Source organism: Cinclus cinclus, chromosome 8 (assembly GCF_963662255.1).
Source record: "Cinclus cinclus chromosome 8, bCinCin1.1, whole genome shotgun sequence".
Taxonomy (NCBI): Eukaryota; Metazoa; Chordata; class Aves; order Passeriformes; family Cinclidae; genus Cinclus; species Cinclus cinclus.
Window position 1 is genome coordinate 30,057,312 of NC_085053.1, and position 144,179 is coordinate 30,201,490.

Sequence of the window (144,179 nt, forward strand, 5' to 3'; positions counted from 1 at the left end):
GAAATATTTCATGGGAAGTACAGGTTAATATATTTCATCTTTATAAAGGCATATACAACTTTGAGGCAGTGTTTCTGATGGACAGCAGAATTCCTAAAGGATTTGTATGTGCTTCTGTGTTTTGAAATCATATGAAATTGACTTTTAAGAAGGAACTTGGTTAAAAAAACGCACCAATGCACAGCCAGAGGCTGACAAGTAAAACTAATACGGAGCCACATGAACAATATATTTATAGAGTTAATTCTTATATTTTTCTCCCGATGATTGGTACTAACATAGAGTATTATACATTTGGCACTACTGTTTGCCATTGGTCCAGCAATTGGCAAAAAAATTGGTTTCCTATGTATAAATCTGTTTGAACATTAGATCTGGCTAGACATATTTACTATTTATAAAAAAATATTTAGACAGTAAGCTCACGTTGGATAACTAAGTCTACTGTGTTCTGGAAACTCTTCAGTAGGAGCACAGCCTTCTCATGTTCCAGGTGTACAAAGCTGTGTCCATTGGCCTGCAGCAGGGAAAACACAAGGGAAGAGGCTTTAGTGGCTTGTTTTGGGGTGGGGGCAGGGGGGAAGGATATTTGGCAACTAAAAGCAAGGCAAAAAATGAATAACGAACAGATGAGGATTTCTCATGAGCACAAAGCACACATTTCTCTTGTCCTCTGTGGGGTGGCTGCAGGGCTGGGCTGGGTGCTCCAAGGAATGATTTCATTCCCACTGAAATCATCCTGTGACTCTGGGGTCTGACCAGGACCTCCTTGAAGCCTTAATACAATAAAATATCTTTCCTCTGAGAAAAAAAGAATTCAAATTCCAGGCAGGGAAAATTCCCAATTCATCGACAGCTGTGCCAAAACGAGGCATTAATGAATCCTGGAATTCTGCACTGTGGGCTGGGAGGGATCTCAAGGATTTGGGAGATGCAGAGGGAGATCCTGAGGATGGGGGACCAAGGCTGGGCTGGGAGATGGATCCTGTCACCGAGCCCCAGCTGGCACAGCCAGCATGGAAAACGAGCAGCACAGGCAGGGACAGAGTCCAGAGAGGAGGATCTGGCTGGAGAATCTGGAATGAGGAGCTCAGGGGCATGAAGGGGGAATGGCCAGGGCTGGTCAGCATCTCTGGGAATGACTGGGAGGGAGGGAACTGTCAGAGCTCAGCAGGAAAAGCAGGAGAAACTTGGTACCCCAAGAAACCATAGGGTTTGAACACCCTTGGAGGGAAAAATTCCCCTGGCGGTTCCCTCTGCTCCTGTCCCTGTTCCCTGGGAGCAGATCTCAAATCCTCCCCTGGCTGTCCCCTCCTGTCAGGGAGTTGTGCAGAGCCACAAGGTCCCCCCTGAGCCTCCTTTTCTCCATCTGAGCCCTTTCCCAGCTCCCTCAGGGATTCTCCAGCCCCTTGCCAGCTCCATCCCCTTCTCTGGACACACGCCAGCCCCTCAGGTTCTGGTCTGGGGATGCCCAGAAGTGGCCACAGGGACAATCCCTGCCCTGGGCACTGCCCACAAGCTCTGATCCAAACCAGGTGCCCGTGGCCACCAGGGCAAAAAGTGGTTTGGGGTAAGAGCTGTAAATCAGTATTAAAGTCCCCTAAAACCACAGCTGGCAGTTCAGTGCTCCTACAAACACCACTCCCATGTTTCCAGGCTGAGCTCTGGCCCCAGGAATCCCAGGGCATCCCTACCTGGAGGATTTTGTCTCCTGGCTGGAGCAGGCTGGAGGCAGGGCCATCAGGCTGAACCCTAGTAACAAAGATACCCTATAAGTCAGAAGTAACACAGGTTAGGATGCTTTCTCCAAGAACTACATCCCAAAAAACTCCCTAACTGGGGCTTGGGGGCTCTGGGTATCCTGGAGATTTGGGTTAACTCCAAACTTTTATTCTGTTTGCTGTCAAACGCCAGTTTGGGGCTGGAGCAACTCTCTGGGACCTTTGGCACTTAGCAATAACTGTGGGACATTTTAAACTAAAATCCCACACAGCAAAGAAAGTCCCGTGACAGCAGGGCAAGAGTGACGGGTTGTAAGGAGGGTAATTAAAATGGAATTATTTGTGTTAATTATTAGAATAATGTGTATTATAATCTTTGCTTCCTCTAGGAAACACAGCTTTAATTTCATGATTTGCCAAACATTCTCTGTATTTATGGAAGTTCTCACTGTCCCTGCAACACGAATCCAGTATTATCCAAGAACATCAACTCCAGGAATGTGTTCGAGGCCTCCTTTTCCAACAAATTCCCTGGCACCAAACACAGATCGTTGGGTGTAAGAGTCCACTTCCCAATCCTACAGCCCTGGGAGCTGGGACTCACCACATGCTGGAGTTTTGGAGGCCTCCCTCTATCGCAAATCGATTTATCTTCAATGTGCAATTCCCAAAATGAATCCTGAGTATCCCTGACCACCACCAGGTGTCAGTTTTAACTCCCAGAACAGGAGACAACTACTACCATGGGGTCTGGATTGATCCAGGGATTTCCAGGCCGGTTTTATTTGGCAGAACAGCTACAAACCATGGAATTTCAGCCTCCAGGGATGATATTGTACTTTAGGGTTCCCTCTAATTAATTTAGTAAAAGCTTAATTGGGGTCTAAGGTGACTCTTAAAAAGCAGGAGAGACAATTCTCCAGAAAACAGCCCCAAAAATTATCTTATCCAGGGAATATGGGCCTGACACTCATGGGATTGATGCTTGACTCCCCCATCTTCTTTAACTGGGGGACAAAAGCAAACAACAACAACAACAACAACAACAGCCAAGTAGGGGGAAGAAAAATCTTTCAATTACATCAACAGAGAGGCATAAACATGCTCTCATGTTCTCTGCCTCCACTCTGTGACCTCTCAAACAAGGAGCAGGGAGAGAGGAATTTCAAACTTACCTTATCAGAAGGTTTGAATGGATTTCCTTGTCCACTTATTCCACCACTGATACTAAACCCAAGGCCAGGATTCTTCTCTATCCTCACACAAAACTATGTAGGAAAAAGAGGGATGTCAGCACAGAACCCTGCCCCAGCCACGGCACCTCCTTCCCTCATGTCCCATTTCCCTGGATGAGCTGAGCCCCAGCACTTCACAAAATGGGAAAAGCCACTGGGACATTGCTATAAACTGGAAGAACTGGCAGGATTTCCCAGAGCTCCCCCAGTCCAACCAGAGCTCTCCCAGTCCAACCAGAGCTCCCCCAGTTCAACCAGAGCTCTCCCAATTCAACCAGAGCTCTCCCAGTCCAACCAGAGCTCCCCCAGTTCAACCAGAGCTCTCCCATTCCAACCAGAGCTCTCCCAATCCAACCAGAGCTCTCCCAGTCCAACCAGAGCTCCCCCAGTTCAACCAGAGCTCTCCCATTCCAACCAGAGCTCCCCCAGTTCAACCAGAGCTCTCCCAATCCAACCAGAGCTCTCCCAATCCAACCAGAGCTCTCCCATTCCAACCAGAGCTCCCCCAGTCCAACCAGAGCTCCCCCAGTCCAACCAGAGCTCTCCCAATCCAACCAGAGCTCTCCCAGTCCAACCAGAGCTCCCCCAGTTCAACCAGAGCTCTCCCAATCCAACCAGAGCTCTCCCAATCCAACCAGAGCTCCCCCAGTTCAACCAGAGCTCTCCCATTCCAACCAGAGCTCTCCCAATCCAACCAGAGCTCCCCCAGTCCAACCAGAGCTCTCCCAATCCAACCAGAGCTCTCCCATTCCAACCAGAGCTCCCCCAGTTCAACCAGAGCTCTCCCAATTCAACCAGAGCTCCCCCAGTTCAACCAGAGCTCTCCCAATCCAACCAGAGCTCTCCCAATCCAACCAGAGCTCCCCCAGTCCAACCAGAGCTCCCCGAGCCCGGCTCCTCCAGGCTGCCCAGCTCGGGTGCCCCATTCCTGCCCGAGGTGCTCCTCTCCCAGGGACACTTTGGACAATCTGGGAATGCTGGTGCCCAGCAGCTGCGGTGCCCCCGTGCCTCACCTGCTCCTGGTAGGCGTCCGTGCTGCGCTGGCCCTTGGTCTGGATGAGGCACCGCTGGGGCTGGGGGGCCCGGGAGCTCTGGGATGCCGGGATCTGGATGGGCAGGGGGGGCTGGTACTGCTGGATGGTGACTTTGTTCATGCTGCCCTCGTACTGCTGCTCCCGGCTGCGGTGCTGCAGGCTCTGCGATCCCATCAGCGTCTGGATGTGGCTACCTGCCTGTGGGCGAGCATCCCGTCAGGAACAGCAGCTCCTGCAGCTTCCAGAGCTGCCTGCGGACCCGCCCTGCCGCAGCACAGCCCTCGGAACTGGGAAAACTAGGATTCTGACACTTCTCATCCCAGTTTCTTGCAGATCAGAGGACAAACAACTCGGCTGGCAGAGCCAGCTCCATCCCACACCTTCAGCTCCCCCTCCTCCTCCTCCTCTTGTGCCCAGAGACATTTCTGGGAGCAATGGCTTTTGTTTCCCATCCTCCAGCAATTCTCCTGCACTCAGGGATCTCTGGCTGCATTTTCCTGTGAATCCAGGGACTGCTGCTTCTGCAGCTGCCTTGGATAAAAGCTTGGAGCAGCAGGGAGCTCCTTGGGACCATTGAACACAGGAGGAATCAGTGTGCACTCGTGACTCCCTCCTGGAGTCACTCACTCCTGGGACTTCAGCATGGACGTGACAACGAGCCCTGTGATTATCCTGGCTCATCTCTGCAGCTCCTCCTCCAACACGGTTTGTGAGGATTCTCCATTCTCCAGCTTTACGTTCAGAGCAGCCCAACCCAGCAGCTCCTGAGCCCATGAGCAGAGCTGGGGCTGGGAGGGGCAGCCAGGAGCTCCAAGGACTGGAATTCAATATCCATCACCACAGAAACACCAGAAATGAAACACTTTTCACCAGAAATGAATCACTTTTCCAGGGGGCTAATGGGCAAAAGGGCTGGGCTGGAGCCATCCCACCATTCATGCTTTTTATGGACTGAGCAACATCACTGGGATGAAACCTCAGGATGAGACTCTCCAGGACCAGGACAGGAGCATCCCAGCCATCCCACCACTCATGTTTTTTATGACCTTAACATCACTGGGATGAAACCTCAGGATGAGACTCTCCAGCACCAGGACAGGAGCAGCCCTCTGTGCCCACTGCCCACAGCAGAGCCAGAGCACACAAAGGGGCACTGTGAAAACACTGCCTTCAGCTCACAGCAATTCTTGCTTTAAACCTTGAAACACCCCCAGGTGCTGGAACCCTGGGCACTGAGAATTTGAGACTTTTTGTGCTGACAGGCACTGACCCTCAGGAGAACACTGCATTTGACCTGAGGCTGGGGAGAAGGCTTCCAAAATGGAATGGTAGAACTGGGATCACGGGTGTGTGGTTTGAATACAAGTGTGTAATACCACATGATGGAAAATGTAAGAGCTTAAGGTTTTAGAATATAGTAACATATTCTACATATTCTACAGAATATTATATTAGAATATCTATTCTATATTCTAATATATATATATACATATATATATATATATATAGTAATACATATATATATAAAGCAAGATGGAGATTTTAGGGTGGAGGGTTGTTCTTTTTGTTCATCTTCACCTTCTCCTTCATGAGTTTGGGTGATGTTTTGTAGTTGGATATAAAAGTCCGCATTGAGGGTCACATTGCGGGTGGTTGGTTATTGGGTTAAAAGTAAAAATAATTAAGGTGTCATTTCTTAATTAGACAGTATCTTAAAAAGGCCTTGTAGAGAGAGAGACATGGCTCCATTTTTAGTTTGTTAGCTTGAAGTGGTGTAGAACTCACTGTTTGTGAGACTGTAATACAGATAAGAACTACTAAACATCTGAGTCCAAACAAGAAATTCTGTCTCATGCATTTAATCCTGACCCTGGAAAAAAGAAGATAAAGCTTGACAGCCAGGCGATGCCCAAAACTGTCCTGCTGCATCCAGGGCCGGACTGGGGCCATGCTGGTGTCTTAGGTTGCAATATAGCATGCAACCAAAAGTGTGTGTTCTATCATCATCTGTGAAACCAGCTGGGGCAGTGATCCTTATCTCCTTGGGAGATATCTCCTGTTCATGAACCAGCTGTTAAACCAGCTGGGGCACTGTTCTTTATCTTTTCCACAACCCATCTTTCCTCCAGGAGATATCTCCTGTTCATGGACCATTGAGTCCCACTGCATGACTGACAAAATTCCATCATCCCATTGGGACATGCTCCACCCAGGGGCAGGAACCAAGCATTCCCTACTTTGATATGGTCTGAGATTTGGAACATCAGAGCAGCCTTTTTCTACTGGAATCCAGAGGAAAACCAGACTCTTCTACATCATCACGGGAGCTTTGTAGGAAAGCTGCACCTTCTCCAGGAGCACTGCTCCAACAGAACCACATCTGTCACTGCAGGAGGATGCAGCCACCATTTAATGGGACTGCTCCAACACCCTGAGTGACTGACAGGGTGTCAGCTTAGATTCTGACTCTGTCAGGGTTTTTGTTGTTTTGTATTACTGTGTTTTCATTTTAATTTTCATAATAAAGATCTGCTATTCCTATTTCCCATTTCTTTGCCTGAGAGCCCCTTAATTTCAAAATTATAATAATTTGGAGGGAGAGACTTCACATTTTCCATTTCGAGAGAGGTTCCTGCCTTTCTTAGCAGACACCTGTCTCTCAAACCAGGACAGCCTGGCACCCCTTACCTTCTTGGTGACGGTGTCGGGGGGCACATCCCGCCTGCCCAGCGGGTATGGGGTCCAGGGGCTGCCCACGGCCACCTCGTCCTGCCCATTGTCCAGGAGGCTGCTCTGCTGCGACGGGGTCTGTTCACAAAGGCAGGGCAGCCTTTAGTCACCAGCACAATCCCTTGCATGCTCATGTCACAACAACCCAGCAACTGCAATGCACTACTGCAATGCACTACTGCCACCACCACGCCCTGCCTGCTCCACCAGCACAGTGTCACCGTGGGGCTCTCTGCAAGCAGGAGAGCTCCAGAGGTTCGGGATAGAAATCATGAGAATAATGAATGATGAGAGAGGAGAGAAAATTCATTGAACAGGACTCGTTACTTTTGGAGAAACCAATTTTGGCAAAATTCTGATATTTGAACAGCCTGGCATGAATTCTGGAGTTAGGGCTTTCTCACTGCTCATTCCAGCAGCAGGAACTTTTTTAGGAAGGATTTGCCACCAAGAAAAAGGAGCTGTTTGTGTTTTCTGCAGCAAACATCCCCTGCTGGCAGTGCCAAGGTTGCGCTGGCTCCGTGTGCAGCACCCAGAACCTCCTGGGTCACGCCAGGGACATTTTTTATATAATATTAACCTGGAATTCAATGTTTGCCTCAACATGAATGGTCACAACACACAGGGAAGGTTTCCTCAACTTTCATAATTCCCTTTTCGCTCCTGTTCCGTGTTTCTTCCCTGTCACTTTCCCCCCTAGTTGTTTTATTCCTGTTTTCAGGACTTTTCCTGCCCCATCCTGAGTATCCATTATCTGTCTCTCTATTTCTTGATCATCACTGGGAGTTTTTCTAACTCCTTTGGGTGTCGGGCTTCCCAAAATTCCAGCACTGTCCTGCCACTGACAACACCTGGCACAGTGCATTATTGATTAATGGGAATCTGCAAAGGAAAAAAAATTATCCATTCTTCCCCTCTGCCATTCCAGGAATATCTTCTCCAGCTTCAACTGAAAAAAAAAAACAATCTGGATACACTTCTCTAGATGGATGAAGAACCAATAATATTTTCTTTGAAATGTGAAAGCTGGGAATTTTTCCATTAAAAACTATTTTTAACAGAAGTTGAAAAGTAAATAGAAGGAAATTATGATTTAAATCACATCACTGAGTTAAACTGAAAAAAGTCCAACCCTGATTATTTAAAATGACAGGAAACTTCCATTATAATTATTTCATCATTCAAGAAATCTTCCAGGAAAATCATGGAATTTGTGATTTTCCTTCTATTATAAACCACTAGAAAAACATTTCCCTTGTTTAAAGCCCAGGATCTCCTTGCAGAGCTTTCTTTACCCCCACTAAAATGGAAAAATGAGCCATTCCCACCAGAGCTGTCCTGGGAATCTGCTCACATCCCAAGGCATCACTTTATGGAACCCTCTGGGTGCCCTCCCCAGCTCATTCCAAAGGGAACCTCTGCTCCCTCCTTGCTGTTCTTCCCAAGGAAGGTGAGAATTCCTATTCTGGGAATGGGTTGCACCAAACCAAGAACGTTAAAAACTTTTCACTGGGAGCCAGAAGTGGAAAGGATCCCCCTGGAGAGTGCTGGGCCTGTTCTGCAGAGGGGACTTTGCACTCCAGAGGCAAAAGGAAAATGGAGAGAGTGCTCTCAGTTTCCTCCAGAATCGGGGAAATCCTGGGATTGCATTTGCTGCAGGAAAAGGAATTCTTCCCTTGCAATATTGGCCATTTTCTGAGCTGGGACAGGCTGCAACCCAGCTCCACTTCCATGAGATTTGGGGAAAAGAGGAGAAGCAGAACTTCCTACATTTTCTACAGGGAGTAGATGAATGTCATGAACATTTTCAAAGTAATTCATTGTTAAAGTTGATTTGCTGATAGCCAGAGCTCACTCATTACTCTCTTGAATCCAGGCCATGGGAAGGAGAGAGGAGAGGCAAGGATTTAACTACTGTGGCCTGGATTCTTTAGGAAATGAAAATTCTGTGGAAGGTGTGAAGCAATAAAATTAAACAACACTAAATATACACAGCATTTTTCCAACAGTCATTTCCCCCTGCAGTAATCTTTCCCAACAATAATTTCCCCAAACAGTACAGCAAGAGAACAACCCCCCACCAGTGCAGTTCAGCATCACAGTTTCTATGGATATGGAGCAATGGAATGCTGGTGAAATAGAAAAGCAGAATAATCCACATCAGACCACACTCCAAAATATATCACAGAGCAGATTCCTGCATTTCCTCAGACATCCACCATTAATACCCATATTCCCCTACAGCCTAGGAAGTGCCATGAAACACCTCATTCCTAACGTGTGGAGGGAACCAGCACCATTCTTTGGGGTTGATGCCCAATGGATTTTTCCAGGGACTCGTGACAAGTACCTGAGCAGACAAACAAGTTCTTTGGAAGCAAAGACAACACTGGGGTGTCCCTGCCCAGCACACACATCCAGGGGGGATCCCCTCGGAGCCTCCCACCCCACGACAGAGCAGCACAGATCGAGAGCAGGACGGGAGCCTGGGGGGACATGGCATGGAGGTGACAGAGGGTGGAGGGTCAGGGACAGTGGGAAATGGCTGGCACTGCTCCCTGGGTGCTGCCATCCTGCCCTGGATTCCCGGAATTCCGGCTGCAGCACGCCTGGGGTCAGCAAGAGGAGCAGGGCTGAGCTCTGGGCCAGCTCCTGCTGCTGTTGCTGAATTATCCTGCTCTCCTCAAATCCTTGGAGCTCTCAAGCTTTGGAAACCTCCTTTGGGAGTTGCTGGCCAGGCTGCTCCAGACTGGGCGAGTGCCAGCAGTGCCAGGGACCAGCCTGGCAATTCCCAGCACAGATGATTCCATTGGAACGCCGGGATCTGGGCTCTGCTACCCTTTAATTATTCACAGAGCTGATTTGTCCCCTCAGCTCCTGTGCCAGGGCAGGGAGAGGCTATGCCCCACCCGTCCCTCAGGGTGCAGAGAAAGGTCTCAGCATCCCTCCCTGGCACTGAGAATCCTGCAGGAGTGGCCCTCTCTGCCTTGTCCTGTGTGCCTCTCCCTTCAAATATTCATTTGGGATACAGAGTTTTGTATGTCTGTGCTATCAACCATACATTGACAATAAATGTAAGATAAGCAGTAAGTAAATGAGGAAAATACTCTCTTCCCCCCCCCCCCCCAAGTGTTTCTGAAAGTTTAAAATGGGTTTGGGTGTGGTAAAGTGTTCAAAACCCATTGGGAACTACAGCACACCCAATTAATGCTCAAATATTAAAATCCTTGTCTCCTGGAGCCTGTTTAACATTTCCACACCCATTTTTTCTAGGATCAAACAGTCTCAGAGTCCCCACGTTCCCCACTGAGCAAATGACAGCCCTGGCGTGTGTGAGGAGAGCAGGGAAGCAGGAATGACAGCCAGGGAGCCCTGGAATCCAGAAAGCAAGGCCAGCAAGGGGCAACGCTGCATCCCTGCCAGCCTTGCCTTGTGGACTGGGCATGGCGAAAGCATGAGGAAGAGGCAGAAGCTAAACCAGGAGGAAGCAAGGATCGTTAATTAACCGGGAATGCCGGCAATGCTGGCTAGCCCATACTTACTTTCAGTAGAGGTAGCTCTTGAAGCATTTGGTTTTCAAATTTAGATTTAGGCTGCAAGTTTAAAGTCATGCTTCGGCCGGCATGCATGGCTGAAACCCCTCCAGAGTGCAGCATGCCAAGGCTAACTGTGTGGTGTTTGTAAGCAGCGCTCTGAGTAGAGGAAACAACCACGGGACACATATGAACACACATGCTCAGAATTAAGTCTCACACATACATGGTTAAGTTCACAGAGTTTTAGTTTAAGCCAACAAACAGTACCGAGTATCAATAGCTCCTCCAGGCATGCACTGGTCACACAAAGCGAGTACATTGCTCCTCGTACAGAAAATGGGCACCAGAGAGGACTTCCACGCTGACAGCACATTGAGGGATGGTGGCATCTGGAGTTCACGTGGTACAAGTCTTGCTTTTGCCAAAACGGCCGAATTTGGGGTCGGCTGTGCAGCCGGAGGTGTGCCTGGCATGGAGGAGCAACCCCTGGGGAAGTCCTGCTCCCTAAAAACCTGGCTGCCCATGTGGGACACGGGTCCTGTGCCCACCCGAGGGACAGGGGCTGCTCCCACCGGCACAGCCTCCAGCAGGCAGCCCAGCCCAGCTCCTTGGAGCTCTGCACCCAGCAGGAACCACCTCGCAGGGATTTAGGGACAGCCACCAGTGTCAGCTTTCCAGGGTTACAATACCCTTCAGTACACGTTGTGAGCTAAGTGCAAAGATACTCCTTAAACCAACAACATCTGGGAAGGGTTTGTTGCCACCAGGAAGGGCCTGCTCAGGGGGGACTGGTTTCCCTGGGTGGGAGGCAGTTTCCAGTGGGTTTACACAGCACAAGGAGGTGAGCTGAGGGAGGAAAACGCTTCAGCCTTGGAGCCCCTTTTTAAAGTTTCCCCATTTGATCCTCAAGGATAATTTAATATCATCACATCCAAGCAACTGAAAGGTAAGGAGAATATTAACACCAAACTCAGGAGGCTCTAGCATAAAGCAGTATATGGATACATTTGGCAATGACTTCTTATGCATTTCACCACAGGAATTTGTCACAACCACTTCAGACCACGGAGTAAATCGGATTCGTGGATTAGGTCATTAAATAGGTAATGACTGAATCATGCACTAAAGTACCCTTTGGATAGAAGGCAAATCAGTGTAACTTCCTACAGCTAAAAGGAGTAATGACCACATTCCCATTAGAACAGTAGCAGTGGATGCCCAGGGATATTTCTCAGTTATAGACACTTTTAAACCACCTGCGCTAACAATGACACCAGAGCTAAAATACATTTTATTGCTTGTTCTCTTTTTTCTTTATTCCCTTTTACTGCCAAGACATGGCCAGCACCTCTCCAAACTCTTGGTTGTTACTGACCTGGTGGCTCCAGCAGCGCTTCCAAGAGCAGGGGAGAACCTCAGGGGTCTTCCTAATTTTGGGCAGAGCTGCAGGAGCCACCACCCCAGTGACGGGCACTGGGGCAGAGCCTCTGGATTTACCCAGGTTTCAGAATGACCACCCCAGTGACTGCTCCAAGGAATGTCACCGGTGTGAAGCCTCTGGATTTACCCAGGACCCAGAGCCACCACCCCAGTGACTGTCCCAAGGGGCATCATCAGTGAGGAGCCTCTGGATTTTCTGGGATCACTCTCTCCAGCCGAGCACCCCCAGGGCCCTCGGCGGGCCGGTCCCTCTGACACCACGGCAGGAATTTCATCCCTGGGAATTCTGGTGGTCACCACTGCAAGTGCAAATCGTTTGACAGAGCGAAACACACAACTAAAGGCATTAATTGCAGAGAAATGCCAAACATACCCTGTCTAACCTTCTAGCTTCTATATGTCTAAGTAGCTGTTGTCTCCAGTCAGCGGGCATTTTAGCACAGCTCTCATTTCCCTTCCCAGGGGGAGGCCTCGGCTTTATATCACTGCTATCGGAAGGCTTGTCACCATAGTTACCCAAGTTATAGTCTGACGGAATCTTTTCCAGCAGAGCTGCCATGGTGGGCCTCGCTGAGACCGGCCGCGTTTGGGCCGTGCCGTAGCTCTCTGTGCTGTAGCTTCGTGCTGACAGGGGCCTCCTTTGCGTGAGGTTTTTAACTGGGAAGCTCCCAGTCTGGGCTTTCACTTCCTGGTAGGAAGGGTGCTCGTCTTCGTAGCGCCCGTTGCGTTTGAGGAACTGGGCCTCGGGCACGGCCATGCTGCCCTGGCGCTCCGGGGCGCCGCGGAACGGGGCCCGGCCGTACCTGTCCACTGGGGGCAGCTCCTGGGGCTCGCCCACCCTGCGGAACACGGACATCTCCGCCGAGCTGACCAGCGAATCCGCCCTGCGCAGGAAGCCGGGGCGCGCGGCCGGGCCGGGGAACGGTGCGGCCGCCGGCTCTTCGCTGACCGAGGGCTGCGAGAAGGAGAACATGGGCTCCACGGGCGCGTAGCCGCGGTAGCCCCGTGGGCTCACCAGCTCCTGGGGCAGGCTCTTGGCCGGCTGGGGCAAGTACTCGGCGTTGAGCTGGAAGGGCGGCAGGAGCCGCTTGTCGGCCGGGAGCTCCACGGCGCCCTGGGGGTTGAAGCTTTGGTCGAACTGATAAACCTTCTTGGTGACCGATGCCTTGTGCTGCGGCTGCACCTTGACGCTGCCGTAGGTCAGCAGCTCGTCGTCCAGCATGGGCACGGACTGGCTGCGGGACATGCTCAGCATGCCGTGCTCCGGGCCCAGCAGCTTGTCCACCCTCTCGTGGGGGCCCACGGTGTCGTTCCCGGATGCATAGTTTTCCAGGGGGATGTTGTACACTTTGTACGCACCGATGTCGATCTCGTCGATGCTCTGCGACTTCTTAAACTTGTTCGTTTTTAAATCCCTCATCATCGGGGAGAGCCGCTCCGTGCTCTTGCTGATGGAGATGACATTTTTGGAAGGGTCTGGGCGACAGTGCATATGGGAAAAGACGTTTGTGAGGCTCCTGTTAGCGTTGGAGTCGTGGTATTCCCACGGAATTCCTGGAGTGAAAGTGCTCGTCATTTCGGGAGACTCCTTGACGTGATCTTTCCGCTCGGGCAAAGGGCTGGTGTTGGGGGTGCTTTCCAGTTTGGAAGGAAAAGCTGTCCTGTCTTCAAAAGGACTGGGCGTTCTGGTCCAATTTTGCCAAGGATTGGGAGGAGGCACTTCAGAGTCGTGTGTGTTTCTGAGCGCGGGCTGCTCCAGCTCCAGGGGGATCCCCACGATCCTGTCCTGCCGGATCAGTGGCCGGCGCCCGTGCGCGGAGGAGCTCCTGGATTTGGTGCTCAGCAGGGGGTTGGTGCTGGCGTTCTCTGCCGCGCTCTCCTCGGCCACGAATCCCGTGTTGTCATAGTGGGAGCCGTCGTTCCAGCTGTCAGCGAAGGCGTCGCTCAGCGGGCGCCGCTCCGGGCGTGCCGGGACATTCCCGGCCGGAGTCGCTTCCCGCTGGCTCAGCAATGGCTTGGTCTCCAGGGGCTGTGGGAACGACTGGGCCAGCCTGCAAAGACAAGAGAAGGGAACAAGATAAAATGTCCTCTGTCCCAGCACGTCAGCACTCATCGTCCTTGGGAAGTAGTTCAGCCTTCTCCCATCTACACTCTGGCTTCGGGATCACACTGGGAGACTGCAGGGGTTCTTAGCACGCAATATTCCCACTTGGAAGGGCCCCACAAGGATGGCTGAGTCCAGGAATCAAACCTGCCCCCTCGGTGTTTTTAGCACTGACTGAGCTACTCTCAAGCTGTTGGGAGCTCCATGGATATCGTGCCACTGGCACAGGAATGGTGGCAGCAGGTTTCTGCCCAGGAGCACAGGCTCCAGCAGGACACACACGGAGAAGCTAAGAAGTCTCTCAAAGGCCTGGCTGGCTCCATGCTGCGTTCCCAGAAATTCCGCTGAACACATTTTCCTGCTGTAAAAATAACGGATGAGTGCAACCAAAGGTTCTCCCCACTTTTTAACCAGAGGCACCAGAGGCAATTTTTGCCTGTTCTCATCCAGCTCTTTAACGGGGCAAAGCTGTGGATGGAACGATGCGAGGGGATTTAGGGCAGACACAGACAGGACAGGCTGGTCCTGGAATGTTTTTAGGGCAGGTTACAGCTTTCCAAGAACCTTTCTGGAGGTCCAGGGCAGAGGGAGCTGGGACAGCAATAATGAGGCACCAACAGCATGAGCTGCAGGAACTTTAATGCCTGGAGATGGCACAGAGCTGAACCACCAGCTGTGGGATCACGGAATATGGAGGGTGGCCAGCTCTGCATGGCCAACATGGGATAAAAACGTGGATTTTTTTTTAACCCAATCGCCCTAACAGGGTTGCTCTGAGGGCCCAGACAGGAGAAAAAGGGAAGCAGAAGCTGTGTCAGGAAAGATGTCACACCTGTTCCCCCACAAAGAGTTATTCACTGCTTCTTTAGCCGTGGTCTGCAGGGAGCCCATTTTTACGTGCGCGTTGGAGGACCCTGAGGAAGCCTGGGAAGGGGAATAGTCTGAGTAAGTGCCTGAGGAAACGCTGTTATTCAGACAATGGATCTTATCTGCTTCAGACTCATCGGTCGACTCTGAAACAAAACACAGCAAATGCTTTCAGGGGGCGGCACTTGGGAACGGAACACCAGAAAAAAACACATTTTTAAGTCAAAGCTGTTACTGGATTGGGTTGGGTTGATACGTGCACAAATGTCCGCGGGGCTACGGTTTACAAGCAGAGGTGGAACACCCCCATCACACGGTTTCATCTCAAAGGCTGTGAACCCATCAGTACCTTTCTTGTCTTTACCCAGCAGGACGAGTTTGGGGGGGTACAGCGGCGTCTCGGGCATGGAAGGACGGAGCTCCCCTATCCTCATCTCACTGCCAGGATGTCCAAAGGCATCCTGAGGGACACAACAAGGCACAGTGAGCACAGGGAGCAGGAACACAACAAACTGCAGCACACAAACGGTTCACAGCCCTCTCCTCATGATCATTCAAACACCCCAGACCCACCAGACGGGCAGTGCAGGAAGTTCTAATTTGTCAGCAGAAAGCTCTAATTAATGCTACACAAATCCTCCTCGAAATTAGGGTGATGTGCTCGTTCTGGAAACGTGGACAAACCAGATGGAACTTGCAAGATACATCAGGGCCGTGTAAACATTTTTGATGAAGTCAAGGTCACCAGAAATGCTGCCAGCAGAAAGAAATAAACACAAATTGAGTGTAAACAATTGGTATTTCAGGAGGGAGGATTCCTCGCTCAGTTATTTCTGGTGAGTCCTTCCAGGGATTCAGCTGTCCCTGGAGCTCTACTTAATTAAAATGGCTTTGCCTCTAAGGAGTATGTGGCTAAATTAAAATGATTTGGATTTAATAAACTTCTGAGAGTTCAGCACACCTGACCTTCACACAGGCCTTGCAAAAGGATGTGTGCTGAAAATAACCCCAGTTAAACTGGGGGAGGAAAGTGGCACTCTTTCTTAGAAAGAGAAAAATTAAATTAGGACATTTAGGCCCCCTAGGGTGGCTAGGAGGGAATGAAGGCACCAATGGGAATTTTGGGGCCTTTCTGATCCCTGCAGAAAGCTCAGAGACAAGGAGGATGAGTCCTGGAGGGGCAGGGATGGGTGACACAGCAGAATCTCTGTACCCTGACAGGTTGTAAAGGTTCTCCAGTGACTTTGGAGAGGGAAGGCAAGAGGGAGAGATGTAATAATCACAGAAACAATTTAAACTGGCTTACCCAAACCAAACCCCCATTGAATGTATGATGTTACAATGGTTTAAAAATGGTCTTGTTTCTATTTACAAGAAGGAAACTTTCAGAGGTTTACTGCCCTTAACTACTTCTTGTAGTGACAGAGATTTGTAGAATTTCTCACATGATTTATCCTTGGAGAATTGAATTCTGCTTACACCAGAGCTATTTCAAACCCCTTGCATTTGATGTTCTACTGGAGGCAGGACCTTCCCAGAAGAGGCATCCTCAGTTTGATCAGCACCCTCAGGGCTAACAGTTAAGGCAGTTCCATGGTGATTCCCACGTGGAGTGACCCCTTCCCCATGCAGAGGACTTCCCTGGTGCTCCACAGGTGCCCAATGACCCCCACAGCCCTCTCCCAGTGCAGTGGGACAAGCTGGTGGAAGCCCATTGCTGTGGGCAGTGCAGAGGGTGAAGTTCTCCACCTGAGCAGCTCAGGTCTGGCTGTACCTCTGAGCTCTGGGCTTTGTCCTCCCTGCCCGGGCCTTCCAGAGGTGATTTCGGGCTGTTCTCAGGGCCAGGCAGGGGCTTCTTGGGGGATTCTTTGGTTTCTTTATCTTGGACCTGGAATCCCAATATTGTACCATGAAACTTCCAGGAGTTTTAAGCTTAAAGTGCCCCCCTTGCTGGAAGAGAGGGAGACCCAGCAGTTCCATTTCTGACAAGATGTTGAACTTCAGGTGCACGAAGTTCCCTATTTTATAGTATTTTCCTTTTCTTTTCATCCCCCAGCCTGGCTATTAAAAAAAAACAAACAATGCACTTTCGAAAGAACTACTCTGGCATTTGTGAATTTTCCATGAATATGTGACATACGCTGTAAAAACCCCATTTAATTCCAGTCTCTTTAAGAGGACCTTTTCCTTACAAGCTGAACAACAAAGAGATCACTAACAGGAAGAAAATGGCAAGGAGAAAGGGAAGAGATAAATGCAATTGTGTTGAGCCTGAAGATTATTCCTCGGGATTTATTCCTCATGATTAGCTGGGGAAGGATGCAGGAAGAAGGCAGAGAACTCTGGTGAGGAGAAAATACCTGGTACAAACCATTAAAACAACTGGCAAGAGAAAAATCGCCAAATATTCAGGCTGAGAACACAAGAACATTAAATTATAATCCAAAGGGACAGAATGTTTGGAATGACCAGACTCCTGGAATCTGCTTGGAGCAGCCCAGGCTCTGGGAAGGGATGAGGTAGAGGAAATGTGGGATATTCTCAATGCAAACACATCAAGAACAGGAACTATAAAGACCTGACTTGCTGACCTTGATATTCCTCCTTATTTCTCATGGAAAGGCAGCACAACTCCCTAAATAATCCCAGACTCCTCTGTGGCCAAAACTCACATCTTTCCAAAAGAATTAGAATGATGAGGAGGTTTGTTTTAGTGGATGATTAATCAAGACATTGTTTGCTTATTGTGAATGGAAGTGAAGGATGGTACATTGTTTTCTTTTCGTGCAGCTCCTCCTCATTCAGCTCCTCATTCCAGATGCTCCCTTTCATTATTTAGAAACAGTTTCTGAAGAGACACGTGCACATTAATTGCAGGGAAAGCCAAAAGAGATCAGAAACCAGTTTATCTGAGGATGAAAAGTGAGCACTGCACCTGAAATTCAATTCCCTGGGATAAGAAACTGCCTTCAGCCTTTAGCTACATCACAACACACCTGCAATTTCAAAGTGCACTTTAACTCAGGGCTTGGGTTTTTCTGCTAATTATCTGCAAAGCAAATGGAGCTTAATTATGTTTTATTTAGTGGGTTACAACTGAAATCAGGCCAATATTGTTCACAAACCCGTTCACGCTTTGCCCGCACTTCCCCTGTGTTTTATCCTCGTGCAGGAAGCCAAGGAGAGGGAAATGGATCTGCACTACCCTGCTGAGAGCTGAAAACCCCTCCTGGTGTCTAGGAAGGATGGCAACATCCCTTTTCTTCAGCTGCTGGAATAGTTGTGGTACCACTCTTGGCTCCGTCCCAGGGAAATTAAAAAGTTTGTATCTCCACCATTATAACACAGGAAATGAAATTTGGCTTTGCTGGCACGTGGGGAGCTCCCCGCTCTGCTGTGGGAGAGAAAGAGGGAGGAAACTGCAATCCCATTATTTGGTGGCACTTCAGGAGCCACCCTGGGCTCTGGCTGCAGCAGTTCAGCTCTTTGTTGCAGTTTTGTGGGATTCCTGTGTCTCCACTCTGTTTATGGTGCCATTCCCTCCTTCCTTCCGCTGCCTGGGGATGAATCCTCTGGGCTCTGCCAGTTCCCAGGACCCTGCTGGGACTCAGCTCACTGGGATGTTCGTTTTCTCCTTGAAAACTTTCACTTCATTTTAACAAATATTAACAAACCACTGATTTCTGGATTTCCAATTTCCCAAGTTGCCAGCCACAGCCATGAGACCAAACACCTAAAACCTCTGCCAGGCCACGGGGGTCAAATTCCAAATGGAAACACGTAGGGATAATTAAAACCCATAGGGATAACTAAAACCCACTGAAAGCTGTTGAGAATATTCAAGTTAAACGATAGATAATACAAAATAAATGCTGTATATTCAGCAACAAGAGCAGAATGTCAGGACTCATGGCCTGAGTCACCAGCTGGTTCAAGGACCAGATTTACACAGTGAGAATTTAATGAGCAAAAAAGGAATAATGGTGGAACTGAAGATTTCAGATTTAGATGAAAACATGAGTGATTAAACTATTTTAGTTGAAATTAAATATTTTACTTCAATATTTCAGCCCTAATTGAAATCATGCCTAGTGTTGAAGTCTTCTGAAGCCACCTTGAAGAGAAAACTTTTGGGGGGTTATTTTTTTTAAGGAGTGAAAATATTTGACTGCAATTAAAACACAGCACAGAGAGAGCAGCCAGAGCTGAAGGTGCAAAAAAATATGGAAAATGGAAGGAGAACAATTCCTGCACAAGGGACTGGCCACAGCCAGGGGCACTTCAAGGACAGGGAATTTATCACAATGTTCAGATAAAGGAGTGAAAAAGAAGGAAAACCTTTTTCCTCATTTATTTCTTTTCAGCATTAAAGCTTTGCCAAGATTTTCAGGAATGCTGGCATTCCTGCAGACCTCTCCAAGCTTTCAAACTCCCATGGGAAGGGATTTCCCTCGTTTCTGCACACAGGTTTGGTGGGGCAGATGAGACCAAGCTCCAGCAGGACCGCAGGATTTGGGAATTCACCTTGTGGGGATTAATCCTGGGCTGGAATTTGTCCCTGTGCTGGATTCTGCAGCTCACTGGGAGCATCCAGGGCTGCTCCCTTCGGTGGAAGAAGCTCTCCTGCTGCCTTCATTAACTCATTAAGGGTTAATTGGATTCCTAATAGCAATGCCAAGGGCAGAACCTCCAGGCACAGCAGGGTCAGACAGAGCCCAGTGGTTTTCAGCAGATAAAATGGGATGGGATGGAAATGGTGCCTGGGCCCATCCTCCTGCCACTGCCAACCTCACAACACTGGAATTCGACAGAGTGCTGGGATAAATCCACAGCAAAGTTCCCATCTAGGCAGATCCCAACCCAAAAATTCAGCAGCATTGGAAAAAACAGCAACTCGGTCTAAAACTGGACAGCAACTCAATCTGAACTTGAATGCAACCCAGTGTAAAACCTGATGGGTGAGAAAAGGAACTCGCGGGTCTGAGGTTCCCAGCGGATCAAAACATCCTTTGGGGGGGGGGTGGTTCAAAACCCCAGAAAAAGAATCTGGAATTCTGGAGAGGAGTGAGAATCCTTTACAGTACCTCCACTGAGATCTCCTTGGGGGTCAGAGGCCACTTGTGCTCGTACTTGTCCTTGCCCGTGGGGTCACTGTTGGTGGCTGGGGCTGAGTTCTCGGGGCGCACTCCCAGGCTGGGTTTGCTCACCAGGTTTTGGACAGATTTCACCATGTTCTTCAAATCCTCGGGGTATGGAGTGGGGTAACGCTTGAGGTTGATCTCAACCTGTACAGCCATAAAAGGATGGGTTAAAATCAGGAGTGGGAGCAGAAGTGCAGAATGGAAACAGAGCGCAGAGCAATCCTGGTTGTGGTACGGGGCTGAGGGCACTTTCCTCGTGGTTTGGTTGTTCTGTCTGGGGGGTTTTGTGGAGCTCAGGACTGAAATTTGCTCACTCCCTCTTTGTCAGCATCAAATGTAATTCCAGTGACAGGAAACAAGGGATGGGAGCGGATCCCTGCAAGCCCATGTCACCCTGACAGGGTGTGGGTAACTCTGCGCTTCTGCTGACACATCCCAGCAGGCTTTCCCCAACAATCCTGCTGTAAATGCTGAATTAATTCAGCCACGCTCCGTGTACTCAATTAGTCTGAATTATGGATGGCAGCTGAGAGCAGGATCTGATCCTCTGGGAGCCATTTGCTCCTGGAGATGGATAATGTTCACACACAGCCGGGTGTCTGTGACTCTTTTCTGGCACAGGGAAACAGAGCCAGAGCTCCCCAGAGAGTCCCCAAGGCCTGGCTGAGCTTTCCCTGACTGCCAGACCCACAGATTTCCTGGAAAACCCCACATCTGAACTTCCCAAGTTTCCCAGGGCGTGTCAGGAAACTTCAAATTCCTCCTGGTGATAAAGGATCTGGAATTTACCACCCAGCAGCTTTCAGCTCATGGTGTAGGTGGGCTCAGTTTAATAGCTCCCTGCCAGAGCTGCTGGATTTAAATTCCCAACGTGCAGGAAAAAAGCAATTTTGGATTCAGCTGGAAATGGTCTGTCTGTAGGAATATTTCAGAGGCAAAAAGCATGATTGATTTGGTAAATAAAACTGTATCAAGTGCTGGCATCCAGATCTGAACCAGGAGAGAATAAACATCAGGGAGCAGAACAGAAAATGTTGAAATCTATGAGTGGGATGTCACTTTTAATAAAGAATTCTAACAGAAAAAGATAAATCAAGGCTGGAAAGCAGCATTAAAGCTCTGTTGAATGAAAATGGTGTTTGGGGGTGGCCTCATGAAGCACTTGGTGTCTCCCAGAGCTCAGGGCATGGTTTGGGGTTCAGAGCCAAGGCACAGAGCAAATCCCCAGGAAGTGCAGCCAGGGAGAAGGAGCTGGAGGCTGGGATAGACAGACAATCCCTAGCAGGGGTTTCAGCAGGAGTTCCACCTCCCTGGCAGCATTAATATCCAACTCCTGGAGCTGTGCTGCGGCTGTGGGTCTTTCCCTCACTGGTCCACATTTACCATCCCACAGGAAATTTGCATTCCCTGCCAATCCCATTCCAGTGCCACGTCAAAAGCAGCCTGACCCCAAAGAGAGAATTTTCCAAGTTCAAAACCCTCCATGGAAAAAAAATCTGCTGGACATTCTCAATTATCAAATCTATCTTAGCATGTGTCTGGCTGAAAGTTCAGTTTGATGAGAGATAAAAAGTGAAAACTTCTGCTCTTTTAAAATGCTGCAGTGTTGGTGGCTGCTGCCTGTTGAGGATTTAAATTTATTTAAATGTATCCCTTAAAGCTCTGGTGAAGCTGCTAAAAATGTTCGTGTTGAAACCTCCAGCCATGTCACCCCCAGGGAAAATTCTGATAAAAGCTGTGGAACAACAGAAAACTTTCCCAGATGCTGTTTTCCATGCATGACCCATAGACCTGCAATTTATCCAGGGTAAAATTCCACTTTAATCTGTTTATTGTGAGGTGAAGGCTGCTTTTGGCTTCATTTTCTGTTTCACTAAAGCAGAAGAATCCATCAGCTCTGGCCACAGGAGCTGGGGAGAAATTCCCAACTGGGGAAAATATTGGAAAGAAAATTCAAGAATTTCCACCAAGTTTCCAATGGAGTGTTTAATTGCTATTGACAAGAGAACTGCTAATTTGAGAAGTAAAATCTGATTTAAATATTCTCGGGTGATTTTACCTTGGACCCTGCATTTTACTTTGGGTGCTCTGCCGCAGTTAGAGACTTGCAGGGTTGAACTGTGGGATAATTCCTTGATATTATTCAAGAAAGAGACATTTCCATGCCATGCAAAGGCTGACAGGTTTGAAAATATCCTCCTGACAATGCAGCTGATTGAGGGGTTGATGCAGAACTCTGCAATGACATTAATTTCATGAAACTGGGGGAGGAAATTCATGCTTCAAGCTCCTTTTTTTACAAGTGATGCCCTCTCCACTGCACATTCCATGAGGCTGCAAAGCCCTTGTTGACTTCTACTTTGAGAGGAATATGGAATCCCCTGTGGGATTCAAATATTCCTAAAATACATTTGGTTGGACAATAAAAAGAAATAAAATATAATAAAAATAAAAATATTCATCTATATATAATATGCAATAAAATAATATATATTTATAATAAAAATAATAGGTTGGACAGTGATCCTGTCTCAATTCCCTTTGGGACAGAGCAGGAATCTGACATTAAAACACAAACCCAGTTCAAGAGCTGCGTGTTGAACCCTGCCCACAAGAAGTGAGTCCCAGAATAAATCCAGCCGTCCTTACCTTGACTTTCCCTGGATTTTCTTCCTCTTCCTTCTTGTCTTCAAATTCAAAGGCCACAGTCATTCTCTGCTGCCTCTGCTCCTCCCACAGAGTGGGGTTAAAACTGTCACTGTCAGACTGGAAATCTGCAGGGAATTGGGAGGGGAGATGGGAATGATCCAAACTGACTTTTCCTTGTGGGTCACTTGGGTGGTTGTTTGGAAACGTGAGTGGGACAATGGGAACTGAGAGAGTTAGAAATTCCCAGAGTTAGGAATAAAAGTGGGATGAGAGCGGTGGGAAGAACCAGCAGGGTTTGGGGCTGCCCTGGAGCAGAGGGGGAGTGTGAAAATGTGAATTTAGTGGAGCTGTGGGAGGAACAAAGCATCAATCCAGCCAAGTCTGGGAGCCCTGAGCCCCCACACCATGGGGGGACATTCCCAGCTCCTGTCTGGAGCCAACAATTCCTGCTGTGTGCACACCCACAGCTGGGTTCAGACCGCTCCTGCAAAGCCCCTCTGAAAATAAAAGGGGTTCAAAAAACACAGGTGTGAAAATGTAAATCAGAAAATGTCAGTCTGAATGTGTAAATCAGAGAATGTCAGTCTGATAATTTATATCAGAAGATGTCAATGTGAAAATGCAAGTCAGGAAATGTCAGTCTGAAAGTGTAAATCAGAAGATGTCAGTCTGAAACTTTATATCAGATAAATGTCAATCTGAAAGTGTAAATCAGAGAATGTCAGTCTGAAGATTTGTATCAGATAAATGTCAATCTGAAGATTTTTATCAGCAAATGTCAATGGGAAAATGCAAATCAGAAAATGTCAGTGTGAAAATGTGAATCAGAAGATGCCAGTCTGCCAGGCTGGGAATACCAGGATCCATCCACGTGAAAATGTAAACCAGGGATGTCCCTGCAGCCCTGGAATGTCAGTGGAGCTGTGGCTGAACCTTCCCCTCCCTCTTGAATTCCCTGCCTTCCCCTGCTGCCTTGGGGTTTGGCTTTTATATTTTTATTTTTATATTTCTATTTTTCAGACTCTCTGCTGCTTGGTGGGTAACTCTGAAACTCCGTGTTGGGTGTTGGTGAGTTCTCTTCACAGGGCAGTGACAGAACAATTCCTGCCCAGCTGGAGAATCAGGGACACCTGGTACCCAAAAATCATAAACAACAGCAAAGGGAAAGGGAATGAGACTTCACAGCCTGGGGCTGTGGTTGGATAATTGACCCCGAGATGGAGATGAACCAAAACTTATAAAAATATAAACACTCCTGACCAGGATCCATCTTGGATTTGATTTGGGTGCAGCCCCAGCCGGGCTCTGGCACTGCCCAAGGTGGATCCTTCCAATAAATATTATATTAAATATAATTAACTTATTTCATCCCTTTTGCTCTGCCTAGTGTCTGCTCCAGCTCAGCCTGACCCCAGAGAAGGAGCTGCTGGAGTTTTACCTTCATCACTGCGGGGCTGCTGGGGGAACATGTAGTTGGTGAGCACTCGCTGCTTGGTCTCGGGATGCGCCTCCGTCTGCAGCGGGATCAGAGCCTTGGACTGCAGGGAATGGGAACACACAGCCATTAATTCCATTCATTCCATTCATCTGGCAGATTCCAGCTCCCCCTGCACAGGGGACATGAGGCTGGCTGCAGTTCTGCAGGAAAAAATTCTCCGTGGACAATTCCCCTGTCCTCGCTCCTGCAGTTCCTGCAATTCCCAGCAGAATTGGATTGGGAATCCTGCCTGGGTGATCCAAGGGGAAAAGAGAACAGACGTGGCACTGCACGGCCCTAGGGATGTATTGTAAGCCAGGTCTAATGAAGAGTTAATTAATAATGAGGAGTAAATTCCTGGTGGTTGTAAGTTCACCTGGGAGTAAACCTGCACAGCAGAATCCCATGGAGCACTCCCAGAGAATTCCTGCTGTGTTTGACTTGAGCTGGGGATGTTTTATCATTGCTTTGCTCTATCCAAAGTCACTCTGATCCAGGAGTGTCACAGCCCAGAGAACAGAAACCAATCCATGCTGTGCCACAGGAAAGACAAAATTCTGGGAAATGTTTAAATTTAAAGGGCTGGGGGTGTCCTGTGCCTGGGCTGCACAGACAGGCAATGTTAATTTTTAAAATGGAAATCAGAGGGGGGAAAAAAACCCCCAAGAATCCTCATTTAACACATGAAAATTTCATCATAATTTTCTATTTCCCCCTCCCCCTTTCAGCTTTCACATTTTTGGCTCGGCTCTAAAACTAAATGTACATTTCAGACTTATTTTAGGGCTCAGCTGCTGCTGGAACCGTTGCATTTCTCAGGGTTCCTGTTGCATAATTTGGTTTAAAATAGAATCCCAAGGAATATCTGCTGTAAACCAGAGTTCATAAGGAACAAAGAAAGGATCCCTCAGATTTCAAAGGCACAGAAATGAATTTTCTCCAGAGCAAGACCCCAAGTCCTCGTGCACCTTTGACTTGTTTGAACTCTCCCTGACTGCAGTGGAATTTAAAATGTGCAGGGATGGGAGAATGGAGGGGAAAAGGGAAGAGGAAGCCAAGGATAGAGGAGCAGATGGTGCAAAGGGTGGCAACGGGATAATAACGAGTTTGGGAACAAACATCTTGAATTTCTGCTTCAAAAATCCTCCCGTGCTACTTTTGCCCTTTATTTACTACTTTGGTAAGGAGGCAGAAGCCGATTCTGGTAAAATAAATCCTGCAAAGATGATTTTTCCATGGTAAAAATTGACACCCAGCAGGATTTATGGCTGGATATGGAAATCTACAGCTGGGCTGGGAGCAAACCCTTCCAAAATTTCTCTAAATCTTGTATTGAGTGACAGGATTGATTGGCAGCTCCTTTCCTAAGGAAAATGGGAATATCATACATGTATATTTAAAATATACATTATATATACTGGGAATATTTTATATCTCTCTCTGTATATTATAGACATATAAATTATATATAATGGGAATAATTTTAAAGGCATTACCTGGTTGTCAGAAAGCCACAAGGCTGCCAGTTCTTTAAGTTTGGTGAAAGTGAAGGGCAAGTTCTTCAGTCTGCAAAGGAGAATATTGGGACAAGGTGAATCCTTCATTTCCAAAATCATTTATTTAAAGATTAGTATGCACCATATTTATCCCACTGAAATAGGTAAAATTTCACTGCTTTAAAAGTTCAATTTTATTGAAATGCAATATTTTATCATTTTTTTTCCTGTTATTATTATTCCTATTATTATTATAATTACTCTGATTAATATTCCACATGAAGAGTTCTCTTTGGAAAGAAGAACTGCTGACATCACATCCTTTGGTACTGAGGAGAGACTGATATTGGTAATAAAATTACACATATAAGACAGAAAAAAGTAAAAATTCTTGGTCCCAGGGAGGTTTAGAGGAACCTCAGTGCCACTCACAGAGCTCCCTTTATTGGACACTGAAGTTCGGAACAGAAATATTCCAAGATGATGGAAAATTCGTTTTTGTAGGAATGTGACACCAAAGATTAAAAATAATATAAATATTCTTAGTGAACCTAAAGAAGAAAATTAAATGGAGCAGGGGAAAAAACACAGTATTTTAATGAGACATTTAAACAGCATTTCCTAAAAGGGATCTGGGAGTGGGAATGGGAATGGATGGCAGGATATTTGTGGAATCTTCATTGATGTTTTTCCCATAACTCCTGAAGAGGGTGTTTTTATAGAATAATGAAATTCAGGATGGTTTGGGTTGGGAGAGACCTTAAATCCCATCCCATAGATCCCATCCCATCCCATAGATCCCATCCCATCCTATCCCACGGATCCCATCCCGTCCCATGGATCCCATCCCGTCCCGTCCCATCCCATCAACACCTCCCACCATCCCAGGATTCTCCAGCCTGGCCTTGGACATTTCCAGGGATTCAGGGGCAGCCACAGCAAATCTGGGAATCCTATTCCAGGGCCTCCCCACCCTCACATCCAAGAATTCCATCCCCATTTCCAACCTAACACTGCTTTTTCCCAGCACATGGCCTGGCCCAGCCATGGACTGAGGATCTCCCAGATTTTGGGAGTTGAAGGATCTGGAAAGAACCGGAGTGACCAAAGGAGCATCAGCAAACCCAAATCCTAAACAAGATTTGGGAAAAATCTGGAGGAAAAGCCCTTTTGTGCCAGACTCAGACCTGCATCTCATGGGAGTGATTCCCACATTTCTGGGCACCTCAGAATGGAACACAAAAGTCAGGATTAGACTGGAAGTTGTCTCTGGAAGGGCACTGGGATGCTCCAGGGAGATCGGGTGGAGAGCTGGGAATCAGAGGGAGAAGAACTGGCCACACCCTTGGGACTGATGTAGGACAAGACCATTCCATGCTGATTTTCCAGTTCCATACCCAACCAAACCACAGAACTCTGCATTTTTCATTTACTTTGCCAAGACCCCTGGATACAGCTTTTAAACGTCACACAAGGCCTGATTTTAGAGTCTTTGAAAGGAAAAACCTCAAATTCAAGATCAAACATGGGGAGCACCCAAAATCATTGCTGGGCTTTGAATATTTCCAGCCAAGCCAAGCCCCAGCCTCTTTTTCTAATACGATTTTCTTGTTTTAAAATTGTGTAGCGCAGGGAAAATTCTTCATCTGTAGCCACGCTCATGCAATGCAAACTCCCTGACTAAATCCTAATTCCTGAGCAGGAGAAGGAAGGGATGCAGGGTTCGGAATTTGTGTGGGTGGATGGTGAGGTTTGAGGAGCTTTTCTGACTTCTGTGGGACCCCAGAAGCACAGACAGAAAGGGGGGATTCCCTCAGCTCTTTAAGCATGGGAATGGGGAATTCACTCAGCTGTTTTAGGGAGGGACAGGGAGCTCCCTCAGCCCTTTTAGGGACAGAAAGGTGGAATTCACTCAGCCCTTTAAGATCAGAAAGTGGGGGTTTCTGTCCTTTTAGGAACAGAAAAAGGGGTTTCTCTCAGCCTTGTAAGAACAGGAAGGGGGAATTCACTCAGTCCTTTTAAAAACAGCAAGAGGGGATTCTCTCAGTCCTTTAAGAATAGAAAGGGGATGATCCCTCAGCCCTTTTAGGAACAGAAAGGGAGGTTTCTCTCAGCCCTGTAAGAGCAGGAAGGGGGAATTCTCTCAGCTCTTTAGGAAGAGAAGGAGGGGGATTCTCTCAGCCCTTTCAAGAAGAAGAAAGAGGGGGTCATCTCAGTCCTTTAGGAATAGAAAAGGGGGATTCTCTCAATCCTTTTACGAAAAGAAAGAGGGGATTCTCTCAATCCTTTTAGGAAGAGAAAGAGGGGGATTCTCTCAGCCCTTTTAGGAACAGAAAAGGAGGTTTCTCTCAGCCCTGTAAGAGCAGGAAGGGGGAATTGTCTCAGCTCTTTAGGAAGAGAAGGAGAGGGTTCTCTCAGCCCTTTCAAGAACAGGAAGGGGGGGGTCTCTCTCAGCTCTTTAAGAACAATCTGGAACTAAAAGAAAGGTCACTTACCAGTAACTGAGGCTCTGTGGGAAGTGTAGCCCAAAGGGACTTTCTAACAATTCTACCTCTCAATCACAGGGCTCAGACCTGGAAGGACTCTGAGGAGAGAGGAGAAGCAGATGGGAGACAAAGTGTTTGTGGCTACCCAGGGACAGGGACACCAGTTTCTGGTAAGGAATTTGGGATTTCCAGACTCCCACGAGCACCTGAGGCTGAGCAGCCACCCCTGGGGGAAATTTGGGATGAGCTGGAGATCCCAGAGCTTGCACAGAGCTGCTCCTGCACACAAACCTCACCACGGGCACCGTTCTGGATCCAGATCCAACCCCTGCTGGGCAGAGCCAAAAGAACCCCGCATTCCCTTTGGAAAGGTTTGGAGCTGGGAAGATAAAGGGAGAGAGAACTCCCAGGTGTGGAGATGAGAAGTTTGGGTAGAGTTTAGAGGGTGTGGCATGGGGGGAGGAAAGTTGAAGGAATTGTCTTGGTTTAAGTGGAATTCCAGCATGGAAGTCTGAAGGAAATCCTGAAGTTCAGAGCGCTTCTGGCCAGGTAAAATCAGCAAATCCCAATTCCAATCCCATCCAGGGATGAGGAGAAGACACTGAACAGAGGGAAGGTTTGTAGTGGCAAAGATCGGAGATCCAAAATGCACCAGAGAGGAGCTCAGACACTGATTCCCCTGAGCAGAATGGAATCTGGGATTCCCATTAGTCCCCATTCCAAAATGTACCAGAGAGGGACTCTCTCAGCCCTGTAAGAACAGGAGGGGGGAATTCACTCAACTCTTTAAGAATAGAAAGGGGTCCCCAGGTAATTCCTGGAGAGAAAATGGAATTCCCCCCTCACATCTTGTACTACCCAGCAAACCTGTGGTGATGCTGCAAATCACCACATTCCTGGCACATCCACATGGATAAATCTCAACCAAACACGGATATCCCCTGAGCAGAATGGAATCTGGGATTCCCATCAGCCCCAGTTCCAAAATGCACCAGAGAGGGGCTCAAACACTGATTCCCCCTGAGCAAAACCTGTCCCTTCTTCCAAAGGCTTGCAGGGGCACCCAGGGAAGGAGCTCCTGGGATCTCCCCCCTCTGCCAGATCCAGGGAAGAGCAGAGAGCCAGAACTGCTGTGGGAACTGGAAGTGGAGCCCCAGCTCTCTTTAGTGTGGGCTCATCCAAAGGAACAACAGGGATTGCTGGAATGGTGATGGAAGGGAAGCTGGGACCACAGAAAGTTAAAAAAAATCATTAAAAATCCAACATTAAGAATGTGCCTGGACTTAATCCAAACTCTTTGGTGCAGAATGTCGGAATGTTTTAGTTTTCATGAAGGTGGGAAGTTCCACGGCAAAAGAATTATCCCAGAGTCTCAGCAGGGCAAGGTTTGAACTCAGCCAGAGCTGGGGGCAATGGAGGAGGAAAGGTTTGGAAAGATTCACTTCCCAAACCACTCCAGAGAAGCAGAGGAGATGATTCCACCAGGTTTAAAGACCATTCAGCCAGGTTTAAGGGTTGAAGGTCAGGGATCTGGGTCACCAGACACCACTGAGGGGGAGTGGGAAGGGCACAGCTGTGATGTTCTACCCCATGGAGCAAACACCACATCCCATCCCATGGAACATCCCTTGGAACAAACACCACATCTCATCCCATAGAGCACCACATCCCATCCCATGGAACATCCCATGGAACAAACACCACATCTCATCCCATAGAACACCACATCCCATCCCATGGAACATCCCATGGAACAAACACCACATCTCATCCCATAGAACACCACATCCCATCCCATGGAACATCCCATGGAACAAACACCACATCTCATCCCATAGAGCACCACATCCCATCCCATGGAACATCCCATGGAACAAACACCACATCTCATCCCATAGGACACCACATCCCATCCCATGGAACATCCCATGGAACAAACACCACATCTCATCCCATAGAACACCACATCCCATCCCATGGAACATCCCATGGAACAAACACCACATCTCATCCCATAGAACACCATATCCCATCCCATGGAACATCCCATGGAACAAACACCACATCTCATCCCATAGAACACCATATCCCATCCCATGGAACATCCCATGGAACAAACACCACATCTCATCCCATAGAACACCATATCCCATCCCATGGAACATCCCATGGAACAAACACCACATCTCATCCCATAGAACACCATATCCCATCCCATGGAACATCCCATGGAACAAACACCACATCTCATCCCATAGAACACCATATCCCATCCCATGGAACATCCCATGGAACAAACACCACATCTCATCCCATAGAACACCATATCCCATCCCATGGAACATCCCATGGAACAAACACCACATCTCATCCCATAGAACACCATATCCCATCCCATGGAACATCCCATGGAACAAACACCACATCTCATCCCATAGGACACCATATCCCATCCCATGGAACATCCCATGGAACAAACACCACATCTCATCCCATAGGACACCATATCCCATCCCATGGAACATCCCATGGAACAAACACCACATCCCACCCCATGGAACACCATATCCCATCCCATGGAACACCCCAAGGAATACCACATTCTGTCCCATGGAATACCACATTCCATCCCATGGAACAGCACATCCCACTCCACATCACTGGCATGCTGGTCCCAACGTCCCCTTCCTCTCCAGTGGAAATCCCAATCCTCTCCCAGCTGGGGCAGGGAGCTGGAATTTTGCTGGAATCCAGGAAGCTGGGAAGCCCTGAGCTGCCTCCCCATCCGAATCAGTCCCTACACACCAGTGATGGCCCTGGAATCAGCAGGAAAATCACTGGGGAAAAGAAATGGGAAAAAACAGGAAAAAACCCCAAGTATCTTCCAACAGCTTCCTGCTTCCCCAGCTCAAACTCCCAGCACAATTCCAGGCTGAAAAAGGAGGCAGTTATCCCACTCAGGGTGGTTTAACACGACAGGGAAGGCTCCCTGCATTCCTAACTCCCAAAAAATCCTGGATCAGCAGTGCTCCCCCTCTCCTGTGCCCTCCGTGTCCCCCTCTTTGTGTCCCCACAGGGCACAGAAGGGACCAGCCTTGGGAGCATCCACCTGGAAATCCACTGGATTTGGGACAGGCCCACCCAGGATGGAATTTGTGCCACGGAATTGTAATGCAGGACAGGATGGAATTAAGGAACTTGAAACAAAATTCCAGGGGGTTCTCCGTGGCTTTATTTAATTTATATTTGTTCAACCTGAATCTCAGCAATGAAACTGGGCTAGAAAATCCTTCCCTAATTTTTGCTGAGTGTGGATGTTAATTCCTGGAGAGAAAATGGAATTCACCCCCAACATCTTGGTAACTGCAAGTCACCACATTCCTGGCACATCCACATGGATTAATCTCAAGGAAATTCAGATTTTCCATGTGCCTGTGGCAGCACAGGACAGAGATCAAGAAAAGCTCATTTTAAACATTTTGTTTCTCATCTAAATCACAGTCCTGTGCATAAGAACAAACAAATTGACTAAAAAAACTCTGCTGAAGGAAATGAAAAATGTTCCTTGGATTTCAGTGGATGCGGAATATCAAATTCCTGGCTCCTGGTTCCCTGGGTATTGGCTTTTTAATCATTAAATATTAATCATTAAATATCACAAACCTATAGAAAATGTCTCAATGTTTAGCAAGGAAACAGCAGGAAATAAAAGAAGGAAATGGGTTTGAAGCTATTAAAACACACCAAGATCCAGATTTTGGCATTATTCAGTTTGCTTGAAGTTCTCCTTTGGATGTCAAATGAACTGAGATCAAACCATAAGGATTAAGAAAAACCAACCGAGATTATTTCCTTTTAGTTTAAATAAATTAAATTATAATGATGCTATTTTTAAACTAGTATTCTAAACATAATTTTTTACTTTTAAATATATTTTAGAGAAATGTATCTTTACAAAGACCTCAAAGGAAAAGTTTAAATTAAAAAAAAAAATCTTAGATTGGCTAAAAAAAAAAAAATTAAAAGAAAGGCTGAGAACTGTACCTGTTATCACTCAGGTTTAACACCCTTAGCTTCTGCATCTGGCCAATCTCATCAGGAAGAAATTCCAGTTTGTTGGAGCGCAGGGACATCACAGTCACATTCTTACAGCTCCCAATCTGCGGGAATGGGAAAGCCAAAATGAAGGAATCCCAAATTTGGAAATGTTTATTATCGCTTCTCATCTCAGGAGGTGACAAAATTGGCTTTTACCGACAGCCGGAAAAGGCAGAGAATCCGGAACTCAATAAGGAAATGACATTTTCCCGTTGGCAGGAACCTCAGGGAACAGCTGGAGCTCCTCCCAGGGATATTCCCAAATTTCCATGGATTTACAGCCCTTGTTTCACCACTGAGCACCTCAGGAATTTTTTGCCCTTGCACACCAAGATAATACAACTGCCTAAAGTGGATGATCTGCCTGTAGGGGCAGGGGTGGAATTCTGGAATTCCAGCCTGGAACCAGGCAGGGGTGGAATTCTGGAATTCTAGACTGGGACTGGGCAGGGGTGGAATTCCAGAATTCCAGACTGGGACTGGGCAGGGGTGGAATTCTGGAATTCCAGCCCGGGACTGGGCAGGGTGGAATTCCGGAATTCCAGCCTGGAACTGGGCAGGGTGGAATTCCGGAATTCCAGCCCGGAATTGTGCACGGGATGAGCTGCTCACCTCTCTGGGCAGCTCCGGGAGGAAGTTCTCGTCCACGGCCAAGGTGCGCAGGTTGTGCAGGTACCCGATGGTGGAGGGCAGCGACTCCAGCTCGTTGCAGCTGCAGTCAAATTCCTCCAGCAGGGACAAGCTGCAATGGGAAACCCTTCATTAGTGGCTGTGCAGGCGCTGGAGAATCCAATTAATGCCCCCAAAAAAATCTCTGGGAGATTCAGCAGCCCCAGGTTGAGAGGGAACATCCAGCGTGGATTTCCTGGGGCTGCTCCTGGAGGTGTCCCAGGAGCAGGTAGTGACACTGGGAGGTGGCTCTGGATGGGATTTGAGGTCCCTCCCAACACAAATCATTCCAGGATTTTTATGATTTTCCCTGGAGGAAATTTATAATAATGGGATTTTTGGAACCCACTTTAAGGCCACTTGGTTTGCCCACGCTATCGTTCAGATTTTCTGGGATATTTGAAGATATTGAAAAGCATGAGGAAGAATTCCAAGGACTTCAGACAGAGATCAGGGCAACTCCTGTGGAATTGAGAATCTGACCTTTCCTAATCTAAATAACACTTCCCAATGGAAATATATGGATGTAATAAAACGAGATATACAAGTATCTATATATATATAAAATCTATAGGTTATAGACATCCATTAAAATACTCTGAAGAAATATTTCCCGACCTTCCTCTAAAATGAGACTGCAAATTAAAATCCTTCAAGTGAGAGCTGTGTGACCACCACAAGTGCCACCACCCGGCTCCTCTGTCCCCTTTGCTCCTCACATTCCACCTCTTACTCTCAAGTACTTTAATTGGAGTAATGTTAAATAACAGCCAATTATTTCTTCCTAAAATTTCCCATCTCCCTGTCCACCGCCTTAGGGACTTGTCAGAGTTTTTTCCCAAATATTTTGGTGGATCTGATATGAATTTTAGCTCTGACCACACCTTCCACAGACCTTGTTCTGCAGGGTCCACGGGAGTCTCAGCTGCAGGACTGGGTCTTCATTCTGTAACTAATTTACCTTTCTTCAAGTTTCTTAATTAAAAAGATCTTTCAGCCTTCAAATTTGATGCCAAATGAAACCAGAGATTGCTGTTCCTCCCAGGGAATCCTGCGAACTTCCCTGCACTCCAGCGGGCTGGGAAGCCACAGGGGTCAGGGAAAGGGCTCCTTGGAACACATCCAAAAGCTCTGCCAGGGTCTGTTCCAGCTTTCCTTGAAACCACAATTCATCTCCAAGCACACGCTAAAGGATTTCAGGGAAGGGAAGCCCGATGGGAATCCCGATAACCTGCAGGGTGAGCACATTCCCCTTTCCCTGCTGATAACACACCCAGAAACGAGATAAGATCAGTAAGAGCTGCCACCTCCCAATCCATCAGGAAATCTGACACTTCCCTGGCAGTGAAGGATGACTTTATCAGAGCAGGGTTTTATTGGCAAGGGGATGCCTGGCACAGCCCTTCCCTGCTGCTTTCCTGACTGCTGCCATCAGGAGGTGGCACAATAAAAACACCAAAATCCCTGCGGAGTTGTGTTTCCCCTCTGTAACCTCTGTGCTGGGAGAGCTGCACTTCAGGAAGGGATTTTCCATCCCCATGGATCGTGGATGGGGCAAGAAGGGAAGCTGGCAGGGACAGCTGTAATTCTGCCAGTGCTGATTTAGGTAAAATATCATTAACCTGGCTGTGCTGCTGGGAGAAATTCCCATTATCCCTGACAGGTTTAAGGCTAGGCAGACACGAATCATCTGCTGGTCAGTTTGGCAACCACTTTGGAACGGGGCAGTTCATGGTCCAAGAAAAACCAGGAATATTCTTAGAGAAGTGAGTGGAGAGATTCATGGGGTAGGGATAGTGATTCCCTCCCATCCAAGCCACATTTCCTACAGCCACAGATGTTCCCAACAGCCACAGCACCCCAGGAATGGCCAAAGCAGCCCCAAACCCCAGGGGTCACCCCAGGCACTGCTCGTCCACCATCAGGCTAAAGGAGTTTTGCAGACCGAAGAATCCCAGGATTCCAGATCGGTTTGGGTTGGGAAGGACACTAAAGCTCCTCCAGGGCCACAGGAAGGGACATTTCCCACTGTCCCAGGGCCTTGGACACTTCCAGGGATGGGGCAGCCACAGCTCCATCTGTGCCAGGCCCTCCCTGTCCTCCTCCTCCTCCTCCTCCTCCTCCTCACTGATCTCAGCTCTTCCAGCTCCGAGCCATTCGCTCTGGTCCTTTCACTCCAGATCCTTCTAATAGCTGGGAATACCAACCTACTCTGGCATGGAGCCGTGCCCCAAACACCCCCCAGCACCCAACACCCAGCTGTGGGTCCTGAATTGCTGCTGGCACCTTCCCACCCATGCGGATCCCACAGGAAACATCTCCAGCCTGTGGCTGCCTCGGTGCATGAATGATCCCTGATTTTGTGTGGAATGTTTAATTAAGCCAGGCCTATTGTGCACTCTGAGAGCCACCACGGGTTGGTCCTTTGAAGAGAAATCCCAAAAATGAGGGTGGAAGTCCCCAGCAGAGCATGGAAGAGAGGGAACGTTCCCTCCTCCACATTGCCAGTCCCTGGGGGTTGGTTCCACCACTGGGATTTTGGAGGAAGAGACCCAGCAGGAATCGATCCAAAGGGATGAGTCAGAGATCTGAGCTCATTGGGGTGTGGGAGACTCTGCCCTCATTAGAGGAGAGGGAATTTTTCACTGCAAAAGCACAGCCAGTGGCCCCAGCACAAGGTGGGATGCCAGGTGATCCCAGCTGCTCTGCAATTCCACTTCAGAGCAGTGGCTGTGCCTTTGGGAAGGTAACTGAGGCTCCATGACAAACACTCAAGAGAGATTGGGTTAAAAAAGGGGGATTGCCTTGCAACTGGAGCAATTCAATAAATAAAAAAAGTTTTAAAGGGTTTTAGAACCCGACTCCCAAAATTGCTTTAGCTGGATTTAAATCCATCTTTTTACAGCCTCCAGATCTTGGAGCCTTCCGAGCTTTCACTTGGATGAGAATTTGCTTCTCCACAGAGATTTGGGGAGCAAAGATTTGTCCTTCAGTGATTCCCATCACCAGCTTTTAATGCTCTCCATGAAAATCCCATAAATCTAAGATGAGCCAAACCTGGGCTCTCGGTGGCTGCAGCTGGAAGAGGTCACAAATATGGATTATTTTTCCCAAATGGCTTCACAACATCTAAATTCTTGCTGAAAGAGGCCAGGGGCAGGGCTTGGGGCAGCCTGGGATGGTGAGAGGCGTCCCTGCCCTGGCAGGGGGAGGGATGGGATCACTCTGGAGGATTTTTTGGAAGCCACCAAGCTGCAGCCCCTGAGCAGGAGGAGGCAGAGCCATGAGACCAACGCCAGAGAGCTGCAGAGCATCCCGAGTGCTTCCCGTGATCCCTGCAATCCTGCTGCCTTTCCGTGGTGCTTTGTAAAGGTTTTCTGAAAATTGCAATCCTTAAAGAGTGCCTCACAAGTTAATATGGTCCTCAATAATAATTAGGAGAAAAATCTGTTAGTTGAAGAAAAGGATTTTTACACAGTGGTCAAAATTCCATCCTTCCAAGCAGCTGATCACTGTAACATCAAAGCCACAAGAAAACTGTTTCTTGTAAAAAAAAAATCTCCATAAACAGAAGAAAAAAGGTCTCCTCTTCCAGTAAATTAGTGAAAGGCTATTTTAAAAACAGTAAACTGACTAAATTATTTTCTGTACGTTTACAGTGTAAAAGAAAAGTGTGTGAGAGGAAAAAAAATAGCCTAAAGTTTTACTCTAAGGTCTTTATTCCTTATAGTTTCTAATAATAAAATTTCTTTTTGTACCATTTAAAGTTAAGCCTACATTGCCTTCCTCCTAATCCTATCTCACAACAAAAAAAAATTCTAATTAATAAACCAAAACCACTACACTTTTCTACTGAGGTTTCTGTCATATTTCAGGAACTCTCCATCCTTGTGAGGCCACGGCCAGATCCTTCCCTGGCTGTTGCCATGGGAACAGAGGGATTTCTCCCAAATTCTTCTACTTCTGCTGCTCTGCTCATCCAAATCGATCCACACCGAAATCTTTGGTTCTCCTCTTGGAAAATTGGATATATTTTACCTTCTTCCCTCCTTGCACTGAAAAACCCCCAGGTTTAAAAGTGCTGCTCCAAATTTAAATGTCACAACCTGGGGGCTGGAAATGATTTCAAAATTCAGTATATTTGTCTTATTTTATATTTGAAAACCCACACTCCTATAGCAGAAGGCAAAAGGTATTTTAATTAAAAATGATGAAACTTGGACTCACTTTCCAATGGCATTGGGCAGGATTGTGAGCTGGTTGTCATCCACTTTCAGAGTTGTCAGTCTCTTCAGCAATCCTGCAGGAAGAAATCATGGATAAACAGCTCCCATGGAGATTTCCTGGAATCCCACCAGCAGTGATTTGTAACCCTGCTCTGGATTTTAGGAAGTGTCATTCCAAATTGATTTATTCCTGCTAAATGCCCTCTAAAAACCAATCTGGGTAGAAAACCATTGGGGCAAAAAATCCTGGGGTTGCTGGGGAGGTGTAGAAGAGCAACATGGAAAATAGGAGGAGAAGACACCCAGTGAGAGTGTCAACAATTAGCAGCATTAATTAGCAATCCAAGTCGGAATCTGAGTAAACTGATTCAAAATTGAGGAATTTTTCATTTCCATGTTCTAAGGGAAAAGGAAAAGCAAACGTAAGGGCTCAGGACTGAAAGGAAATGTCCCAGTGGACAGAGGGATATCCCTACAGCCACCCAGCTCCCAGAATTTCCACAGATCCTAAATAATCCAGGAATTCCTTGCCTGTAAAACAGTCAAAACAAAAAGAAAATTCATAGTTTGAATTATTTCTTTTTTGTTTCCTTTTCCCACTGCAAATGAACAGCAATGCCATCATTGCTCTCAGGCTGATTTTTACATTTAAATCAAATTAATTCTGTCTTTCTTGGCTTCTTTTCCTTAAAACAGCAAACCAGGTAGATCAATTCCTTCCAGCCAGGGAATTCTGCTCCTGACTTTACAGAATGGAAGTGTTCAGACACCATTTCCTGCCTCCTTTAGGATTCAATGGCAGGCCTTGCTCCATGATTAAAAAATCCTGTAGTAGTAGTAGTAATAATAATAATAATACTAATAATATCCCCAAAATAAATGAAATTAAATATAAAGAAATATTTTAATAATCTGTAAAATGGAGAGGATTCCCTGCTCTTTCCTCACCTATGGAATCTGGCAGCTGTTGCAGCATGTTGGAGGAGAGGAGGAGATCCTCCAGCCCCTCACAGCCCGAGATGTCCAGGTCCACTGTCTCTATCCTGTTTTTGGACACATCCAGGTACACGAGCTGTTTTAACTTCCCTATAGACTTAATAGCACGTGAGACAGAGTTACTTGAGCAGATAGAGCTGTTAATTAGAGGGTTAATTAGAGACAAACACACGAATCCAGCTGACGTGGAGTTTTCCCAGCACCCTTCGGATCATTGCTCTCCCCACAGCAGGGCTGGGGTGGGCTCAGCCCCAAAGGAGCAAAATTAACACCTACCACCCCACCCCCCCCCTCCCCGAGTTAATTAATGTGCTCCAAATTAATCAAATCTGCTGGAATTTTTCATTCCTGGGCATGCAGCTGAGGTATTTCTCCATCTGGACCCAGATCCAAGGGATATTCCCAATTCCCACCTCTCACCATGCAGGTGGAGTTTTCTGTGTTGGAACACCCCATAACTTTCATAATTAATTAATTAATGGCTCTCTGCACCCACCCAAGGAAATGCACGTGCAGGTGCTCCCTGCCAGGCAAACAGGTCACCAAATCACCCAATAATTCCCTAAAATAAATGTCCATACCCCAGGTAGCACTTGCAAGGAATTATTGTCCATCCACAACTCCTTTAGGTTCTGGATTTGTTCAAGAACCTCAGGCTGAGGAAAAGAACAAATGATTATGGGCAGCTAAATAAAGCAATGTGTCTTTGGTTAAATAAAAATCACTGTTTTCTCAAAAAAAATAAAGCTTCCCTCTTCACTTCCCTTTGGTTTTTTCTCACCCACCTGAGCCTTCCAGTTTTTTAAGGACAAGGGGAAAACATTCCCTTGCTGTGATTTAACCACTGGTGCTCTTTACCAGAACTTGCAGAATTTGAGAACCTTTTGCAAAAGAAATGAGCCCAAAAGACACATCCTGGGGGGATTTGATATCTGCAGTTAGCACAGCCAGGAGTCAGGATGCACTGGAGAGAATGGGCACTGATAAAACCTGGAATTGCAAAACCAAACTTCCATCTGTTTTATTCTCTTCAACCCTTCGGGGTAGCAGTGAGAGGAGATAAAAAAAAGGCAATTCCCCAAATCTCCTCACTCCTGACAGCTGTGAAATTCCAGAATTACAAACCCAGGTCACAAATATTCCCAGGTTTCCTCCACAGTGTTTTCCTTTCCCATAAAACCCTTCCCACAGCAAACCAACACTCGCAATTTGCCTTCACCCTCTCAAGCTGTAGAGATTTTTTTTCTCAAAGCCTGCCAGAACCTGGTATTAAATGTTCCATGAAATATTCCATGAAATATTCCATTCCAAATCAGGGTCCAGCACTTGGAAGGAGTACAACTTCCCTGGAATTATTCCAGCACAGGCAAAACCAAATGGACCTGCAGACCCCAAGAGAGACCTCGGGTTATCCCAGGGGGTCTGGTTTGGAATGTTGCCATTCCCAGAAGAAATCTGATTTTCTGCTTGCCCAGGGAATTGCGGGAGAAGCTCCTGATGCCTCATCAGATAAGAACAAAGCTGATGAACAGGAGAGCTCATTCCTTGTTTTCCACATCTCCACACAATGAGCTCCTATTGAAAACTAGTGGCGAGCATTTTAAAGATGATTTGTTTTGCCTCTGTTAATTCCATGGAAATTCTGCTGTCCTTCAATGATTAAAACCACTTCTCATTTCCAGGCTCAATTGATTAATGATCATTTGATGCTATTTGTTCCTGTGCTGATTAATGTTTCTTTATCCCTCTGGAGTGTTCACGGGCTGAGGTCGTTATGGATAATCATAATTTCCCCTCTCAACTTTAATTTGCTCTTCAATCCCTCTCATTAACAGACACCTTTCTTCAGGGCTGGACAGAGCACACTTTGACGGGGAATTCCTTGGATTAGAATTTCCCAGGATGATGGAATTTCCCATTATTGTGGAGCACCATGGAATATTCCATGTGACAGCACACCGTGATCCAGAGGAGATCTCGTGGATGGGTTGGTATTAAAGTGCCATTAAAACTCTTTTTTTTTTTTTTCTGTTAGAAATGCTTTGGTTCGGGCCTGTTGGGGAAATATTCTCATTTCCACATAACCTGCTACAATTGGAATAGAGTAGAATGGGAATGGGACAGAAAAAATCAGAAACAGGAAAAGGAATAGGGGTAGGAACAGGAATAGGGACAGGGATAGAGATAGGAATAGGAATAGGAATAGGAATAGGAATAGGAATAGGAATAGGAATAGGAATAAGAATGGGAACGGGAACAGAATAGAATAGAATAGAATAGAATAGAATAGAATAGAATAGAATAGAATAGAATAGAATAGAAACAGGAATAGGAATAGGAATAGGAATAGGAATAGGAATAGGAATGGGAACGGGAACAGAATAGAATAGAATAGAATAGAATAGAATAGAATAGAATAGAATAGAATAGAATAGAATAGAATAGAATAGAAACAGGAATAGGAATAGGAACAGGTACAGGGACAAGGACAGGGACAGGGACAGGGACAGGAATAAGAAGAGGAATAGGAATAGAATGGGAATAGGAATAGGAATAGAACAGGGATAGGAACAGGGATAGAACAGGGATAGGAACAGGGATAGAACAGGGATAGGAACAGGGACAAGGACAGGGATAGAACAGGGATAGGAACAGGGATAGAACAGGGATAGAACAGGGATAAGAACAGGGATAGGAACAGGGATAGGAACAGGGATAGAACAGGGATAGGAACAGGGATAGAACAGGGATAGGAACAGGGATAGAACAGGGATAGGAACAGGGACAAGGACAGGGATAGAACAGGGATAGGAACAGGGATAGAACAGGGATAGAACAGGGATAAGAACAGGGATAGGAACAGGGATAGGAACAGGGATAGAACAGGGATAGGAACAGGGATAGGAACAGGGATAGAACAGGGATAGGAACAGGGATAAGAACAGGGATAAGAACAGGGATAGGAACAGGGATAGAACAGGGATAGGAACAGGGATAGAACAGGGATAAGAACAGGGATAAGAACAGGGATAGGAACAGGGATAGGAACAGGGATAGAACAGGGATAGGAATAGAAGAGAACCAGCTCTTCCCAGGAAGGGTTTTGCCTTGACCACCCAGTCCAGCTCCCTGCCCCATTCAGTCTGACCAAACCTTCAAGGCTGTTATTGGGGGAATTGTCCAAATGTCCCTTCCTGCCCCTTCCCAGGAGCTGGTCCAGGGTCTCACCACCCTCTCCATACACAAAAGATTCCTGGGATCAAGTCTGAATGGAAAACTCACAGGAATTTTTGAGAAAGTTACATTCTATTTAGTCCTCTTTCCTTTTCCTTCTCTCCCTATTCCCTTCCCAAATTTCTCCTAAATCCTTGCTGCTGGCTGCAGACCCCTGAACCTCTGGAAGTGGCTGGGGAGAAGCCAAACCTGGCAAAGCTGCTGCCTCCTCCTCGCTGGGAGCAGCTTTCCCCTGCTCCTCCTCTTCCCAGGGACGAAGAGGAATTGGGATTTAGGGATTGACTCCCCAAAACCAGGGAAGTGCCAAACTTTGGGATTTGCTGCTCCTGGAGTGACAGGAGCTGCCTCTTCCTGTTGGAATCCTGGAAACAGAATTTTGGGCTTTCTGTGCTGACAGGTACTGACCCTCAAAAAAACCACTACTTTTGACCTGAAGCTGTGGAAAAGGCTTCCAAAGTTAAGTAATAAAATTCAAATCACAAGTACATAATTTAAATAAAAGTGTGTAATAGCACAGAGTAGATAATTTAGAATTTAAAGTCTTAGAATATAGCAATATATAGAAAACAAGATAAAAGTTTTAAGGCAGAAGTTTTGTCTTTCTTCTTCACCTTCTTCTTCATAAGTCTAAGTGGTATACTTCTGTAATTAAATAAAAAATTCTGCATTGCAGGTCATGAGTGATTGCTTATTAAGTTAAAAGTAAAAATAATTTAAGTGTCCATTCTTAATTGAACCATTTAGCCTTAAAAAACCTTGTAGAAAAAAAAAAAGTGTTTCCATTTTTAGCTTGTTAGTTAAAAGTGCTGTGAAACTCACTGTAACATAAATAAAAATTAATGAACATCTAAGTCCTAACAAAAAAAAAAAAAAAGGATCTCTCATGCATTTAATCCTAACCCTAACAAACCCTCCCCCCCCCCCCCAAAAAAAAAAAATCCAATAACTTCCCTTCCTTGATTAAGCTTGGATACAGCTGCTATTTAAGGAGCCCCAATTTGCATTCCAGGAGTGTGGCAGGATTTGGGAATGCTGCTCCCAGCAGGGTGGATGAGCAGGATGAGTTCACTGTGGCCATGGAGCCTGTGCCTCCATCCGGCTGCACGAAGGGCACAAAAATTCAAAATTCCCTTGGACTTTTCCAGCTCCAAGGGAAGGGCCACAACAGTCCCAGGGTACCAGAAAAACGAGGCTGTCCCACACCACCAACCCACCTTCCTCCAATGAAAAGGAAATGTCTGTGGAAACCCAACTTTCAGAATTTCAGAATCCATGAAAACAGCACCTTTTAATCCATTTTTTTTTTTTTTTACGATGTGAGTTAAACTAGTACCACTTTCCCTACGGCATTCCTGCACCTTCCCACTGTCCCTTGGCCCATTTGATTCCAGTTCCTACATTTTTGGAGCAGCTGCCTGAGAAATGAATTAATTTGGGAATTCTGGCCCTGACAGGAGGATGGGACCGGCGCTGTCCTGGGATCACTGCGCTGCCACGGGAATCTGTGCATTATTGCCCAATTCTTTTCAAACACCACAAACCCAAGCCACCCCCAGAAGAGATGCTCTGAACTGGGGAAGGATTTAATTCCCACAATTAAAATTCCGAGCGGCGCTTCCGAAAATGTCGCTCTGTTTATCCACGCTGAAGATTTTAATTAGAAATTGGAGTTAAATCCTCTCTTTTCTCCTGCATGGAATGAATGAGCAGCCTGGACCAGGGTGGGAGCTGCTCCATAAAACAGATGTAGAGACTTTGCTGCAGCTTTTTAGCACCAGGTGACATTTTGGGGTTTGTTTGAAGTGGAATTATCTCAGTTTTAGAAGTAAAATTATCTCAGTTTTAACTAAAGCTACAGGAACTATTCCCTCATAGGACTGTAATCCCTGATCCTGTTTTTCCAAGGAATGGCATCTCCTGCTTCCTGCACTGGCAACACAGAGAATTCCCAAAAGACTTAAATCGCAGAGAAATTAATTCTGATTTTGGGGATGAGTTAAAGGACAGAAACTCCTGGAATTATGGGAAACTGCTGGAATTACAGAATCCCAGACTGGTTCGTGTTGGAGGGAAATGTGTTCCTTGTCCAAGCCATGATCCCACCGAGCCTTCCCAGTGAAATTTGAATTCCCCATGGACAGAGCATCCAAACCCCCCCGCCCCTCAGGTTTCCCATGGAAAACTGAGAATTTCTTACCAGCTCAGAGAACTCATTATTGCCCAGGTCGAGCCTCTCCAGCTGGGTCAGTTTGTGCATTGACCTGGAACAGATGAGGAAAGATTTAAAATGAGATTTTAACTCGTAAAAGTCAAATTTTTGGCAGGGTGAAAATAAAGCTGCATTGATACCGTGATGGCAAAAAAAAAAAAAACAACCCCAAAAACAAACAAAAAACCTGCACCAGCTTCTGATGCAAATTTCAAACATATATTCCATCCTTGAAACATTAACTGAGATTATTGAACTCAAAAAGCAGCAACACTTATTTTCGTGTCAAAAGAAACAAAATCTCTGTAGATTTTTGAATATTTGCTCAGGGAAAATGCCCCACGTTTTGTCAGTAAGTGATTGAAATGAAATGTAACAGAAATCATGGAGTTTGGAGGGAGATTTATGCATTTGTTGTGGTTTTTTTATAAAACACTAGAAAGTCTTTGGACTCTTGAGCTCGGAGGTTCAGATTCAATCAAGTTCAAAGTTAATAAATCAAATTTTGCCTTTTTTTCCATGAACAAAACTGGAGCAGGATTTTATCCCAAGTGCAGAATTTCTCCTTAAGCCCTCGCAGACCAAGGAGAACCAAATTCCACCCTGGGTTTGGGGGGGGGGGGGGGGTGGTGTAGTGAAAAACGAGGATAAAAATAATGAAATCATTTCACATGAACTGCAACGGGCAGTTCAGAGGCTGCCTGAGGTAATCAGATCCTAATCAAAAAATTAGCATAGCCTTAATTGCTGTGATCTAAAATATCAACCATTTTATCTCTGCAATTTGTACCAGAGGTAGAAGTGATTATTATTGGAATAATGAAATTATCTGTGGCTGAAAAACAGAGCCCTGGTTTAGCATTTCAACCTGGCTGTGCTCAGAGCACTGCTGTGGTTTTATTGCCTGAAAATTTCACTTTTTCTTTGTTCAAACAGATAAATTAACTCCAAAAAAAAAAAAAAAAAAACAAAACAGGAATTAAACTCCAGGGGAATGGGAAATAAACTCCATAGAAACAGGGGAATAAACCCCAAAGAAACAGGGGGGAAACTCCATGGAAAAAGGGAAATAATCCCCAAAAGTCATTACCAATTTTTATTGTCAACTCTTCAAATAAACAGGAAAATCCTCTGATTTAGGCCACAGAGAAAAAACATTTTCCCCTAAAGCAAAACAATGGGAAAATCCTTTTATTCCTAATGCAGGACAACGGGAAAATCCTTTTGTCTCTAAAGCAAAACTATGGAAAATCCTTTATTTCCTAAAGCAAAAGAATGGGACAATCCTTTTTTTCTTAAGTCAAAAAAATGGGAAAATACTTTTTTTTTTTTCCCTAAAGCAAAACAATGGGAAATCCTTTATTTCCTAAAACAAAACTATGAGAAAAATCCTTTTTTTCCTAGAGAAAAAAAAAAAATTGGAAAATCCTTTTTTTCCCCTGAAGAAAGACAATGGGAATATCCTTTATTTCCAAAAGCAGGACAATGGGAAAATCCCTTTTTTCCCTAAAGAAAAAAAAATGGAAAAATAATTTTTTTTTTCCTAAAGAAAGACAATAGGAAAATCCTTTTTATTTTTTCCCTAAAGAAAAACTATGGGATGCATTTTCCAGCCTTTTCCCTGAGCAGGAAAGGGATGCAGCTCCAAAAAGCCCCAAGGGAAACCTTGCAGTAGCACCTGCTGATTAAAATATTGCCAATATTGAGTTCCCAAAATCAGAGCTGCTATTTGAGGAAAACAGGGACCAGGAACGTTGCAAATATTTGTAAATTCAAAATGTGGCAAACACTCCATCAGAAACTGGGGAGAAAGTGGAGCAGCATCCCAAAAAATAGCAGGATAAAGTGAATTTTTTCCCTAAATTTAGCCCCTCCCTGGAGAGATTCTCAGCTTATTTAAATTGTCTCCTCCACTGACTTCAACACAATTTAAAAAAAACAAAAAAAAAAAACCAAAAAACCCCCAAAAATATGATTTTTGCCAAGCAGCTTCCTAAAGTGGGATTTGGGAAGTGATAAGGATGTGAGGAATGGGAATTGTACAGCCAAGATGTTTCTAAGTCACAGGGAAACTTTGGAATATAATATAATATAATATAATATAATATAATATAATATAATATAATATAATATAATATAATATAATATAATATATAATGCAATACATAATATAATATAATACATAATATAATGCAATATAATGCAATATAATATGATATAATTGATATGATATTATGTAATGTGATGTAATAGAATAGAATAGCATAGAATATATAAATGTATCTATTTATATATTTGACTATATATATAATATATATGTTATATAAATAATATAATATATATAACATATAAATGTATCTATTTATGCATTTTTATATCTATTTATAGAATATATATATATATATTCTATAAATAACATATCATAACATCAATTCTCAGTTTCCTGGCAAGAAAAAATCACATTTATCCAGCAAATCCCTGCCAGAAGGGAGGTGAAGGATTGGGAGATTTCTGATCTCACAATGTCTGCCTGTGAGCTCTGAGGAGTCACACGGTGTCACATCAGCTGGGAGATAATTTGTCCCGTTTGTCCCCAAAATGTCCCATTTCTGGCTGATTTCAGCCCATTTCCCCAGTTCCCAGTTTCCCACTGCACACATTCCCCGTGAGTGCACACAAACACGGAGATACCTCCCCTTAATTCTGATTTTTTTTTTTTTACATAAATACCATTCTTTTTAGGCCCTCCCTTTCCATACACTGTGCAATTACTATTTTTCCTATCAGGCCCTGCTCCAGCTTTTCCCATTTCCCTTGGAGCTTTCCCAAATGAGCTCTCCCCTTTTTTTCATCCCTACACTGACTTTTCAGGATTTGAACATCCTGTTGGACTCCCGAGAGCAATCAGGAATATTCAGGAATATCCCTGATTTTTTTCCCCTGTTGGACTCCAGAGAGCAATCAGGAATATTCAGGAATATCCCTGATTTTTTTTTTTTTGTTTTGTTTTAACTCAGGAAAAATCTGGAATCTCCCCCATGGCACAAGGATTCCTTTGGCTCTGGTGAAAATTCCCTGACAGTTTCATTTTGCCTCCATGACTCACAGCCATTTTTCACTCCCATCCTAATTCCTGCCTGGAGAGCTCCTGATTTATCCCCAGATTCCCACTGGTCACTTAGGATGTGACTTTGCATCTTAAATCCCAAATTTTCGCTGTGCTGCCCCAGGAATGTCACAACCCTGCTCATTTTTTGTGGGCTGCAACTTTTCCTCCTCAGGAAGCAAATTAATGCTGAAGTCCAGGAGAAATCCTGATTTTTTTGTTGTTTTATTTTTTGGTGGTTTTTTTTTTTTTTTGGTGTTTTTTGTTTTGTGGTTTTTTTTTGGTGGTTTTTGTTTTGTGTTTTTTTTGTTTTGTTTTGTTTTGTTTTGTTTTGTTTTGTTTTGTTTTGTTTTGTTTTGTTTTGTTTTTTCCCCAACATCAGAACTCATTCTTTTGGAATTGATCCATTGGACATCAATTTTCCCAGCAGGTCCTGCAGGAAAACAATTCCTGCTGCCAAAAAATCCCAAAGATCTGCTGAGGAGCCACGACTTTATTGGGAGCCAGTGAGTCAGAGGATGAGAACAACAAATCCTGGGATTTTCTCATCCCTCCAGAGTCCAGTGAGTCACCAGGTCCTAAGGAGGTCCCCACAATTCTTCAATTTTCCATTTGACTTTGGGAAGAAATCCCCCCAAAAAATTCCACCTTGGGATCGACCCATGGCTGGAATTTATTCCAGCATCTTTGAAAAATCCAGGCTGCCTGGAACAACCAGCAGCACAGGGCAGATTGTAAAATTTTCCTGAATTAAAAAAAAAAAAAAAAACAACCCAAAACACACACAAATAAAAACCAAAAACAAAAGCAAAAAAAAAAAAAAAACAACCAAAAAAACCCCACGGAGGTTCCTGAATATTCCTGATTACTCTCAGGAGGGTAAAATCCTGAAAAAAATCAGTTTAGGAGCATCAGGTCTGCTGGCCATGAAGAGAAATGAATGTTTAGGACAGGGGTTATTCCCAAAAAATATAAAATTCTTCTTAGTGAGGGAATGTGATGTGGTTCAGGAATGTTTGGCCTGAAAAATCAGGAAAATTGGTGGAACGAGGTGGTTTTTAGGAGCAGGAAATGCCAGTGCCCTTTTCTCAGCACAGGCCACAAGCAGAGTAAAAAATTAAAACTTGGTCAGAATCCCCAAATGCTCCAAAATTTTACAGAAAAAAAAAAAAAACAAAAAAAAAAACCCCGTTTCTTCTGTTTTTGTGGGACAAATCAGAGCTTTCATAAAATATCCAAAATTATCTGCAACGTCCAGTGGAGATTCCCAAATATTTCCAATTGATCCTGGGAAATGATCAGTGATAATCTCTGATCAAACCACGCAAAGGGAAAATCAATTTTGGATTTTACGGAAGAACCTTGTGAAAATCTTTGGTCTAAACATGAATTTTCTGCAGGTCAAAAACTTTTCAGTTGAGAATGCGGGAATATCCTGCCATGTTTTCATCTCCCACGGTCAGAATTCCCATTCAATTGGAATTCAATATTCAATTAAATTGATTTTTTTATTGAAATATCAATTAAATTGCTATTTCTGCTGCAATTTTAGACCATTTTGCATCCAGTTCCTATGGATACATCTTAGAACAACCTGGATTTAACGGGAAACAAAGCAAATTTAGAGCTCTGATGAACACAAAACACATTCCATTCCCATCCATGCCAAAATGAGGAGTTTTTCCTTAAGACGTTATTTTTTTTCCTAAATATTGTAGAAATTTTTAAAATTATATTTCCTGAACATTCTCAAATCCATCTTTTCTACAGCGTGGAAGAAATGGAAAAAAAAAAAATCTGCTTTTTGGCTTTCGAGTTGCACTCAGCTGATCAACCATTGTTCATCTTCCCTTATATCATAGAATCATTAATTGTTTTTTTTTTCTTAATACCTTCAGTAGAATTTATTTTATAAATGCAAAAAAAAAAAAAGAAGTCCAACTCATCACAGAAATGTCACCACTGTATTGCTACCAACCCAAATATTTGGCACTTTTGGGAATTCCAGATGAATAAATGCAAATACCCCAGCACTTACTTTGGTAGAGTTTTCAAGTGGTTTTCTCTTAACTCCAAAATTCGCAATTTGACGAGTCTGGAAATAGGAGAGAAAATAATTAATGAATTCAAAGAACCCATCAGAATAGCTTGAAATTATTTATTTTAATTTGAGGAAATCGTTTTTTATGCAAAATAATCCGATGTCCAGTTCTTGTGGAGCTGGATCTGGCACAAAAATCAGAGCAAAGTAATTTCATTTAAAATCTGCCCTTATCTGAATTCTCCCAAAAACCTCTGATGTTTATAAGGTTTCCCCAGCAATTTAAAATTCATTTTGTTCGTGCCTCCAGCAAGGCAAACACAGGAAAGGTTGGGAAGTTTGGAAGCAACAGCAACCACAAAAAAAAACAACCAAGAAGGAAACAAGAGCAAGGTTTGTAATTGTAAAGGTCCCAAACAGATCAGACAGGAGGGAATTAACAACAATAAAAGAATTAGAGTCACTTAGTTTATATAAATAAAATCGTGAAATAAAATATTTTCTGCTAAAAGATTTGGGCTCCTAAATCTGTCCTCAATCCCAAAATGATCCCAAAATCCCAAAGCCCCAGCAGGGCTTTGCCAGAGCAGGATGGGAACAATCACCACGTTGAGGGTGCTTCATCCATCCCTTTTCATGGATTTTTGGATTTATATTTGACACCAGGGCAGGAATTTGGGGTTCTCCTGGTATTCCCCACATGCCAACAATTCCCTTCCTCCTGCTGATATTTTGTGTTTCTCATTTTTTATTTCCCCCAGGCCTGAGCAGCCCAGTGGCACTCCCAGCAGGATTTTGTCACCGTTTTTTTTTTTTTTTGTCATTTTGTTTGGAGAGCTGAGATGATGTTCCCATGTCTAATAAATAAATACTAAGTTAAAAAATAAATAATAAAAAGAAGGGAAAGGAAGGAAAGGAAAGGAAAGGAAAGGAAAGGAAAGGAAAGGAAAGGAAAGGAAAGGAAAGGAAAGGAAAGGAAAGGAAAGGAAAGGAAAGGAAAGGAAAGGAAAGGAAAGGAAAGGAAAGGAAAGGAAAGGAAAGGAAAGGAAAGGAAAGGAAAGGAAAGGAAAGGAAAGGAAAGGAAAGGAAAGGAAAGGAAAGGAAAGGAAAGGAAAGGAAAGGAAAGGAAAGGAAAGGAAAGGAGAGAAAAGAAAGAAAAAGAAAAGAAGGGAAGGAAGAAAGGAAGAATAAATAAAATAAAATAAAATAAAATAAAATAAAATAAAATGAAATAAAATAAAATAAAATTAAATTAAATATAAAACTTTCACCCAGGTGGCTGCACCCTAGACCTGGGCTTGGGGGAGTTCTGTGACAACACCACAGCTTTGCTCTGCTGATCTTTTTGTCTCCTGAGCAGAGGGACAATCCAAGGGCAGAAATTCCAACAATTCCCAGTGGGATGAAGTCCCCATTCCTGCCAGGGCTAATCCAAGTTTATTTCCTGGAGGGTTCCAGGGAAAGAGAGCCTCCTTTAATCTTTTGCTTTGTCCATGCTGAAATTCCCTCCATCCCTGACCCTGAGCCAGCCGAGGCAGGTCGGAGAGCGCGGGAGTTTTACAGGTGCCCCACGTTGGGCGCCAACTGTGGGAATTCTCTAATCTTTCCTGGCTTTAATAAGGCCAGCCCAGGCCAGAAAAGAGTAGGGATCCTGTGACTGTGTGCCCCTGGAAGATTTCAGCCACAAGGTCTGTCAGTCAGCTCTTCTGTGATTTCATCTTCGCTCACAGAAACCTTCCTCAGCCACAGAAAGAGATCGGGAAAGCAGCACAGACGTTTTCCACAGGATTTATTCCGTGAAGGGAAGTCAGGCAGCAGTCCAAATACACGGGTTACTGAAGAGGAGATGAATCCCTCTGCAGACACCTCTGTGAGGTCCCCTTGGGATTTTCTCTGAGGTAAGAAAAACTATTTAACTAGAATTGACTAATGCTAGAAAAATGTAGACCCCCCCTCTTATCTTCTTAGAATATTATTGGTTAGGTTTGATTCTTTTTAATTGGTTGTCCTACACAAAGAAAGCTAATGTAGTTGGCCATGTGTCTTAACTTGGAACCCTATTGGTTTACTTTTGATCCCCCCTGAACCCTATAAAAGTACATGGAGTACCCCATATATTTGGATTGCTGCTGAACCCCCTTCACGGGAGAAATAAAGCCTGTGGAAAAAGTCTGAGCAGCTCTCCTGGTCTTTTTATGTCAGCTGAAGAAGGTCCCTGTGAGCAAAAATAAAATCTCAGCAGAGCTGAGTGCCTGAAGGGCCAGCACTTACACACCTTGTACCTGAAACCTGCCTGAGAAAAACAGGGGCAGCGGGGAGAAAAACTTACAGGTCACTACAGGTATTTTTATAGGGTTTGGGTGGATCAAAAATAGGCCAGTAGGGTACAGGATTGAAACACTATCCAAGTAGATAAAAGTTCTGTGCGTGAAATAACTAATTACAGACAATCAATTTTAACCAATTGACTTCTAGGAAGGTGAGCAGGGTCTAACATTCTTCTAGCATTAGTCATTCTAATTAAGTAGATTTTCTTATCTTGAAGAGAATACCACGGGGGTCTCACAGTGGTGTCTGCAGAGGAATCCTTCTCCTGCACAGGACCTCACACAGACAAAATCAAAATCTCAGAAAAGGCTCTCGCTCTTTGGGTTGTGTCCAGCACATTTTTATTCTGGGGAGAGGGAGGAAATGGGTGGTTTTCAACCCAGGGGGAGGGAAGGGTTAAACCAAGTCACAGCCATACTGGGCTGTGCTGGGAGCTGCAAGGCAAGGACAGGGGTCACTGACAATTCCCACTCCCAGCCCCTCACGTTCATAGTTTCCATTTATTATTCTCAGCTGCGTTATAAGCACACGTTCTATTATTGGATTTTTGCACAAATGGATGCCATGTGTATAATGTTGGAAAACTTTGCTGAGTGAATAGGGTTTCTTTTAGTTCTTTTAGTTAACAAAACTTAGAAATAGCAGTGTGATAAATGTATTTTTTAGACTGTAACGTGATGATGCAAAAAGCTTTTGTTCATGTCACTAGCTCAGGGAATGGTAAAAAGATAATCAGGAACTTCTTCACATTCTTGGATTATCCTGCCTGGATGAAGACAGGGGTGACGATCACCAGAACTCCAGGGAAGGAATTTATTGATCACGGAGTGTGGGACAGGATGGAGCCACAAAAAAGTTGATTTACAGGTTGGGGGGGCGATTTGGAATAATGCATGAAGGTCTAAGAACATGCAGCGTGTTGATGCATGTAATGAAGTTAAATGAGTTGGTGTGAGTGTTTCCTGAGTTAGGGTGGATGCCCAGCAGCCGGCCATGGTAACCTTTGCTTTACTGTCCCTTATTGTCTTTTATTAAACATTTTCAAATCTACCAGGAGACGGAACCTCGTTTTTCACAATGCTGCTACTCCCTGCTCCTGCCACAGCCGAGGCACTGCAGCAAGGATGAGCCTCCTCAAGCTCTGCTTGTCCTCACCTCCCCCAAAATCCCAAACCCCATCACCTCCCCACCATGCTCCTGCTGACACAACACTCATGGAAAAAAGGCTGAAAAGCCAAAATCTTGGGATTTTTTTGTTTAATTTTCCAAGAGGAACCAGTTTTGAGCCTGCTGTGGTGACTCATTCTTACCTTCCAAAGTTAGCTGGAAGAAACTCCAAAAAGGCATCATTTAGATAGAGCTGGGTCAAATTTAGAAGTTGTGTGAAGCCATCTGGCAGCCTAAAAAAACGGAGCAAACTTTAATGCTCACCCCCCGGTTGCCATGGAGATAATAACAATGTATATTTAGAAGCAGAAAGGTGACTTTCTCTCTCACCTACTTCTTCTACCCAAATTCTCCTGAAGAACTCACTTTTAACAGACATTTTTGCCCATTCCCATCTTCTCTGCATTGCTACACACAGGAAATTCTAAGGCCTGGCACATCCAGGGGACAGCAGCATTTTCTCACTTCCTGCTTGAGGGATTTAAACCAGAGATCTTTTTCTTTTCTTTTCTTTTCTTTTCTTTTCTTTTCTTTTCTTTTCTTTTCTTTTCTTTTCTTTTCTTTTCTTTTCTTTTCTTTTCTTTTCTTTTCTTTTCTTTTCTTTTCTTTTCTTTTCTTTTCTTTTCTTTTCTTTTCTTTTCTTTTCTTTTCTTTTCTTTTCTTTTCTTTTCTTTTCTTTTCTTTTTTCTTTTTCCTTCCTTCCTTCCTTCCTTCCTTCCTTCCTTCCTTCCTTCCTTCCTTCCTTCCTTCCTTCCTTCCTTCCTTCCTTCCTTCCTTTTACATTTTCTTTTTTCTCCCTTCTCCTTCTCCTTCTCCTTCTCCTTCTCCTTCTCCTTCTCCTTCTCCTTCTCCTTCTCCTTCTCCTTCTCCTTCTCCTTCTCCTTCTCCTTCTCCTTCTCCTTCTCCTTCTCCTTCTCCTTCTCCTTCTCCTTCTCCTTCTCCTTCTCCTTCTCCTTCTCCTTCTCCTTCTCCTTCTCCTTCTCCTCCTCCTCCTCCTCCTTCTCCTTCTCCTTCTCCTTCTCCTTCTCCTCCTCCTCCTTCTCCTTCTCCTTCTCCTTCTCCTTCTCTCCTCTCTGTTCCTCTCATTCTTTGTCCTTCTCCCTCTTCCTTCCCATCTATATTTTTTTAAATGAAACATTTCACCCTTTCTCCCCTTCACTCTACATCATAAATCCTGGATTTACAACACATTATTTGTTGCTATTTTTGCAAGATTTTGGAAGGAATAAGGGCTGGAAAAGTGTCCAGCGGGAGGCTTAGAGCTCAGATAAACCCAGCCTGGGTTTAAAACAAATAAAAAGACAAATAATTCAGACTAACCCAGCAAAAGAACTGGACACCAAACCCTGAGCTCTGAGCTTGTGTTGAGCAGATTTTGTGCCCTTGGAATGAGCAAAATGAGCTCCAGGTACTCACTTGGACACGGGATTGACGCTGGCTTCGATTATCGTTAAACACTTACAACACTTAATGTTTTCTGGGAAATCTTGGATTCCTAAAAGGCATGAAAAAAACAATTAGATACACAAAAAAATGTATTAGATATTAGATATGAAATATTATCAACACAAAACCTGTTCATCCTGATTTGTGCATAAATTGGGATTTTCAGCTCGGGCTTCAGCTAGAGCAAGAAGTAAACACAATTTGGAATTATCATCCAAAAGGTGATGCTCAAGCCCTAAATAAATACATAAAAGTATAAAATTATAACTCTTCTGCTAAGGCTTGATTTATAGAATGTTCTAGAATTAACAGTGACATAATTTGTGCTTTGTGCCTTCATCCCTTCCCAACCTGCTCTTCTTTCTCAGAATCCTCAGTCTCCAGGCCTGCACCGACAGAAAAATTCCCAACATTTCCAGGGGTTCCTAAGCCTCATTTTTTAAAAGAAAAAACAGAGCTGGATTTCTGATTATTAAAGGAAAAAACAGAGCTGGATTTCCAATTTTTAGAGGAAAAAACAGCTGGATTTCTGATTTTTAAAGGAAAAAATCAGAGCTGGATTTCCAATTTTTAATGGAAAATACAGAATAGGATTTCCAATTTTTACAGGAGAAAACAGAGCTGCATTCCCACGGATCCTCCCCCAAAGTGCCGGGCGCGAAACCCAAGACGGAGCAGGAATTTCTTCACCGCGAGGACTAAAAACTTCATCGCTACTCCCAGTTTTTTTTTGGGATCCTCGGGAATTGGAGTCCTCACCGTTCTTGCTGATGTCGAGCTCACGGAGGTTGACCAGGCTGGCGATGGACGTGGGGAGGTTGGACAGGTCATTGTCAGGAATGCTCAACTTCCGCAGGGCTTGGCAGTTGAACAGTTGCTGTTCCAGGGGTTTCATGGAAAAAAATAAAAGAAACAATAATAACAAAAAAATCCATTTTGGATGGTTATTGGCACACAAATAGCGCCAATGTCCCATTTTGCACAGCAGAAGTCAATCCTCCAAGCGGGTTTTTTTGGGAAGGCATTCCCACCGTCGACAGGGAGAGGACAAAGAGGTCATGAGCCACAGGAATGTTCTAAATTTATAAATTCATTGCAGTCAATGCCTTGTGCTTTTGTTATCATCGCGTGTAATTCGTATTTATTGATATATTTCGTATTCGTCATAAAAAATCCCCAAATTTTTGTGCCTCTCGGTAAATTAAAATGTTTCATTTCATAGTTAAATTTCATGGCAGATTTTAAAATACTGTGACTGCATTCAGATTAGATAATTATCCTCAAGATCCAAAAATGCTTTGGCATTATCCGAAGGATGCTTTCTTGAAATCCCTGCCCAAAATTCAGGGCTCAATTCTAATTTTTCCACCAAATTCCAATCTTACGGAAGTGGATTCCCAGTTTTCCCCAGGAATTCCTTTGGGGCTGAGGAAGGTCAGAACTCAGAGTTCTGACCCTACCTGGACACACCCAAGGCTTTGGAAGTGCTGGAGGGAGAAGCCCAATTAAAAATCTTCCCTCTGGAAGGATTTTATGAAGTGCTGTTACACCAGAAGGAATATGACACATGGAATGTGGGAATGAGGTCCCAAAATTGTTTTTTTTTTTCACCCACTGGATGCCTGACAGATATTTTTCCCAGTTTCCAGAGCTCCCTGGCCACCAGGATTTTGTGGGAATCATCATTGCCTCTGTCCATGTACAACTTTAATTCCTCTCAGATCAAATCCAAGTGATGCTACTGAGCTCTGAGTTATAAAATCAGGGTTTTATTCTGCACCTCTGGGGAGAATTCCATCCCACTCATGTTTTTCTGGATGCTGATTCCAGTGACTCCACTCTCATCCAGATCAATTTTCCCTTTATTAGTCATCAATTCACTTGACTCATACAAATAAAGGAGTTTTTGCAGCAGGAGAATGAAGTCAAAGGCAAAGAGAATAAAAAGACTTGGATGGATTTAGCCAAAAAAGAGAGTAAGGAATATAAAACCATCTTGTAAATCCTTAAAAACCAGAGAAATACAAGAAATGAATTAAAATCAGTAGGGAAATAATCATCATTATGGTACCTAAAATGGAAAGTAAAAATAAAAATAAAACCAGGCAGAATGAGCTAAAGGCATCAGTAAAATGTAAAATAATTTACTGGGTTCTGGAGCATAACATGAAAGTAGAGCTGGACTTAGTTGTTTCCTCATTAAATAATAAAACGTGATCAAAAGTTTTGATTCAAAAGAATTTTGTAATATCAGGGGCACAGAATGTTTGGCAAAGAACAGAAAATAACCAAAGATTTCCTCTGGAAGAAATTCTTTGAAATCACATTCACAGAGGGAGGAGAGAATGGCAGAATTGAATGTATAACACAGAAGTTCATGTTAAGTAATAAAGTGCCAGTTTCACGGGGGAAAAAAAAAAGGCATTTTCTCTCCTGGAATATTAATTCAGTGATTAAAAAAAAAGGCCTTGAGCTCTGCAGCAGAAACACCTCGAGCAGAAAATTTGATAAAGGAATTATTTCAGCTGTTGAATTCCTGGTAACGATTAATAAAGGCTTAAGACAAAAGCTGATGAGTGCTGTTAACACTGCCATTAATCTTCTCTTCCACATGGCCAAGATTATGTTAAACTCAATTTACTCTAAATTAAAATTATCACCTTCATCCCAATGTCAGCATTTTGGACCTCTTCCCTCTGGCCCTCATTTTTCCCAGGCAGAATTTTGGCACCTTGCTCTGATGTGTTTGTTTTCCATCAAGCCCAAGTCTGAAACATTTGCATCATTCCAAGAAGCCCAACCCAAATATCCCAAAAAATCCCTCCCTAAATGAGGCACTTCCAATATTAGTAGCAGAAGGAAAATAATGATTTAGAAGAAGAATTTAGAAGAAGAAGAAGAATTTAGAAGAAGAAGAAGAATTTAGAAGAAGAAGAAGAATTTAGAAGAATTTAGAAGAAGAATTTAAAGAATTTGAAGAATTTGAAGAATTTGAAGAAGAATTTGAAGAATTTGAAGAATTTAGGAGAAGAAGAATTTAGGAGAAGAAGAATTTAGGGGAAGAAGAATTTAGGAGAAGAAGGAGGAGATGGGAGCTCAGGGCCTCCTGAGCAGGTTTTCCCCAGGATCCATTTGGGATTTCTGGGGCTAGAACCCAGCTGGTTCTGTGCTGTCTCCAGGAGAGCTCAGGCAGCTCTCCACAGCATTTTTCCATGAAAATAACGGGATTTTGGCTGCCCTGCCCCACCATCTGTGCACAATTCCTCCATGGAGTGAGACCTCTCAAGCAATGAACCATCACATCCCAGCAAAGCAGCTCTGTGGCATGGAAAAAAAAGCCATTTTGTACTTCTGTAAATGGAATTTTCACAAAGTCTCTGTGCAGCAAAAATGGGAAATCTGCTGTGAGGTGATGGAGAATGGAGCAATGTTTAATTAACTATTTGTAAGCATCTTACATTATTGAGGTGAAAAATTCCATGAAGGACTTGGTCCCATCCCTTCACACTTAATTATGGAGCCAGCATTTGCCATTAATTGGCTTCTCCACCTTTCCCTCTTTTGCTTCCAGAACATTTTGGTTGCAGTAACTTTTAATTCCTTATAGCAAACATTGATCAGCAGGAGAACAGATTGGGAGATTCCAGAAGAGGAATTTTATACGGAAAGGATGACTTGGATGATCTCAGGGCAGTTACAAAACTCCTGCTTGGACAGTTGGAATTCCCAGGAATATACCAAAGGAATAAAGGGCTGATCCTGAAGGGGAGGAGAAAATTTGGATTCCCAGGAATATCCCACAGGGATAAAGGGCTGATCCTGATGGAGAGAATTGGGATTCCCAGGAATATGCCCACAGGAATAAAGGGCTGATCCTGAAGGGGAGGAGAAAATTTGGATTCCCAGGAATATCCCACAGGGATAAAGGGCTGATCCTGATGGAGAGAATTGGGATTCCCAGGAATATCCCACAGGAATAAAGGGCTGATCCTGATGAAGAGAATTGGGATTCCCAGGAACATCCCACAGGATTTAAGGGCTGATCCTGAAGGAGAGCTTTGAAAAGCAGGGATAGAGAGGATCCCTGGTGACTCCTGATCCAGCTACTGGACACCATAGGAATTTCTGGTGCCAGAGCAGTTTCTTTTGGAGAATTATTTTTCCCAGCTGCAGGCTCCAAGCTGCCCCATTCCTGTGCTGTGAAGAAGGAGCAGGAGTTCCTTCTTCCGATCCAACCCCAATTCCAAGGAATATCCCTGGAGTCCCCATCTCCACCTCTCCCCAGGAGCTCCAGCAGTCCCGGAGCCGGGCACACATCCCAGCAGGACACGGATCATTACCTTGGGAAGCTCCTCAATCTGGTTGGCATCGAGGTAAAGCTCCTCCAGGGTCCGCTCGAAGTTGAAAACCTCCTTTGGCACCTGCTGCAAGCCACAGTGGGAATAATCCAGCACGGAGACGATCTCCTCCTCCCCACGGAAACACCGGCACGGCACCAGGCGCCCGATGATCTTCCTTTTGCTTGTCATCTCCAAGCAGCATACTGAGGGGAAAACGGACAGAAAAGGGGATTTCAGCAGCTTTCTGGGGGAATGTTCTTGGGAGTGATTCTCTGGATCGCGGTTCATCCAAAGCAGTTTTCCCCAGGGATATCCAGACTCTGCGTTGTGCGGTTTTTGGGGCGCCTCTCTGGAGTGAGAAGGTGGGATTTGGAGTGGGGTGGGAAAACCTGGGTGCTGCAGCTGCTCCCCACTCTGGGGTGGAAGGGAACACACCAAACCCAGCCACAAGCCTGGCTTTAATGGGAAAATGAGCCATGGGAAGGCACAGAGTCCAAACAGATCCATGGAAGCACACGGAAACAGAACCAAGGCAGGGTGGAGGCGCCTGGCTCTGGTTCCCATGGGAAATGGGAATTATCCCTGGATTCCCCACACCAGCAGAACTCCCACAGCTGCTTCCCACGGGCTCCTGCAGCAGCTGAGGAAAGCAGCAATGGAATTCTTGGCTACAGAGCAATCCCAAACCATTCCTGCTCCTCCTGGGCCACCACGCTCTGCTGGAAACTCCAAAAGGGGATTGAGCAAAATCCTTTTCCTGCACTAAAATACACATCCAGGAAATTTCCCCAAACTTCTCCCACCCTCAGTCCCAGTGATGCAGACCCCCCTGACCCCCAGCGAGTGTGAGCACCCCTAACTCAGTGAGTAACTCTACACAAAGCCCTGCTCCTTGTCACTGGAACAAAACCTCTGCAGGATGGAGGGAACACTCCAAAAACAGATTTGGGACATGTCAAGCAGTCCCCAAATCCACCCTAATGGATCCCTAAATCCACCTCTAGGAGTTACTTAAACATTCTGGATAAGCCAGGCTGCCCTGAAATGTGTTTACCACAGAGGCAAAGAGGGCTCAACCTTCAACTCCCATTTTCCGAAACACTTGCAAGGTCTTCAGTTGTGTTTAGGGAAAAAAAAAATGCACTAAATTAGTCCAAATAAAGCAAAATAAGGTTTTTGTTGAAAGCACCAGTATGGAATGGAAGGACCTGGGCTACGATTGAAAGGAGCAGAATTTCACACCCCGTGGGCTTGTGGTAATTAAACCTTTTATTAATTTCAGCATTATTAATTCCTACCCTAGACTAATTCCAGCTATGGTAATTACACTTTCCTTCCCTACATTTTGTTCTCTCCTGATGTTCAGAGATCCTTTCCTTGGTGCTGGTGGTTGCTTGTGGAAAAGGATCAGTCCAGGAGCCAGCCCTGGACTGAGCTGAGTCAGGGACACAGCAGCTCCATCCATTCCTTAATCCCTGCAAGGGATTCCTCATCCCTCTTCCACTCCCCCTGCAAACACCAGAGCTTGGTGCTTTTCCCCATTTAAGAACTAAAATTCCCCACAGCTGAGTCCTGAGGTCACTGTCCCACATCACACATTACACAGAAAAATCAGACCCTCCAAAAGAGCTCAAATATCAGATTATTTCTTGAATAAAGACAGAGAAACAAGGAAAGTGGCATAAAATAACCTGCTCCTTTTCAGCTCCAGCAAGCAGCTCATTATCAGTTCCTGCAGTTTATTGTCTTGTAAAGAAACTCCTTCATCTGAGGAAAACAGGAGCTTTATGGAAATTGATTACAATAAAATCCAATCCCTTCTCAATTCATGGATCTTTTGTGCAGGAAATCACTAATCCCTGTTTATCAGGAGCCACAGGAGAAGACATTTCCCTCACCTGCTGGAAAGACAGAGAAAACTGCTGCAGGTTCACCCAGCTGATTTGAAGATGGGATGAAACAGCTCAACAAATTCCAGCATTCCAAATATCTTGGAACAACAGGACAAAAGACACAACGATTTCTTTTTTCATCTCCGAAGCTTTGTCCTCTGCAATGGGCCTGCACATGAGGAGATGTGTCCAGAGACAGATGGGATATGGGGAAGGAATTCCTGGCTGGGGTGGAATTCCCAGAGAAGCTGTGGCTGCCTCTGGATGCCCAGAAGTGTCCCTGGGACAGTGGAAGGTGACCCTGCTCATGGCAGGGGTGGGATGGGATGGAATTTAAGATCCCTTCCAACCCCAACCATCCTGGAATTCTGGGATCTCCCGGAGAGCCAAGCAGGGGGTGTGGAACAGAGATGACACAAAAAGCTCCAGAAGTGTAATTGGCAGGATAAATCAATTTTTAATTGCCTGCTTTGCAGGATACGTTAATGACGGATTTATTTTTTCTCCCAAACAAGTTTTCCATGGAGCACTTAATGGAAGTGTTGATATCCCAGGGAGCTGGGAATAACCACAGTGAATAACCAGAGCCCAAATTCAACCAGGGCCAAATCCAGCAGGTTCTGGGTTCTCAGGGACCAACCTGAGCTGTCTGAGCAGGCAGCAAACATCAAACCCCCCCTGCTCTTCCCATTTCATTCCAAGGAATTTCCAGTTCCTTGGGAAACTCCAGCTGCAGGGATCTGGCAGGGCTAGAAAGATACTGAGAAATGCTGAAAATCAAGAACTAGGAAGTGTGGATGGGAGCCTAGCAGGGCTGGGATGAGCAGTAAAACATTTCCAGAGGGTTCAGAAAATAGAGATTATTTCCAGAGCAGCAGGGAATTCTCCTCAGAGCCTCCTTTGCCACACATCTCACACAAGGGATGGTTTTTCTGCTCCTGTTTTCTTTCTCTTATTAGCAGCAGTTCCTTCCCGATGTCCCATCTAAATCTCCAACAAAGAATCCAATCTAAACCTCCCTTTCTTTAAAGCACATCCCTCTTTTCCAAATCCCATAAAAGACTTGTTTGGAAAGCAGGAGCCCTTTCTGGAGCATTTACCAGGATTCCTGTGAGGTGTTCCAGGGTAGCTGTTCCCTCCTCTGACTCAAGGAAGGCACTGGGAATTTCCCAGTTTGTTCCAGTACCCCAGAATTTACATTTTCTCTGCCAAAAGAGATTGGATAACAGGGACTGACTACACATAAGAAATGGAACAAAGCTGAGCTTAAGGTTGGAATTAAAAAAGAAAACAACCCTCAAATTTCCTTCAGCCCAAAGCCTTTTCCCCATGGATATTCTCCTGGCACTGGCCAGACATCCACTTTTATTTCCTTTCTTCCCTTTAATTAATTCTTTGGGCTCCCTGGCTGATTTCCACAGTGTCCAGTTGCAGTCTGGGTCACTGCAATAATTAGGGAACTTCAAAGCTCTGGAATCATCTTCATTTCCAGCACCACATTTCAATTAGAAACACAACCCTGTTAATAATTCAGAGCTTTGAAGGAACGGAGGAAGGTTCTCTCTGCATTTACAACCACGTGGAACCTTTCTGCAGCTTTGCCACCTCCTCATCCAGATTTTGGTTTTCAGATTTGCTGCTCACCTTTCTGTGAGCTGCAGCTTTGTGGGCACCAGGTTTGCAGGAAAACTGGGAGGTTTTAGCAGGGAAACTGGGAGGTTTTAGCACAAAATCTGGGAGGTTTTAGCACTTTGTTTCTTTGCTCTGTGGGTTGTGTAACTCCCACTACCTCTACCTTGTATTCTTTATCCCAAACTCTTGTCTCCAGCTGTGATCCCGTACTTGTGACATGGGAATTGTGCTTATGTAAGCTCTGACATCAGTCCTTGCTGCTGTTTTGCATTTCCTCCCCATTTTCCCCATTCAGAAAAGGACTCTGATGAGCTGGAATCTGCTCATTCTCTGCCTGGAAAGCAGCACTGCTCTTCCTGAAAAATCCGCTCCATTTCCCCAGGAGATATCTGGATGGGAAGGAGCATTCCAAGGCTGGATCCTGCCCCTCTGCTCAGGTGAGACCTCACCTGCAGAGCTGCCCCAGCCCTGGCCCAGCTCAGGGAGGAGCTGGAGCTGCTGGGGAGAATCCAGAGCAAACACCAGGATGAGAAGAGGACGGAGCAAGGGAGACAGGGCACAGGGAAAGGCTTTCCATTGACAGAGGGCAGGGATAGATGGGATTTTGGGAAGGAATTCCTGGCTGTGAGGGTGGAACTGATACCCAGAGCAGCTGTGGCTGCTCCTGGATCGCTGGAAGTGTCCAGACCCAGGCTGGACAGGGCTTGGATCAGTCTGGGATGGTGGAAGGTGTCCCTGCCCATGGCAAAGGGTTGGAATCTTCTATGTCCCAAAAAAACACCGGAGGGGATCGGTCACAGGCTGGACTCAATGACCTTGGAAGGCTTTTCCAGCCCCAGGAATCCTGGGATTCTCCACTGGCAGTTGCTCCATTTTACCCAAGTTTCACTTTTCCACACCATGTTTAGAAGCAAGAAGCGTTTTCTCCCAAACTTGGCCCCTGAGCCAGATGAGGGAGGCAGGAACGTCACTGTTCTGTTCCTAATTGGAAATGCAAAATTAGGGATTTGTTTGGGTTGTGTAAGCCATTGGTAACAGCCTCCATTAACCTTCCTGAAAGATTAAGGAACTCTGGCTCTAAAGTCACAATAACAGAATTGTTAGGGAGCTTCCAAAGGGGAATTTGTCTTATCAAAGAGAGGGGTGTGCAATATTATCTGAATTGTTTTCTTGCGCAGAAATTCCCAGATAAGCAGCATATCTCCCCCAGAAATGCCATTTAATGCTGATAATTAAATCCTCTTCATTATGTCCCCATTACAATGGTCTGCATTCAGGTCCACATTCAGATTTGGCTAATCCTAAAATAAAATAACCAAGCATGAAAAATCAGATTTCAGCTTTTGTCTCCAAGGAATATTAATGAGTGGAAGTTTTCCTGGCTCTGCTGCAAATCCTGGGAGGTCCCTGGAGACCTGAACACCTTGAGATGTGGGAAAGGTGCAGATAAAGGGGGAAAGTAAAATTGAAGAATTATTTCTACCAAATATCAATTTTGCATGCCCAGACCTTACACCTTTGAGATACACAGGCAAATATTTATCTTTTCTGATAAGATATTAATTGATTCCAAAGGTTACTATTGGCCTTGCCTTGAAATTCCTGATTTCTTTCCTTGAGATTCCTTCCTGAAGGAGCTTTTCTGAGTAAATGTTTTGGGATAATCCTAGATGATGAGGACGACGATTGCAAAGACATTTTAATGGCAGCAAAAGCAGTTGTTTGGGTTGGTTTGGTTATCAAAAATCTGTGTCCTGTTCTCCCTACAGACAATTCTTGCACAGCCTCAAGGAAAAACCCGGATTCTTTTTATAGAAGTGACAGAATTCCAGTAATTTGAGGCACATTAGTGGCACATGTTGAAAATTAATCATTATGCTGTTAATTGCTAGAAATTCCAATCATTCTGACAGCTCACCCTGCAGACATTTCAGCAGGAGAGAATCCCAACAAACAAGAGAGATTTCTTTGGGAAGTGTGCTGTCTGGAAATCAGGGAATTTACATTTCTGCTTGGATCTTTGATGTGTCGCATCTTTTATGTGAACTAATCCCTTCGTTTAAGAGATGATGTGCTGTGAAATTTGGGATGAAATGGGCTTTATTTGATGCTTTATGGAGCAATGGCTGGAAGTGCTCTCCAAAGGAACAGAGGAGAAAACATCATTTACCTGCTGAAGGCACCATGGGAACAAATTAGGATTTAAGTAGGAACAAGGAAACTTCTGGGTTTCACAGGATCCTACAGAATCCCCAATTAGTTGCCAGTGGCTTCCATCCCAATCCAACTGCATTTTTCCTGACACTTTAAGCAGCTCAGCAGGATTGCAGCAGGAAGAGTGAATTCTGCTGGAATTCTGCTGGAATTCTGCCGGAATTCTGCTGAGCTGGCAGGGGGGCAGTGCCAGGGGGAGGAATGGGAACCACCAAACTACAGCCAGGACAGGGAGCTTTAATTAAAAGTGGCAACTCTGACTCACAGTGAGAGCTGATCCTCTGGCACAGATGTGGAATCACAGAACCCTGGAATTGTCAAGGTTGGAAAAGATCTTTAAAATCTGCGAGTTCCACTGTCACCCATCAGCCCTGGCCAAGTCCCCAGGTGCCACATCCACACATTCCTTGAGCATTTCCAGGGATGGGCACTCCAAACCTCCCTGGGCAGTTCCAATCCCTGACCACCCTTTCCATGGGGAAATTCCTGCTGGTGTCCACCCTGAGCCTCCTGTCCCTGTTCCCTGGAGCAGATCCCAAATCCCCCTGGCTGTCCCCTCCTGTCAGGGACTTGTGCAGAGCCAGAAATTCCCCCTGAGCCTCCTTTTCTCCATCTGAGCCCCTTCCCAGATCCCTCAGGAATTATTCAGCCCCTTTCCAACTCCATTCCCTGCCCTGGACATGCTCCAGTCCCTCAGGGTCTCTTGTCCTGAGGGATGAGGGACCTTTCCCTTCCTCCCTGTCCCTGCTGCCTCTCTCCCGTGGGATGGGACATTCCCACTGGAGCAGGTATTACTGAAGCTCCAAACAGGAGTTTAAGTTCATTTCAGTGTTTCTCAAATCTCTGGAATGCAAAAAGCAAACTGCCTGGAAAACATGTGGATCCCTCAGCGTGGGAAATGTTCCCATTCTGCCCCAGAACCTTTTCCTTTCTGAACAAAACTGGGATTTTTGAACCATTCAAATTTCCAGTTCTGATCCCAAGCTCAATTTTCTGCCAACTCCCACCACTCCAACTACACCCTGAGAATTTCTATCCCTCAAGGTTCCCATTCTTAGGGATATTCCCACCATTTCCCAGCTTTCATTTCCCTTCTTTAACCTCCTCTGCTCTTTGTTATTCCCCAGCAATAACTTCTCACCTGGGCCATCTTTTCCTTCCTTCCCTATCCCAATGCTCCTTGTTTCCCTCCCTCCTCACATCCCTTTCCCATTCCGAGCACAGTTCCCACCTCCAGACCCCCCCACTGGCTCATTCCCTCTTCCCAGATCTCCCCAAACTTTTTACAGTTGGGCTTGAAGTTCTGCACCAGCACAATTATTTCCTGCCTTTCTGTCCTATGGAATTATCCTTTCCTTACTGTGGAATTCCTGCAGAAACATTCCACTGACCTACACAAACACAGATTTAGTTCTTCCCCTTGCTCATTCCCAACTAAAAACTTTTCCCTGCTCACTCCACTCTTCATATTTTGACAAAAAGCACAAAAACTTTTTCCTGTCCACCCCTTCCTCTTTGTCCTTTGTCCATCCCTTTCCTGGCCGTGGATGCAGTGGTGGGAGATGCTTCCATGGCTGTTCATAAATGGGATTTGGGAGTGCCAAAGCCTGTGGCTGTGCAGGGAATGTCAGCACCAGGGAAATCTCAAAGGCACAACTCCCACAAGTAGTTGTGAAAATTGGTTGCTCAAATATGAGAAAATGATTTTACATTAAACATGACATTTATCTCCTAAAACAGGAATTCCTGCAGGAATTCCTAAGCCTGTCTCCTCTGTTTTTCAGTGGATAGCATGGAATCCTGGAATGGGAGGGATCCTAAATCCCATCCCATTTCCACCCCATCCATGGCAGGGACACCTCCCACTGTCCCAGGTGCTCCAACCCCAATGTCCAACCTGGCCTTGGGCACTGCCAGGGATCCAGGGGCAGCCTCAGGTGGCCCAGAGAATCTTCCCTCATAAAATGCTGCACTGGCAAATGGTTCCTTGAAACTTCCCTAAGGAAATCTGTGGGTGAGGAAATCCTTACTTCCTTCCCATATCCTGGTTTTTAACGCTCTGATGCCTCCTGCCCTTCTGTGATTTAAAAAAGTTTTGTCAGGGTAGGATCCCCATCAAAGGGAGGTGAATTCAGAACTCAGAACTCAGAATTTAGAACTCAGAATTCAGAATTCAGCACAGCTCTCTGGCTGAAATGAAATCCTCTCCTCTCCTGGCTCTGGAATCAGGATGCTCCCAACCCTTCCCACGGTGCTGCCGGAGTCACCCCCAGAGCAGCTGCCCTTGTACAGGAAAATGGGACATTCCAGGACAGCTCCTCTTTTTCCAAGGAAAAGACTGTGCCAGAAGGCCTTGGCTTCAAAAATCTGAGAAAACAAAACCCTTCCAGAGCTGTCTCTGCTTCAAATGCCCTCAGGAACAATAACCAAGACATGTGCCAGGAGCTGGACTTGGCTGATCCTTGTGGGTCCCTTCCCACCCAGGAGATTGATTCCATGATTTTATTGTTTGACACAAACACAGGTCCCACTTCTAACAACAATTTAGAAACAATTTTTTCCACCTCAATCAATACTGGGCAGTTTGTGGCTGTAAACTCCTTCTCTAAATCGAGTTTTGAGCTCGGGTGGGTCGCTCTCCATGTGCTGCACGCATTTCCAATATTTCAGCAGGAACACCTCCAGAGTCTGGGCTCTAAGGAGCAGGAAAATGGCAAGGATGTCCAAGGACATCATGGAAAAGAAGAATGTGCGCTTGGATGGTTGGAGAATCCCAGGAGAATCTCAGTGAAGTTGGAAAAGCCCTCCAGGATAATCGAGCCCAAGCTGTGCCCAAATCCCACCTTGTCACCAAGTGCCACCTCCAGGGATGGCCACAACAGCCCCTTCCAAAGCCAGCCCACCCTTTCCATGAGGAAATCATCGTTTCCATGAGGAAATCATGGTGTCCATGAGGAAATCATCATTTCCATGAGGAAATCATCATTTCCATGAGGAAATCATCATTTCCATGAGGAAATCATCGTTTCCATGAGGAAATCATGGTGTCCATGAGGAAATCATCGTGTCCATGAGGAAATCATCGTGTCCATGAGGAAATCATCGTTTCCATGAGGAAATCATCGTTTCCATGAGGAAATCCATCAGCAGAGGGCTCTAGAACTACATTCTCCCAAGTATCCTGCTCCATGATTAATCTGTCCCAGTTTTTTTTTTTTTTTTTTTTTTTAGGCAATTAACATGCTGTTCTTCTGGTACAAATGTTCTGTAAAAAAACCTCTCACAGCTGAGCTGTCAAACACTGAAATTCAGTGCTTTGGAATGTCAGGTTTTTAACAAAGTCCCGCAGTTTGGAAAGTATAATCAGAACTTTAATGCCCAATTATGCAATCTTTGCAATGACTTTCTCAAGAGAATTTTATCGCTCGTGCTGTAAACTGGGATCAGCCACCAGAACTGCATCAAGTTTTTCCAGTCAGGGAATAAAAGGGCTGGATTCCTGAGGGGATGGAACTGCAGAGCTTTGGGAATGGCAGGTGTGGACAGAACAGCTCTGGAAGACTTTGGCGCATCCTTTTCATTCAGCCACAATGATTTGCTCTGGGAATTCTTTTTTATTTTTTTTTATTTTTTTTTACTATTTGCCTTGTTTGTCCTAAGCATTCCAACAAAGCAGAAGGATTTTCCTTGTCTCAGCTCGTTTAGTTCAGGCTGAGACTCCTCCCCAGAGCAACCCTAACAAGTGCTGGATGTCCAGAGCCACAGCCTGGAGCCAGATTAAAAAAAACATGGACAAAACCCCTGGATAAATTTACCATCCACCCACCTGTTGGATTCAGCCTTAGCTGGATGCAGCCACTGAGACCCTCTGGGCTTTTCCTTTTTGGCAGCAACTTATAAATAACCAGCAAATTTCCATTTCCAACCTGCTCTGGTGACTCCAGAAAAGGAATTCCAGCCTGGCCCAAAGGCAGGGAGCTGTAATCCAGAGGGAAGGGAAATAGGGAATTTTCCATCCTGGACTGAATTGATGGATTTTATGGACATTTTCTGTAGCAGGTAACAAATATTGAATTGTTTGGATGACCACAAACCAAAGCAAAGTCCCCAATCATCTAAATAAATCTGGAGGGTTCTGCCTGGAATTACAGCCCTGACATTCCCAGCAACACTTGGAATGTTCTTACAGCATCCTCCAAATCCCAGCTTACAAAACTCAAGTTAATTCTGACAGAAATTGCCAATATTATAATTTTGCCCATTCCAGAGCAAAACCCTCAAACAGGTGCATTTCATAAAGGTTTAACTCAGTTTTTTGAACTGCACCAATGGAATATTTCGCAGATCTTTTCCCAGAACCAAACTGAGCAATCCCTGTTTGTCATTCAGAGGAGCTGAGGCTTCTCCTGGAGCTTTTCTAAATTCATTGGACAGCTGATGATCTCATCAGTTTATTTCCATTTAAATTATCCCAGCCACCTTTCTACTGATAATGATGGAAAAGAAAAATGTGCACCAATGTCCCCGCAGCAGCACAAGGTCCCCAATTCCTCCTCCCGTGCTCCCTGGCATTTGACAATTTTCTCTGGCTATTACCAAAACACTTTATTTATTCTTAGATTATATTATCTACATTTTTATTCTATTTTATGCTTGTTTCTATTGAAATATTTTTAACAGATTGGTAATTTAGCAGTTTTGAGACACTTTGCCACTTTTCAGCCCATGTGGATTCTCTTTGGGAGACCCAGAGGAGGCAGTGGAAAGAGCTCCTGTGGGGTTAGGGATGTCACCTCCAAAAACCAATAAAACCAACCCAAAATACACTGAATTATGTCCATTGAAGTCCTTAGAGCTGGGTGATTCCAAGACAAGCCTGAACATACTGATTTACTACACGTAGTGAGCTCTTACAACTCAGAGATAATTCTGTTAATATTTAATAAACACATCCCTTCTCTGAGTTCTCCAGTGGCAAAATAAAAATTCAATCCCTCCATGGCCTTAAAAAGACAAACTCATCCTATCAGGACTTAATTTAGGACAAAGAAAAGGATTTTCCTAAAAGCAGAATTATTTTGCAGCCAGCCCTTGTCTGGGGACTCAGGATCCATGAGAGGAATGTGGTTTGTCCCTGGAAGTATCCAAGGCCAGGACAGAGCTTGGAGCAGCCTGGGACATGGAATGGGATGGGATTCAAGGTCCCTCCAACCCAAAACATTCCAGGATTTTGGGACTGAGCTGTAAGTGCTGCAGGGATTTCAATCCCCACAGTTCCCACCTCCCAGCCTTCGACAGTTTTCCAGTGTTGTCACTCCTAACTCTGCTGCAGGAAACCAGGAAAAATCATCCAGCAGCTCCTCTCAGTTTTCCAGGCTCAGCTTTGTGGTGAGATTCATTGATTTAAAGGCAGAAAACTGCAAACTGGGAAAGAAAATAAAAAAAGAATCTCACTGTGCTCAGTGTCAGCTGCCTGTGGGGAAAAAAAATTATAGGGATCAGAAAATGAGGACAGGGATCAAAAAAAGAGGGAGAATAAGATCAGGGCTCTGGCCACTGTTTGAGAGGAGGGAAAATAAAGAGAATTTGAGATGGGACATGAGAGAATCCAAAAAAGAATGAAAAGTCAGCAGTAGTCACTGTGATCACAGAGGAGATGTGGGAACAGAGAGAGGTGGGATAGGGCTGGGAAAAAAGGCTGGACAAAAGCTGAGGAGGGAGCACTCAGTCCATACGGACAGAAAACACTCGGAATGCAGCACGGGAATGCGGGGACGGCTGATTTGGGGAATTTAGGGTCGCTGCCTCTGGATGCAGCAGCGTCCCCCAGAGCCTTCCTCCCCCAGCCAGAGGGATCCAGTGGGATCCTTCTGGATCGGGAGCGCCCCGAGCCCGCTGTCAGGAGCTGCACATGAACATCTGAACCTCAGCCTCAACAGGGGAAAAACATTTGGAACAGCTTGGAGTGGATCCCATCCCTCCCTCCCACCCAGGAAAACAGATGGCATCAGGAAGATGAACAACATCCCAACGCTCCGAGGGAATAAAAGCAGGGAGCAGCGGAGCGGGGCACGGAAGGGACGGTGCTGGCACTTTGGGGGCCCCAGCAGCACTGGCACCCCTCAGCAGCCCCAGGCCAGGGCTCCTGCCCCTGGCTGCTCCTCCTGGAACCTTGGAATTCAGGGGAGCGCTAAAAACCCTCACAAAGTCACCAAAACCAGAACCTTGTAGGATCTTCCCTCAGCCTTGTAGATTTACCCTAAACTATGTAGGATCTATCCTGAACCTTGTAGGATCTTTCCTCAACCTTGTAGGATCTATCCTGAACCTTGTAGGATCTTTCCTCAACCTTGTAGGATTTATCCTCAACCTTGTAGGATCTATGCTCAACCTTGTAGGATCTTTTCTCAACCTTGTAGGATTTATTCTGAACCTTGTAGGATCTATGCTCAGCCTTGTAGGATCTATCCTGAACCTTGTAGGATCTTTCCTCAACCTTGTAGGATTTATTCTGAACCTTGTAGGATCTTTCCTCAAGCTTTTAGGACCTTTCCTCTTGGGCTGTGTAAGGTACGAACAAAGCAAATGTTCTAAAATCCCGTTATTTCAGTGATAGTTCATGGGGTTTAACCCTAGGGAAAAGGGGAAAACAGCAATAAAGTGAGGCAGGAAAGGGCTTCTCTGCCAGCCAAGTGTTGTCACCCTGTTTGAGAGGGTGACACAGGGGTCAGACCTCAACCCTCCCCAGCAGGGCACAGGGAAATGCCAAGGGAGCAGCCACAGGGAGCAGCACTGGGAATTCTGACTAAACACCAGGAAAAAAAATAAATTCATTTCCCAGGGGCTGATAGCAGAGATGGAGGAAGCTGAGACCTTGTGCAGGATGAGCCCCAAAAAGCACTCAGGCTTTAAAGCAGAGCTGGGGCACAGCCTTGGCTCCTCCCCACGTCCCCAAGGATCTGCGTTATCCGCAGGTTTCCTTCTCCAAGTTCAGCCCACTGGAAATGGATTTAACGCAGGGCAGAGCTCATGTTGAGCTCTCCATCCTTTCATCACAGCCAGTTTTCTTGGAGTAAAAACATTCCCCTTCTCCCAAAAGGTGCAAAAAATATCCCCATTCTTCTGCTCGGCACAAATGGAACAGAAAGACAGCAGCAACCATAGTTACAGAGTCTTTTAGAATATTGAATCTATAAAAAGAGATAAAAACTGTATTTTAACCAGCTTGTTCCCTGCTCAGAAACCTGACAACTTCCACCCTTGAATCTTTGCTTGGTTTAAACCTAATTTTTAATATTTATTTACAGCACATTCTGGAGCTCTCACTCTCCAAATTCAAGTTTGAAACAAAGCAAGGAATAACTAAATCAAGGAACTGTGCATATTTTACATTTGCTGCCTTCCTAGCTGTGAAATTCATTGCTGTTGTTATGAAATTTAATCCCATTAATCAGGAAATTGGTGGTTCAAGGGCTCACAGGTTTCATCCTGCTCAACCAGCAGGTGAAATATTTCAAGGAACTTCTTTGGGATTCCAACTGTTGGTTATTGACAGCTGCTAAAACCAGGCTGGAAGTGCTTTTTGCTTGAAAACTTTTTAAACTGGAGAAATCTTCTGAGAAGGGAGAATGTGTTTGTTGGAATGCTGATCTCACACAGTCAGAAAAAAAAATTAATTCAGTAGAATTCAAATAAAGTTCGAAAAAAGACAGAATGTTTCACTTGAATTATTTTTGATCCAAGTCCTTTCCAGCACATTTCTCCTGGTTTAATCCTCTCCAGTCATGGATTAGTCCCATATTCAGGAAGAGATGAACAATAAAATTCCACAGGTCCTTCCCTTTGATCATCTCCCAGCTCTGCTGACCCCATCCAGCCCTAAATGTTCCGTGTAACCCAGGAATGATCCCAAGGAAGCTCCTCAGAGCTGGCATTGCCATTAAGGTGAAGTATAAGAATGTTAATTCATATATTCCGAAATCTTTGGTCTTTTTCTACAAACCAGACATTTCTGATCACCCACTTGGCCTTAACCCTTAATTTATCCCACAAAAAACAATGGGAATGTTTGCAGCTGTGCCAGCAGTTAAATTGCAGAGAGGTTCCTTGGATCCCTGACTCCATCCTGATGTTCCAGACCTCAGGAGCCAGACAAGTGATCCCTGCTGGGACAGCCCCGTGCTCCTGTAGCCCTTCAGGCTTTCCCTCAAATCCTGCAATTCCCATTCCAAAACTTCCCCGACTCCATTTCACAGCCCAGCCAAAGCACAGCCCCAGGGGCTGGTGGGGACAAGATATCCCAGGAACATCCTTGCTGGGTTTGTTCACAGCAGGAGAAATGTTCAGCAGTTCCCTCCTGACCCCCTGGACTCTTTGGAAGGTGTGAACAGAACTCCCTGAATTATTCACAGCGGACTGCTGGGACTACAGAGGAGTGGGAATTTGGGAAGAGACAACAGGAAAAAGAACGTCACAGCCACGTGCAGGAATTACTCAGTGTCAGTTCTGGGTCTGCAGGGATGGGGGGGAAATGTTCCAGTGGGAAGTGGGGAACAGAGCCTGGGAAACGGAATCCCACCCCAGTGTTTTAAGCCGGGTTTATCCCCAGGGAAGGAAACCTTGTGCCTGGGAGTCAAAGGAACCTGACAGCTCCCCTGGAATCACGGAATGGTTTGGGATGAAACTCACCCAGTGCCACCCCCTGCCAGAGGCAAGGCCACCTCCCACTATCCCAAACTCCATCCAGCTTGGCCTGCAGCACCTCCTCAGCTCCACAGAGCAGAGCAGTGATAGAATTCAATCCATGGAAGCGCTCGGTGTTGGAATTAGAGCTGCCAATGCTGACCCAGGGCTATTAAATTTTAATTTCTGGTGAGTTGCACTGAGTCAAAAATACAAATAAACACTGAAAGAGAGAGAAGCTGAAGTCTGGCAATGGCTGAGATGAGATGGGAGCTGCTGAGCCAGGGCTGCGAGGTGTGTGAGCATCCACTTGGAACAGACGGAATTCTGAGGGAAGGATTTCACTTTGTCACTTCCCATGAGAGCAAGAAAGCGATTATTTAGATGACAAAGAACCTGTCTTCTGGATTTAGAAGATGATTATAGGAGATGTCAGTCTGCCAGAGAAAGAAGTTCCTCCTGGTTTAGAACAAATTTTTTTTTTCTTTTCGTGACATTTTCCTGAGTTAATTTTTCGCTTTTAGGGAATTTTTCTTTAGAGGAGCCATCAGTCTACAGACATAAAGCCAAAACCTGGGAGCTCTGCAATGGCTGCAGCGAGGCACAAAACTGTTCTTAAGGCCAGCTTGGACAGGGTTTGGAGTGGAGCTGGTCAGGCTCTAAGGTCCCTTCCATCCCAAGCCATGCCATGATTCCACAATCCCCCTTGTGTTTTCACAAAGGCCACCAAATATTTTTCCTGGTTTGCACCCATGGGCAGCAGCCCAGCTGTATCCCACAGATTTCTTGCCAAGCACACGAAGAGTTGCTCCAAAGCTTTTCAAGGGATGTTGGTGCACCTATAAAATAATCTGACCTGGCTTTTAATCCTAGAAAAACCTGGCCCAATCCATGACTTCATGAGACTGGGATTTTATCAGAGATCAGTGGGGAGGCAAACAGAATATTCTCTCCTTGTCCTGGAAAGGAAAAGGAAAAGGAAAAGGAAAAGGAAAAGGAAAAGGAAAAGGAAAAGGAAAAGGAAAGGAAAGGAAAGGAAAGGAAAGGAAAGGAAAGGAAAGGAGGATCAATCCAAAGCCCCCCATCCCAGCAGGCTCCAGTTTGGCTCACAGGCAATTGGGCATTCCCTAGGAAGGCAAAAAGGGAAGTAAAACTTCCCATAATGGACTCTGAACCGATATCCCCGACAAAGAAACCTGCAGTACTTTACATTAAACACTGATGTGGATGTATCCGTGCTCCCCAAACACTGCACACAAAAACAAGCCCAAATCAAGCACTAATTAGTCCCTCAGATGTCATTAAGCATGGTGAAAGTCACCACACACAACATCCCAGCCATCCCTGCTCAAACCCTATTTGCTTTAAGGCTTTCAAGGCTTTGTTTGAGGCCGTGAAGCCCAGAACAGCCGTTTCAATCCAGAATTGCAGCGTTTTGAGAGCAGTACCAGAGCTGAGCCTTTGTCTAGGCCTGGGCTCCGTTGATTTTCTGTTGTTCCAGCTGTAAGGGAGCCCAGCACGACGTGTCTGAGCCTTCCAAGCCATGTAGAAAAATGAAATACTCAGTGAACTAATTAGAGGAGCAGATGTTTTTAACACCCGTGTGCGAGGCTGCGATAACATTTCTACACTAATGAAAGCAGCCCTTCCTCCCTTTTACTCCCAAGGTGTCCCATATTTTCTGATTCAAACCGTCAAGATGTTTCATTAGAACAAAACGGGAAGAATTCTGACCAGAAAAACAAAAAAGATGTAGCGATTTGTGCTGTTTAGAAAGGAAATGGAATAAAGATAATATTTTGATTTTGAGATCAATGCCATCCATGAGTCATGTCAAATAATCTCAGATGTTATTGGGACCTTCTAGTGACAAGTAATGGGCTAATTAGAGCAAAAATAAATCTATTTCACAGAAAAAGAAATGAAAGTCAATTCTGACATTTCCCAAGTAGAGATCTTCATTTCTGAATTTGCTGTCCAACCTCAAATTTTGACAAGTTCAGGAATTTTTAAAGTTTTGCTTGTGCAGTTCTACTCTCTTTAAAATGGACTGGGAGAAGCTGCTCAGGAAGTCCCAAGTCCTGAAAATGGTGGGACAGTAAAGTTAGGGTTCATTAGGTCACTTCCCTATGCTGGAAATGCTTTTCTCCCTGGATTTTGTGCCTGCTGATCCAAAGGCAAAGAGCTGAAATCGTGGAACACTCTCCAGAAGATGCAGGGGAGAGGAACTGGGTGATCCCTCCCAACCCAAACCATTCCATGATTAGGAAAACAGAAAACCAAGTTCGAAAAAAGCTCCACAAACCCCTCAGGTTTTGACTGATACAACCCCCCCCCCCCCCCCCCCCCTCCACCACACAGACTTTATTTCCAAGGAAAAAAAAGTTTCTTCCCAGCACCAGAAGCTCTGGGAAGGTTCTTCCCACACCGGTACCTGCTGCTGAGTGATCATTTTGTCCCTTCCTAATTGGCTTTGGAACAAACAAACTCATCTGCTCCCTTCCCAAATGCCACAATAACAACCCCAAAACAAACCCCATGACAGGTGCAGATCCTGCTCATTGTTTGCTTGCATTTTAATGAACTGCAATCCAGCCTTTTCCAGCAGATTTATATCCTAATAAACCAGACAAAAGCTTTCTTTTGGAGATGGGAACACTTCAATGAGCGGCAAGGTTTCATTAACAATTCCAAGCTGATCTAGGCCACGTGTGACCTTGGAGACCTTGGGATTTCCCTCTCCTGGCCAGAGCTGCCTCGGGATAAATGAGCTATTAAATGATAATTTGGGTGGTCAGACCCTGCTGTCAAGTGCATTTCACAATAATTTACTCCAGCAGATCTGCTCTGACATAACCCAGAGTGACATTTTTTTCCAACTGAATGGGGAAATCTTGAAAGCCCTTGGAATTTAGCACTCTCCAGGCACTGCTTTCAACACCAGCACTGTCAGGGAATTCATTCCGATGATTCCCGATGGTTTCCTCCTTTTTGTTGGCAATGAAAACCCAGCGAGTGCTGCTGAGCACCCTCCAGGATCACAAAGGCATCCATGTGCATGGAGTGAACAGCTCTGAATGCCAGGGTAGGACAATTTATCAGGGAAGAAGTGGAATGTCTCCCAGGACACCATTCCCAGAGCTCCCATTTCTAGGTAGTGACTGTTGGGATGCACAAAGGGCTTTCATGGAGTGCGTTAAAAAGGGGATAAATTTTAATTAAGTACAGTTAAAAAGGGCCCAATTTAAAGCAAGTAGGTCAGCACCTGCTTTGAAAAGGCTGCTCTGAATGAAGTCACTGCAGCAGTGCTGGAGCTGGGAGCTTTTCATTTGCACTTTCTACCCTGAGCACAGGCCCAGCCTGAGCAGTTCCCTTGAAAATGCAGGAAGCAAAGGAAAAGAACCTAAAATTGGCAAAAAAAAAAGAAGGGCTACACTGTGTCTTCAAAAATGGGAGCTTTGTGCTGTCCTCGAGCCAACCCAGCCATGCCCTTTAGGAAAGGTTGATAATAATAATAATAATAATAAAAATACTTGACAGCAGGTGAGTTCTGCTGCCTCAGCACCATGAACACAACAGGGAATTCTTACAGCCAATTTTTCATAGAATCACATCCCAGAATCCCAGATTGGTTTGGGTTGGAAAGGGACCTTAAAGCCCATCCAGTACCACCCCTGCCATGGGATCCAGGGGCAGCCACAGCTTCTCTGGGAATTCTATTCCAGGGCCTCCCCACTCTCAGAGCCAGGAATTCCTTCCCAATATCCTACCTATCCCTGCCCTCTGGCAGTGGGAAACCATTGCCCCTTGTTCATCTGAGACCAAAGATAAATTTCATTGATTTCCTTTTAGTGCTGATACAGAAACACAGCAATGAAACCCTGCCACCCTTAAATTTGTCAATGCCACGAATTTGGGTGGAACAAAATGCCAGAGGGAGAGGGGGAAGGAGTCAGTGTGCATCTTAGGAGAAGTTCTCCAGTAATTTACTTTTAGGAACTCCTCTTTGCTCTTCGCCACAAATTAATATTAGCTCCAGCACAATGTCAGAGAAATGCCAAGCACCAGCCTCCATCCCTCCCCTCTGCCTGGGAGCAGGTAGGAAAGGCAGATCAGGGAGCTCAGGACAGAAAAGCAGATTTCCTTTGCCTTGGCTCCATCCTGCTGGGAGCAGAGCTGGTTCCTGGTGCTCTGACCCAGTTCCCATCCCTGCCCTGTTCCCAGAGCCCAGCTGGGAAATCTGCTCCATGCCACAGCAGATCTCAGTGTCCCTGTGAGGGTCACAGCCCCGACAGCTCCTGCCACAGCCCAGCACCTCTGAGCATCTCTGGATCCCCCCGAGATCCCCTGGAGCACCCCGGGAAGGGAGGGAGAGGAGGAGCCCTCCTGGCCACTGCAGCTCCAAAACTTTTCCTCCCGTTCTCCCCAGCAGCTGACAGGGAATGTCCCACATTTTACCCATTAAAACCGAGGGGAGAAGCAAGCAGTGCCCCTCAGCTGGGAATAGAACAGGCCAGGATTTTTAAAAATCACTGGGGTGGCGTCAGGGCGAATAGAAAACCCAAAGCTGGGCTTGGAGAAACAACTGGAATCCCTGAAAAATTCCCAGCCGTGGAGTTTTTAAGTGAGGACAATACTTTGCCAAAAAAATACAACTTGCCATGCAAATATTTTCCTCTGAGAGTTTTGGTTCCCAAGTGGGAGGCGTCAAAGTTTTCAATCAGCTCCAGAAAAATCCATTTTACCCTTTCTAGGACAGAACACCCAAACCCCTCATCGTGCAAATGTTCTGTATCCTCCACCAGCCTCTACACTCAGCTTCTGCATCCGATGGCACCAGAATGCCTCCCCTGAGCACTTCTGGGGCAGTTTGGAAGGAATTCTGCAGGCTTTTTTCCAACCTAAATGAAAGCAAAAAAAAAAATAAAAGAAGAAAAAAAAAAAAGAAAGAACCCCCAGAATTTCCTTTGGAACTGAAATTCCAGTTGGCTCAGCTGTAGTTTCCAGGCAACCAAATCTCTCCTCCAAGGAGGATGCTCAGGCTGTGGCTTCTGCACTTTCCCCAGAGAAAGGCAGAGGATTCTGTCAGGAGCAGCCACCATGACAAGAGGAAGAGCAGGGATGTGGGAATGAGACAGTGCCGCGACCAGCTGCTGAAAATGCAGCTGGATCTGAGAGAACAAGGCAGAAATCTCCCCCAAGGGAGCTCACCCAACAGCAGGTCCTGTTCGTCCGTGTTCCTGCTGTGATAATTGATAAAAGGTTCGTGTTAATCATAGAAGTTTTGGAGTTTGTGTAAACCAGAATACTTGGATAAGACAAGGAACTAGATAAAGGGAAATATATGATTAAAACCATTCTGTTTAAATCCCCCTGTTATGAATATTGTGTTTTCTAAGTAAATTGTATTTGATACCAGTTTGTAAAATGAGGGTTTTCCCACAGCCTGAAAGATTTTGCACAATCAGATTTCCAGCCTTTGTGCAATCAATTGTAACCTATCTGCTAAAACCAAATTTCCCACTTCTGCTGTTCTTTATCTACCAAGACCAGATGGTTACTTGACAAACTCTCCAGAGATTTCACACAAGCGGTCCCACGGATGTTTTTTTGACCACCACTGCTAACCTGGCAGAATTATGACAACAAAAAAAATAAAAATTCTTGATTACTACAAGGAAAACCATCCTATAAAAAGGAGCTTCAAACCAAGGTTGGATGGCGTGCGGAGTGGGCGCTGACCCCTCACGTTCCCCAGCGCTGCGTGCTCCGTCCATATCAAATAAAGCAATCTAAATTCTGCTAAATATCGAGACTTTTTGTTTCTCATTTATAACATTGCACCATTTAACCCCAGCTCTTGGCAGCTGCCCGAGCCAGGCAGCACCAGTCACCCAGAGCCCCACTCAACCACGAGCCAGGACAAGGCAATGCCTCAGAGGAGGCACAGAAAAAAGAATTGCACATGGCAGCAATGGTTTTATTCAGGACTGGAGAAGAAAGCCAGCAAGGAAAGCAGTGCTATCTAAAAGCCCTGTCTGCATTATCCTCCAGAACACTGATGCTTTGTGCAGCAGCCCCCGGGCCAAAAGCGCTCTCAGAAAGGCTTTCAAATAATATTTATAGGGTTGGGGACAATAAAATTTGAAAGCATTTGAAAATCAGCCCGGGAGCTCAGGGCTGGGCTGCTCTGCCCTGCTGGCATTATGAGTGGTGAGGGCACTCATTGTGCTCCTCGGTGTCCCACAAAACAGCAGAAAAGGAGCTGGGAAATCGCTGGGAAAGCTGCACTTCAGAGGTAAGGAGTGCCTGAAATAAGCTGCCCTCCCAACCCCGATTTTCCCCATTTTTATGAGCACAATGTGACCCAGGCTTTAACGATCGGTTTGACGTGAGCCAAGAGCTCTCTGAGAATGGAATTGAACAGGAAATAAAGTCCACCAAGGGTACAAAAGATCTGTGCGTGACACAACCCAGAATTCTCCCTGCTAAATGTGGGAAGAGGAGCAATTTAACTTCAGAATTATTCACTGCCACATCTCCCTGTTCTGCACCGGGTCCCACAGTGTTCAAAACTCCTCTGACAACACCTAAAAACAAAAAGTGATTTTTCCTCGGTCTTCAGCTGCAAAAACTCCAAACTTAAAGAATCCCAACTCAAATCAACAACAAAACAAATTATGCAGAGCCAAGCCTATGGAAAAAAAGAAATCAATCAAATGCTTCGTGCAGCCAATTTATAAACAATTAAAAGTGTGTGCACATCCTGGAAATTATGCAGCGTGCTTAATTCTGGATATTGCTGCTGTAAACCAGAGGGGAACAGATGCAGCAGCAGGAATTCAGCCTCACACGAGTAACCCCAGAAGAGCAGAGCAGTTCCAGCTTTTCCTGAAGTTTTTGTGAGCAAAGGGATAAAGCCAAGCAAACAGCACAATCAAATGGCCCACTAAAGGTGGGATAAATGATTGAGGAGCCCTTGCTGCAGCTAGCAGCTGTATTTAAACATAAAATCCTGAGTTCTCACCACTCTTGGCTATAAATATCCCCAAACATAGGAATAATTAAGGAATATTTATTCTCTTTTTTAAAATCCCTTTTATCCAGCACCTTCAGTCAGCACCTCGTTAACCCATAAGGACTTCACTGATTTCCACTTTAAAACATATGAAACCACAATTAGTGAGGTGAAATCCATCCCCTGGATATCCCAAACGCCTGTTTGGGATATCATTCCAAGGGCATCCTGAGGAACACCCAACTCCTGCAAACGTGGAATTCACCCTCCATGCTTTACACAGAACGTGGACTTGGTTGGAAAAAATATTCCAAAGGGTAAAACATTTCCTTTCCACAATGAACTTTTTAATTCCTAACTGTGACTGGCAGCTTTTGGGGATAAGCACGGGACAGGGATACTTCCAGGCTGCACATTCCTGGTGATTCCCAAAGCTCTCAGGGAATGTTTTCTGCTCCAAAGGCATGGATGGAGTGAGCAGCACAGATGGGAATTGCAGCAGGGTCCCATTCTTTAGTAACCAAGGATTCCTTACATAACACATTACTAATAATAGGGAATATATATTTTTTTCCCCCACTTTTTGGATGTCTTACTCACTCTTTGCAAATCCTTTCTCCCCCAGAGCTGGAGAGCAGGGAGAAATCCAAGGACAGCCTGCTGCTCATGGATGGATCCAGCATGGAACAGCCTGGCCCAAAGACCTCGGGATAAAATCACATTTTGGGCACAAGTAGCATCAAGGAAAGGGATATTCCTGACTGAATTCCCTTCCTGAGCCCTCAGGATCTGCCAGGAGCTCACACCTACACAGCAAATGGCCACTCCACATTATCCTAATTATCCATAAAACTGCCCAGACATTCCTGGAGAAGAGCCTGGATTTGCATTTATGCCCCAGGAACAGCAGCTCCCCAGTCCCAGGTGAGGATGTGGCTGCAACACATCCCCCGTGGAATATTCCCATTCCTTCTTCCTGCACCGTTTTGCTCTCAGCAGCGCCCTCCTTCTCCTTCTCCTTCTCCTTCTCCTTCTCCTTCTCCTTCTCCTTCTCCTTCTCCTTCTCCTTCTCCTTCTCCTTCTCCTTCTCCTTCTCCTTCTCCTTCTCCTTCTCCTTCTCCTTCTCCTTCTCCTTCTCCTCTTCCCCATCCTGCCTCCTGTTTTGGAAAACCAACTTTGGGACAGCTGCCCTCTGGAATAAAGGGCACTAAACTCTGTAATATCGTGGATTTCCTCCTGAATCAACCACAACCTACTGGAAAAGAAAAATCTCACTTCATTTCCAACAGAAACGCTGAAAATTTGTGGGGATTTGCAGAATTTAGGGCACCTGGAGACACGGGCAGTGAACTTGATGATCTTAGAGGGCTTTTCCAATTCCACGTTTTTAACCCCAGCAGGGCACTGGAATCTCAGTGATAGTTCAGACAATTGAAATAATTCTGATTCTGAAGGTTTAAAACCCGTGCTGGGTGATGAGGTGTCAGCCAGAGGTTTGTGTTTTGGGGTGGAACAATGTCATTCCTGCATTTCCTGCCTTCCCTCCTGGATGACTAAAATGACCTAAATGACTTCCAATGCATTTCCCATCCAGTTATTTCAAAGGCAAACAAGTCATTCCAGGCTATCAATCTTGCAAATTGCTCTCTGGAATAAAACCTTTAAACTTTGCCTTTTTTTTTAATTTTTTTTTTTTTTATTCTGTGCAAAAAACATTATCCTCACTGGAGGCAGGGTGATTAAATTCCTAATTACCCAACTTGCACATAAAAATGTCTTTCAGGAGAACTAAACGTGGCTTTTATGGATGGAGGTTAAAGCCCAGTTTGGAAATCAGTCCCTGGGTGTCCATCCAGGAGCTCCCAAGCTGCTAAAAACTGTGGAGAGAGCACAGACACCTTTAAATAAGACCAGGGCCTCCCTCTGGATCCTCACTGAGGTGCTCAGGTCTCTGCTTGCAGAAGGGAAGGCAGAATTCCCATGCCAGCAGCCAGGGAAAAGCAGGATCTCTGCTCCTGGGAGAGGCACTGGCTACATCCCAATTAAAATCCCTTTAATGCCACGTTTTAAATGTGTAAATGTAATTACACTCGGAGTGTTTTAATTACATTGCGGCGTCTCTCCTAAAAGGCGTTGTAAGAAAGGGTTTTCCTGTTAGTTCAGAGGATGTTGGAATTAGTTCAGATTCTGTCAGAGGATGTTGGAATTATGGAATAGTTTGGGTTGGGAGGGACCTGAAAGCCCACCCAGGGCCACCCCTGCCATGGACAGGGACACCTCCCACTGTCCCAGGCTGCTCCAGCCTGGCCTTGGACCCTTCCATGGGAGGGTCAGGAATTCTGCCTGCTGCTGGACTGGTTGCAGAAAAGAGGCACAAAGGAATTCTCAGGGAATTCTGCAGCTTTGACAAGACTCCAGCCATGGTTTTACCTTTTGTGCTCCTTAGAAACCTGAGAATGAGCTCAGCTGTGCTCGGTGCTTTGGGAAGGAATTCCAAATCCCTGCTCATCCACACTGCAGCTGCTTCACAGAATATTTCACACCCCTGGATCAGCACATGAGGTTTCTCTCTGTTTTCACCCCCAGATCCTCTCAGGGGTTATTCTGTGTCCAGTGACCTCTTTGAAAACCTGGAAGTTCACTTGTCTGTGGGAAACCCCTTCTCCCTGAAGGAGAGGAGGAGCACAGACCCGGAGCCATTCCTGGAAATTCCTTTGGTCTTTCTTTCTCCTCTCTTGATAATGTTTTGTTTTGTTTGGTTTTTTAATTTCTTCTTAGAGAGCAAGAAAGAGATGCCCCTGCTCCAGCTCCATTCATTATCCCAGTGCTGCTCCCATCCTGTGGTTCAGCAGGAATGAGGAATCCCTGCACCACACCTCCTTCCTGGACACTTCTCCCTGCAGACGTGGATGTGGCTCCCCCTGGAACTGCTCCTGCTCCATTCCATTCCATTCCATTCCATTCCATTCCATTCCATTCCATCCCCTTTGCAGAACACAGATGTTCCCACTGACACAGGTGATCCATCATGGAATTACCACTCCAAGTCCAAAAATTTCTGCCACCAAGCCCTTCTCTGGGCTACTGAAGCCATCCAAGAGAGCACCTGGAGATGGGAATTGGGCTTTGGATCTGCACCTGGGGCTCCTGGGATGCTGAATCCCATTCCTGGCATGACAGATCACAGAATCATGGAATATCCTGAACTGGGAGGGACCCACAGGGATCGTGGAGTGCAGATCCTGGTCCTGCACAGGACAATCCCAAAATTCCACCCTGTGCATCCCTGGCAGCGCTGTCCAAACTCTCCTGGAGCTGCTCTGGCAGCCTCGGGGCCGGGACCATTCCCTGGGGATCTGGGCAGTGCCCAGCACCCTCTGGGGGAAGAACCTTCCCCAAAATCCAACCTGAGCCTCCTCTGGCACATCTCCAGCTGTTACCACCTAGGGAAGCATTTTATCCAACTTCCAGGATATCTCCAGTGCCCAGCTCCACTCCTGCTGCTGGAACGGGAACCCAAATTAATCCCATGCATATTCATTCCCTGTTTTGTGTATGCATGTGGCATTTGGAACCAAGCTGCTTCTGTCCCTGATTTCCATGATTTCCATAGAAAGGACATGTGAGTCCCAGATTTCCATGATTTCCATAGAAAGGATTTGTGAGCCCCAGATTTCCATGATTTCCACAGAAAGGATTTGTGAGCCCCAGATTTCCATGATTTCCATAGAAAGGACTCGTGAGTCTCAGATTTCCATGATTTCCATAGAAAGGACCTGTGAGTCCCAGATTTCCATGATTTCCATAGGAAACGATTTGTGGGCTGGAGCCATTCCCAGCAACCACATCAGGACACAGGGATCTGGGAATGTGGGACCACAGGGACCCTCAGGGACTCTCCAGGAATAACAGACTCTCCTCACGTGGAGTGAACGGATTCACCCTCACGCTGACCTACATTCCAAGAAAATGCCAAAGGGAGATTTTAATTTGCCCCAGTGACAGGAGACAGGGAATGGATCCCACTGCCAGAGGGCAGGGATGGATGGGAATTTGGGCAGGAATTGTTCCCTGGGAGGGTGATGAGGGGCTGGGCTGGAATTCCCAGAGCAGCTGTGGCTGCCCCTGGATCTCTGGAGTGTCCCAGGCCAGGCTGTACCCTGGGGCTGGGACACCCTGGGACAGTGGGAGGTGTCCCTGCCATGGCAGGGGTGGGAACGGGATGGGATTTGAGCTCCCTCCCAACCCAAACCATTCCACGATCCTGTGATGATTCCACTTTGTTCCTGGTCAGGTTGAACATTTTCCTTCTGGATGCTCCCCCCAGCCTGTGCCCATCACCACCAGGGGCTGACACCTCCAACATCCTCATCCCCTTCTCCCTCCTCCCACCCTCAATTCCCCGGAAGAAAGGGATCCCAGAATCCCAAACTGGTTTGGATTGGGAAGGACTTTAAATGTCCCCCCAGTTCCACCTGCAGCTGAAGAACTTCTTCAGCTTCCTCACACCAAGCTCCCCCAGAGGAAATTCCTGCACAGAACAAACCCTGGAATGACATCCATGTCCCAGGGCTGGATCTGGGAATTGGGAAGTGCTTCAAAAGAAATCAAACCACAAAATCCAAGCCAAAGACCTGCATTTATAATTGTTTGTTTCCATATTGAAATATCTCTATTTATATCTTGCGTGTTTGCGTATGGAAATATCCACGGATTTGGTATATTAAGCTATATTTGCTTGTTTGTATATTTAAATTTCTGTGTGGTTTGGGTGTTTATGTATTAATATATCTGTGTTCGTATTAATAAATGTATGTATTTATCTACTGGTACATGAGGTATTTATAAATGTCTGTTTATGTTTATATAAATGTATATTACAGAATTATAGCTATTTATTTGGCTATAATTTTGTTTTTAAATTGACCTTTTAACTAAAAAAAATTGGGAAAATATTTTATGCAACTGAATCCTTTCAAAGTTCAAAGTGGGATATATTTTAACATCAATATATTTAAAATATATTTTAAATAAATATAATTTTTACATTTTATAATACAATTTAAAAATATAATTTAATTTTATTTTTAAAATATAATGTATTTTAAAATAAATACATTTTAAAAATGGATTTGATAATTTTATATTCATTGTAAGAGTAAAAATGCCATTTTTAAAGTCTGAAATTCTTTTCCTGTGCATCCTCCATACTTAACTCGGAATGACAGTAATGGGAATTATAGGAGCCCCTTTTTAGGGGTAGAATGGACCTTTTAACTGCTTTATTTGGTGGGTTTTAGCCCCTGGTGACAACAGCTCTCTTGTCACAAAGGAGATTTATATCCCACAAAATGCAGGGAAAGAAATTTCTCCCCAAAACTGCTGGATTTTTTCCCCCCCCCATCTCTTTCTGTGCTACTGATTTGCACCGACAGAAATGTTGGGAATTTTCTGGGATATGAATTCAGCACCCTGGGATTGTTACAGCACTCAGGGATATTTCATTGTGAGAAACACGAGGCCAATTCCAGGTGCATTTTCCCTGCAATCCCTTTAAATTCCATGAAAAATGGATGGCAGGGCCCACAGGCACCGGGAGGGGCTGGATCTGAGGGATACCAGGAGAGGCTGGATTTTAGGGATATTAGGAGATATTTGATTTTAGGGATACCAGGAGACATTTGGTTTTAGGGATACCAAGAAAATTTGGATTTTAGGGATATCAGCAGAGGTCGGATTTAGGGATACCAGGAGAGGCTGGATTTTAGGGATATCCACAGAGGTTGGATTTTAGGGATACCAGGAGAGGTTGGATTTTTGGGATGCAGGAGAGATTTGGTTTTAGGGATACCAGGAGAGGTTGGATTTTTGGGATGCAGGAGAGATTTGGTTTTAGGGATACCAGGAGGGGTTGGATTTTTGGAATGTGGCAGTTCCAGCTCCCTCTCATCCAGGATCCTCCCAGGGAGCTTTTCCAAGAGTGGGATTCCAGAGGGTTCAATTCCACTTGGGAACAAGACAGAGAAGCACAGGGTGGTGGGAAGGGACCCACAGGGACTCCAGCTCCTGCCCTGTCCATCCCCAGCACTTCCAGCAGAGAATTCCAGCAGGGACTCCAGATTTTGGAGGGAATGACCGGAATTGTATCAACCCTGCCCATTTTTACTCAGCGATGCAAAACCTCACTCAGCGCCCAGAGCTGCTCCTGCCTGCTGCTCCATTCAGCTGCTCCCACACGGAATAATGGAATTCCTTCCTCAATTCCTTGGAATAATGGAATTCCTTCCTCAATTCCTCAGAATAATGGAATTCCTTGAAATAATGGAATTCCTTCCTCAATTCCTTGGAATAATGGAATTCCTTCCTCAATTCCTCAGAACAATGGAATACCTTGAAATAATGGAATTCCTTCCTCAATTCCTTTGAGTAAAGGAATTCCTTCCTCAATTCCTCGCCTTCTCCCTTCTCCCTCCATCCCAAACAAAACCAAGACACAAATCCATATTTCTTCATCACTGACCAATTTTCTCCAACAAAAAGATCCCGACACAACTTTCTCTTTTCCGGCCAGGAAAGAAAAAGATGCAGCTCCTGGTTAAATATTAAAACTTTGGTTTCTTTCCCTTGCAGGGCTGGTTCAGGACCCTCTGGAACTGTGAACATTCCAAGGCTGGGATTGCACATGTTCCTGTCACAAGGGATTTCACTCCAACTTCCCAATGTTCTCCTGACGTAGAGCACAAGAATTTTAGGGATTTTTTGACTGGAATTTTTGGGTCAGATCCAAGAGGGGAGTTGTTTTGCTCTCCCAAGCAGAGCTTGGAGTGTCTTTTGCCTCCACAGAACAATCCAGGGGTCTCTGAGTGATGTTCCTGGTTTGGAAAGGGAGGGCAGGGAATGAAATGGAGATGGAAGAAGGGATGAGTGAGCAGGAACTCCAAGAACCAGGATTTCATGGAAAGAGTTCATCCCAATTCCCACTGAACCCATGGAGAGAGCGCTGCCTGCATCCCACCCAGCACAGCTCCCACGGTGGATTTTGGGAATTCCAGCTCCCACAGGAGCCCGAGGCAGCTCCATCTCCCCTTCCTGCTGCTGCTGCTTCCCAGGCTCTCCAGAGTGAGGATTCACTCCCACACCACATCCTTAAACACGGATTTGGTCACTCTGGCTTCACCTGGAGAGATCCTGCTGGAATTCCTTCCCAAGGAAAATGGGATGGGACAAAAGGAAATGGCCTCAAGCTGTGTCAGGGAAGGCTCAGGTTGGACAGCAGGAGGAATTTCTTCATGGAAAGGGTGGTTGGACATTGGAAGGGGCTGCCCAGGGCAGGGGTGGAGTCCCCATTCCCGCAGGGATTAAAATCCCGGTGGATGTGGCACCTGGGGACATGGGGCAGGGGTGGCCTTGGCACTCCACGCTCTCAGAGGGCTTTTCCAAGCTGAGTGATGCTGTGATTCCCAGATTTTGGCAGGAATTACCAAGGCCAAAGGACGAGTTAGAGGTGTGAGGATCACCCGTGCCCCTGCCAGGAGCAGGTGGACACAGAAGAGCAGGAAAAGGAAAAAGGAAAAAGGAAAAATGAAAAAGGCAAAGGAAATGAGAAAGGAAAAGGAAATGAAAATGAAAAAGGAAAAGGAAAAGGAAAAGGAAAAGGAAAAGGAAAAGGAAAAGGAAAAGGAAAAGGAAAAGGAGAGGCTGTGGAACACCCAGCTGAGGTCCCTCATGGAGACACAACTCCTGATCCTAAACAATGCCAAAATTTCTGTTTCCCTCAGTCCTGTGCCATTCCCTTTCCTCCTGCTCTTGTCGCAGATCCATCACCTTCAAATCCCTGCCCAACAAATAACGCCCAGGACTTTGTTAAGAAAATCCAAAGGATTGTGACTCCCTGAATATTTCAGTGTCAGGAACACAACAGCAAAAATGCCAGCAGATAAAGGTGAGTTTTGGAAGCACTGGGAAGCTGGGAATTCCAATGGTTTAAAACAGAGATGTCCAAAGCTTTGCCTTTTGCAACCTTTCCAGCTGGGCCTTCTGCCAGAGGCCATCCAAGAGGGATTTCCCAGTTCCCAGCTCCTCGTCACACCTCAGTGCCCAGCACAAATCCAGCACCTGAGCATCCCAGTCCCAGCTGATCCCTCAGGATCCCACCCCAAACTCAGGTCGCATGATCAGCTGCAATAAAGTTTATTAAAGCACACCGAACAGCAAAACTTGAACGGAAATCTAAAAAGGCTAAACTAAATCAGACAAATTTGCATTGAATTTAACCACAATATTTATCTTTAGTTATCCAGTTATGTCCACTGGGGATTTGGGAATAAAGGGTCCAGCCCTTACTCCAGGATTGGCTCCTCTTTGGGCAAAGGAATAAATAAATAAATAATCAATTTTTTTTTTTTTTTATTCTCTCACTTTGCTTCCTCGAGGAATCTCTCCTCTCCTTTATCCCAAGAAATCCCAGGAATCAGCCTCATCTCAGAGCAAGGACTCACTTCAGTGCAGCTGGAGTCTCTGCCTCCCTCCCCTTGTTCTCAGCTGTGCAGTTACAAATGCAAAGGTAAAATGAACACATTTCCCTTTCCCTGGAGCTTCCCTGAGATTCCACCCGAGCACAGCCCCTCATTAACAAATTGTTCTGCTTTAAAACATCTCCTCAGCTCCACCAGGCTCTCAGAGCACCAAAATTGCCAACAGAAGAACCCCTGGACTTGGAGTTTGATAAGCTCCTGATCCCTGCTCCTTCAGAGACACTTTCCATGAGGATCAGGAAAGGACAGCTTGGAATTCAGAGGGGCTCCTGCCCTGCACCTCCAAATTCCTGAGAGGTTTGCCTGAACAGGAGTCACTGGTGTAAGACAGAAATCCAATTAAATTAACCCCAAGCAGCAGCTTTACATTATTTTCCTCCAGGTTTTCCCCAGACATGTGAGGAAAGGGCAGCAAATCCTGGCCTGGAGCATCAGGAACACCTCAGCACCGTTCCTGAACAGCACTGGGGGTTTCCCTGCCCTTCTCAAAATAGATTTCCTTATTCTGCAGATCTGGCTCAGGAGATGAGGAAGAGCCACCAGCAGCTGGGGAAGTCTGAGTTCCCCCTGTGCAAGGTGCACCATCAGCCCCCAAAAATCACTTTATTCCAGTAATTTAGAGACAGAAAAATTGTGTTTTCCAGCAATGTTTTCCTGACGACTAAATTGCCAAAAAAATTTCCCAGCCTCAGACAGCAGCTCCCCTTCCCTCACTGCTGAGTTTGGGTGAATTATTTCTCTTGTAAACAAGAAAACAGGCTTAAACTGACTGTCTACATTTGTAATTAATGTTACTTTTCTCTATGGTACCGTGAGATATTGTCCCTTTTCACTGCTCGGGTGTGTATCCTGATTTATGGAATGTTAAATCATCCTTGCAAAAGCAGGGGGTGGCCTGGGGAGGTTCCAGCTCACAAAAGCCACTCTGGCTGGGATTACACAGCAGCTAAGAGAAGTTTTGCATGTTTTGCAGGAATTTCCCTGCTTCCCAAAGAGGATTTGGGAGAGCTCAGGCCAAAGAGGTGTCCTGTTGATCACTGCCAGGATTTTGGGTAGGAATCTAGAAATAAAATTAACTGATCAGCTATTGGAGCAGTGAATATATTGATGCCTCAGTGATGGTTCTAACACTGGATTAATGAGAATTTATGGGAATGTCTGGGGGTTTATTTCAGCAAGAACCAGTCCAGGCCAACATTCCCTGCAAATCCCTGTTTTCCATAGTGCCTTCTTTTCCAAAAAATCTTTGGGATTGTGTCTGTAACTCTCTGGAGCCGTTGTGTTCTAAGACGAGGACTAAACTATAACTCAAAGAAAACTTTTGTGAGAAATTGCACTTCCTTGGCCAAGGGAATGAGCAGGGAGCAGGCAGGAATTTCTGGAGAAAATGGGATAACAGGAATAGTTACAGGCCAGGCAGCCTGACACTGATCCTGCGCAGTGTAATGGAATCAGCAGCACACAACATTATTTAAGGAGAATTACAGCAGCTTAATCAAGTTAATTCCAGTCCACGTGTGCCTCTCAACCTGCAGATTCCTGCAGCTGGGATTAGTGGGACCAGAGCTGCTTTTCCAGCTGCACAGGGAGCTCAGGGTGCTGCGCTGAAGGGTTGGGACTCACACTGGAAAGGTTTAGGGAAGAAGCCAAATTGTGAGTGGGAATCTCCACAGCCTCATGCAGGGAACAGCTCTGAGCCTTGGGACCCCCCAGCCATGGAATCACTCCTAATGATGCTCCAGGGGTTTGACATCAGGGGCAGGACACAGGGAGTGGATTCCCACTGCCAGAGGGCAGGGATGGATGGGAGGTTGGGATGGAATTCCTCCCTGTGAGGGTGGGCAGGGGCTGGGATGGAATTCCCAGAGCAGCTGTGGCTGCCCCTGGCAGTGCCCAAGGCCAGGCTGGAGCAGCCTGGGACAGTGGGAGACGTCCTGCCATGGCAAGGGTGGCACTGGGTGGGATTTGAGGTCCCTCTGAACCCAAACAAAATTAAAAGTTAAGTTTGGAGTAAGCCAAAGGGAGGAGTCCCAGCTCCCATTGGGAATGCTGTGCTGCAGAGGGGTTTGGGATAGCAGGAAACAATCTCTGCTTGGGGGGCTCCAACATTTGGAATTAAAACACAATAAAAAAGCAAAGAGCAGACCCAGAGCTGGCCCTGTCCCAGCAGTGCCACATCCCTGAGGAAGGGGCAGGGCATTTCCCTGACCCTCCCTCAGAATCACCAGCCCCCCACAGCAACATTGTCCTGCACTGGCATAAACCCCATTAAAAAACAATAAAAGCCCCATTTTGTACAGCTCAGGTCCTGTGAAGTGAACTCGTTCCTAACGAAGCTGCAAGAGCAGCTGAGATGAGAGGAGCTGGCAGAAAAGCTCGGAGGGCAGGGGGCACAGGACGGGATCCTGAGCCAGGGTCCCCTCAAAACACCGAGCTCACAGGGGCTCAGCAGGGCTGGGGGTCCTCACTATCCCTGCTGGAGGGAGGATACGACACATCCAGAGAGCTGGAAAGGGAATATTCCAAATATTCCATAGCCCCAGGGTCTGTTCCCTCCTCTTTGTCCAGCAGGTTGAAGGCACTGCTCCCTTCCCTTCCACACAGTCCTTTTAAAATTCCATATATTTTCCTCCCAGAGAGCCACAGGAGCTGCTGACGCATCTCCAACCTTTTTCTTCGAGATTCATCAGCTAAAATAGACCCCACATATAAGAATAGGAAGTTTAATGAATCCACACTCCTGTGATGTAACAAGTTAAATTAAAAACACTGAGCTCGTAAGATTTAATAACAAGCCTTTTATGGTGATTTCGCTTTTCCTACAGGAAAACTTCCTCCTACCAAAACTGGGAAGGATATTTTTAAAACCTGTGAAACTGGAAGCAATGCTGGAAACCATCACAAGGAACAAAGCCTTTCAGGGACAGAGTGCCTGAGAGTTTCTTCTGCAATTGTTGGAATTCTTACATTACCAAATGTTGGAGTTGATCCCAAATCCATAGTGGAGAACAGACAGGGACCTTAATTCCATTGGTGCCACATCTGCAGGGCTGGGAAATCCCTCCAGGAATGGGGACTCTGACACTTCCCCAGGCAGCTCCAAGGCCTGACTGCCTTTTTTCCATGGAGAAATTCCTCCTTTTCTCCAGGCTAAAAGCAGGAGGCACAACCTCCATTTTAGGGTGAAAAGTCACGGGATACGTGAAACAACCAGGCTCGGGGTTAATCCTGCCCCAGCAGCATCATCCCCTTCACAGGGCAACAAAACCCTCACCCAAGCATCAGGCACAGACATTTGTTCAGCTCACAGCAAGCAAAGGTCATCCTGACCAAACCAGAAAGGGAAAAATCCAAACAAATTTAAAGGAAAGTGCCTGGCGATGCCGGTGAACATCCCAAAACAAAAACCAAAAAACCCCAAACCAATCCCCACCAAACTCCAGACCCAAACCCCAGCTGACGAAGCGCACAGCCTCCGATTCCTAAAATATTTAAAGTATTCAGTGCTTGCACTCCCAGGTTTGAAAGGAGCTCTGATTTTTGCCGGGGTTTCAGATGAGTTCTAGAGTGATGTGCTGGGATGGGGATGGACGGGGCAGGAATGAGCTGGGAGCAGGCTGGAGAGCACGAACACAACCCTTTAAACCCCTGCAGCAGTCACTGGCAAAGCCTCCAGGGCTTCCCACAAATTCCAGGCTCCAGGAGAAGATGAGGGAAGGGAGAGGAGCGTGGGCAGGGTGAGGTGGCAGCTTCAGGTCACCTCCTGCCACAGGCACCCATGAGGAGCAGCAGGGGCAGGCAGTGCCCATCCCAAATCCCAGATCCTGGCACATTCCACACGTTTGGTGACACCAAACCTGGCTGTGACCCCTGCAGGGGCTGTTCCCTGAGAACAAGGACTCGGTGACCCTCGTGGGTCCTTCCATGCAGCTCTGGGACCTTCACCTTGCTGTGCTTTAATGCTGCCACAAGCCACCAGGAAACCCTGGTTAATTAATCCTCTTAATTACCATCGATGTTGGAAGGAATGTGATTTTCAGGATCTCAGTGTTTCTAAAGAAAAAGACAATTTTTTGCCGCCCCAGAAACCACCGAGCTGAGGGCAAAGGGTCAGAGGAGTCTTTGGAGAGCTTTGCTGCTGATGGTAAATTTAAAATCTGGATTTTAAAATCTGCCACTGGCACAGAGCAGCTGTGGCTGCCCCTGGATCCCTGCAAGTGTCCCAGGCCAGGTTGGAGAACCCTGGGACAGTGGGAGGTGTCCCTGCCATGGCAGGGGTAGAATGGGATGAGTTTTAAGGTCCCTCCCAACGCAAACCACTCTGGGATTCCATGAAAAGCTGCTCTACCACAAGGTCAAAGGAAGCAATGCAACTGCCAGGCCACAGGGAATACAGGGGAGAGAAATCCCAATATTTGTTCTCTGCCATAACTTCTCCCCCCATTTATTGTATAGAACACTGCATTGATTAAACTGAAGAATCGGGAGGAAAAAAGCACAAAAACCACCTCATGAATTTAAAAACTGAAATATCTGTGCTGGATCCGCAGCCCTGCACCTGACACAGGGAATGCTGACCTTCAGCATTCCCTGGGATTCCTGGATTTAATGCTCTGCCTGCTGCTCCCAGTATGGCAAGTCTCCTGAACACACTCAAATAATCCATCAAAACCTGGCAAAACCACCCCAGAACGCCGAGGGGAGACGCCACCTTCATTTAATCACTTTCAGGAGCTGCTGATTATCTCATCCATAAAGCTCTGCTGCTCCAGGATCCCAGGGGGCTGCTCCAGGCACTGTCCCAGGTGAAATGAAGCTGCAAATGTGAGCAGCGGGAGCCTGGCTCGGATAGCAGGGAAAAATCTGCTTTCCAAGCAGTGGGAAAAGGGAAAGCACCTGCAGGGGACTGGTCCCCTCCTGCCCTGAGGCCACCAAACATCTCCCAGGGACCAGCACAGCTCACTCCTTGGGGTGGGCTCGTGGCAGGTTTTGATATTTGACTGCTCGTGCCAATAACTCTATTCCCTGAAATGAGAAGCTGGGCCTGAAAAAAAAAAAAAAATAAAATAAAAAGTTGTTCTCCTCAAACTAATCAATGATGAAGCAAAGCATTCCTTCCAGAAATGCCCTCTCAGTTTCTGCTGTACTTTAAAATGGCCACTGAAAAGGAGTTAGATACGAGTGAAAAATAAATATATATATATATATACACACATAAATATATATGACCTTCAGGTCCTAGTGGTCAAAAGCCAGGAAATGGTTCCGTATGCATTGTTTTTTCTCAAAGGAGACAGCCCTTAAGACAGGACAAATAGCAGTAATCTTAAAATACACTTATGTCTGCAAAGGTTTGAAATCTGCAGTAAATCTGAGCTTTCTCAAAGCCCAGGTTTCTGTACTTCCCAGGGATAATGAGAATATCGTAGAGAAATGAGCAAAACTTGAGAACAAATATTCTGATGCTTTTTTTTTTCTCTATACTCTATGCATCAAGATGTGAAAACATCTAGATAAAAATATGTATTTGTATTGACCTCTGAAATTTTATTTCAGGGCTCCGAACAAGGGCAGATCCCGGCTGATTCCCAGCTTTGTGGACACTGCCCAATCCAGGGATTCCTGTGGAAAAGGATGCCCCTTTCATTTTCAGTTCTCCACATGCCCTGGAGTTGCCTGAACCTGTATAAAATAAAGGTATTTTGACTTTTAGATGAGCTGCAGGATTTTGGTTCCAAGTCACAGGACTGTGGGATGGTCTGGGTTGGTGTCCACAGATTTTTTGGGTGTTTCCTCCCTTTTAGGGATTCCCACTTGGATTTTGTAGGATGTCCTGCACAGGGACAGGATTTGGGCTCAATAATGCTGAAGGTCCCTATCCCAGGATATTCTGGGATTCTATGAAATTTCATTTAATTCCAGCCCCCAAAGCTCCTCTAACTCCATCCCTAATTCCCAATTTATTCCCAGTTTACCTGCACAGGATAAACCCCAGCTCAAGTTCCTTCCTATCCCCTGCACTTCACCCACTAAACCTCGTCCCAGGACTCTCAGAACTGCTCCAAACAAACCTGGCTTTGGCTCCTCTTGTTGACAAATAAATCACAAACCCACAAGCAGCTGAAATCCCATCAAATTAAAAATCCTGCTCCAGGAAATCAATTACAAAATCATTACAGAGCTTCCAGGAAACCTGGATTTCTTTCCTGGCGAGCTTCCTCAAAGCAACTTAAATCACAAAGCCCTCATCTCCACAACAATGCCATGATGCAGTTTGCTAATTAGCTTTTCCCACTCCTTAATTAAGAAGTGTTCATGCTGTATCTGCAGTTGAATGGTGGCAGCAGTCACCACTCTGTGTTTTATTTCTATTTCAATATTAATTTGCTTTATTTTCTATTTATTTTATTTTTACTTCCATTTCAAGCTCCCGTTTTGACTCCTATTTTAATTGATGGGTTGTAGCTGCTCCAGAGAAAATTTGGGAAGCTTTTTTAAGATAAACATGGATGAGCCTCCCAACAGAGCAGCTGATTCCCTCGAAAGCTCCCACAGGTCCAGCACCCTCCTGTCCTGCACTGGGATCCAAGGAATGCACTCTGTGGAGCTCTCCTGACTCCAATTAAATTATGAGGACACAAAGGAGTGGGATTTGACCTTCTGGGTGTTCCAGAGAGCAAGAAAAATCTGTGGGATAGCTCAGAGTGAGATCTGCTGCATCTGGTCAGAAACTCCTGGGCAGAGAGGAATTAAATTAGCCTGAGTAAAAAAAAATACAAACGTGTTTGGATGTGGGGACGAGCTGCCCAGCATTTCTTAGGAAACAAATGATCGCTGGAAATTGCAGTTCACAGCTGACAAGTGCCCAGATATTCAAAGCTTTTCCCACCCCAGAGTTCCAGGCACTCTTTGTGTTCCTGGGTGGATCCAGCAGGAAGATGTTGGCTCTCTCTCTGGGATCGTGAGCTCAGGTGGCCAGGCAGGATCAAATTCAGCAGAGGGAATTCAGATTTACCCAACCCCAGGTTCAACTGACACCAGTGAGGTTTTCCCTGCCTTCACCACTCCTATGGATGAGATTCCAGATGTGGGGGCTGCACAGAGGAGACACAAATCCTGAGAAACAGAATCCCAGAATTATTGAGAAAAATCTCTCCCAGAATTATTGAGAAAAATCCCTCCAAGGTCACCAAGTCCCAGCTGTGCCTGATCCCCACCTTGTCCCCAGCACAGAGCCCCGAGTGCCACATCCAGGAATTCCTTGGACACCTCCAAGGAAGGGGACTCCAAAATTCCCATGGAATGCCACTCTCCTGCCTCCTTATTTTGTATTCCCCACAAAATCTGTTGGATTAAAGGAAAAAAAAAAAAAAACTGAAGGAGGAAAGGAATCAGAACACTGCTTTGTCTGTGGGTTTTCCCAGCCTTCCCCATGGATACTGAGTGACCTTGGGGATGAGATTTATCTCCCAACCCAAGATGTCTCGGGCAAGGATTAAATCCAGGCTGACACTTTGCCTCACACCTACTGATGCTGAATCTGTCCCCCCAAAATAGCAGCCCTGATGAAAGGCAGCTCCTGGAGCTCCATTTTTCACTTGCCCAAGTTCCCACATGGTTGTCATCACAACTGGAAATGTTCATCCAGCAGAGTGAGAATGACATCCTGTTAAAAGAGTGCCTTTTCCTGGCAGGATGGAGACAAGGACAGCCCTGGAAAACGCACAGAAATCCTGGTTTTAAGGAGTTTTTGTGCATGTGCTCCCAGGTTTCAGTGTGGCCTCTTTCCCAGGTATTTCTGCAGGAATCCTGAAAAGTGGCTTTGCTAGGAAAAAAAAAAAAAAACCACCTGAGAAAAATACTGCAGCGTCTGCAGCCATGGATCAAATAAATACAGAAAGCCCTGTTCCACGATCCCAAGAAAAATTCCTACACGTACACGTGCACTCACTGAGCTGGTGCTCAAAGCTCATGCAGAACATCATTCCCAAAATGGCACATCCTGCAGGAGACCCTGGAGAAGGAGCTGGGGACAAGGAGCTGTTCCTGCCCAGCAGTGTCCAGTGGGATCCTGGGGTGCCTCAGGCAGAGCATTCCAGGCAGGTCCGGGAGTGATCCTGCCCTGTTCCCACTGCTGATCCTGCCCCGTTCCCACTCTGATCCTGCCCCGTTCCCACTGCTGATCCTGCCCCGTTCCCACTGCTGATCCTGCCCCATTCCCACTGCTGATCCTGCCCTGTTCCCACTGCTGATCCTGCCCCATTCCCACTGCTGATCCTGCCCCGTTCCCACTCTGATCCTGCCCCGTTCCCACTGCTGATCCTGCCCTGTTCCCACTGCTGATCCTGCCCTGTTCCCACTGCTGATCCTGCCCCGTTCCCACTCTGATCCTGCCCCGTTCCCACTGCTGATCCTGCCCCATTCCCACTGCTGATCCTGCCCCATTCCCACTGCTGATCCTGCCCCATTCCCACTCTGATCCTGCCCCGTTCCCACTCTGATCCTGCCCCGTTCCCACTCCTGATCCTGCCCCGTTCCCATTCTGATCCTGCCCCGTTCCCACTGCTGATCCTGCCCCGTTCCCACTGCTGATCCTGCCCCGTTCCCACTGCTGATCCTGCCCTATGCCCCTCCAGTTTGGCCATCCTCCCCTCCAGCTTCAGCTTTCCCAGGAACCAGCACAGAGGAGACCTCACTCCACTCCTGCTCCTCCATGAGCATCACACAGCCCCAGAGGATTTTGGGAATGATGCCACGGGGCAGGAACACTTCATGCAGCCATGGGTATTCCTGGCCAAAATCCATTGGAAGGCAATTCCACCCCTCTGTTCCATGGGTCTGTACCCAGCCTCTCACCCCGTGTTCCCTCTAGACCCCACAAAGTGCTCCCAGATCTCCTATTTAGTGTTCCCTAAATCTCCCTGTGTGCTATGGCACAATCCCCCTGGCACAGGAGTGGGGGACACGTCACCGTGCTGTGCCACATCCCAGCTTTTCCACAATTCCTGCTGCCAGCAGGGCCAAGAGCCTGCAGCAATGCCACCAACACGGCCGAGGGTGGGAGATCCCAACCAGGGGATGCACAATTCCAGGAGAAATGGCACCTGGCTGCTCCCAGGTACCCTCACCTGGAAGCTCTGCAGGTGTGGAAAAGCATCCCCCACTTCCAGGAGTGATTCCTGGCTGGTTTGAGGGCAGGGCAGGTCACACCACACTTCTGCCAGGAAAAGAAGAAATCCCACTGCGAATTTCTGGTTCTTAATCCAGCCTGGAGAGCACCAGGAAGATCAAACTGCGTTAGTACTGCAGGAGAAAGCACTGATGGATCTACGGGGGGAAAATATCTCTCTCCATATAAGGGCTGTGAACATTTTCCCACTTAAGACAACGTGTGGGATCATATTCACAGACACAGAAATATGTTCTGTTCCCCAACACCCACGGGCCTGGAACACCGGGCTGAAGTGCTGGCAGGAATCAGAACCATTTGTTAAGTACAAAAAATGTCTCACATAATTAGGGAACTGCTGAAAGCCACCAATTTAGTGCTCAGGCTGGAAAATGTAGGAATATTTCTTGGAACAACAGGCAGAGCTGCCTCGATGCTGCACACACAGCAAATACCTGGGGTGAAATCAAGGTGCAACAAAATTCCAGCACCTTCAGGAGGGTAGAACCAGGATGTCCCCAGCTGGGAGGGGATCAAAATCCTGATTTTTAATGCTGATTATGAAGTGAGTTTCCCCTTCCCAGCCTCATTCCTCCATTCCCAGCACGGCTCCATCACCATCCCAGTCTGTCCCTCTGGTCCAGATGTCCAAGTGCCCTTCTGGCAGGATCAGAGGGTCAAAAGCATCTCCCAAACCTGTCCCAGGGCTGAGGAACCTCTGCTACAAAGACTTTTCAAAGGTCAGCGCTGAGAAGGGCAGCAGCCAAGGGAAGGTGGAAGGCGGTGCTGGAAACAGAACTTGTGGAGGTGTCTGGATGGAGCTGGTTTTTGTATATTTTGGGGAAAAAAAAGCAAGAGAAGCTGGGCAGAGCTGGGGACAGAGCTCCTGGCAGCCACAGCTCAGCTCCTCGGCCCCCAAAGCCACCAAAGTCCCCCTGCCCACAGCTCTGTCCCCTCCAGCCAGCAGCTCCTCAACCCTCAGAAGGGTTTGTCCCCTCCAAAAGCCACCAAGGTTTGTCCCCCAAAGCCATCATTGTCCCAACCAAAGCCACCAAGGTGTGTGCCCCCAAAACCATCATTGTACCCCAAAAAGCCACCAAGGTTTTTCCCCCAAAGCCATCATTGTCTCCCCCAAAGCCACCAAGGTTTGTCCCCCAAAGCCATCATCGTGTCCCCAAAGCCACCAAGGTTTGTCCCTCAAAGCCATGAAAGTTTGTCCCCTAAAGCCATCATCGTGCCCCCAAAGCCACCAAGGTTTGTCCCTCAAAGCCATCAAGGTTTGTCCCCCAAAGCCATCATCGTGCCCCCAAAGCCACCAAGGTTTGTCCCCCAAATCCACCAAGGTTTGTCCCCCAAAGCCATCATCGTGCCCCCAAAGCCACCGAGGTGTGTCCCCTCCTGGCAGGAGCTGCTCAGTCCCGCACTGTGCCCCCCCAGATCCCCCGGGTGTCCCCCCGGCCGTGTCCCCTCGTGCCTGTCCCCAGCACCTCTGCAGAGCAGGGACGGGTTCTGCAGCAGGGACACCAAGCGCCGGCGCCGGCCCCGCTCCCGGCTCCTGCCGTAGCTCAGGGGAGGGGTGAATCCGCTGCCTCGGCGCGTTCCTCGCGGAGGGAATTCGGGAATTCCGCCGTGCCCGTGCCCGTGCCATGCCATCCCTTCCTTCACGGGCTGCTCTCAGGCCGCCGCAGCGAAAATTGGCAAAGCGACCAAAAAAAAAAAAAAAAAAAAAAAAAGAGGAAAAAAAAAAAAAGTGCCCAGCAAAACGGTGCTGTGGAACAATCCAGGACCGAGCCGAGCCGAGCCGAGAGAGCCGAAGCTTTAAATCCCGCTGGATCCAGCGCTCCAGGGCAGCTCCGGGCCGGGGTGGGTGCCTGGAGGCTCCGCTGGCAGGAGCAGGGAATGCTCTCCCTATCCCACGGGGACAATTCCCGAGCTCCCACGGTTGTCCAAAGGCTCCTTAATCCCGGATTTTATCCCCGGCGGATCCCTCGGCCGATCGCTTTTATTTCAATCCGAGCTCCCGAGCATCCAAGATCTCCCAAGGACGTCTTTACATCTCCAGCATCCCTGGAACAGGAGCGGTGCCTGGCTATTCACGTGACGCGGAGCCGAGCGTTGGATTCCCAGCCATGGGAATGTGCTCGGCACTCCCAGTCCCACCGGCTGCTCCCTAATCCCGATTTACGGGGCTGCAAAAAACTCTCCTCCACCCGACTCACACAAATTCTGATTATTTCTGCCCACTGGCCACTGGTTACTAGCCTAGAAAAGGTGACATTTGCTCTCCACAGATTTTCTTGGCTGCAACTCCTATTTCCAGATCTTTTCCCCAGCAAAATATTCGGGTGGGGAAAAAAATAGAAAAAAAAGAAAAAAAGCCAAAAAGAAGCACCGTTTTCCTCCGATGATCTTAAACTCCTGTAGCTCTAAAGTCATTCACTCCGGATCCAAGGGAGCTAAAGGATGAGGAATGTTCTCCTCCTTGTAATAAAAAAGAGCCTTCCTGAGCTTACCGCTTCTTTTCTTCTTTATTCACCAGAACCTGATCCATTAACACGGCATTTGCTCCCCCTTCCCGGAGCGCTGGGATTTAAGGCTCCTTTCTTTCCCTAATTTTGCACTTGGCTCCAGCCGTGGCAGCAGCAGCCTCTCCCCGGGGCTGTCAGAGCTCTCATTCCCAGCTCCCTCCAGCCATCCCTCCACCTTCCTCCCTTCCCCAACTTCTCCGCAGCTCACACCAGGAGGGGCGGCTCTGCCCAGTCAAACACGGAGGATTTCTCTGCTCTCGACAAATTGCTGCATTCCCAGGAAAAAAAAAAAAAAAAAAAAAAAAAAAGAGAGAGAGAAGAACCAGCCCCGAGTTCTGCAAGCCTTGTCCTAGGATTTGATGCAATCTGCAAATGAGAGCCTACGGAAACCACGCTAAAATTAGAGGGAGCTGAGATGAAAACCAAGGACACATCGTGGCTCTTAGAAATCTTTAAATAGGGCTTGGTACCACCTCGAGGAGCTCGGGGCTGTGCTGGGCTCTCATCCACCGAAATCCTTAATGGGGATTCTCGAGTGGCCCTGGATGTTCCTGGGACACCTCTGGAGGTGCTGGGGGTGGGTTCCCTCCCCCAGCTGTGTCCCAGCGGATTTTCCCAGTGCTGATGATCACCCCGATGGATTCACAGCCTGGAGGGGAGCAGTTCCTCCTCCACCTGCTCACAGAAGGTCCCCAGCCCTGTCCCAGGTGGGGACAGCCGGGATGGGCAGCCCTGGAGCAGAGCAGAGCTCCTGAGCAGCTCCAGGGATGGAGCCTCTGCTCCCACACCGGGCAGGTGGGGGGGGGGGGGGGGGGGTTTGTCAGCTGAATTCCAGGAGGATAAAATTCCCTGAATGCCCGGGAGGATAAAATTCACCGTTTCTGAAGCCCTACTGTCCATCAATCTCCTCCCCTGATCCCAGGGGATGGTGCTGGCCCAGGGGACAGTGCAGAGCCAGGGTGGCTCGGTGACCGCGGGGCTCTGGGACTGCCACCATCCATGCCCTGGCATGGATTTCCACATCCTGCTGTGTTTGGGATCCCTGGAGTCTCTGCTTTAGGATCAACACTCCCAGAAAAGCCTTGATGAGATGCAAAGACCTCAGAAGTGATTAATCTGAATTTTGGGGGCTCTAATGGTGCTGCTGCCTTGAAATATTCCAGAGACAGCAGCCAAGCTTCTTTCTAAAATCCCTCCTGTGGGATTTTAAACTTTAACCAATTTTTAACGCATTGTTGGGAAGCACTGACAAATTCCTGCAGGTTCAGGGAGTGGGGAATTTTCTGCTTCCCAGGGATCCCAGCCCAGATCTCTGCAACCTTTGCTCCCGAGCTGCAGCTCCTCAGATCCATCAGGCACCCAGGAATGGGTTTATTACTCCAGCAACTGCAAAAGTCGGTGTAATCTAACCCCCCCTTTTTTGGGGATTTCACATTGGCTGTGTAACAGAAGCGCAGAGCAAAGCTCCTCCTCTGTGAGGTAATTAAGAAATAGAAACGCTGTTTTATCCAAGGAAAAGTTTTACAGATGGGATACAGGCCAAGGTTAAAGTTCACAGGGACACCAAGGTAACACGGCACAGCAAGGTGTTGGATGACAAAATCATTGAATTTCGGAATAATCACGGTAATTAACGGTGTTTGGAAAGCGAAGAGCCCTCCTTTCACTGCCGCTGCTGCTCTCAGAGGGAGCTCCGTGACCTCCACAAGCCCCCTTCCCTCTCCACACCCACACCTCCAAACCCAGGAGATGGGAACCCTCCCAAAAAAGAGGTCACGCTTTTTTCCCGAGATGCACGGTTCATCCCCGATCATGGTTCTGAGATCAGCTTCTTCTGCTTCTTTCCCAAGTCCTGCTACTTCCCCGAAGTGGCTGCAATCTGCGCCGCGAGGTTGCCATGGCGAGCATCCCTCCCTCCCTCCCTCCTCCTCCTCCTCCTCCTCCTCCGTGAGGAGCTGAGCGAGCAGATGCGGAACAGCAAAACCCACCGGATTAAGTCACTTCTCTGGTCGTGGAATGGTGAGCGAAAAGCTTTGGATTTCAGCTGTTCCTAAGGATTATTCTCACTCGAACACCTGAGGTTAAAGACACCCACCAGCGGCACGTGGCCGGAGTTTTTAGCTGGAAATCACGGATGGACAGGAGCAAAAGGAAGGGATTTAGGTGGAGTGAGGGGCACGGCAAAAACATCCATCGGATCGTTCCTGTTTCCCCAAAAACCAAGGAGCTTTCAACAGGGCTCTCCTGTCCGTGACCCTCCCCGGCCCAGCCTCCCGGAGAAAACGAGCAGAGCCAGCTCGGTGCCCTCGGCACCCGCCGTCCCTCGGCAGCGACACGGACACGGGGCCGGGGGACGCAGGCTCCGAGCGCCACGGGCCCGCGGCCCCTGCCCGTCCCCCCCCCAGTCCCCCAGCGCGGGGATGAGCCCGTGCCCATCGCCCCGCTGGCCCCCAGACCCCGGGCACCCGCCGGCCTTGCGCAGGGACGGACACCGGCACCGGCGCCGGCCGAGGGACCGCGGGAGGCGGCGATGTCCCCGCGCGGAGGGAACCTCCTCCGCACCTCCCCGCGCATCCGCGGGCGCTGAGAAGGGCGCAGAATCTTCCAGGAGCAGCGCCGAGCCCGACCCCCGCCGCGGGCAGGTTCCGCGGCTGTCGCGGGGCTGCGCGGGGCCGGCGGCTCCGGGCGCGGAGCGTGCCCGAGGCTGCGCCGCGCTCCCCGCGCTCCTTTGTCCTCGGCGGAGCCTCCCCGCGCTCCCTCCCCGCGCCCGGGGGGGCGTAGGCGGCTCGGGCATCCCCGGGGGCTGCGCGCCCGTCCCGCCCCGGCCCCGCGTTACTCACGGTGCAGGCGGGAGCGCGCGTCCATGCGCGGCCGAGCCGCGGTGCGGGGGCTGCGCGGGCGCCGCCGGGGGCTGCCCGCGGCTGTCCCGCCGCCCGCCCCGCCGCTCCGCGGAGCCCAGGGCCGGGCCCGCTCCGCCTCCGCGGGCGGTGCCCAGACACAAAGCGGCGGCGGCGGCGGCGGCGGGGCGGGTCCGGTCCGGTCCCGCTGCGCGCCCGCGCTGCGCTCCGCGGCGGCGCAGGGGCGGTGCGGGGGGGGCGGGACGCGGCCGCGCCCCCACCTGCGGGGCCGTGCGGGGCGGGGGATGCTGTGGGGGGATGATGTGCGGGGATACTGCTCGGGGGATGCTGCGCGGGGATGCGCGGGGGATTCTGTGGAGGGATGCTGTGGAGGGATGCTGTGCGGGGGATGCTGTGCGGCGAAGCTGTGTGGGAATGCTGTGTGGGGATGTTGTGCAGGGAAGCTGTGCGGGAAAGCTGTGCGGGGAAGCTGTGCGGGGGATGCTGTGTGGGGATGTTGTGCAGGGAAGCTGTGCGGGGAAGCTGTGCGGGGAAGCTGTGTGGGGATGCTGTGTGGGGATGCTGTGTGGGGATGTTGTGCAGGGAAGCTGTGCGGGGAAGCTGTGCGGGGAAGCTGTGCGGGGGATGCTGTGTGGGGATGTTGTGCAGGGAAGCTGTGCGGGAAAGCTGTGCGGGGGATGCTGTGTGGGGATGCTGTGTGGGAATGTTGTGTGGGGATGCTGTGTGGGGATGCTGTGTGGGGATGCTGTGTGGGGATGCTGTGTGGGAATGCTGTGTGGGGATGCTGTGTGGGGATGCTGTGTGGGGATGTTGTGCAGGGAAGCTGTGCGGGGAAGCTGTGCGGGGGATGCTGTGTGGGGATGCTGTGTGGGAATGTTGTGTGGGGATGCTGTGTGGGGATGCTGTGTGGGGATGTTGTGCAGGGAAACTGTGCGGGGGATGCGCTGCGTGCAGGTGTGGTGCGGAGCGGTGCGCGCAGGCGGTGCCGCCCATCCCCGTCCGTTCCCATCCCGATGGGGCACCCCGCGAGCGGAGCAGCCCCGGAACATTCTCCGGGCCCCCAGGCACGGGGTCGGACAGCCCCGACCCCCGCATCGCCCCTTTCCCACGGCAGGAGCCATTTCCTCACCCGGGCCAAGGTGCGGGGCCGGGCTGCGGGAAGGGGCTCGCAGCTGAGCGGGCAGTGCTGGTGACAGCTCAGTGTCCCCTGCGGGCTGGGATGTTGCAGGCCACGGGTAAAACCGCGGGGGTTGTGGGGAACCCCTGTCAGGGGCATCGCTCCTGGGACTGAGGCTGTCCTGGCTGTCCTGGCTGTTCTCCATTCCCGGCAGCATCACCCACAGTGCAAGACACACACCTGGATGTCCCGCTCTGCCCCGTGTCTGTGTGTGACCTGGAGCGATCCTGGGAACCCTCCAGGGGTTCATGGAAGCGTTGGGTTGGAAGGGACCTTGAAGCTCACCTCATTCCACCTCCTGCCACGGGCAGGGACACCTCCTACCACATCCCTGCCCACGAGGCTGGGCTCCTGCAGCCTCTCCTGGTGCTGCTCAGAGCAGCTGAGGCAGCAGCAAGTCCTGGAGCTGCTCAGCTCCTCGGATCCCACTCTTTGTTCCCAAAGGCAGCAAAGCCCAGCCCCGGTGCTGCCGTGTCCCATTCCCGGGGCTCACTGGGGCAGCTCCCAGTGGAGGCAGTGCTCCTGGGCCAGGCCTGGCAGTGGCCCGGGGTGGCCACAGTGACACGGCGGCTTCGCAGCTCTGTGTGGGTGAGGTCAGCACCTCGCTGTCTCAGCTCTGTGGAATCTGCCTGGCAGCAGAGCTGGAAGAGGATCACAGGAGGGTTTATGCCAGCAGCGAGCTCCCCAGCCCTGTTCCACGGGGATAATCCCCTGGCACTGTGACCTCTCCTCTGCCTGTTGCTGGTGGAGGAATTCCTGCTCTGGGGATGCTCCCAGTCTCTCCCAGTCTCTCCATCTCTGAGTGGGAAGTCAGATCAGGCCCAGAAAAGCTTTTCTCCACCAACACCTTTGCAGTGCTCTAAGTACACATCCCTGGTTTGATCTTACCCAGAGCAGCTGTGGCCACCCCTGGATCCCTGGAAGTGTCCAAAGCCAGGCGGACATTGGGGTTTGGAGCAGCCTGGGACAGCGGAAGATGTCCCTGCCATGGTGGGGGTGGGATGGGATGAGATTTAAGGTCCCTCCCAACCCATCCCAGTGATTCTGATCTCAGCAGTGACATGGGGGGTGTCCAGGTGTCCAGGTTTAGCTGGGACAGGGACAGCTTCTGGGAGGCAGGAGATGGAAATTTGTCTCCCAGGAGACCCACAGTAGGACAAGAGAGGAATATTTTTTACAGCTGAGAGTTCTTTCCTTTCCTGATGTTCCTGAAAAACACCAAGATTCTGAAGGGCACAGTGGGAACCGGAAAACCCCTGGAAGAGTCGAGTCCTTATGTACAAAACAGAGACTTTTCTTCCCTAAAAATGCAAGTGTGGACAGGGAGAAACACAGGGATGTGCCGGGGGAGCTGCAGGAGGACAGGGGGAGGTGGGAACCAAACCCCCCAAGCCAGGAGCTGGGAAAGGCAAGGCTGGAACTGTGGAACTTCAATCCTCAATTCCCATCATCTCTCAGCAGTTCCATTGAGCTTCCCCTGACTCCGGTGGAGACAGGAAATGCAAGGCCAACAAATGCAAGGCCAGAGTAGTGAGAAATGTGGATGCCAGCACATCCCTGAACTCTGCTGATGCAGAACTCCAGCTGATCAGTGGAACAAGTGGAACTAAGCTGGGCTTTACCACTGCTCTTCCATGCATTTCCCCCGCTAAGCTCCTATTAAAAAAAAAAAAAAACCAAAACAAAAACCCTTTCCTGCTGCGGGCCTGGATAAGGCAAGATTTAGAATAATAAAATTACTTCAGTGAATTTCCTAGGAAAGCTGGATGTGTTCCCTAAAAACATTCTGCAGGTTTGGGCTCAGAAGGGTCTGGTCAAGTCCAGCTGGGAAGATGGGGGATAAATCAAAGCATCACACAAATAACCCTGAAATAAAAACATTTTAATTCCCCATTTTTTAAAAGTCTGGACTATAGAGAGAAGGAACAGTTTTAAGGACTTAGCTCCTTCTATTCAATAAATGGTGGAGCTGCACAGCTTTGAACATTTTCCCTTTAGAATTCCCTATATATTTTTATTTATTTATTTATTTTCCCCCTTTGGTTTCACCGAGTCCTCTCAAGTGTTACTTGAAGAATTCCCAGACAAAGCTGATCTTCATTTCTGGAGCCTTGCATTGTGGGACTGGGAGGAGGGGATGAGGCACAGCCCTGGTGCCCCAGACACGGAGGGGGGGTGTTCAGGTCATCTTCTATGGATGGTGACAGAGTCCAGTTGGGAGCTGGGAGAGGGTGACAGTGGTGGGGCAGGAGGGACCTGGCAAGCTCTGCCCAAAAATGTCAATGAGTTTGGGAACTGAGATTGAGGCAGAATTTAGGAGATGAAGAACGAGGATGGAAAAGGAAGGGAAATCTTCATGGAAACCCAAAAAGCAGAGGGGTCCTGCCCTCCCTCCTCATTCCCAGAGTGCAATCAATGGATAATTGTCATTATCCATGAGGAATTGCTGGAGCTGTTCCATCAGGAATGATGACACTGGAATAACTGGGATATTTGCATCCCTGCACTGAAGGTAATTTGGGAGAAAGTTCATTATTCTGGAGTGATTACATCACCAGGCTGGACCTGCAAAAATGATAACTCTTAAAACAGGAACAACTAATTTATTCTTTTAACACTGAAATGATTCAATTTTTATCATCTGGAAGCCCTTTAAAAACCTGCTATAAAATGTATCAACCAGGGACATTAAACTGCTCCCTCTTCCCTCTCTCATCAAAAAGATGAAGAAATTCAGGAGAGAAGCTGGGACAATCCAGATCTCCTGCTCTGGGATGGTGGGAGGTGTCCCTGCTGGAATGAGATGAGCTTTAAGGTCCTTCTGTCCCACCCAGTCTGGGATTCCGTGATTCCACGGGTATCCTGGGAGCCACTGGGGTGTTCACTGCTGGCCACGGGGGTCGGGAACGTCGTCAGAAGAATCCCTGATCCAATTTCCATTTCTGAGTTCCCTGCTCCCGGGATCCTACGATGAGGAGGAGCACAAAACCCTTCCCTCCTATTCCAGTCCCTCCCTGGAGCAGCTGAGCTCTCCAGTTCTACAAAAAATGTTTAAATCTCTGCTTCCAGCCTCACCACAGCCGCCTCTCAAGCACACAATTCCCTCTCAGCTCCCCACAATCCAGGCGTGACTTTCCCTGTCGGAGCTGCCCGTCTGAAGAGCAGCTGAAGGTCATTCCCAGCTGCTCTGCCAGCGTGGGGGAATCGGGATTGCTTTGATGCAGAAGCTCCCCAGCAGCTCCTGCTGCCGGAGCTGGCGGAGTTGGTGGCTGCTCCGTTTGTGCAGAGCCTCTGCTCAGAGCACACAGCCCAGGGAAGGGAATTCTCTTCCCTCCTTTGCTGCAGTGGGCTGCACTCTGCAGCAGTGTGGCGAAAACACATCGCAGGCACTGCAGCAGGAGCGAGCCCTTCCGCGCTCTCTCTTCATCCCCTCTTTCCCATCCTGCTGACCTGTAGGAGCTGGGAACTTTCTCTGCCTCTAAAATTAAAAGCCTGGCCTTGGGGGTGAGGTGGGAGGGAGGGGGAGCAGCTCCCAGCCCCGGATTGGGAGCACTGCCAATCCCGACGGGAAAGGGCAAACAGGGATCAGTGATCCCCCTGTGCCAGATGTGAGCTGCTGTGGCCGTGGGAGGGGACACGGTGCCTCGCTCTGCTGGGGTTCTTTTGGGGCCGCTCACAAAGCGGAGTGTGGTGGAACTGGATGGGTTTTTAAGGATCTGGAACTTCCCTAAGGTCCCTTCCCAGCTGGAGCATTCCAGGATTCCGTGCTCAGCCGCGCGCTGGGAGCACGCGTGTGCAGGGAGGAGCTGCTGGGACAGCAGTGGCACCGAGGACAGCTCCAGGGCAGTGTCGCACCCAGGAGCGAGCGTCCCCTCCCAGGAACGACCTACACCCGCTGGTCCCGTTCTCTCCTCCATCAGGGTTCACTGCCGTGGCTTAAAAAACCCTGGGAAATGCCATTGGCACCCTCAGGACCCTGTCCATAGCATCCCTTCCATCATTTCCCTTAAACCCTTTCCATCATTTCCCTTAAATCCCTTCCATCATTTCCTTTAAACCCCTTCCATCATTTCCCTTAAATCCCTTCCATCATTTCCCTTAAACCCCTTCCATCATTTCCCTTAAACCCCTTCCATCATTTCCTTTAAACCCCTTCCATCATTTCCTTTAAACCCCTTCCATCATTTCCCTTAAACCCCTTCCATCATTTCCTTTGAACCCCTTCCATCATTTCCTTTAAACCCCTTCCATCATTTCCCTTAAACCCCTTCCATCATTTCCCTTAAACCCCTTCCATCATTTCCTTTAAACCCCTTCCATCATTTCCCTTAAACCCCTTCCATCATTTCCTTTAAACCCCTTCCATCATTTCCTTTAAACCCCTTCCATCATTTCCCTTAAACCCCTTCCATCATTTCCTTTGAACCCCTTCCATCATTTCCTTTAAACCCCTTCCATCATTTCCCTTAAACCCCTTCCATCATTTCCCTTAAATCCCTTCCATCATTTCCTTCACAACACCTGCTTTCCTGCCATGCTCTGATGATCACAAGCTCTCCAGCAGCTCTAAAATCCTTCCTGGCACTCTGGGTGTTGGCACCTCGGTGGGTTTCCCCTCCGGGGGTGGTTTTGGAGGAGCTGCCGTGCCCAGGTGCCTCCGTGGGCAGGGCAGAGGAGCCGAGCAGAGGCAGCTGCAGCCTGGCAGGGCTCCCACAGCAGCATCGCTGGGAGATCTCGAAAATAAACCAGCATCTCCTGCTTTGTGGCTTCTTTCTGATGAGCACTTTGCAGCAGGAGGGGGGTTGGTGGCACTGGGGTGTGCACACAGTGAAGGCTTTGCTGTCCCCAAACCTCCGAGTCTTGGTTTGGCTCCTCTTCACCAAAACAGGGATTTGGGCACATATTTAATGCCATATTTTGGACACATATTTAATGCCATATTCCTCACAGGAATGGATTAAACCCACAAGGATAGGTGGTGGTGGCACAAGGTTTCGGGAACTTGTTGTCAGCTCTTTGTCAGCTCCAGGCTCTCCTTTTTCCCCCTCCCCGTGTTCCCGAGGGATTTCCAGGAGTTTATCTGCTGTGTCTTTGAGGAAGGAAAGGAATAATCAGTGCTAGGCCTGGATGGAGGGAATTCTGCTGGAAAGCCCAGGGAAATAAAATAAATAAATGAATAAAATTCCACGACCTTCAGTGGATGGGACAAATGGATAAACGATTCTATTTATCCTGATATTTTCCATGAGGGAAGATCCCATGGGCAGGAGGTGGCCTCAGCCATCCCTGTGCAGCCGTGTGGGATCCAGGCAGTGGGAAAATGGGTGGTGCTCCCAAATCCACAGGGCTTGCAAAAGCTGCTTTCCAAATCAGATTTTTAGCAAGTTTGGATACTCCTGCAAATGTATTTTAGCAGGAACTGTTGGGGGTTTGCTTTAAGCTGAAGGGGGGAAGGGATAGATGGGATATTGGGAAGGAATTCTGTCTGGGAGGGTGGGGAGGAACTGGCACAGGGTGCCCAGAGCAGCTGTGGCTGCCCCTGGATCCCTGGCAGTGCCCAAGGCCAGGTTAGATATTGGGGCTGGAGCAGCCTGGGACAGTGGGAGATATCCCAAGGGTGGGATATCTGAAAGAGCTTTGAGATCCCTCCCAACCCAAACCAGTCTGGGATTCTGGGATTTCTTTCCAAAGTGGCTCTGGGATAGAAGCAGATCCCCTGAGGAAGGAGGTCCCCCCTGTTCCTGCTGCCCAGGCTCAGCTCCGTGCATCCACACCCTCCTTCCCACCCGTGGCTGCCCCAGGAGCATCCCACCCCTCACAAGGACAGCTCCAGCAGATCACCACGAGCTGAGTGAGGACTGCACACATTTCACAGCTTGGGGTTTTCCTCACCCGACTGGGAGCGCTGAGGGTCGGTGTGAGCAGCTCCTGGCCCTGATCCCACCCTCTCCCAGCCCAGCTCCCCCCATCCCAACGGCCCCATCCCACTGGGTATGCTGCCTGTTGGATCAGAGACTGAGCAAACTCCCATTTTTTGGTCTATTACCCTCCAACTTTTAAAAATAGAGTTGTTACTAAGCAATGGCAGCAAGGAGAAAGCCAAGCCTATTGAGGAGCATTCCTGGGAACAGGTATTTTTCCTAGCTCAAGTGCTGTAAACATTGTGGGATGAGGAATTGTGAATCAGAGCCTTCCCTCCCTCCCATCACCCCCACCCCCCCCAAAAAAAAAAAAAAGAGAGAAAATAAGTGGGATGATATTGCCGTGGAGTGGGGGAGCCATGAGGATCCAGGAGCTGCAGGGGTCCAAGCACTGCCAAGGCCACCCCTGCCCCGTGCCCCCAAGTGCCACATCCACAGGGATTTGAATTCCCTGCAGGGATGGGAATCCACCCATCCACTGCTCCTCCAGCTCCTTTCCCTTCCTGGGGCTCAGTATCCCTGAACAAAGCCAAGAGCAGCACTGGCCAACAAGGGAAATTTATGGAATTAATAAAAAATAGACAGAAATTGGAAAAATAGCTGTAATTTTCTGCATGGGGGTTCAAATCCTTGTTGGCCCCGGTAGCTCTCCTGAATCCCTTATGGGTTTATGGCCACAGAAATTTTCACGGTGGGTTTTTAGGACCCGATTTGGGATGAAGTCTCTTTTGACAGGGCTAGAATAGGGCAGAAAGTCTCATTAAATACAAGAAGTGACATTTTCAATTAAGCAAGAGGAAGAAAGCAGCAGAGAATTGATAGGCCTGCTCCAGAAAATGGGGGAAACGTCATAAAAAATGGGAAGATGCAGCTGGAAAAGCCTGGGTATTAAAATCCACACTCACACATTGAAATGATCCAAAGGAATGATGGATCTGTCCCTACTCCAGGCTCTTTTGTGCCAAAATAATCAGGAATGCAGCAGTGGAGAGGCAGAGCTTGGCTTTCCCCACGTGCAGCCATGGCCCTGTGGGGTGGGGAGGCTCAGCCCATCCCAGCAGCTCTTTGGAATTCCAGAGCTCCTCTCATTTTTAGCAGCGGGATTTCAGGATTTCTGACCCTCTCTTAAATGGAGGATTTGGGATTTGAGGCTGGAATTAGGGGACTTCAGGAGCCACACGTGCAGGGCTGGGAGCCAGCGAGGTGTGATGGCTTTGTGTGCTCCATGAGAAGCTCCCTTTGGTTTGACCCACGGAATTACTGAATGGAATAAGGTCAGGAAAACTGGGATGAACAAATCATTCCCCGATCCAATTCCTGCATCTCCTTTTTTTGCCAACCACACTTTTTTCCCTGGGAAGTCCCCGAGTCCAACTCAGAGGCCACAACTTAGAAGGGGCGGTGAATGTTCTTAACCCTTCTGTCTGCTCCATAATTTGGGAACGGTGAATGGCAGGAAGACATGGAAGGGGCGAGCTCCTTGTCCAAACCATGTTGTTTCCCAAGAAACTGCTGATGGATGAACCAGAGGGTGGAACAGGAGTCAGGGGGGCTTTGTGGCTGGAAAAGCAGGGATGGGGCTGCTCCTCACAGGGGAAGCAGGAAAACGAGCGAGGAAAGAATTCCAAACTTCCATGGAGGTTTGCAGCTGGATCCACCAGCCCATGCTGGGTTTCACATCCCTGCACTGCACTGCTTCTTCCTCCCCAGTCCAGGTTCCATTTATCCCAGTGCTGGAATCCTGCTCTGCCCCAGGAACAGGGATGTCTCCCCACGTTCCCCTTTAATCCAGGAGCTCCCACTCCTCCGGGGCTCAGGGGGCTGCTCTGAGTTTTGGATTCTGCCCAGCTCTGCTCTTTCCCTATTTGGCCAAAGTAAAACCTTTTAAATCCCCCCACAAAGTGACTAAAACTCATTTTCCTCCATTAACGCTCCCAACTTCCTTCACATCCCAAATCCAGAGGTGGAGTTGATGAAGGAGCTGGGAGGAGGGCGCTGCCTTCTCCTCCCTGAGCAGAGCCAAATTAAAGTTTCTGTGCTCAGATGCTGCTTCAGGGCTTGAACTCTGTGATCCTGGAGATCTTTTCCACCCTAAAGAATTTTGTGATCCTGCCTTTCCCTCCAACTTCCTTTGCTGAATTTTTCATTGCCCTTGCAAAGTTCAGGAGCTGCCGGCAGGGTTGGGGTTGGGTTATGGGATGTGGCTGCTCCCTGCCTGGCCAGAGAGCCCCAGGAGCTCTTCCCAAGGTCAGGAGAAGACTTGGTGGGATCCCCATCTCCCTTGGCTCCTCCCCACCCATCCAGGGTGCTGCTGTATTCCCTTTCCTGAGGCTCCCTGGGTTTTCCTTCCCCCTCCACAGAACACTCAGCCCTCCATAATTTATAGACAACCTTTCTTGTCCATGCTCTAGGACAGAGACTGAAAAAAAAAAAAAAAACCAAACCAAAAACAAACAAACAAAAAAACCCCTTAAAAAATTTATTTTCTACAGGAAAAAATAGCAAGTGGCTGTGGAAGGAGCGGGTGCCTGCCTTAGCCACTCCCTGTTCCCAAGCTGGAGCCAAGCCAAGGCAGGGGACGTGGCTGGGACAAGGAGTGGGAGCCTCAGTTTCCACCTCCTTTTATGTTTATCCAGCCCTTTTACAGAATTCCATCCTGGGCTCTGCAGCCTCTGTTAGGGAGGGAATCCCTCAGCTAAGGGATGAACCCATGGGGCTCCAGCAAGGCTCCCCCATCCTGCTGGGAATGAGGAGAATCCTGTGGGCACCCAAAATTCCATTTCCATGCGACAGAATCGTGGAATCCTGGATGGATTTCCGGTGGGACATCCCATTCCCACCCGGGCAGGGACATCTCCCACTGTCCCAGGCTGCTCCAGCCTGGCCTTGGGCACCGCCAGGGATCCAGGGGCAGCCACAGCAAATCTGGGAATTCCAGCCCAGTCCCTCCCAGGGAACAATTCCTGCCCAATGTCCCATCCAGCCCTGCCCTCTGGCCATGGAAGCCATTCCCTGTGTCCTCTCCTTCCATCCCTTGTCCCTCCAGCTCTCCTGGAGATCCTTTAGGGGAAACCACAGGGCCTGAATCTCAAAACTCCAAAGTGAAGGGATCCCGGACACCTTTGGAGGAGGAGGAGGAGGAGGAGGATTTGTTTCCAAACAAATGAAAGTACATAAAATGCCTTTTATAACCCTTTCTTTTGCATGGAGAGAGCAGGAGCTGCCCAGTGCAGAGGATCTCTGTGGGTGAACCCAGGAGACTCCCAGCAGGATGTTCACAGCTCCTGCAGTGGGATGTGATCCACGCCCAGGATGAACCCAAGTCTCCGTTTGTTTTTTTGCCTTCAGCTGGTGCTGGAGGAGCTGCAGGGAAGTGGGTTTGTTAAAATTCAGCTCAGCCCATCCTCCCTGACAGCCGAGGGAGCCAGGGGAGGCTGGGAGAGCTCCACGCCGCTGAATCATCCGGCTCTCCTGCAGGAGAGACTCCTTCCCTTGGAATGGGCAGGGAAGGGACAGGGAAAATCACAGCTACTCCTCGTGATGGATAGCACAGCACGGGGAAGGTGAATTCCTGCCTCTTCCCTTCAGGCCCACCAAAGGAAGGGCACTGGGTGGAATTCCTCCCATTTCCATGCTCGGAGAGGCCAAGGGCAAGGGGTTGGCTCCAAATCTTGTGGAAGAAATTGCAACAGTAATTCCCTTCAGGAGACCATGATGGGATGGGATGGGATGGGATGGGATGGGATGGGATGGGATGGGATGGGATGGGATGGGATAAAGGGATGGGATAAAGGGATGGGATGGGATGGGATGGGATGGGATGGGATGGGATGGGATGGGATAAAGGGATGGGATAAAGGGATGGGATGGGATGGGATGGGATGGGATGGGATGGGATAAAGGGATGGGATAAAGGGATGGGATGGGATAAAGGGATGGGATGGGATGGGATGGGATGGGATGGGATGGGATGGGATAAAGGGATGGGATGGGATAAAGGGATGGGATGGGATGGGATGGGATGGGATGGGATGGGATGGGATAAAGGGATGGGATGGGATGGGATGGGATGGGATAAAGGGATGGGATGGGATAAAGGGATGGGATGGGATAAAGGGATGGGATGGGATGGGATGGGATGCACAGGGATGCACAGGGATGCACAGGGATGCACAGGGATGCACAGGAACAAAGGTGTGTCCCTGCCCTTGTGGGTCTGCCCCGACTCCACATCCCCAGAATGTCCAAAGGCAGCTTGGATGGATCTTGGAGCAGTCTGGGATAGTGGAAGGTGTCCCTGCCCATGGCGTGGATGGGACAAGATGAGCTTCAAGGTCCTTCCCAGTTCCAACCCATTCTGGGATTATGGGATCCCAACTGTACAAATGGTGCTTCCCAAGACCATTATTTTGAAGGCTGGAATGTCTCACATTTTCCACATTTAATATCTGAACAATTTTTTAACCTCAGTGGGTTGGTTGTGTGAACATCCAAGGAAAATCTATGGCATAGCAAACAAACATATGGAAAGAAGAGTTTCAAGAAGTTTTTCCTGATAAATTGCATTTACTAATTTCCTTCCAACTTCTCCCGTCTCCTTATGGATTCAAGAGGTGCTGATGAGGCAGAAAGCATCGGGAAAGGAGCAGTGGGATTTGCACGAGGTCATGGTTGTTCCTGCAGGGAAGGAGGATGGAGGGTGGCCCAGGGGTGATGTCCCCAGGGATATTTTGGAACCCAAAGCCATAAAGCCCAGGAATGGGCTGAGGCACCGGCCCTTGGCTCGGTGTAAATCCATTATCTCATCCTGGCCTAAAAATAACCACTCCAAATTATTCTGAGCTCTGCACAGGCTTCTGCTTCCTCCTCACACTTAGTCATAAACCCTTTAATCAATATTAATGTTGTCAGCCCAGGCACGTTCCTGCCTTGTGCAGAGCAGCCCAGCCTGGAGCTGTTCTCCAGGGAAAGCAGCTCTGGGAGGGATCCTGCTGTGGATGGAGCCTGTGGGGCTGTTCCTTGGCTTTTTACCATGGAAAAATCTCCTTTTTCCTTCCCCTTGGCTCTACGCCACAGTAATTCCTGTCAAACCCCACATGGCACTGGGACACCTCTCCCTCAGGGGAGAGAATCCAGAGGGTCCAGCTCCCACCTTAGACTGAGTTGGGAAGAGTTTGTTCAAATCCCTGGAGAAGTCTGGGAATTCTCCAAGCCCCAAAGGTGGCACCTGTGTGGCCATGTAGGTTTGTAATGCATCCACCCACAGGGTGTGCAGAATCCAGCTTAAACAGGGATTGATTCCTTCCCAAATTCCTCATTGTTTCCTGGCTATAAATCAAAAACTGGTGCCTGCTCCACTCTCCTGATCCACCAGTAATAGTTTAATACCACTATTAATCATTATTAATTATTCATGGAGTGCTTGTGCACTTAAGGAAATGAATGGCCTGGGACTGGCTGAGTGGCAGTGTTGGATTTCCAGTGGTTATCTCCCAATTAATTGGGAGATGCTTTCCATGCACAAAAGCAAAGAGTGCATTGCATTAATTTTTGATGGGAAAAAATTCCAGAGATCAATTTACCATTAATATTAAACCAGCTGTGAATAAACATTCCATTAAAATGAAACTGGATTGCTCGTGTGAGCACATCTGTTCTGTTTACTTTCCTGCCAGCCCTTTGGAATAAAAGCCTGGAAATCCATTTGGCAGAGGGAGCTGGGCTTCCTCATCCTGGAAATCCCTGCTCCAGTGGGGCTGCAGGAACACGGTTGTTCCTTCCAAAGAATTCTGGGTTGGGTTGGCTTGGAAGAGACTTTGAATCCTTTGAAGTTATTCCAGCTCCATGCCATGGGCAGGGAAACTTTCCACTGAATTCACAGGGAACAATTGCTGCCCAATATCCCATCCATCCCTGCCCTCTGGGAATCCATTCCCTGTGTCCTGTCCCTCCATGCCTTGTCCCCAGTCCCTCTCCAGCTCTCCTGGAGCCCCTTTAGGCCCTGGAAGGGGCTCTGGGCTCTCCCTGGAAGCTTTTCCCAGCAGCAGGACCTGAACAGCTGCAGTTCCAGTGGTTTGAGGGGTTGAGGGAGCAGCAGGAGAAATCCAGTGACTTTTGGGACTCCAGGAGCCACGCTGGGATTGCAGTGAGGGGAAAAGCTCTGGACAACATCCCACATACTGATAAGGAAAAGTTCACCTTTTCTCAAAGATCCACCCTAAACCTCCCACAGGATTTTCCCTCTTGTCCCTGGGAGCAGAGCAGGTGGGAACATCCCTGTTTTGGGTTTTTTTGGGGATGGATGCTGGGAATGACTCCCTGGGAACCAGAGCAATCAGGAGCACGAAGAACAAATCAGTGTCCATCCCGTGCCCTTGGCATTTCTGGAATAGCTGGCTCGGGAATTTTGCATAATAATGGGAAAATTAAAGACAAGAGCTGCCACCAGGAGGGATCTCCACAATAATTCAGGGATGAGGAGCAGCACAAGAGTGGGCAGGAGCTGCTGATCCATCATTGGGAATTGCTGCAGGTGAAGCATCACCAGAAAATATAAATTAGGGAATGTGAAGAGGAGGAGGAGGAGGGTGGGGGGAAAAAAAGCCGTTGGAAGGATGAAATGTTCAGGCAAGGAGGCTGCTTGGCCTCCCCTGGCCCGGGGGATGGAGGAGCTGTGGGATGGATGTCAGGAGTGCAGCCATGGATCATGGAGAGGCCGGAAAGTGCCTGAGTCACCGAGGAGCGAGACACAGAAATGCTGGGATGGAGAAAACCCACCAGGAGAGATGGATGGATGAGGACTGATGTAGCTCAGAAAACGGGAAGAGCCCAAATCCTGCCTGTTTCAGCAGAAGGATTGGATCCTGGATCCACCTCCCCATCCCAAAAACAATCCAAAGGGAGCTCCAGAGCCAGGGGAGCTGCAGCTGGGAGCCGGTGGCCAGAGCTGTCACAACTGGGGGTTACTGGGGGGTAACTGGGAAGTCCCACCCACAGCAGCAGGGAATTGTGGATAGTTTTGGTTGGAAGGGACCTTCCAGCTCTTCTCTGTCCCAGGGGCAGGGACACCTTCCTGGGTGTCCAGCTTCCCTGGGCATCCTGCTCCAGTGCCTCCATCCCTCTGGAAACTGGGAAAGAATTGCAAGAATCTGCATTTCTTCCCAATGGGCATGAGGAGCTGGGGAATTAAATCCTTCCTCGGGAAGAGCAGCAGTGGTGGCAGAGTTCAAAAGAAAAAAAGTTATTAAAAAATCTGTAAATGGTGTAAAATGGGAGCAGGGACCTGGATCAAAACACGAGGTTAAGGACAGAACCAGGGAAGGAATTTAGAGGGAAAAAATAACTTTACAGAGCATGGGAAGTATAAAAACTAGGAGTGAGTAAAGGAGAGCTGAGTAAAAGAGAGCAAAGGCCACCAACCCCCCCTGGGCACGAGTCCAGGGTGTTCCAAGAGCAAAGGGATGGAGGGAGGGAGGCGCCGTGGAAGTTTGTCTGAGATTTAGATGTGTGGAAGTTCTTAAAAGTAGGGCAAGACATCAAAGGAAGCCATGCCCAGGTGAGCAGAACTGAGCCACGACCCAGCCCCTGCTCCATCCATCATTCATCCATCCATCCATCCATCCATCCATCCATCCATCCATCATCCATCCATCATCCATCATCCATCCATCATCCATCCATCATCCATCCATCCATCCATCCATCCATCATCCATCCATCATCCATCATCCATCCATCATCCATCCATCCATCCATCCATCCATCCATCCATCCATCATCCATCCATCATCCATCCATCCATCCATCCATCCATCATCCATCATCCATCATCCATCCATCATCCATCCATCCATCCATCCATCCATCCATCCATCCATCATCCATCCATCATCCATCCATCCATCCATCCATCCATCCATCATCCATCCATCCATCCATCCATCCATCATCCATCCATCCATCCATCATCCATCCATCATCCATCCATCCATCATCCATCCATCATCCATCCATCCATCCATCCATCCATCATCCATCCATCCATCCATCCATCCATCCATCATCCATCCATCCATCCATCCATCATCCATCCATCCATCCATCCATCCATCCATCCATCCATCATCCATCCATCATCCATCCATCCATCATCCATCCATCATCCATCCATCATCCATCCATCCATCCATCCATCCATCCATCCATCCATCATCCATCCATCCATCATCCATCCATCATCCATCCATCCATCCATCCATCCATCATCCATCCATCCATCATCCATCCATCCATCATCCATCCATCCATCCATCCATCATCCATCCATCCATCCATCCATCCATCCATCCATCCATCATCCATCCATCATCCATCCATCCATCATCCATCCATCATCCATCCATCATCCATCCATCCATCCATCCATCCATCCATCCATCCATCATCCATCCATCCATCATCCATCCATCATCCATCCATCATCCATCCATCATCCATCCATCATCCATCCATCATCCATCCATCCATCCATCATCCATCCATCCATCATCCATCCATCCATCATCCATCCATCCATCCATCCATCATCCATCCATCCATCCATCATCCATCCATCATCCATCCATCATCCATCCATCATCCATCCATCCATCCATCCATCCATCCATCCATCCATCCATCCATCATCCATCCATCATCCATCCATCCATCCATCCATCATCCATCCATCCATCCATCCATCCATCATCCATCCATCATCCATCCATCATCCATCCATCATCCATCCATCCATCCATCCATCCATCCATCCATCCATCCATCCATCATCCATCCATCATCCATCCATCCATCCATCCATCCATCCATCCATCCATCCATCATCCATCCATCCATCATCCATCCATCCATCCATCCATCATCCATCATCCATCCCTCAAAGCTCTGCAACTGCAGAGTCCTGCTTTGGGTCCTGCTGCTGGGAAAAACTTCCAGGGAGAGCTCGGAGCCCCCGGCAGGGCCTGAAGGGAGAGCTGGACAGGGACTGGGGACAGGGATGGAGGTACAGGACACAGGGAATGGATTCCCAGAAGGCAGGGACGGGTGGGATACTGGGCAGGAATTGTTCCCTGGGAGGGTGGAAGGGGCTAGGATGGAATTCCCAGAGCAGCTGTGGCTGTCCCTGGATCCCTGGAGTGTCCCAGGCCAGGGACATCCCGGGACAGAGGGAGGTGTCCCAGCCATGACAGGGGTGGCACTGCATCATTTCTAAGATCCCTCCCAGCTCCAGCAGCTCCGGGATTCCAGGATGACTCCCAGGCTGCTCCATCCCAAATTCCTGCTCTGGGAGGACACTCCGGGCTCCTTTCCCTGCTCCTGCCCTCCCCAGGACCGACCCCCCCCCACCTGCCCAGGTACCCCTGGAGATTCCAGGGCTTCCCTGAGCTCCCGCACCCCCAAACCTCCCAGCGGGACATTCCCGTCCCCATCCCGCAGCCGCGGGAGCAGGGGAGGAGCTGACAAGCTGTACAATCATCCCTGGGGAGAGCGAGCACATTTGCTTATCGGCGAGATAAAGAGGATTTTTTTTTTTTTTGCCGTCGGAATTCCTTATCGGAGCGTGTGTTGTTGTGCAGGAGCGCGGTGCCTCCCGCCAGGGATAAATCCGGTGTTAAACGCGATGCTCTGACCTACATTTTATGTATATGATGTCTCTTATGCCGATAATGAGCACAGAAACCTTGATATATTTGCACTTCCCAGGCAATATTTTTCCCCCGCTTCCCTCCTTAGGATGCTACAGAGCATTCCGGGAGCAAGATGGATTTTCTTTAATTTCTGTGAAATATTGAACTCTCTGCAAACATTTCCATTTAAAAAACTACTAGGGAACAACTCTTTGATAGGAATCTTCTTTCTTTTTTTCTTTTTTTTTTTTTTTTTTTTTTAGTAGTTGGGAAGTGCTCATGAGTTTACAGACAAAAACAAAGACTGGAAAAATAACAACACTGTGTCCTTCCAGTTATTCCCGTGCCAGTCCCGGGGCTCCAGAGCCTCATTCCCAACCGGAATGTGGCACTCCCGAATTGGGGAGGAATTTGGAGTGGATCATCACCAGCACTGCCCCAAACATCAGCTCCTCATTCCTTCCTGGATGGGCCAAAACTCGGCATGAAAACGGGACTGTCCCAAAGAAATCCTCCCTTTTCCATGAATCCCCTCTCAGGCACCCACAGATGTTGCCAGGGGAGAGTTTTTGGATCTGCCACGTTTCTGAAACACCAAAAAGAGAAATTCCCTGGAGATAAGAGGATCCCATGGAGGATCCCGACACTCTGGGCACTTCCGAGCTGCTGTTTTCCATCAGGCTGGAGCAGTATTTGTCAACAATTGTCCCCTGCCCATCACCACGAGCAGTCCCAGCTCCTTCCCTCTCCTTGTGCATCGAACCTGCTCCCTAAATAAACAACATTTTCTTACTGCAAACGAGTTTTCTCTTTCTTTAAATTTTTTTTAATCAGTTATTTATTAAAAAGTATCAAGAATAATTATCATTTCTTCAGAGTGGTTTCAAGCCTCCCATCTCTAATTATTCCAGTTTCCCATCTCTAATTACTCCTGGCCTGCTTTAACTAACTCCCTGTTCCTCAGGGTGTCCCGTGTCCTGCTTTGAGGATGCTGAGCAGCCCCAGCAGACCCTGACCTTTTATTTACTGCCTTCCCAAAATCAGTAAGACTTTTCTGCAGGTGCAAGGCTTCCTTCAGATTGTGGAGGTTCTCACTGGTTTTTCTTTCTTTAATTAAAGGATGCTGGAGCCCAGGAGGGGCTGGACATTCCCTGGAGCTCCTCTCCTCCCAGACCCCATTTTTATTTTACCTGTGGGGTTCTCAAGAAACCCCAGATGCTTCAAATGCCTCTGAAATTATGCAGAAACCATTCAGCGTTTACTAAAACCTCCCAGCTCTTTTTGTCTCATCCTTTTCTTGAGCGACTTAAGCATCTCTGACAAGAATCTCCTCGATCAGGGGCTTAATCCAGGAGCAAGAGATGAAAAAGAGATTTGGGTCAAGGCCTGCAAGAATTACACTCATTCCATCAGAGCCCAGGGAACAGGGCACAGTTCAGTTTCTTCAGCCCTCACCGGAGCAGGAGAGGCTCTCTGGGGGTTAAAGTATCAGATTTATAAATTCCATACAATAATTCCATCAAATAAACCTGAGCTCTTCAAAGCCTCACTCAGTTTAATTGAACGAATCCAAACAGGAACCCAGCTCGAGTCATCTTTTCCATTTTACAGGCGAGCCTGGGGTAGGGCAAGAAGCCTCATTTCCTGCATAAATTACTGGTTGGGAAATATTCCCTGCCTTTCCTCCTGGTTCCTTTCCAGGAATTCAATTTCAGCGTTGAGGTCAGACGGAGCCTTTGCTGTGCTTTGGTGGGAGCTGCCCTGGGTCCCCTCAGCTGCAGGGGCAGGGAAGGGCAGCAGAAATCTCCCTTCCATCCCTGGACATGGATCCAGAGCCTGGAGGATCAGGGAAGGGCAGCAGAAATCTCCCTTCCATCCCTGGACATGGATCCAGAGCCTGGAGGATCAGGGAAGGGCAGCAGAAATCTCCCTTCCATCCCTGGACATGGATCCAGAGCCTGCAGGAGCAGTGGGATGGGGTCAGGGCACCCCACACATCTCTGCTCATCCCAAGGATTCCTGGAAGTGAAATCCAGTTTGGATTTTGGATTTTGGAGTTTGGATTCTGGGTTTTGGATTCTGGATTTTGGGTTTTGGGTTTTGGATTCTGGATTTTGGGTTTTGGGTTTTGGATTCTGGGCTTTGGGTTTTGGATTTTGGATTCTGGATTTTGGATTTTGGATTTTGGATTTTGGATTCTGGGTTTTGGATTTTGGATTTTGGGTTTTGGGTTTTGGGTTTTGGATTCTGGATTTTGGGTTTTGGTTTTTGTACTGCACCAGCCCTACCTGCAGAGAGTCCCCTGGCTTCCAGGAGAGTCACAGGGTTCAGGGGGAGGATCCTGGAATGCTTTGGGTGGGAAGGAACACGTTCCCCTCTCCCAGTGTGCTCCAAGCTCCATCCTTGGACACTTCCAGGGATCCAGGGGCAGCTGCAGCTCCCCTGAGCAGCCCGAGCCCATCCGTGCAATTCCCAGGGGAGGAAGCAGCCGGCGGTGCCAGCTCCAGTTATCCACATTCCCTGGAACCAAAACATCCCACAGAACACCTGAGCGGCTTTGGGAGCTCAGGACTCAATCTGTGTCTGCAAGCCCGGGGTGGTGGAGCCTTGGAAAACCCTCCTGCCTCCTGAGGGGTCCCTCTGGGGTTTCCATCAAAAGGTTGGGGAGGTTTTCCCCCTCCGGCCACAGGGGCCGATCCGTGTTTGGCTGGAAGCAGAGATCCAGCAGAGGGGAATCCCTGCATGCCAGCACACTTCTGGCCCCTCTCAGTGCCCCAGGATAGCCCCAGGCCAGGGGGAGTTCCTGAGAGCCAACCTGCCCAAAGAAAACTCCACCCTGGAGCTCTGTGGGCAGACTCAGAGCAGCTGGAATTCCATTTTTCCTCTCCTCCAGCTGGGTCCCACCCCTGCAGCTCCCCCAGCACCCAGAGCCATGGGCCTGGCAGAGGGAGGTGAAATCCTGACCCACCCTGGGACCTCCCCCTTGCAGCTGGATTTTTGGCTGTTTCTTTCTGTGCTTTTATCAGAGCTTTTCTGTGCTTTTAACAGGGCTCTTGTGATATTTACTGCCACTATGAGAAGTGGGAAAAGTCAGGGAAGCAATTTTCACCTCCTAATAACTTCTCCCTGTCATGGACATGAGGCTTGAGTATTTTTTGACAACCAGGGGCCAAATTACTGGCTGCCACAGGGTCAGAAACCTCACCAGGCTTCAGGGGAGCTGCAGCAATTCACACGGGCTGAAAACGTGTCAGGAAATCTTTGCAGCCAATTTGGGAAAAGCTGAGGTTTGAGCAAGTGAGAAACAGCAGATGCTGCAAACCCAAATTGCCAGTGCCCTTTAGCAGCTCTGCTCACCAACCCTGCTGGCAGAAACCAGCTGGGATTGAGGGAAACAACTCAAAGACCAGGTCCATCCATCCAGGTGCCACGTCCACACAGTTTTGAAATCCCTCCAAGAGTGGAGGGCAGCTGTGCCAGGGCTGCACAACCTTTCCATGAAGGATTTTTCCCAGTATCCAGCCTGAGCCTGCCCTGAGGCCGTTCCCTCTCCTGTCTCTGCTCCCTGGAGCAGATCCCAAATCCCCCCGGCTGTCCTCTCCTGTCAGGGAGTTGTGCAGAGTCAGAAATTCCCCCTGATCCCCCTTTTCCCCAGGCTGAGCCCCTTCCCAGCTCCCTCAGGAATTCTCCAGCCCCTTCCCAGCTCCCTCAGCTTCCTCAGGACAAACCATTCCCTCTTCCCAACCTCATAAATAAACCAAACCAGACAAAGCCACACTTTGCTCACCCAATCTGGCTCTAGAACCTCCAAAGGTTGAAGACCACCCCTGAGCAGAGGACCTGGGGACATGGGACAGAGGGTGTGACCAACAGACAAAATCTCCAAATTTTGTGTTGGTAGCAGAGACAGGAAGAAGAGGATGAAGCAGCACAAGCTGCTGGCACTTCCAGAAGCTTTGGGGTCACCAGGAGCTTTGAGGGCTCCTCATCTCTCCCCAGGACAGGAACATCCAGCTCCCCTTGCTGGTGTCACCATTCCTGACTGTAACTTTGGAATTCTACAGCACCAACAGAAAAAAACCCAAAACAAACCAGTGCCCAAGTGACAGCTTTGCACTGAACTCATGGATTGGAGCGTCACGGAATTGTGAATGTTGGGAAAGAACTTTAAGGTCATCAGGTCCAACCATCAGCCAACATCCATGACCCGAGCTCTGGCCTGTGAGGACGTGGAGCTGGGCAGACCTGCTGTGGTTCACAGCTTGCCAAGGACTTCCAGGGCTGTCCCCAAGCCCCGCAGCGCGGCCTGGCACAGGCTGGGGGTGGGAGGATGGAAAAGCAGGAATGAGGCAGCGCCGGTGCTGCTGCGCCTGTCACGCTGCGTGAGTCAGCCGGCATTTTCCAGGCTGCCACAGGAGTTTCCATGACTGGCAGCAGGAATTAAAGCCTTCTGCTCTGAGGAACCACCAAACGTGGGCCATAGCTCTGTGGGACAAACATGGCCCTGCAATGCTGCCCTGCAGAGCCCACTCTGCACTCAGAGTGTATCAGGGAACAACTCCAGACACCAGAATTCCCAGATTCTGCTGCCAGGTCTTATCTGAAGGAACTCAAAGCACTTCAAAACCTGCAGGGAGCTCCTAAGAGAAGTGACTCATCTGGACTGATCCAATCCATCCCTCCCTCCCTCCCTCCTGGATGGATGGATGGATGATGGATGGATGGATGGATGGATGATGGATGGATGATGGATGGATGGATGGATGGATGATGGATGATGGATGGATGAATGATGGATGAATGATGGATGATGGATGGATGATGGATGGATGGATGGATGGATGATGGATGGATGATGGATGGATGGATGGATGGATGGATGGATGGATGGATGATGGATGGATGATGGATGATGGATGGATGAATGATGGATGGATGGATGATGGATGGATGATGGATGATGGATGATGGATGGATGGATGATGGATGGATGATGGATGGATGGATGGATGGATGGATGGGTGGATGGATGGATGGATGATGGATGATGGATGATGGATGATGGATGGATGAATGATGGATGGATGGATGATGGATGGATGATGGATGATGGATGATGGATGGATGGATGATGGATGGATGATGGATGGATGGATGGATGGATGGATGATGGATGGATGGATGGATGATGGATGGAGGAATGGATGGATGGAGGAATGGATGGATGGATGGATGATGGATGATGGATGGATGATGGATAGATGATGAATGGATGGATGGATGATGGATGATGGATGATGGATGGATGATGGATGGATGATGGATGGATGGATGATGGATGGATGGATGGATGGATGGATGATGGATGGATGGATGGATGATGGATGGATGGATGGATGGATGGATGGATGATGTATGGTGGATGGAGATCCTCAGTATCCAGCTTGGAGATGCTCCATGTCCCTCCGCCCTTCCATTGGATGCCTTAACTTCATTACCCAAGTGGAGCTTTCTCCTCCTTCTCCTCCTCCTCCTCCTCCACCAGCTCAAATTCCATCTTTCCGAGGAAAGACAGAGTTTCTTCACTCCATTTTTCTCAGGAATGACCAAAACCTCCATTCTTACTCAGCCAGGGGGTAAGGGGGGAAGGGGGGACGAGTAAGGCTGGGAAACATTGACTTTCTTTCTTTCAGGAGAAGGGAGCTGCCACTTGAACCCATGGAAATATGGATGTTTGGAAAAACCCAGGTATTTATTGTGCCTGCTGGGGAAATGTGATTGCTGGGGGAGGATGGTGCCAGGCTGGGCAGGGATCAGAGCAGATCTTTGTACCAAACACAACCTCCCAAAACCACCAAATGTCACCAGCCAGGAGTTCAGCCAGCCCTGGGGGGGGGAAATTAAGCCTGGCCTGCAGTCCCTGGGGATTTGGCCTCAGTCTAATTCCTTAATCTGCTTTGCTGAGGGCCAGCTCCTAATTTTTTAATTATGTCTCAGGTTTCGTGCCCTGATTTCCTCCTCACTGGGAATGTCTGGGTGGTCTCAGCAGGGATGGAGCTCCAGGGCTCAGGCCTGCTCCCAGGATTTTCCAGCTCCTCCTCTGGATCTTGCCCTCTGCCTCAGCCTCCAGCCTTTTCCTTGGATGTGGGAACAGAAGGAGCTCCTCACACAGCAATTGGGTCTCTCCAAGGGGTCCCCACCACCTCGACCTCCTCAGCTCAATGTCCTCAACATTCCCAATCCCTCCAGTCTTTGGAATCTGCAAAAAGAACAAACAACCTCAGCATCAAATCAGCCCCAGTTTGTTCCCATTGCTGGTGTCTCCAAGAGTAAAACCACAAACCCAAACAGATCAAGTAAGGAAGTCTCCAGGCAGAGAGAATGAGGGACACCTGGTTTCCCTGGAGCCACCTGCAGGTCCCCAGCCTCCCTCAGCACCAAACTTCATCACCAATTAATGCTCATTAACTCTCCCGGCTCTTTCCTGCCGCACGCAATTCCTTGTTTGGGTTTTATTCATCAAGACCGACGTGGGGACTGTTTTAGCATCCAGAATTTATGGCATCTTTCCATCCCTCCGAGAGCAAATGAAGAATTTGATGACAAATTCACCAATTAAGTGGGAGCAACTCAATTGACTCCAGTGGAGTTCCACTGCCTCATTCCTGCTAATTCCATTAGGCAGCCCTTGGATGACATTTATAGAGACAGACTTTGGCCTCTCTCCCTTAATCGGGATATGGAAGTATCCCAAAAAGCCTCTGGAGGTGGGAAACACTCCTGGCTTTCTCTCCTGAGCAAATTTAGCACCTTCTAAAGGCCACTGGCAGGTTTACTCCTTACTTTTAACACATTTTTGAACAGCAGAAAACACAAACTTTGAGCTAACAATATTTTCCTTTAAAAAAAGAAAAAGAAAAAGAAGAGGAAGGGACTATTATTCCCTAAAACTTGCATTTTAAAGGAGATCTTCCAAGCTACAAGGTTGTGACAATGGAAATTCTAAGTTATTTTCACTTTTAAAATAATTCTCCTGCTCTCCCTGGGATGCCCTGGAAATTCTGTTTGGTCCCTCAGTCCCACTGCCCCTTCCACTGCAGCTGCTTTTTCCTGGCAGACTCCAAAGCAGAACAAATGTGTTTTTTTAACTAATTTGCAATGAGACTTCATAACTTCATTAAGCAGAAACCAAATTATGTGAGTTTCACTGAAAATCAATTGGAACAGAGGAGGCTGCTGCAGAAATCTTTGAGGATGCATCCTAGAAAGGACAGTATTCCTAAAAATGATATTGGGATCTCTTGAAATCCAGGGATGGCCTAAACTGAACAGTTCATCCTGCTGTCCTGTGCTCTCCCATAGGCAAAACAAGCAGAACCCCAAAAATCTGAAATTCCTGTTGGAAGCTGAGCATCCATGGACAAGACAACCTGGATTCAGGTCCAGCCTGAAGCCAGTGATGGACAGGGAATGTTCAGGGTGAGCTCAGGCATCGCTGAGGTCAGGAACAAATCCACATAAATGAATCCACAAAAATGGAACCAGCTGCTCACAGGCACTCTGAGGAACACTAAAGGAATCGTAAAGGAATTATTGCTCCAAGGGGAAAATTCCCCTTCCCTTTCCCCCTTTCCCACCTGGCCCTGCCCACAGGAATTCCTCTCTGGGGATGGATTTCCCTCTTAACATGGGACAAGCGGAGAGAGTGGAGCAGCCTCCCAAAACTCTCCATCCACATGGGCTGGGCAAAGCAAATCTGCTCGTTAACCAATTCCAATCAGCAGAAATAAAATGAATCATGGAAAAATCAGATCACACAAGGAAAACTCAGCTTTTTCTGGCTGTATCCGGGCCACACAATTAAGGATATTGGGAGGGATGAATAATTTGATTGGTTTTCTTTCCAGCTTGGGACGGTGGAGAGCGGGATCTGAGGCTGGCACAGACAGCCCTGGCTCTGCAGGCAGAGACAGAAATCCAGGAGAGCCTCCAGACTCACCAATATTCCCATGAAACTCCCACTGGGCAGCCTGGGACGCTGATCCATCCACAGCTGCAATTCCCAGCCCCGGGAATCAGAGCAAGGGAAGGGTCCCATGGCCTGGCAGCTGCTCCAGGAGCGCTTCCCATCCCCAACCTCATCCCACCCCAGCTCCCGTTGGGATCCAGGGCAGGCCACACACCTGGGCACGGACTCCAGCCTGGTATCCCTGGAGTGAGAGCTCCCAGGGAACAATTCCAGTGTTATTAATAACTTCTGGAGCATGTGGAAGTGGGAGCTGTGGAGACGTGCTGTTTCCACAGAAACTGGAGGCACTGGAGGTGGGATTCTCCCAGCACAGGCACGACCTCGGAGCTGCTGCTGTCCCCAGAGCAGCCTCCCCTCAGCCTGATCCCCACAAACACAAATAAAACCTCATCAACCCAACCAGGGAGGCGAAGAGGGTGGAATTCAACCTTAGCCACACTGGGGGAAAAAAAATAAAAGTCTGGAATGTTCTTCCTGTGTGATTAAGCACAGGGATTGCAGCTCTGGGCTAGCAAAGGCAGCTACCTGTGGGCAGCAGCTCGCTCCCTGCATGTTGAACACTCCAGCTCTTCTGGCTTCCAGGATTATTTCCACACATTCCCAATCCCAGGAAGATGAGCAGCAGCAGCTCCCGGGCTGGGACTTGGCAGACCAAGATCTGCAGCTCCAAGGACATTCCCAAATATTTTCCCTCTCCTGGATCTGGAGAATGTGGGGAATGCACATGGATGAGCAGGAAGGAGCTCTTTTCCCTGGAAAACCAGGCTGCCGTGGTCAGCAAGGAGAGGGGGTGGACCCCACAGGAGCCTGGCACTGCCAGGCTGGGAATGAGACAAGGGTGGCACTGCAGGGCAGTGAAAACATCCCAGAGCGAGCCCTTGGGCATCCGTTCCTTTGGGAAAGGCACTTCTGAAGTGGTGGCTCCCAAGGGAAGAGGCTGATGAATTCCCAGCTGTTCCTGGACCAGTGGGAGGTGTCAGTCCTCCTGCTGGATGAACAGGACTGGGACCAGTCTGGAATCTCCCATTTTCCTGCTTTCACATAAATCAAACCCCTCGTGCGGGGACCTGAGGGGAGCCCAAGCAGCTCAGGAGAGCTGGAATGACAGAAGATATGGAGCTACAGCAAATAAATCCCAGTTTTAAACTCAATTCCACTTTTAAACCAGACTCCACTTTTCTGGGAGTGGACAAAGAGACCTGGCTCAATGGATCCTCACTGTTCCCACATGGAATAAATCATGGCCTGACCCTCCCACATCCCCCCCAGGTTCCACAGCCAGGCCCCCTCCAATCCCACAGAACCAATGATTTCTTCAGCACAACTGTGACCTCTGGAGCAAATTGCAGTCAGGATTTATTCAAGGAGAAGGGCTCCTGAGCCGTGGTGGAACGCGGAGCGGCGCAGCTCCGACGGAGCCCTGAGGGATGGAGCTTGTTTAGCAGAACATATGCTCCTCTGCATTTCTTGTATCTGGGAATTAACAAAGCCAGGTTCGTTTAGGAGGAATAATCAGGAATACTGGCGCTTTGTCCTGAGGATTTGGCTGTGGAACTGCTTTTCCCATTAAAATGGGATCTGCTTCAGCAAAACTGCCCCAACTCTGGGGACTGCTGGGAAAAATACCTGGGGGGATAAAACATGGATAAATCCATTTTGGTGCCTGGGAGGACTCCAAGGAGGCAGCTCTGCATCCCAAGTTCCTGCTGGAAAAGGTCTATGGAAGATATCCCTGCCCATGGAGCAAGATGGGCTTTAAGGTCCTTCCCAACCCAAGCCAGTCAGGGATTCTGGGATTCTCCAAAACCCAGCCTTGCTGCTGCCACTGCTCCTGCTGAGAAGCCCCTCGCCCAGCAGCTTTTCCATCTTTTCTGTCCAATCCAGCTGGAAATCCTTGCCTGCTCTCCTGAGCCAGATGTAAAGGATGTTTGTCACTCAGCAAATTTCTCCCTCTGGATGTTGGCCAGAACTTCCAGATTTTCACGAGCAGATATCAGTGGGATATAGGGATAAATTTCTTCCCAGAGTGATTCAGCCTTGGAAGGGCTGCTCAGGGAGGTGCTGGAGTTTTTGGAAGTGTCCAAAAACCAGCTGGATGTGGCACTTTGGGATATGGTTTAATGGGCATGGGGGGGGTTTGGTTGAAGGTTGCACTTGATTATCTTGGAGAAATTTTCCTACCTTAATGATTCTGTGGCATTCCACTGCTTTTGGGAAGGGCTTAAATCCTAAATTACTGTAAATTCTCCCCGTGGCTGAATGGAGAATGCATCCTGTGGGCAGGACAGGGACAGAAGGAAGAGTTTTTGCATTCCAGCCTGACTCCGAGCAGGATCAGATCCCAGCCCTTGCCCATCTGTCAGACAGGGATGGATGTGAGCCCTTGGCTGATCCAGGCCTCTCTCCACACGGATACTTCTGTTCCCAACCTGTTCTCACCCATATTTGCAGTGCAGTGACCACACCACACAGTGTTTGGGCCTGGACTCAGCTGGGCTGGACTCCAGTCCTGGGTTGCTGTCCCAGCAAACCACAGGAGATGGGAAGGGAAAAGCCAATGCAGGAGCATCCCTTGGCTCAGGAGGGCATTCCCAGCAGGATTTGCCATCCCAGGTCTCTGCAGGGATGGGTGAATTCCAGAGGAACGTTCCTTGCAGCAGGATGGATGCTACGGCACAAAATTGGCCCCACTTAAGGCTAATTAAATTGGAAGAGTTCATTAGGTGAATGGTAATTGCACTAATACACTCTGAAGGAGCCATGAACTACAAAACCTGATTTCAGGAAAATCACAGATCCCCTGTAACCTCCAGATAACCTTCAGGCAGCTGTGGCAGGATTAATGTGAGGAGCAGCATTTCCGAAACCTGAGCATTCCAGAGCTCATGGACACATCCCGGCTTTCTTCTCCTCTGTGGGTGTTTTACTTCCACAGCCCCATGGAATCATTTGGGCTGGAAAAGATCTCCAACATCACCGATTCCAACCCTTGATGAGCACCTGGAGGACCTGGCAGTGCTGTGGGAATGGCTGGATGGCCTTCAAGGGCTTTTCCAAGCTAATGAACCCGTGACTTTGTGTTTTTCTCAGGAGCTGAGTACGTTTTTATCCCCGCAGCTGTGGTGAAGATGTTTATTTGTGCTGCCGTGGCACTCCAAGCTCCAGCTCTGGACTGGGATCCAATTATGTCAAGTGTTGCTGGATTTAACGAGGGGTGGTGGGGCGGGGGGAGCGGTGGTGGCAGAGCTGGTGCCTGGAGGAGCTGGAACAGAGACAGGCGGAGTCAAGAGGAATAAAATGGATGTTTATTGAGGGGCCTTCAAAGGTCACACACGCCCTGGCACTACCAGTGCCACTGCCCGGGGGGCTCCAAGGTGGAATCAAAAGAGAGTTTGCTCACCAGATCTCACATTTTTATAGGTTTTAATCCATTTGCATACAGAACTCACCTGTGCAATTTGGTCACCAGATCTCACATTTTTATAGGTTTTAATCCATTTGAATACAGAACTCACCTGTGCAATTTGGTCACCAGATCTCACATTTTTATAGGTTTTAATCCATTTGAATACAGAACTCACCTGTGCAATTTGGTCACCAGATCTCACATTTTTATAGGTTTTAATCCATTTGAATACAGAACTCACCTGTGCAATTTGGTCACCAGATCTCACATTTTTATAGGTTTTATTCCATTTGAATACAGAACTCACCTGTGCAATTTGGTCACCAGATCTCACATTTTTATAGGTTCTAATCCATTTGCATACAGAACTCACCTGTGCAATTTGGTCACCAGATCTTACATTTTTATAGGTTTTAGTCCATTTGAATACAGAACTCAACTGTGCAATTAATAGCCTCAAATAATGAAGTTTCATCCTCCTTTCTTGCTTGCCCACCCTCCTCTTTCCACGTTGTTTAAGCTCGGGGCCTGAATTTTGAAGAGATTGTCCTTGAGTCCCTAGCTGGAATAGCACTGGTTTGTCTTTACCACCCTGTGAAAAGATCCTAGGAACCCTCAATCTAAAACTAAAAGCCAAGCAGAACAGAAAACTTAAAGCATCAGAACGAGCTCCCCATGGAAGAGCTGCAGCTCCTGTTGGAATGGGAAGGATTGCAATTCTGGACATGGCAATGCCAGGATGTGTGGTACATCGGGATGCATCCCAGCATGGAGCCAGGCAGCTGCAGGAACAAGATATATTCAAGGGCACAAAAGCAATTATTAAAATGTAAAAAGACTTGAAAGAAAAAGTGACATTCTAAAATAAATAAATAAATAAATAAATAAATATAAAAATAGGAGCAAAAACCTGAGCCAGGACAAGTTACAATAAAAACAGCTCAGGGGTAAAATGCCTTTGGAACCAAGTTGGGCACGTTAAGCCCTTGGAAGACATCAGGAATATTCACCTTGCTCTCAGCAATTATTTGCAAGTTTAGAGATGAGGTTTCTCACTGCGAGTTCATCTCTCCTTCAGTGCTTAGTGAGATAATTCTAAGCTCTAAAAGCTGCCAGAAAAATGGTATGAAGGACTTTTCTGCACTTTGGTTCACAAACACTCACAAAGGCAGAGAACCGGGTTTGGAGCTGCTGCTATCCATTGTTTCCCACGGCTGGGTACTCAGGGTTAATTAATTCCCAGCTGGAGAGCTCCGTGGTGAAAGGCGTGAGCACAGGCTGGCACCTTTGCAAATTCCACCAAAAAGGAAGTGCTGGGAATAAACCCATCCTGTTATTTTAACCCCTCTGGTGTGAGATGCCTTTTGCTGCCACCACACTCCTGCAAAATGATTGCAGCTCATCAACACAATGGCTGTGCCAAGGAGGACTTGGATTCCCTGGAAAGAAATGGCTGCTTTTCCAAACCCTCTGGAATGTGTGGGGTGGAGATGCTGCTGAGCCCTCAGGAGGAGCCCTGACAAGGAGATGCAAATCCTTGCCCAGCAGAGGGTTGCATGCAGACAAAAGAGGAATTTTCTGATCCAGCCCGGGCTTATCATGGGGACAGGAGCAGCTCCATGGGTCCCAAATCCAGGGATGAGCTCCAGGATCCAGCACGGGGGTTGGAACCAGCATGGTTTGGTTGGTGGGACACCTCGCCAGGGACTCAACTCCTGCCTGGGGCAAGGTGTGGCTCAATCTCCAGGTCTGGGACAGTCTCAGGAAGAATTTCTTCAGGAAAGGGTGCTCAGGTACTGGGAAGGGAGGAAGGGCTGGAGTCCCCATCCCTGCAGGTGTCCAGGGCAGGGCTGGACGTGGCACTCGGTTCTCTGGGCTGGGGACAAGCTGGGAACAGGCACAGCCTGGCCTGGGTGGTCCTGGAGTTCTTTTCCAGCCTCAGTGATCTGGGATTGTGTGGCTGGGATGTTGCACAGATGTCCCATCCACGGCGCTGCTTTCCCTGCCATCGGATGCAGACTGTGCTGTGAATCCGTGACTTTCCCTCGGTAAAACTGGCTCCAGCCTGCAGGCAGCCCCTGTCCCTCTGCTCCCAGGAGCGTGCAGGGACAAGGCAGCAGCAGGAAAGCTCCCCTGGGCACAGCACTTGTCCATTCCTTCATTAAAATCACCCAGAGCTGTACGAGGCATCTCTGCACCGGCCACAGAAAACTTTGGCTCTAGCCTCAGTTCATTCCCTCACTGCAGCTGAACCCCACAATTTTATCCCAGCAGAGAGGGCAGGGGACAGAAATCCCTTCTGGGCAGTTCAGACACAAACCCAGGGTGCTGCAGGTGCTTTTCCCCTTCCCACACTCCTGCAGAGCTGGCTCTTCCCCTTGAAGCCCAGGAGTGCTTGGCTGAGGCTGCTCCTGGGAGACTTGGGGATATTCTTAGCCCAGGGAAGGAATGGAGCTGTCACAACAAGGAACAGGGAATAAAGGAGATAAAAATGGGGCTGGAGATGACTTCACTGGCATTTTGCCTCACAAGTTCATATTCATATTGAAAAATTATTTATTTGCCTTCTCGGCCTATCGATCCGGATAGAATCAAATTGATAGCAAAAAGAATCAAATCCAATTGAACTTCATCAACTCTCTGGGATCCAGGAAAGTGGGGTTTCAGGGAGGAGGGGAGAAACCCATAGTTATTGGATTCTGAAGGTTGTGAATTTGGACATGTGAAGATGTTCCTGCTGTTTTCCCTGGAGAAGCAGTGCCACGTAAGGTGGGGACCACTGGGATCACTGGGATCACTGGATCCATCCCTCTGCTTTCCACCACCAAACCCAGCTGTGCCCTGCCTGCCCGTGGGAGGCTGCAGCGTTCCACGTGTACATCCCATGGAACCACAGAATCCTTGAGGTTGGAAAAGAGCTCCAAGGCCATCGATTCCAAGTGGATTTGCTGATGTTTGTGACAAAACCCCGAGCAAAGACTTCCCTTGGTGTTCCCAGGAGCTGTGTCCTGCACACCCAGCAGATGCAAAGAGTCAGCCCTGGTTGTGGGGCAGAGCTGGACAGAAAATCCATCCAGTAACTGCTGCAGCTCCAGCCACCCCACACCAGGGATTGCTGAACGCACCCATACATTCCTTCCTCAGGGTTTCCAGCAATATTGGAATCCTTCCCTAACGAGGGGACGGTCCTTGGCCACTGCTGACACCACGCAGTGGATTTGGAAGATTTCAGAAAAATGAGTTACAGGAACCTGAAGCCAAACGCTGAAAACCAAACCAAACCCCAACCAAATCCTGAGGATATGAAAAAAAACAAAAACCTCCTTTAACTTTTCCTTCCTCTCCACATGTCCCACCTGCCCTCTCCTGCTGGTGACAGCTCAGCTCAGGGCAGCCACTTCTGGAGGAGCAAAAATAGGCCACACTTAGTTAAGAGCAATTTAAACATGACCTTGCTCCTGGTGCAAATGAAATCAAATCCTTTCAGAAATCTCTTAACTGCTGGTGAGTGACTCTGGGGAAGAGCTGACATCTCCCAGCCTAACCTATTTTTGAGTCTAGACATGCCAGATGTGTCCTGCCTCTGGTTCCTTGAGTTATTTTCTGCTATTCAGGGATGTATTACAGCATCTGTGACAAGCTACAATGGATGAGATCAGTGAAATTCCGGGACTGTCCACATGATTTATGGATATTAGCAAGGCTCTCTTAAGTGATTTACTCTCACCCAACCTGCTGCTCAGAGCTGAGTCCTGCAGTCCCAGCCAGCTGTTTTCCAGGGAAAAGGCTGCTCCCTCCATCCCCACATCACAAAATCACAGAATTTCCTGAGTGGGAAGGGATCCACAAGGATTAGTGAGCTGTTTTCCAAAGAAAAGGCTGCTCCCTCCATCCCCACATCACAAAATCACAGAATTTCCTGAGTGGGAAGGGATCCACAAGGATTAGTGAGCTGTTTTCCAGGGAAAAGGCTGCTCCCTCCATCCCCACATCACAAAATCACAGAATTTCCTGAGTGGGAAGGGATCCACAAGGATTAGTGAGCTGTTTTCCAGGGAAAAGGCTGCTCCCTCCATCCCCACATCACAAAATCACAGAATTTCCTGAGTGGGAAGGGATCCACAAGGATCACCAGAATCCAATTCCAGCACCCCCAACACAAAAGAAATAATCCCAAAAGTGGTTCTGGGTACAGAAGACCCATGAACATCTTTGTGCAGAAATGTGAGCAAGAAAGAGAAGAGGATGATGTGCCAACATCATCAAACAGAGGCAGTTCGGAGTATTCCAAGTGGTTTTCCCAAAAAAACCTCCAATTAGAGACTACAACTGCCTTGGAAATGCACTGAATTTGGTTCTTGGCACTTGCAGGAATTAAGAATTGCATCCTTGGCCGCTCTTCCAGCTCTGCATTAGCAAAGGGATCCGTGTGGTGCTGGGGAGGGAACAGTGAGGGGGAGGGAGCCCTGCAGAGGGGACACGAATCCCCTGTCCCTGCACACACAGATCTCCTGTCCCTGCACACACAGATCCCCTGTCCCTGCACACAGAAATCTCCTGTCCCTGCACACACAGATCCCCTGTCCCTGCACACAGAAATCTCCTGTCCCTGCACACACAGATCTCCTGTCCCTGCACACAGAAATCTCCTGTCCCTGCACACACAGATCTCCTGTCCCTGCACACACAGATCCCCTGTCCCTGCACACAGAAATCTCCTGTCCCTGCACACACAGATCCCCTGTCCCTGCACACAGAAATCTCCTGTCCCTGCACACACAGATCCCCTGTCCCTGCACACAGAAATCTCCTGTCCCTGCACGCACAGATCCCCTGTCCCTGCACACACAAATCTCCTGTCCCTGCACGCACAGATCCCCTGTCCCTGCACACAGAAATCTCCTGTCCCTGCACACACAGATCCCCTGTCCCTGCACACACAGATCCCCTGTCCCTGCACACACAGATCTCCTGTCCCTGCACACACAGATCCCCTGTCCCTGCACACACAGATCCCCTGTCCCTGCACACACAGATCTCCTGTCCCTGCACACACAGATCCCCTGTCCCTGCACACACAGATCCCCTGTCCCTGCACACACAGATCCCCTGTCCCTGCACACACAAATCCCCTGTCCCTGCACACACAGATCCTCTGTCCCTGCACACACAGATCCCCTGTCCCTGCACACACAGGTCTCCTGTCCCTGCACACACAGATCTCCTGTCCCTGCACACACAGATCCCCTGTCCCTGCACACACAGATCTCCTGTCCCTGCACACACAGATCTCCTGTCCCTGCACACACAGATCCTCTGTCCCTGCACACACAAATCCCCTGTCCCTGCACACACAGATCTCCTGTCCCTGCACACACAGATCTCCTGTCCCTGCACACACAGATCCTCTGTCCCTGCACACACAGATCCCCTGTCCCTGCACACACAGGTCTCCTGTCCCTGCACACACAGATCTCCTGTCCCTGCACACACAGATCTCCTGTCCCTGCACACACAGATCCTCTGTCCCTGCACACACAAATCCCCTGTCCCTGCACACACAGATCTCCTGTCCCTGCACACACAGATCTCCTGTCCCTGCACACACAGGTCTCCTGTCCCTGCACACACAGATCTCCTGTCCCTGCACACACAGATCCTCTGTCCCTGCACACACAGATCTCCTGTCCCTGCACACACAAATCCCCTGTCCCTGCACACACAGATCTCCTGTCCCTGCACACACAGATCCCCTGTCCCTGCACACACAGATCCCCTGTCCCTGCACACACAGATCTCCTGTCCCTGCACACACAGATCCCCTGTCCCTGCACACACAGATCCCCTGTCCCTGCACACACAGATCTCCTGTCCCTGCACACACAAATCCCCTGTCCCTGCACACACAGATCCCCTGTCCCTGCACACACAGATCTCCTGTCCCTGCACACACAAATCCCCTGTCCCTGCACACACAGATCTCCTGTCCCTGCACACACAGATCCCCTGTCCCTGCACACACAGATCTCCTGTCCCTGCACACACAAATCCCCTGTCCCTGCACACACAGATCCCCTGTCCCTGCACACACAGATCTCCTGTCCCTGCACACACAAATCCCCTGTCCCTGCACACACAGATCCCCTGTCCCTGCACACAGAAATCTCCTGTCCCTGCACACACAGATCCCCTGTCCCTGCACACACAGATCTCCTGTCCCTGCACACACAAATCCCCTGTCCCTGCACACACAAATCCCCTGTCCCTGCACACACAGATCTCCTGTCCCTGCACACACAGATCCCCTGTCCCTGCACACACAGATCCCCTGTCCCTGCACACAGAAATCTCCTGTCCCTGCACACACAGATCTCCTGTCCCTGCACACACAAATCCCCTGTCCCTGCACACACAGATCCCCTGTCCCTGCACACACAGATCTCCTGTCCCTGCACACACAAATCCCCTGTCCCTGCACACACAGATCTCCTGTCCCTGCACACACAGATCCCCTGTCCCTGCACACACAGATCTCCTGTCCCTGCACACACAAATCCCCTGTCCCTGCACACACAGATCTCCTGTCCCTGCACACACAGATCCCCTGTCCCTGCACACACAGATCTCCTGTCCCTGCACACACAAATCCCCTGTCCCTGCACACACAGATCTCCTGTCCCTGCACACACAGATCTCCTGTCCCTGCACACACAAATCTCCTGTCCCTGCACACACAAATCCCCTGTCCCTGCACACACAAATCCCCTGTCCCTGCACACACAGATCCCCTGTCCCTGCACACACAGATCCCCTGTCCCTGCACACACAGATCTCCTGTCCCTGCACACACAAATCCCCTGTCCCTGCACACACAAATCTCCTGTCCCTGCACACACAAATCCCCTGTCCCTGCACACACAGATCCCCTGTCCCTGCACACACAAATCTCCTGTCCCTGCACACACAAATCTCCTGTCCCTGCACACACAAATCCCCTGTCCCTGCACACACAGATCCCCTGTCCCTGCACACACAGATCCCCTGTCCCTGCACACACAAACCCCTCATCCCTGCCTCTCTTCCTCCACGCCTGATGGGTTCTCCAATACCCACCAATAAATTACTCCTAATGAGAAATTATTTAATAGACTGAGCAGAATTTATCAGCATGACCTGCTGAGGATATATACAGTAAATACCAGCCCAGGCCCTTCCCACTGACAGCACCCCTCAAATTTGGGACAAACATCTGGGCTCAGGAAGGGCTACAAGAACCTGTTCAAAATTCAGGCACTCCAGCCCAAAGTGTGGACTTGGGTGCTGTAATTCCACCTGTTTAACATAAATATTCTATATAAAATTAATTACAAGTGTACGTCTCCCTTCATGGTCAGGGGATGGGCTCAGGCTTCAATTGGGACCAGAACACATTCAGAAGAAAAAAATATTCTGCCTTCACTTGCTTCAAAGATTTGTGAGGAAAACAGGAGATGTGTTACATGGTTGCTCCCTTTAAAAGTAATTTTCTAGCCAAAATGTCAAAAATAGATTTAAAAGGTATTTGTCGTGTTTAAAGGCAAGAAGGAAAAACCTGAGCCAGCCTGGTACAGAGAGAAAAAGACATTTCCGTGTTCCTAATGCAAGTTTTCTGTTCTTTTCAACTTTTTTTATTAAAACAGGTCAACACTTTAATGGAGAATTATTTTTTTAAAAAAGAAAAAGCACGTGTTTCACGTTAGAGCTGTTGTATAAGGTTTATCCCAAAGCTTGACCTCATCCAGGGAGCTCAGTTCCTGCTCCTGGTGTGATCCTGCAGAGCCTCACACAGCTGGGAATGCCACAAACACAGGGAATAACACAGCACAGCGGCCACGGCAGTGCAGAATGGGCAGCAGGTCCCTCCTGCCCACATCAATTTTTATTTAATTGCAGATGAGCAGGAGCCAGGCAGGCCCAGCCCGAGGCCTGCCAGGCCGGGACCTCATTTCCCTCTTTCCTTGATTACAAATAAATCCCCTTTTAAAAAGACTGGATCTGGTTCTGCTCTTGGTTTCTAATCATCCTTTTAATCTCCCCGAGCACCTCGGGACCTCCTTGGTGCAGGGCTGGGGATGGACGAGGACGCCACAGAAGGCACGGGGGAGACGCAGCAAATCCGGGTCCTCCATGAAGATATTATAAATGAGAAACAAAAAGTCTCGCTATTCGGCAAAATTGAGATTGGTTTATTTGATATAGACGGAGGAAGCAGCGCCGGGGAACGTGAGGGGTCACTGCCCACGAGCCTTGGTTTGCAGCCTCTTCTTACAGTATGGTCTCTCCTTGTAACCAATAATTTTGGGGGGGTTTTGCTGTCATAACTTTGCCGGGTAAAGAGTGGTGGTCGAATAAACATTCGTAAAGTCTCTGGGTGATAGTCAGTCTCATAGATAACCATCTGGTCTTGGTAGATAAAAACTGGCAAAAGTTGGGAAGTCTGGTGTTTGTAGGTAGGCAGCATTGATCAAACGAAGGCACGAAGTCTGATTTTGCAAAATCTATTGGAAGGTCTGATTTTGCAAACTGGTAGTAGGTACAACTTATTTAGCATAACCGGGGGATTTCAAACAGAATGATTTAATCATATATTTTCCTCTATCTAATGAGTCCACCTTTTCAGAGCATCTGTGTTTCTTGGCTGTGGTTTTAATTTATTTTTCTTTTCAGTCTTAATTTGGCTGTGGTCAAATTTCTACAGATGCTCAGTGCTGGTAGCTGATGTATAAGTAGCAGGTGTCTTTATTAGGTATTATATTATTATTACTATCTATTATATTATATTACTATATATTACATTACATTACATTACATTACATTACATTACATTACATTATATTATATTATATTATATTATATATGTGTATGTATATATTATATTATATTATATTATATTATATTATATTATATTATATTATATTATATATTACCAAGTAGGCAATTCACTTATTACAAACAAACTTTATCAGCTTATGTTACTCCTAAAGAAAACTATATATTAAAAACCATTTCAACACCACACATATAGTATTAAGTATTTATTAAGTATAATACCATTTCAGTATTAACATAGTATTCACCTTAATATTTGTGAAAAGCCAATACCATAATATGTGTTTATAACAGCTCCAAGGGAATGCAGGGCTCCCACGTGCACTGCCCGGGAATTTGGGAGCCAAAGGAAGGAGGCAGTGGCCAAATATTGGAGTTAGCTCCAATAAAAGTGCAAATGACCATGGATCAATGGGAAAACCCTTTCAACAGTAGTGAGTAAAAAATCACCCCCAGAATCCTCCAGTTCCAGCATGTTGACCATTGCCACAAAGTTCTCTGCTTCCCTTGTTATCACTGGTCCCTTTTAATATTCCAAATTGTCCTTAATTGGACCCCCTCCCTAAACTGCACCCTAATTCCTCCCCTCCTCCAGGTTTAGAAACCCCTGCCATGCCCTAACACCTGCTTTTTGCCATTTTCCTCTCATACATGGAACTGCCCTCCCTGTTCCATCTTTCCTGCTTTCAGTACAAACTGTTCAGCCTGCTCTTGGTTATTTTCTAGTATTGAAGTTTTTCAGTTCCCGAACAATCGGGTCAGATTTTATTTCTGCATAAAATCTCTGAGTCCAGTGAAGCCTCTGGCCCTGATAGCCGGGCTAGGAAGGATTGGAAGTTACAGCCAAAGCCAGCTGAGCAGCATTCCCAGCTCCATCTGCTCCACAAGGGTCTGGTAGCAGGGCCAGCGCCATCCTTACAACAGGAGATGAGGAAAGGGGACAAGAAAAGAGCACCAGAGCCACAGGGAGTGAATAAAAACATTCCCCACCCCACACAAAAAAACCAAACCAAAACAAAAACAAAATCACAAAAAAACAAAAAACACAAAAAACCCCAAAAAAACCCAAGACAAAACAAACACCAAAAAAACCCACAAAAAATCCAAAAAACCAAAAACTTTTTTAGAGTTAAGACTGGAATATTTTTCCAGCAACAAAAGCACCCACAGTGAGTGATGGCTTTTGGCTGGGAAGGTTCCAAAAGACAGGATCAGATCTGTTGGAACCCTGAAGTCTGGGGGTTTGGAACTTTCTGTGCTTTCTGACCCCCAGGAGAACCCTGCTTTTGACCTGAGGCCTTGGAGAAGGCTTCCAAAATTGAGTGATGGAGTTAAAATCACAGGTGTGTCATTGGAATAGAAGTGTGTAATGTCACATGGTGAAGGGTTTGGAATTTGGGGTTTTTAGAATATAGGAATGAGTATGGGACAAGGTGGGAGTTCTTGGGTGTTGGCTCTTCCTCCTTCTTGTTCCTTCTCCTTGGTTTTAGGCAGTAGTTTTTGGTAGAATAGAAGGTACCACACTGCAGGTCACAGGTGTTTGGTCATTGGGTCAAAAGTATAAGTCATGTAAATATTAGTTTTTAATTGAATAGTTAAGCTTTGAAAGACCTTGTAACTAACTGAATCAACTAACATTTTCTCACTTTTAACTTGTTAGATAGAAGTGCTGGGAAACTCACTGTACTATAGATACGAATTAATAAACAGCCAAGTCCAAACACAAAAATTCCATCTCTCGTGCTTTAATCCTGACTCCAAGTGAAAGCAGAAAATAAAGAAAGGTATCCACTAATAAAAGAAACCACTGAGATCCACACATTCTTCCTGCTGGGTGTCCATGGGGACATGTCCATGTGTCCTGAGGACAATCCAAGCAGGAGAGAGCCCAGGGCTGATACCAAGCCACAAAACCAGGAGCTGGAAGGGAGAGACCAGGTCAACAGGACAAAAATCTTGTCCCAGTGCTGTCCCTGGCAGCGGCACTCGGCCACACGTGGCTCTGCAGCCAACTGCTGCATGGGGAACGGTACAGGGGCTGCTCAGGCAAGGAAATGTCCCTGAAATTTTCCAAATTCACCAGCAAAACCCATCTGAGGAGTTCCATGCGGGCAGCGATTCCCAGTGCTGCCCATGATCCGACAGCGAGATCTCCTCCCTGTTCCTACTGCATTAATTTTGCAGGACTACACGGATCCGGGAAAATATTTCCCGTGATGCTGTCAGATCCTCTCTACTTGGAGTTTCTGAGAATAAAATCCTGTTTGCTTATAAATTTGTGATGGGATGGAATTCCAAACCAGGTCAGCTGGAAGGCTGGAGGAGGATGCCTGACCTGTCCTTCCTCCCAAACCAAATGGAGTGGATGAACCCAGCTGGCTTCTCAATATCCTGGCAAGAGAGGAGAGCACAATGCTGGGCCTGGATGGGGCTGGGGGTTTGGGAGTGGTGTCCCAGGAAAGCCCTGGATGGAGTCAGGGATCCTCACCCTCACCTCCTGCTGCCCCTCAGCACAGACAGACCTCACACATTGCTCATAAAACACCTGGGCAGTAGGAACACGTGGAATTCAGCGGACACAGCAGCTTAGGCTATTCCTGATCCCTGATCTGGAGTTTATGCTGGGAATGATCTCCTCTCCCAGTCTGAGCAGCAAACAGAAGGGATGGAATTTGTGCATCAAAGTGGGAGCAGCCAAACGTGCTCTGCATCCCTCAGCACAATCCCTTGGAAGGGAAAGGGAAGCTTCCAGTGAGAAAAGTCATGGATAATTCCTGCCAGCCAGCCAGAAGCCCACAGACTTTTATTTCGATAAACCTGGGGGGAAAACGAAAGCCTTGGTAGGGCCGGAAAGAATCTAAAATCCAGGTGACACTTCCCTTTGGTCTAAAGCTACAACCAAAACTCTCTCCACTGGGATTAACCCCCAGGACTGGTGTTTCCAGGGATTTCACCACGCAGGCAGCTCTGAGTGCTCAAAGGGAATGATCAGGTTCTGGACTATCTAACCCTAAGCATGGAATCCCAGAATCCCAGACTGATTTGGGTTAGAAGGGTGCCAAAACTCATCCTGTTCCTCTGTTCCTGGGCAGGGACACCCTCCACTATCCCAAGGTGTTCTCAGTCCCATCCAACCTGGCCTTGGGCACTGCCAGGGATCCAGGGGCAGCCACAGCTGCTCTGGGAATTCCATCCCAGGGCCTGCCCACCCTCCCAGCCAGGAATTCCTTCCCAATATCCCATCCATCCCTGCCCTATGGCAGCGGGAAACCATTCCCTGCATCCCATCCATCCCTTGTCCAAGGTTTGACACCAATCACCACAGAAAGAGCAAAAGAGTCTGTTCAAAAAGAAAAAAAAACCAGAATTTCCTCTGAGCACCTGTCCACGGGAGATGTCTGGAGCTGAGCATCCCAACAGATTTCCCTCCAAACAGCCCCAAGTCCCCCTGGAGCAGCTGGGACAAGAGGATCTTTGCCCCTTTTTTATTTCCTTCTCATTAAAATGAGAAGTTACCCCAGTGGCAACACATCGTCGTCCAGGCTAGTTCTGATGAAGGTTTTCAGGCCTTCAGGAGGAAATTGGGACAATTCCCCAACAAAACCCCGGGTCTGGCTGCTCTCCTGGACACACACGTGCTCCTGCTTCCCAGCAATCCGGATTGCTTCTTTTCCCAAGGAAAAACCTGCCACTTTTAGCTCCACAGAAACAAATCTGGCTTTAAGCTTTGACCTTGCTTGCTGTGAACAAACTCTCCGGGGGCTGTGCTCCAGTGCCTGAGCTGCTATTCCTGCCTGTTCCGGGGCTGTTCTTCGGGAGTGACGCCGCTCCTCAGCCAGGAATAGCTGCGGGACCTGGAGCTGCACACTGAACTCCCTGCTGGGGCTTTCCTGCGCTTCCAACAAAGCTGTCACCGATGCCACTCCTGCCACGGATGGGGCTGGTGAAGAGGTGGAAGTGTGAAGAGAAATCTTGGGTTTCACGGCCGGGTTTGGATGCAGAGAGAGCTGCCAGGAAAACGGGCTGTGCTCCCAAAGAGTTGGGATTGGATGTGGAATCACCCGGTGGATCAGCAGTCCCAGGACCCCGAGATGTCACCTCTGCCACCACTCTGTGTATGCCTGCAGCTGGAATTTCCTGGTATTTCTGGATCTGAGCTGGATTTGAGACACCTGGGGGCTCCATCTGCTGTGTGCCCCCCACCCTTGGAGGACATCCCATTCCTCCCTCCCTCCCTCCCCTGCACGGAGGGCCTGGATGCACAGGGAACTGGAGAATGTCCCAGCACCTTCGGATGTGGATCTGCTGCTGGTTTGGGACCTGCAGGTCGGGCTCTGAGCCGTGGGGACAGTCCAGGTCACCCTCTGGATCCACATCCAGCAGCCACAGCCCCTGCAATCCAACCACACCAGAGCGTTCCAGGGGCCTTTCCAAGTGCAACCCAGATCTCCTGGCTCTGCCATTCCTTAACTTGGCACATTAACAGTCCCCACCATTTTTAAAATACAGCTCAGAAATACCAGCAATGCCAAAAACACGGAGGAGCTCACAACAAGAGACAAATTTCCTGGCAAAACTGATACCTCCCCAAAAATGCCACCTCCTGGGCCCCTTGGCCAGGGCCAGCCACCCCTTCCCTCCTTTTCCCGGCATTCCACACCCCCCTGGCCTCATGGATGCTGAGGATGAGGCTCACAGCTTTGCCAAACCCTATTCCCACAGGATGTGCTCTAATGAAGTTATCAAAGAGAATAAAACCTAGACCTTTAAAGGCAAAATTCTGAGGTTCTTT

General features: G+C 47.8%; 1 protein-coding gene across 2 annotated transcripts; it reads right to left on the reverse strand.

Moving 5' to 3' along the window:
- Nucleotides 1–409: 409 nt before the first annotated feature.
- On the reverse strand, nt 410–58,010 carry LRRC7 (leucine rich repeat containing 7). 2 transcript variants are annotated; one of them, XM_062497241.1, is made up of 26 exons: nt 57,777–58,010; nt 54,196–54,313; nt 53,407–53,485; nt 52,134–52,223; nt 48,493–48,549; nt 43,337–43,400; nt 38,487–38,561; nt 37,858–38,002; nt 36,911–36,983; nt 32,627–32,756; nt 31,961–32,076; nt 25,431–25,500; nt 23,896–23,995; nt 22,458–22,582; nt 19,752–19,952; nt 18,161–18,181; nt 16,442–16,519; nt 15,017–15,128; nt 14,633–14,813; nt 12,070–13,747; nt 10,263–10,412; nt 6,679–6,798; nt 3,970–4,188; nt 2,897–2,989; nt 1,695–1,769; nt 410–517 (listed from the first exon to the last, which is right to left on the reverse strand). In XM_062497241.1, the coding sequence occupies exons 1-26, from the start codon at nt 57,963–57,965 to the stop codon at nt 410–412; spliced, it is 4,467 nt and encodes a 1,488-aa protein (XP_062353225.1). In that variant the 5' UTR covers nt 57,966–58,010. The 2 variants fall into 2 exon arrangements, with proteins under 2 accessions (XP_062353225.1, XP_062353226.1); XM_062497242.1 differs by lacking the exons at nt 16,442–16,519; nt 18,161–18,181.
- Between the last annotated feature and the right edge of the window lie 86,169 nt (nt 58,011–144,179).

Coding starts and splice junctions, on each gene's coding strand:
- LRRC7 (XM_062497241.1), bottom strand. CDS start 57,965: ATGACAAGCAAAAGGAAGATCATCGGGCGCCTGGTGCCGTGCCGGTGT. Junction 38,562..43,336: donor ATAATGAGTTCTCTGAGCTG/GTAAGAAATTCT, acceptor TCTTTTCCTCAG/CCTGAGGTTCTTGAACAAAT. Junction 2,990..3,969: donor CGGACGCCTACCAGGAGCAG/GTGAGGCACGGG, acceptor TTTCCTACATAG/TTTTGTGTGAGGATAGAGAA.